At 38.1% G+C, this 101,009-nt stretch overlaps 2 protein-coding genes across 2 annotated transcripts; one reads left to right on the forward strand and one right to left on the reverse strand.

The window, feature by feature from the left end:
* The first annotated feature begins 10,814 nt into the window (after positions 1–10,814).
* Positions 10,815–41,523, forward strand: LOC145725906 (potassium/sodium hyperpolarization-activated cyclic nucleotide-gated channel 2-like). The gene is made up of 8 exons (XM_081974822.1): positions 10,815–11,660; positions 11,718–11,933; positions 17,317–17,488; positions 30,022–30,159; positions 30,217–30,373; positions 30,427–30,632; positions 36,152–36,361; positions 41,227–41,523. The coding sequence occupies exons 1-8, from the start codon at positions 11,272–11,274 to the stop codon at positions 41,521–41,523; spliced, it is 1,785 nt and encodes a 594-aa protein (XP_081830948.1). The 5' UTR covers positions 10,815–11,271.
* A 54,196-nt stretch (positions 41,524–95,719) lies between these two features.
* LOC145725907 (uncharacterized) lies at positions 95,720–98,700 on the reverse strand. The gene is made up of 2 exons (XM_081974824.1): positions 98,677–98,700; positions 95,720–96,661 (listed from the first exon to the last, which is right to left on the reverse strand). The coding sequence occupies exons 1-2, from the start codon at positions 98,698–98,700 to the stop codon at positions 95,954–95,956; spliced, it is 732 nt and encodes a 243-aa protein (XP_081830950.1). The 3' UTR covers positions 95,720–95,953.
* Positions 98,701–101,009: the final 2,309 nt, after the last annotated feature.

Here is a 101,009-nt window from a genome sequence, read left to right on the forward strand (position 1 = left end):
ATAATCCTGTTATTTAAAAAAAAGCCCTTTGCTAAGCTAAAATAAAGCCAATATCTAAAATACAATACAACAAAATCGGAAATAAAATAAACACATCAAAAAATTAAATATTTTTAATAAATCTTATTAAAAATCAAAAAAGTTACAAACAGTTCTACCGTCCCTTTAATAAGAAAAGTGGCCATTTCTATTATCTACTATTTTTAAGGTAGAAGTTGAAAAAACTGTTTATAAACGACATGTAACATGTTAATATGAACATAGCCAAATTTTGTTTCGACTGTGGGTATTATTATACATATTATTTAGCACTTTTTTGTTAAGGAAACGCTTTTTTTCTAATTACCAAGATTAACGTTTACAAACTTATATGTTTTAATACACCGTTGAAAAAGTAAAAATCAACAAAGATAAATGAACTAAAAATATATAGGGTGTTCCATTTAAAAAAATATAACTTACTATCATATGTCAGAAATTAAACGTAATAGAAAAAAAACTGACTACGCCATTGGATTGGATGGAAACCGTTGTTCCTTTTTTGATAACTTTAATAGCGAATGAAATACAGAGGAGTTCCAAAATGACCAATTTTCAAAAGCCCTCCGTATCTTTAAAACAAAAGAAGTTTGCGCAGCCCACTCTTCGCCAGTCATCTCAGATCGGAAAAAGAGACCGGAACAGGTATGCTACTTTTTTTCTATCTATTACCGTTTTCTCTGTACCCCGTAAAACCATCGAAAATGCAGCACCCTGTACAGTAAGGAAACTTATCTTCAAAGATCTGCAGGCTTTCGTTGTCCACTGTTTTCATCACTTTAAATTAGATAGGTGATTCGGTCGTTCTCATTAAATATTTGCAAGCAAAACCAGTATTTTCATATAGAATTTAGCTACAAAGCAAATAAGTTAGGTAAAGACATTGAACGAGGTTATAAATGCAACGTACCAGACTTTTGATCTGTGGCTACTGATTTTAAATTTCCGAAATTTTAGAGCCGTTTTGGGTCTTAATGGTCAAACCTACGGTATTGAAAAAATTACAGTTTGATAACACAAAAAATAAAAACTGATTTCCCATGTTAATCTCCTATATTCAGGGTTCTCCTCGACACCTGGTATACTAAAAAAGCAGAGAAAAGTTCCTAAAGCAGCGATAACTTTAGACACATAACGTTACTGAGCGCGGTCCTTATGCTATTTACTAAAATCATCGCCAAGGCTCATGGATTAGGTGTCAATATTCAAAGAAAAGCAAGAAATTAGGTCCAATAGATGAACTGTGGACGAGATATTCATATTACATCTAATGATGGAAAAATAGATAGAATTTAACAAGCTTTAACTTTGTCTGTTGTGTGGATTTAACCAAGGCATTCGACATGGTTCGACTAGATGACGTAATTAAGATAAACCAGAACAACATCGATTACCGGTACCAAACAATTATACAAGATCTGAACATCAGAAGTAAAACAAGAATAAAACCGAGTAATTCGCAAATCTGAAGAAGTGCAAATCAAAACGGGTTTACGACAAGGGAACAGCCTTAGTTCTACCCTGTTCAACCATCTTTCACCATTAAAGTATTATGCTATGCAGATGATACAATCCTCATAGCAGAGAATGAAGACGACCTAAAACGCCTGTTATACAAGACTAAAGTAACAGTATACAAATTTAACATGAACATCGTAATAGAAAAAACACAGTCAATGGTTATCTCTAAAGAACCCATAAGGTGCAAACTGGCAGTCGACAACAAGATAATCCATCAGGTGAGATTTAACTACCTAGGAGTAGAACTATCAAGACTATCAAGGTATCAAGTCTTATTAAAGAAGAACACAAGCCATAAAAGCAACAAGAGTCAGCGGATACCTGAGAGATTTTATATGGCGAAATACAAAACACAAGCTGAGGATTTACAAAACATGGGTAAGACCTACTTTAACGTACTGCTATACTCTACCTGCTATAAACCAGAGCTGAAACGAAAAGATAACGAAAAGAATAATGAAAACGATAGTGATTGTGTCTCGAAAAGGGGAAGGAGAAGGAAAGGGTATCTGAATTGGAAGAAAAATGTTATTCCAGCTTCAATGAATTTCCAGCTCCTGATGATGGGTGTCATCATCAGGAGCTGTGTTGAATGTAGGATGGTACTATAACGTAATTCGGAAAAGCGGAAACCAAGAGAGTAGTCATGCCCGGTCTGAGAATAATGTGTTCATATTTTATATTTTAAAATTTGCTACAAGTAATAAACTTATATTACTTGACAATTTTACAACAATTTCATATTAAAGAAAACAGTTTTATAAAAATATGATACCGGCAAACGAGACGAAAAAAATTGTTACCATAAAAGAGACCAATAATTTTAAGGGTATCAAGTTACTTATTTGGGTCAGAGTTTAGCAAAATGTTAGTGGCAAAATTCCAATTTAAGTTGCAAATGTGGCAGGGACGAATGTCAGAATTAAAGAAGGATAAAAATGTTGGCCAATTACTAACCTGTAGATAAATTGGATTTTTCGCCGCAAAAAAAATGCGACAGGATGTTGATAAAATCTACTTTTGTGGCTAAAAGGCAATTTTACAAGGTTAAAAGTCGAGGCCAGGTAGTTGACAATCTAGCGGTTCCATCTGGTATAGTTAACGAACACGTTGTTTTTGATAATAACGGTAACAGTGCCAGACATTCTTAAACTATATTATTAATTTCATTTATTATGCCATTATCTTAGGTTCAGATTAATTTACATAATCTATAAATCCATTAAGATTTATCCTATGGAACAGGGATTTTCGATGCTTCGTGGCACGAACCTCATCCCGAAAATCCTTCTTAATGGGAAATCAAAACGTAGACACGCGCTGCTTCCTCGTTAATGTCAGCAATAAAATTCGATTTGAGATTAACAGTTTAAATAATTGCTGTCATTGAATCAATTTATTTAAATTGTTATCACTTTATTGTGTTGGGTACGGGATTTTCTGAATGAAAAAGAGTACAATTAAAACTTAACTAAACGCTAATGTCTCCACTGTAATGAATTTTACTACAGACTCACAGCATTGGTTGACTTAACACGATTGGATGACAGATGAGATACTGGCGCTGTTTGAGGAACAAAGAGGGTACAAGAACAAAGGGAATGGTGATAACTACAAAAAAATAGAAGCATAGCAACGATCAGGGAGAATTAGCGCAGGGTGATCAACAGCGTAAAATCATATGGGAAAACTATATTACAACCACAAAGACAAAGACCTCTCGGGACCTCCCATCACAAAAGAGGACATTATAAAAAGGCGATTGGCCCAGACCGCATACCTGAAGAGTTTTAGGCACGAGAGAAGCATTAGTTACGACTTAAGTACTGATTCAGAACTGCAACGATCAGAGAAAGGACATAATGATGTGTTTCATCGATTATAAAAAGGCGTTCGACTGAGTCCAACATCATAAACGGATACAAATCCTAAATAGATTGGACATAGACCAAAAAGACATCCGCTGCATTCAAAGTCTATTATACTGGAACCAAATGGCTGAAGTCAGAGTTGGTAACGATTTCACAGAAGCAAGACCAATTTGTAGAGGGGTCAGACAAGGTTATGTTCTCTCCCCACTTCTCTTCAATTTATATTCTGAAGCCATCTTTCCGGAAGCCCTAGAAGAACGCAACGTAGGCGTTAAGGTGAATGGTGTATGGGTCAACAATATTTGTTATGCGGACGACACAGTTCTAATTGCAGATAACATGGAGGATTTGCGGTATATGCTTGGGACTGTCGGGGAATGCAGTAAGACCATGGGCCTCAATATCAACACCAAGAAGACTAAATTCATGATAATTACTCAAAAGCCACAAGAACTTCAAAACTCAAGCCTAACATATAGAGCGAGTAAATTAATTTAAATATCTGAATGCTGTGTGAAAACTGGGAATCAGACACAGAAATCATATGCCGGATTGAAAACGCCCGCATTGCGTTCATGAAATTTAAAAAAGGTGCTCACCAATACTGATTTCGATTTTGGCTTAAGAATTAGATTTGTCAAATGCTATGTCTGGACAGTGTTGCTTTATGGCATGGAGGGATGGACACTGAAGGTGAGCACTATGAACAAGCTGGAAGCATTTGAGATGTGGGTCCATAGGCGTGTACTGAGGATTCCATGGACTGCAAGAAGAACCAACGATGAGGTCTTGAAAATAATCAATACAGACCGCGAACTGTTAGACACCATTAAACGTTGAAAAACAGCATACCTGGGCCACGTAATACGCAACGAGAAGTACCAATTCCTGCAATTGATATTTGAGGGAAAGAAAGAAATCGGCAGAAAAAAGATGTCATGGCTCCGCAACGTTAGACTGTGGACAAGATTGAGGACAATGCAAGAACTAATGCATACCATACGTAATAAAGAAGAGTGAACAAATGTGATCGCAAACATTCATTAATGGACACGCAGTAGGAGAAGAAGAAACCGGTTTATTTACTCGAATAATTGTTTTTTTCGTGAATAAAAAATGGTTTGATCCTTGCTGTATAAATAACTATTAGAACACTCTAAAGGCTTCCAAATGATCTTCAACTAGTCTAGAAACTCTCAAAAAATTTCAAGGCAATCTAAAAGCTTCCGTATGCTTTTAAAGCAGTTTAAAAGCTTCCATAAGTTTTCAAATGCTTTAAAAGCAGTCGAAAGCCTTCCAAAAGCTTTTAGAACAGTCTAGAAGCTCTCAAAACATTTCAAAGTCCTAAAGTTTCCGTATGCTTTTAGAACAATTTAAGAGTCTCCAAAATTTTCTAGAACCGTCTACAAGGTTTCAAATGCCTTAAAACAGTCTAGAATTGAAACATTTTGAAGTTAGAACAGTCTAAAATATTCCAAATTCTCTTTAACTAGTCCAGAAGCTCCCAAAAGATATCAAAACAATTTAGAAGCTTCCAAAAAATGATAGAACCGAAGAATTTTCAAATGCCTCTAAAGCATTTTAAAACCTTCAATATGCTTTTTTAACTGTCCAAAAGCTCCTTAAATAATACAAAACAATTTTGAAAATTCTCAAAACAGTCTAAGATCTTCCTTGACTCAAAAAAGTAAAAAATTTGGACCTCTAAAAGAGTTTTGTGGTTTTTTTTAGAGATTAATTACAGATCTTTATGCTTTTTTGAAGAAAATAGTTTTGCTTTTTAAGCGCTTTTTTTCACGATATTAGTGCTTTTTGATCCGGACTCTACTCATTAATATCACGTCACGAAAGCTTTTTAAGTATATTTACAAACTCGTAAGTACTTAGATGTGGAAGATCGTTGTTCCTTCTAGAGAGTTAATTATTTAAAGCTGCGAGTAGCACGTAAAACATTTTAGTGTTGAGACGTTTTCAATCAGCGAGTTAAAAGCAAGGTAAATTCGGAACCATTCAAGCTCGACGTTATTGCTTGAATGAAGGAAGGGCCACTTCAATTCCTTTACATTACGCTTTTGGAATTAAATCGATATCAAAGCTGAATAGTAAATTAAAAGGTCTCGCGCTAATGTTGAATTTTGGTAATTCTAACAATCTGTAAAACTGATTGAGTAAATCGATGTTATCGACGGTCATGCAAATACGATAATATAACTTATCAATGGTGGTCTAATAGAAGATATTGCTAATTTGACGTTGATTATCTATCTAATTAAGTGCTACATTTGCAAAGTAGGGCAACAGAGTCCAGTTTTTTCTTTTTTAATCATTGTAGTTTCTGTTTGTGTCCACTGCTGAACAGAAGCCTCCCGTAGTCCAATCCAACGTCTTCGATCCTGTGCTGCATTCATCTAATTTGGCTCTATTCTTTCAATATCGTCGGTCCATCTTGTTGGTGGCCAACTTCTGTTCCGAAAGGCCTCTTGTCGCGGTCTTCACTCCAGAATTAGCCTTGTCCATCGTCCATCCGTCATTCTCACCACATGTCCGGCCCAATTCCACTGTAACGTTGTTATGCGGTCAATTGCATCGGTAACTCCAGACATTCGGGGAAGTCTGATGTTAGAGACTCTGTCTCTCAATGATATGCCCGCAGCTCTCTCCATGGCTCTCTCTGTTACGCGAATTTCATTTATGGTTTTCTTTGTTGGTGAAGTTTCTGCTCCGTAAGTTAGCACAGGAAGCACACGCTGGTTGAAGACTTTTCTCTTTAGACAGGTTGGAATTAGGGTTCGACACGACAAGAAATCTTGTCTTGACTGATGATTTCTTGTCTTGTCTTGAAAAACAAATTCAAGAAATTGAAACATCTTGTCTTGACGATTTCTTGAGAACCTCTTTCTTGTCTTGATTCAATTAATTTCAAGATCTTGAAATTTCTTGATTAAGCGGGGATTTCCCGTCGCCCATGAAGTCTGGATGTCATAGCAACGATAGGCGAAATGTGATTCCCCGGCGTTAATTTCATTTGCTTGATGATAAGTAGAAGGGAGGAAGGCAGTGAAGTTCGTGTTCCTAGATACAAAAGTATCTTCTATTGTTATTATTTTTGTGAGATGAGTGACTCTAGCAAGTCTGAGCCTTTCGGTTCCGATTCGGGCTCCGAATACCTACCAGGCAAAGGACAGAAAAGCTATTACAATAAAATGGACAGTGAAAGTGAAAATAAATGTGAAGACTCAAGTGATACACATGAGAACGATGACGGATCTAGTGGTACCAAAAAGAAAAAGCAGCCTCATTCTCAAATGTTAGAGAGTGGCAAAAAACAAGTTAAAGATTTTTTTCATGTGGAAGTGGGAAACAGAAGCAAAAAACACTGATAAGATAGCCAAATGTATACCATGTTTTGAAAAATTTGGAAAAAGTGTTTACCTAAAAATGAAAAATGCCGGCACTTCTGGATTAAAAAGACACTTGAAAGCAAAACATAAGATGTTATTCGACAAAGAATTTTCTCAGGAAGGGTCCTCGTCCTCTACGGAAATCAGGTGCCTATCACAAAATAGCCAAGCACCCTGTACCAGTTGGAACTCAGCGAGGTCTGATGGAAGTGGAAGTGGTATTTTGGCTTGGGTAAACGAAAGTCAACGTAGACAAACTGTAAGTTGAATTGTAGATTTTTAAATATCATTAGTTTTTACTTAAACCGAAAAGATTCTCTGAAGTGTGCATAAATTTTACATTCTTACGTGTCCCCGTTGAGTCAAGTTAAAAAAAAATATAGAAATTATTGACCAATATCATATTTAAAAATAATTGAAATCCATAAACAAAGAGAAAAGATGCAGGGTAAAGTTATGTTCCAACTCAGGTTTGAAGTGGGGAGTGGGTCGAATTTTGACATTTGAATAATAAATTATTTCCCAATCATAATATGAACCCATTCTATAAAAAAATACCACGGAATAGAAGTACTTATTCCATTGGCACCGGTATTTATTACTCGATTTTCAATTCCAGGCAAGAGCAAGAACTCAGTCTCTAAACAAGGACACTGTTGATGACCTTCTCATCGAATTTGTTACGAAGAAGTATCTGCCTTTCAGTTTCTTTGAAGATGATGTGACAAAGCAGCTGTTTACATATTTAAATCCAGATGTAGTTTTACCTTGTGGTAATACTTTAAAAAGAAAAATTTTACAAAAATATGACACAATGAAGATCTCTGTTTCAAAGTTTCTCAAAGCATCTGAATCAAAAATTTCATTTACTATTGATGGGTGGTCGTCATTCGGTATGAAGGGATACTACGGGACTACAGCTCACTTCGTGGACAAGAAATGGAGACTTCAATTAATTGTTTTGGACTTTATACCTGCAGACGGAAAACATACAGGTGAATCAGTTGCCAACCTTTTCTTCGAGGTTCTAAATTCGTACGAAATACTGGATTTCATTCAAGGTGTGACAACTGACAATACGGCTTCTAACTTCACCATGATGCGCTACTTGGAGAACTTGATACCAGGTCTTGATCACAAAAACAAACACTTTGTATGTTTTGCGCATATTCTCAACTTAGCGGTACAGGATTTTATGAAAATTATTGAACCAAATAAAAGAAGATTCGAAAAAGAACCTGCAGAAAGTGATTTGGAATCTGAGTCTGACTCAGAGACAAGCCAAAGTAGTGTAGATCTTACTTCGCCTGTAAGTAAAATCAGAAGTCTTGTGAAGAAAATCAAATTTTCTGAACAAACTCAGCTTAAACTTAAAAGTTTTTGTGAAGCGGTAAACTGTAAGATGACTAAGCCAAAATTGGATATGCCCACAAGATGGAATTCAACTTTTGAAATGCTGGTATGGAGTTTGAGTGTGAAAGAAGCATTAAATATACTTTGCGATAATATCAGCAACTTGAAGGATTTAAAGATAACAGAGAAAGAATGGATTCTAATAAGCAATATTTGTCAGTATTTGAGAAGTTTTAAAACGCTTTCTTCCGTCTTTGAAGGAGAAAAATACTGCACACTTCCCATGGTTGTAATTGGAGTCAACATGCTTTTGGACAAACTGGAACTATGGGCGCACGAATTGGACCATAAAATTGAAAGGACTACTACCGACGAGCAGATGCTATACTGTATACAGGCTGCGAGAGATAAAATTGTGAAGCACTATAACAAAACAAACTGGATTTACTGTGTAGTCCTCATTCTAGATCCCCGACATAAAGTTGACACTTTTTCCTCCACTTCATGGGGAAAACTTCTGCAATCACAGGCTGTTCAAGTATTTATTTATTTATTTATTACAAACTCTACAGATATAACTATCCAATTACAGAGTAGGCAAAACGAAATACAAAGACAAAAAAAAAAATACATTTGTTCTAACTACTGCCTATAACTAATTTAATTTAAATTAATTCATTTGTTTCTCTTTTAAATGAGTTAAAGCCTAAACTAAATATATCAATATTATCCTGATATTGGTTATATAGACTACACATTACATTGATAGGAGAATTGCAATAGTAATTAGTTCTAGTATTATCGACATAGAATGTTGATGGTTTTCTAGTTCTGTAAGTTGAAACACAAAAATTTAATTTAGCCAATAGTTCAGGATCACTTATAAGATTGTGTATTAGTTTATACAAGAAGACAATAGATGCGATTTTTCTACGATTTTCTAGAGGTTTGAGATTATGTGCTTTCATGACATCAATTTTGGGTATATGGATTTCAAACCTACCAGTTTCCTTATAATATATATATCTTAAGAATCTATTTTGCACTCTTTCTATGGTGTATTTATGATTGTTATAGTATGGACTCCATACAATTGAACAATATTCCAATATTGGTCTTACATATGAAACATATAACATACGGATACAATTGGTATTCACAAATAATTTACTGTTCCTAACTATAATTCCTAACTATAATATTTGAAGAAGTTTTTAAAAAAAACTATTTTAATAAATGCGACCTCTCATATAAACCTATGGAAGATTCCAAAAATGATGAGGTAGATGACAGTGTTGATATGGAATTTGACTTGGACATTACTTGCCTATTCAAGAAAGAAGAAAACATTGTTCACTCAGAATTTTGGAGAAATGAAATTCAGAGGTATCTTAGTGAACCCAGAGCAAATAACTCTGAAGACATACTAGATTGGTGGAGAAGACACGAAAATATTTACCCCACATTGTCAAAAATGGCCAAAGACTTTCTCGCAACTCCAGCAACATCGGTACCTGCTGAAAGGTTATTTTCAAGAGCAGCTTTAACTGTGACCAAATCAAGAAATCAGCTAGCCCTGGATTCCGTAAGAAGTCTTATGTGCCTTAATTCCTGGCTTCTGAATTCGGATATAAAGAGCTCCACCAATACTTGTTAAGTGTTCAAATATTATTTAAAACATACTTGATATTTTTTGTTACCAGATAATACTTGAATTTTCTGATGTATGATCTTTATTTGTGTTTTATCTGTTAAGTTTTTATAATGAAACTTCAGTATTTATAATAATGTAAGTGAAGTATATTCAGCATTTTATAATAATGAAGAATACTGCCTTTTTGGCAGTACTTTTCACTTTTTTTAAAGACACACTTATTTACTTACATAAAGATCTTCTGCGTTTTTTTTTCAAGATTTCTTGATGTCTTGTCAAAAAATCTTGATATTGACATAACATTTTTTGTCTTGTCTTGAATATACAAATCCATTTCTTGTCTTGATCTTGTCTTGATTTCAAGACAAGATCAAGACAAGATCTTGACATAATCAAGAAATTGGCGAACCCTAGTTGGAATGTGCGACTTTAGAATGTTGCTTAGCTTTCCAAAAGCTGCCCAACTTAAGCCGATTCTTCGCGATATCTCCCGGGTTTGGTGGTCTCTGCCTATAAAAATTTCATGTCCCAGTTATTTATATGAGACTTGTTCAATATGACTTGAACCTAGGGAAATTCGTTCACTCACTACCAAGTTGGTCATAAACTGGGTCTTACTAAAGTTGATTTTTAAACCTACCGTTTCCGAAGCATCATTCAATCGCCTGAGCATCTCCCTCGCTTCGTCAATTCTGTCTGTAACCAAGACAATATCGTCCGCAAATCTCAGGTGGTATAGTCTCTCACCATTGATGTTTACTCCCATATCCTCAAAATCGATCATTTAAAACATGTATTCCAATAGGGTCGTAAAAAAGTTTAGGAGATATAACATCACCCTGTCTCGCACCTCTTTCTATGGGAAAATTTTCCTTATAGTCATGCAGTTGTATGCAAGCCTTGGCATTTTCATAGACGTTTTTAATGATATTAACGTATCTGTAGTCGATACGGCATTCTGCTAATGCGTACAGCATTTGTTGTTGATTTAACATGTGGCGACTTACTTCGCACACGTCCACACAGATGGCACCACGCATCACAAACTCTGCTAACATCAAGCCCGCATTGTCTGTCACGTTTCAACTACATATAGCAGTTACAAGTCATCTTCAATCGTGTGTATAAGGCACGGAGCTCTCAAAGCGTTACTGACGAGTCCAACGACAGGTCCCGGGACGAAACACACTTTATCGGTCAATAGGCAACACGCCCCAGGCAAGTTCACATATCATCAACGTCATACGCCATCCCTGCCATTCTCCCGCTCACATCAATGTGTATAATTCATACTTTGAAAGTAAACCTGTAAAATACAGACCAATTAACCAAAATGTACAAAACAGTCATTGACAATCAATTAGCTGTCACCAATTCCGATATTGCCATGCACAATTAATAGGTCATCAGCAAAAATAAATAAAATAGCAATATGTCGGGTCAATTACCGAAGATGCCTATAGTCTCAGCCACATCGTTTCATGATATGAAAAGTTCCACCGTCGATATCTTAACAGCAACTGACAAACCAGTCCTTCGTTGGCTCTCTTATTTCAGCTTCATCCAAATAAAGTGGGCTGAATTTTCCAAGCCCCATGTTTGCGGGTTGATAGACACAATGAGGGACACTCACATCGTGAACGAACTAGTCGACACTGGAATGTTTATAAGGTTTCGACGATGGTTTGAGAAAATTTTCATGGTCAGCAAGAAGCATCCTTACACCAAAATTGTGTTTAAGTCCCTGAGTGAAATAAGACGCGAAGAAGTCAGACACGTGTTAAATCACAGATCGATGATCCATCCTTTTAGCGAGTTTTGGTAAACATTTGGTATCCTATCCTAAGGTATATAATAATTAAAACTATCATATTTCAGCATGTACTGGGAATTTATTATGGCAGTGTTCCACATATTCTATTTGGTTTATGTAATTTCCGACAATTTAGCTTACGTGTCGCCACATTACATTATTTTATGGGTCAAATTCGCATGCGACATTATAATGTCCATCCATATTATATTAAGTTTCTACATCGGTTATTGGGATAAAGAAAATATGATTGTTGTTATGAACCAAAAACTAGTGGTAAGGTAAGTAAATACTTAAGTACGCAAAGATGATATCCAATAGTTCGTATTTAAATGATTAGTATTTTTGGTGACTTTTTATTTTTATTGCGACTATAAAAGTGGGCTAATATTAATTAATTCAAACTGAACTAGTGTTGAGATTACCACAGACTTTAGATGACAGATTACACTTTTGGAGAGTTTGTCCCCTCGTCTTACTGTCACCCCCATCCACAGGATTATTTGTGACTCCGGGTTATATGACTTGATCTATGCGGAAAATTAAACAAGAATAGGGAGATTTGAAGTCTGTTTATTCACAAATATACAAGGTGTTTCAGAATTAGTCTGTAACAATTTAGCAGTTTATTCTAAGGGCCGGTATTTTCATCTGCTAACAAAGTAGCTAATAACTATTTGTCCACTAAAGTTTTGCTGCGCATTGCTATTTGAAGGATTGAAATTCAAAATAATGTTTTATCATTGTCAGATGAGTTTGATATGTTATTTCTTTGGAATCAGTGGTTGTTAATTAAGCTCTTTAAAGGCAATCTGTTTGAAAAAGCAGAAGGAACATATTTCGTGACCATAAAATGGAAATAAGAAGAAAGAAAGATCAGCAATAGTCGATTAGGTGTTTCTGGGTTCGCTAAAGTAGCTCATAACTATTTGGCCACTAAAGTGTATCCCAAAGATCAATTTTCAAATAAGTTATATCCGTATTTCAAGGCAAGTTTATTTGTCGAATTGTTCTTTGGTGAATTGGTATTAAAAGGGAGGTTTTGTTATTGTCACATTAGTTTGAATTGTCATTTCTTCGGAATCTCTGGTAATTAATTAAGCCCTCCAAAGACAATCTATTTGAAAAATTGAAAGAGTCGTCTTTCGTGATCATGAAATGGAAAAACCAAATCGGAAACCCATCTACAGAACAGGAAAAATTCCTTCCAAATAGCTCCAATTTACGTTTGTGGCGATTCCAAAAAGCTAAACGCCTCTCAGTATGACAACCCCATGATTAGCCTGTTGTTTCACGTTCTCAAAGTATTCCTAAGAATAATCCATTCACAGATTTATAAAAAATGCCAAGAACAAATGAGTTATACTCAATCTGGATTTCAGAATGGACTCGGTACACAAGAAGCTTTATTTTCCTTGAACGTGCCAAAATAGAGATGTAGGGACTTATCGCATTGATCATCGGAAAGCATTTGATTGCATCAGACATCAGAAGATGCTAGACATGTTATAAATACAGCTCTACTATCTCACACAAGGTGTGGATTGTTGTGATGCTAGCAAACCTCCGATTGGAGATGCTCTGTACAAAGAAGAAGAAGATTAGCCTAACCAGAAACAGAAAAAATAGTATAGATAACCAAAAAGCTGTTAGATGGGTATGAAACAACTGATAATGAAACACACCCAATAGATATTCAAAGAGGAGTCAGACAACTGTTACTCCATTTGTTCATGCGCTAATATTATACAGCCTGTCCAGGAGAACCCTTGACATAGGAGATTAACATGGGAAATCAGTTATTATTTTTTTGCGCCTGCATTTAATTGGAAAACCGCTTTAGATATAAGTTGTAGAGCACATTTTCGGCTATCAACTTTAATTAATAATTCCCTTCCCTCGTTTCAAGAATACACACCCTGGTATATCGGAAAGCAGTTTGGGGAAGAACGGAAGGTGGAATTGGAGGAATCATCGTAAACATTATAAGTTTTGCAGGCGATATAGCAATAATAGCAGAGAGATGACCAGCAAATAGTCCTAGAGAAAGCATAAAAAACTGGAACTAACAAGGAACATAAGTAAAACCAAATCTATGGTAATATAAAAAAACTGCTATTAACAACATACAACTTACACTGGAAGGTAAGCATCAGTTGAAGAAGGTTGACAAATACTGAGGAGCAAGCAATTGGACCAAGATGAGAAGATAAAGATCAGAATAGACAAAGCTCGGACAGGATTTGTAAAGTAAAGGTAAATGTTTACAAATGGCAAATTGAGTTTGTCCATTAGATTAAAGTTTAAAATGTTTGGTATCAGCTGTTATATGGAGAATAAACTTGGACGTTAAAAGCGCAGTCCATAACAAGACGGGAAGAATTTGAAATGTCGCTCTACAGACGCATACTTAAAATTCCTTGGACTAATAGAGTAACAAATGAGAAAGTACTAAGAAGAATTTGTCATAACGGCAAACTGATGACAATCGCCAAAAAAATAAAAACAGCATATTTGTGTCACATACTTTGCAATAACAAATACTCTTACAAATAATTATACAAGGAATTGCTGCCCTATATTGCGACCGTCGGGTGGATCTATTGGGGTCCACATATAATAATATCTTCAATCATAGCTCACTCAGAATATCCAGTTCTTCCGGGAACCAGATGACTTTTCTAGGCGAGATGTTGTTCAGAACCTCTGGCCGGAGTATCTTCTGTCCAAACGCGCCAAACCTGGATAAAGAAAGCTATTTAACAAAAAGAGATTAGAGAGAGAATAAGGATTGATATCCTCCAATGACTAAGAAGTGAACTTAAAACACTTTGACTCAAGAGAAGTAAACAATGATTATAAGAAATTAGTTTATATTTCATCATCATCATCATCCTTTAGCGCAACAACCCTGGGTGGGTCTTGGCTAACTGCACCACTCTCTTTTACTCAGTTCGGTTTTCCATTGATCTATGGTTGTTGACGCAGTGGAAAAAATAGCCACCTTAAAATGGCATGGCCTGGGCATATTGCTAAAAGAACGGACGACCGATGGACTAAAAAGATTCTCGAATGGCGACCAAGACGAATTGGATGCAAGCGGCACAGAATAGAGATACGTGGCAACTGTTACGAGAGGCATGTCCAGCAGTGGACGCAGCCAGGCTGACTGATGATGATGATTTAATGTTGTCTCTCCAACGCATTTTGGGACGACCAAGTGGTCTTTTTCCTGTTGGAACTTCCTCCCACACCAGTCTTACAAGTCTTTCGTCATTCAGCCTGTGTACGTGGCCTGCCCATCATAGCCGTTGGCATTTAATCTCTTTGTCCTAATGCAATATCCATTTGTAGTCGGATCATAATGGGGTCCAAAGATTTTTCTGATGATTTTTGGTTTAAAGCGTCTAAGTTTTTCTTCGTTTGCTTTGGTCATTGTCCCCGTTTTGCATCCATATGTTATATATATATATATATAATATTTATTTCACAGTACCGAGGTACAGTAAAAGGGCTATCGGCCGCGTGGCCTTTCTGCTCATGGTACATGCGAGAGAAAAAAATAAAATAAATTCTGGTCAACACACTTAATTAACATAACAATAATGTCTATATACACTAATATTTACACACATACAGATGTTTTTCACACTTAATTGAAATGCTCCAACAGAGTGGAGTAGGAAGAAATGAAGCGGGATTGTCGAGTTGGTCTTTGAAGGGAAATAGGGATTATTATGGTCCAGTTCTGGGGGTTGTTGTCCCATTTTGTCTGTAGTTGTGTTAGTCGTTCAGTAATTCTTGTCATTTTAGTTCGTTCGTACAAAAATTCATTGGATGGGTTGTGAAGCGGGTTTTCGGGGTGTCTAATTTTTGTTATGAGTCTAAGAGCAATTTGTTCTGTGACCTGTATGTGTTTTTTTGTCTTGTCAGTTGCATTTGCTCTTAGTATATGTCCATAATCAAGTAGAGTCCATATTGTCACGTTTATTATAAAAATATACCAAACACTTAAGAGGGGTTATTCTTCGTGTCGTTGAGCGCATGGAAGTTCGGGGAGGGTGAGTTTGGTTTTAGCCCTTCAGCTACACCGTAAAGGGGCACGCAAGGTGTTCTTGTACGATGTGACCAAAGGACCAAGTGAACAACTGACAGGGTTAAGGGTTCTAACGGTCACTTCAAGTTGCGAGAGAACCCTTCTCTTTTCAGCCTGGGATCCTGAGAGGGTAGCGAGCCGACCCACCACTTCAAGTTAGGGAATGTTGCTCGCCGACCAACCCGGAGACCAGTCAGTGACCTCCCTCTGGGGAAGACCCCAGAGTTCGGTGCCTTAGCCGAGCTACGGTGCATCTTTTATACTCGTCAGCTAACCTCATTACGTTAACCTTGCTGACTTTGGTGGTTACTGGGTGTGCACCGTAACTACTAACACGGGTGTGACAATATGTTATTATCGGCCTGACAACGGTTTTATAAATTTTAATTTTTGATGTTCTTGTTATGTTTTTTGATTTCATAAGATTGTTTAGTGCGTATAGGCAGCGGTTTGCAAATTGGATTCTGCCCTTGATTTCTTCAGTGACCTCGTAATCTGCAGTGATTGTGGCTCCAAGGTATTTGAAACATTCTACCCTTTCAAAATTAAAAGTGTTGACTGTGAGGTTTTGTCCTATTATATCTCTCGGCCCCATTCTGTTAATACACATATATTTGGTTTTTTCTTCGTTCACTTTAATTCCACCTCTCTTGCTGTTTTTTTGATCTCATTGAAAATGTATTTAACGGTTATGACGGAGTCTCCAATGAGATCAATATCATCTGCGTATGCTAGTAGTACATTGGGACTTTAGCTGTTAGCAATTTGAAAATCAGTGAGTGGACTAACCTCAGTGTTGATCAGTTTCACGTTGTAAGGGAAGCGTTTTGGGAAGTGATCGCCAATCTTCATTAAGCAAGACGGCATATGGAAAAGAATGTTTATGGGAGTATACTCATATAGATTTGCAGTTTGCAGAAGGTAATGTACGTCGATAATTCGGTACAAATCAAACTGGAATTGCTTTCAACTCATTCACGCAGTTATCAGACATGTTGTAGTGGTTCTTGAGTTTTTTACTGGAGTTGGTTGCTAATGGGACTTTCTTTTCATTTGGCACCCTGATTTGTCCGTAGAGGCTCTAATAGCTGTTTATATCGACTCTTTTCTATCAGTTTTTGAGAATTGTCACAGATAGTACAGATTATCAGTGGAAGAATTAGAGAACTATTCTGCGTCCACGGTTTAACAATGTGAATTTGTCTGAAAACCATTAAAATAACCATTTGATTTAAAAATCTGCGCCAACATTGAAAATATGGGAAAAATGTGTGTTCGAATTATTTTATAATTTTAATAGTATATTACATACTCAGGTGGAAACTGTTTGATTTCAGTCGAGAAATTAGGTAGTTCGCCGACGGTACCTCTTCTTCTCGAGACAAAAATTAAACTTTCCACCGTGTCAATTTATGAAACTTTTAATAAATCATTCAGTTGAAATATTGATCACTAATAGTCTCTAACAATAAGGTATAAGAAATAACGTATTACATACATGATTGAAAATAAAATCTGTTTTACAGCATTGCTCTACTCTTGATTTGTAACATTAATATTTGTTGTAGGCATTACATCAGAACTTTTTTTGTATGGGACATATTATCATGCATTCCATCTTATTGCCTAGTCATTTACTTTTACGTATTCAAGAATATCCTATATTTGACAAAATGGCTGAGTATGTGTAGAATGGCAAGAATAATCAGTATAGACAACGCAATGGACATATTTAGAATAGTAAGTATATTAGATCAAAATATGAAAGTAAGCTTAAATACGTTTTATATTTTTCTACGATCGCTACAGAAAATATTACTTTCAGTTCATAGTGAAAAAAATATCGATTTAATTATTTTTTTATTGTATTGCACACATTAAATTTCAAGTGTAACCAGATTACACTTGAAATTTAGAAAAATGCAATATGTCTCAGACTTGTCTCTGGCCTCATCAAATCAGTAGCACCAGTACACCAATATCAGCAACACATCAACAATGGATAATTACATCAAATGAATGAGCAAATGAAACATCCAGGGAGAGGTCCAGTTGACAGAAGATGACAAAAAACAGCCTTAGGATGATTAAATAAAACACCTATTTGCAGACGAAAAAGAAGAAAGCAGACAGACTGAATAGGGTAGATGATAATTTATGAATATCTTAAATCAGAAGTGGAATATGCCATACATATTTTGAAAAGCAGAAAAGCGGCTGAACCTGACGTCATTTCAATAGAGTTCTTAATGACCTCAGACGATTTTACAAAAATACTCAACAAAATGTATGAAACAGGAGAAATTTCAAAAGATTAGCTTAGATCGGTCTTCATTCACTTACCTAAAAAGGGTAACCTTAAGTCCTGTGATGAATACCAGATGATAAGTACGATGAGTCACATACTAAAGTTACTTTTGAAAATAATTTAACAGAGAACTTTATATCAAAAATGCAAAGAACAATTCGATGAGGCGTAGTTCGACTTCAGAGCATTGGGAACAATGGGAACTTCTTCTTCTTAGGAAGCCGTCTCCCTACGGAGGTTGGCGATCCAACTGGCTATAATGGTTCGTGAAACCGCACCCCTGAAGATCTCTATAGATGTCCGTTCGCACTATCGACGTATATCCTTTAGCCATGAGTTCTGCCCTCTGCCCACAGATCGTTTGCCCTCGATCTTCCCTTCGATAAGGAGCCGGAGGAACTTGTACCGCTCCCCGCTCCAGTACACGTGCCCGATGTATTGGAGCTGATGGTTGTCAGCACTTCTTTACCTTTACCTATTCTGCTTAGCACTTCCTCGTTGGTTATCCTGTCTACCCATATGAGCAGTATACGGCGACACAAGTACATCTCAAAGGCGTCAATGCGCCAATTGCTTGGCATAATGTCCAACTCTCGGAGCCATAGAGTAGCACTGGGAAGATATAACAGCGCAATATACGTATGTGGAGCTGTAGGTTTAGATCTCTACTAGTGACAGAAAATTCATGTTCATGGAAATGAATGACCTTCTGGCCTGTTCTATCCTTCATCTGATTTCCATTTTAGGGTCACAGTTCTCGTTGACGAGGGCTAGATATTTAACGGACGGCACTTGTTCCACAGCCTGGTTGTTAATCTGAAGGATCGCCCGTCTTGGTGCCTTGGAGAACACGACCACCTTGATCTTGGCAACGTTTATGTGTAGACCATACTGTGTGCTATGCTCAGCGATGAGGTCCATCATATTCTGGAGATGTGGAAGGCTGTCGGCGACCACTACCGTATCATCGGCGAATCGTATATTATTAATGAGAGTGCCGTTGATTTTAACGCCTCCTTTCACATTCTCCAGTGCCTCCCTGAACACTGCCTCCGCGTATATATTAAATAGAAACTAAAGAAGCGTTATTTGCTATCACAGTACTGCTATAGAAACGTAGAGAATACAACCAAAATTTTGTTTGTTTCATCGATTTTCACAAGGTTTTTGATAAAGTCCAACCTGAGTCCAACACGATAAACTCATAGAGAACTTAAGGAGTATCAATCTGGATCCAAGCAATGGACGATTAATAAGAAATATCTACTACAATCAAACGGCAGTAGTGCATGTTGAGGACATGGAGACAGATTAAATCGAAATCCAATAAGGAGTTCACCAGGGCTGCTTTCTATCCCCACATTTATTTAATCTATATTCACAGTTTGTGTTTCAGAAAGCTCTGAAAGAAAGAGGAAGTAAACATTGGAGGAACATTAAAAACAACCTTAGATTGTCAAACTCTATTAGAGAGAGTCAACCACTATAAATACCGAAAAAACTAAATTCATTGTTATAGGCAAAAGCCCAAACAGTCCAAACACTAACAGTCTTCTCACACTGAACGGAAACAAATAGAACGGGTACAAAAATACAAATATCACAATCAGCCAATTCTATCCTGATCTTGATACAAAGAAATCCAGATCAGAATAGAAACGGCTAGAGAAGCCTTTGTCAAATACCCCACAATGCTTTCAAACAGAAATGTATACCTCCACGTTAGAATAAGGTTTATGGACTGCTGTCTGGTCAGTATTGTTGTACGGAGTGGAAACTTGGACCTTGAAAGCTCAAAATGATAAAAAACTTGAGGCGGTTTAGATGTGGCTCTATAGACGGATCTTGAAAATACCATGGACTAACAAATCCACTAAAAACGAAGTAAGACGCATTGGTCACAAAAGAAAACTGTTGATTCTCATTAAAATAAGAAAAACATCTTACGCAGCGATAAATACCTACTGCTACAGAACATAAGAAGGATATCGGCAGGAAAAAAACCCTGGCTTTGAAAGCTGTTTCATGTTGCAAGAGACAGAGAAAACATTTGGAAATCTGGTCGCCAACCTACAATGAAAAGAAGAAAAAACGTTGACAATTTCAATTGATTTATTTGTGACAGCATAATGAACGCCATTTTAATGGACAAATACTTAGTAATTGCGAAAAATAGATTCTACAGATTCGGAGAGTGAAATTTTGCCACAGAGCAGCAGCAACAAGCAACATAAGATTTTATTGCCGCAGAAGTCTGGAGTATGGTACAAAAAGAGATACGAAACTTTTCAGAAATCGTATATTGATAAAAATTTGAAATCGATTAGCGAAGACGTATTAATCGCCTATTTTGTGGAAAATTTCAAAGATAAGAAGCATTCCTCTGTGGTGCTATTACTTTCTACTAAAATCGACTTCTATCTTCTCTTCTTCTGCGGCTTCTACAGGTGACCAGCAACAGGGTATTTTTATACTACAAAAATGGCAAGTTCACTTTACAAGTGCGTGGAATCAATTTTATCGGAAAGGTCTCGTTGTCAAATAGCATCTTTCCTAAACCTGCAGATCCCCGAATCATATAGTGCTTTAGAAGATCCACCGCAACTCTTCTGATGGACACACATTATGATCCTAAAACGTCACAGTTTACAATGGCATATTGAGGAATCTATCGAGAATGAAATTTTCATGGTCAAGAAAATCGCTGGAGGAGTTGGAACGAAGATGTTCAGGATTGGGCTGCTTGATGATATGAGCATAAACATAAACGGTGAAAAACTGAACCACCTGAGATTCGCCCACGACATTGTTGTTATCACGAATCGTATCGATGGAAGCTAGGGAGATGTTGCGAAGACTGCAGAATGCGGCAAGAACAATGGGGCCTAACCTCGTGCATATTGCTGAATGGTGGATTTTTAAGACAATTCAGATCGTATAAATACCTAGGTTACGAAATTCGCTTTGGAAGGAACAATCATACCTGCGAGATAAAACGCAGAATAGGGCTGGCTAGAGGCTAGGAAGACTTATATTTAAATTAAATAAATTTATATCCCTAAAGAGAAACATTTTTTAACAATGCGTATTGCCAGTACTTACTTATAGAGCAGAAACTGTCACCCTCACAAAACAGTGTAAGATTTTCTTTTTCTCAGAGACAGATTCTCTAACAACCAAATACGGCAAATGACAAGTGTTACTGAAGCGTTAGTGCGTATAACCAACTTGAAGTGGAACTGGGCGGGCCACGTAGCTAGGTTTGCGGATGGACGGGAGACAAAAAAGATTTTGGAATGGAGGCTTCGTCAAGACTCACATTGCAGTAGGGGATGTTCACCATCGAGATGGTCCGATGATATCAAGAGAATTCAGACAAACTGGATGATTGCTGCACAAGACCGGCAAGAAGGATTGAATTACGGGAAGCAGTGGACTCAAACGGGTTGATTGATGATGATGATGACCTTAAAACTAGTCCCTAAAGTGATAACAAATTACTACTTAATGTGATGAACAACAAGGGTTTAGATCTGAACGATTACGTACAGACCCAATGTTTGTTATAAGACAGATAAGTGGAAAGTTTATAAAGTATTAACTAGCATTTTTCTGATCTATAGTATGGGGTATAGTTCCCATAAAGTTAAAGCGTGCGAGAGAATGACAGGGATGACGCATGACGTTGATGTCATGTGGACTTGCCTCGGGCGTATTGCCTATTGACCGAGAAAGTGTTTCGTTAAGTGTTAAGAGGATATCGAATGGAAAGTCGAGAGATAAAAATCCTATGTTACGCTAATGATACAGTTTTGTTCAAATAAAGATGACCTGCAGAGGTTTCTTTATACATTTAACACAGCTGCTAAAACGCTTGGGATGTCAATATCAATATCCAAGACAAAATGCATGACCACATATAAAACACCTCTGCGATGTAATGACAGCACAGTACATACATCAAGAAATGAAATTCAAATACTTGGGTATAGAAATTTCAAGCTTTGGCAACATAGAACTAGATATTAGCGTGTTTACAAAACTGCTATTTGACCCATACCCACACGCGGCAGTAAGAAGAGCTGAAACATCAAAACAAGCCAAAATTATGGAAACAACAGAGATGAAGATAATTCGAAAAATAGATGGAAAACACTACCGGACAGCGAATAGAAGCGCGGATATCGGACACACCAGGGGCCTAATTCTTGAAAGCAGGGAACAGAATTGTCAAGAGAAATGTTGATAGAATGTGACAGAAGAAGTTGACAATAACGTGTTCCTGTCACATTCTACAGGTTTTTCCCTTGATAACTTCCTTCCCTCGTTTCAAAAATACGTACCCAGATCGAGAATATTGTCACGTTTTGGGGGTAGCGCAGGAAGAGAAACAACAAACGTAGCTCAAGTATGTCTCCTTTATTTGTACACTTACGATGATGCCTAACTAAATCTTACTCCCAGATTAAGAGGGCCGCTAGTACCGCTACAGGCGGGACGCCCATGGGACTCTCTCTACGAGGGGGTGCGTGGGGGTGTGTGTGTGTGTGAGTGTGCGTAAGGCCTCCTGATGTGCCGCCAAGCGGAACCCGCTCGATACGAGCAGGGAACCCCTATGTCCGACAAGCCCGAAGGATTTACTTTATGCACAGCAAGCCCCCCTTGGAGTGTCGCCAAGCGAAACCCGCTCGATACGAGCAGGGAACCCCTATGACCGACACGCCCTAAAGGACTTACTTTAGGTACTGAAAGGGTCAAGAGTCCCGACGGTCACCACTGGGTTGCGTAAGGACTCTAGTCTGTTCAGCCTGGATTTCCAAGAAGGTATCGAGCCGTCCGGGCACTAGGAAGTTCGGACTGATGCTCGATAGACCGACCCAGAGACCAGTAATCTTCGATGGCTTGAGACGCTGATTAAATACTCGTCTCATGACCCCAATTTGCCGGTCTCGCTGATTCGGCAGTGCACTGGGGGAGACCGGGGCCAGACTCGGTAACGGAACATGGTGCAACTTATGTTATTCGTGACATCTCCCCCCTCTGAAGAGTGTTCGCCCCGGACACTTAACCCTAACTTAACTAAATAACCTACATGCCCCATGGCTTTATTTACACCGTGTGACCAATCGTAACTTATGTCCTATTACGCTCCCCTTGTTATCTCCCTTGTGGTTCTCCTGGAATCTGTTGCTCCTTCCTGGAGGGCGGCCTTACGCGGCTTCGTCTTGCCTAACTGTGCGCCAGAGCACCCGTTACTCAGTTCGCGGGTGGTGGCGCCCTCTACTGACTTTCCTCGTCCACTTCGAAGTGCGCGGGATGGTCGCTTGTTCCGTGAGTTCCTAGGTTGTGATATCCTGGCGGAAGAGGCGTAATGATTGGTCAACCTACTTAAATAATTGTTTAGACTATGTTAGCTTTATGAAATATACTGAGTTTGCACCCTACTTATGCAAAATGTTACCCTTACAACTTATTTTATTGTTCCCCTTCCTTGCTTTCTACGTCTGAATCCACATCGGATATATCCCCCAAAGTCCATTCATCGTAAAATGGTAAAATCCTCCCTATGTGCACTATATCCGTTTTTTTCCCTTTTTCCTGTTTTACTTCATAGTTAACTTCGCTGAGTTTCCTTATTATTCTGTAGGGTCCGAACCATCGTAGCAGCAGTTTCTCACTTTTTCCCACTTTCCTAATTGGGATGAATATTTTCACCCTATCTCCTACCTCAAATTCACCATCTCTGTGATATTTGTCGTAAATGTCCTTGTCCTTTTCTTGTTTTTTGTGGATATTATCTACAGCAATTGCCCTTAACAGTAAAGCTTTCTCTCGTAATTCGTTCGTGTTCGACTCGTCCTCAGTTTCTAAAAGGGTGGCGTCCAGTGGGAGTGTGGGGTTCCTTGCGAATATTAGTTGAAATGGGCTAAAACGTGTCGTCTCCTGTTTGGCCGTATTGTATGCGAATGTCACGAAAGGCAGATACGTGCACCAATCTGTCTGCTCTGTGTTGCAGTATAGTGACAGCATGTCCGCCAACGTTTTGTTTAAGCGTTCAGTTAGGCCGTTGCACGAAGGGTGGTATGCCGTTGTAAAAGTGCTTTTCAGACCCATAATCTGTTGTAATTCCTGCACCAGTTCGGATTGGAATACCTTGCCTCTATCGCTGAGGATGCTTCTAGGAACGCCGTGAATTAGTATTACTCGTTCCAATAAGAATTTTGCCACAGGTCCTGCCTTCCCGTTAGGCAGGGCCGCTGTGATGGCGTATCTTGACGCGTAGTCTGTCACTACTACTATCGTTGTCTTGCCTTGGTTACTTTTCCGGAATGGTCCCAGTAGGTCTATCCCTACTTTATCAAATACTTTGCCCACTTTTATTGGCTGGAGTAAGCCCAATGGCTTATCATTTGTTGGCCCTTTTCTCGCCTGGCAGTCCCTACAACCTTTAACGTAATTTCTGACGTCCTTAGTCATCGAATCCCAATAGTATTTGGGAGTAAGTCTGCTCAGAGTTTTTGTTACCCCCATGTGTCCGCTGGTAGGTGCGTTGTGAGCTTCCCACAAAATTTCCTCCCTAAGTGACCGGGGGATCACGAGTGCGTGTTCCAGTCCTTCCTTAGTTTGTGTTGCTCTATACAGAACGCCCTCCCTCAGCCTAAAATTCTTTATTTTTCGCCGTGTCAGTGCGTCAACGTTTGTTGATTCGGGGTTGCTTATTGCTGTTTTTAATTCTAGTATGGCCTTCTCCTTATTCTGCAATTCTCCTATGTCTAACGTTGATATCGTGAAAGTGGGTATATCGTCTAATTCATCTAATTCGACTTCGCTCCATCCTGCCACCGGGTTCCGTGATAGGCAGTCCGCATCTTGGTGCTTACTGCCTTTTTTATAGACTACCGTGTAGTCAAATTCTGCCAACTTGAGAGCCCAACGTGCTAATCTTCTTGAGTGATCTTTTACATTGTGTATCCAGCATAATGCGTGGTGATCTGTTACGATTTTTACAGGGTGTCCATAAATTAGATGCCTAAGGTAGGTCATTCCCCAGACTGCTGCTAATAGCTCCAGCTCGCTGATCGAATAGTTCTTCTCTGCTTTTGACAAGGCCCGGCTTATATAAGCTATCGGGTGGTCTTGACCGTCACTGCCTTCTTGGAGCAGAATTGCCCCTATTCCATCTATACAGGCGTCCGTGTGCATTGTACATCCTATATTCGGATTGTAATGTTTTAATACTGGGGATGACGTCAGTTTTTCTTTCAGCAGTTCAAATGCTTTCGCCTGATCTTCACCCCAGCAGAACTTGTTCTTTTTTGTGGCCTCATGTAAGGGCCGTGCCAATACCGCGTAGTCCTTTATAAATTTCCTATAAAAATTGCATAATCCTAAAAAGCTTTGTAGGTCCTTTGTTTTCTTAGGTGTGGGGAATTGCTTAATCCCTGCAAGTTTTTCTTCCTCTGGGCTTATTCCTTCTTTGCTTACTGTGTAGCCCAAAATCCTTATCTTTTCCTGCAAATATTCGCATTTACTCGGTTTTAAGGTCAGATTGGCTTCTCTCATTTTCTGGAATACTTTTTGTAATTTTGCTAAGTGTTCCTCTAAGTTTTCTGAATAAATAATAATATCATCTAGATATATTAGTATGTCCTTCCACTTTAAGTCTCTAAATATCTTATCTGCAAGTTGTTGGAAGGTTGCTGGTGCATTGCATAGACCAAAGCTTAACACGTTGAATTCGTATGATCCATGTCCCTGTGCCGTGAAAGCCGTGTATTGTTTGGACGACTCTTCTATAGGAATCTGCCAGTAACCCGAGAACATGTCCAAAGTTGTAAAGTACTTGGCATTTCCCATGTATGTGAGAATGTCATCGATTTGTGGTATCGGGTAACATGATTTTTTGGTGACTGGGTTTATAGTTCTTTTGTAATCCACGCAGAACCTCGTCGTGCCATCTTTCTTTTTCACCAGTACAACGGGGCTTGCCCACGGCGAGTGGCATGGTCTTATTACTCCGCAATTGAGCATTTCTTTTATTTGTGTGTCAATGATTTCTCGCTCGGATTGTGAGACTCTATAAGGGCGGCATTTCACTGGTTTATCTTCTGTTACTTCTATTTTGTGCTCTATCAGTTGTGTTTTGCCCATATATTTTGGTGACTTGCAAAATACGTCCCCATATTCAACCAGTAGACTCTCTAGTTCTTTTTTGAACTGCTTATCCGTAATGTGGTCTAGTTTGTGGTCTTCTAATGTCACTACTTCTTCGTCTATTCTCTGTGTTGTAAAGAGTGCTGTGGTGCTCAACCCACTGGGCTCTTCTAGCCGTGCCACCGTTGTGTCTTTGTAAATAACCCTTCTAGTTGGCCCTATGTTCTTGAGGGTCAATGATATAGATTTTTCGGCTCTTTCTAGGTTGCATAGTAGGTTGTTGCGTACTAGCCATCCCTCGTTTTGTACTAATAACATCTCTGTAGATAGGGGTATTTTTGGTTCAGTTTTGATGGATTTTTTCTCTCCTGGCTTCAGAGTGTAATCTTCCTTTGCCTTCAACTTAACTATCAAGCGGTCATCGTTTTCTATGTAGTTCGGCAGGGTGTTCCAGGAGCTGGTTTGTGTCTTGGTCTTTCTTGGTCGGGGTTCTCTATTTTTTGAAACCAGTACCGTCACACTCGTTTCCTTGAAAGTCTCATACAGCAAGTCTTTGAGCTTCTCCCAATCTGACTCGCTGTTTGCGTTTGCGGATGTCAATCTAGGTATAGCCACCTTACTTATTTTATTTCGTATTGCCCAATCTTTCAATTTCCTACAGCAATGTTGGAGCGTATGAGTAGGGATATATTCGCTACCCTCTTCTTTTACTATCATCTGTAGGGTATGTCTGTTTTCCTTAAACAAACTGACCACGCTCCCTATGGGTAGTTCTTCTGTGCTGTAATCCGCCAAATGGTCCCTGATGGCTTTTCCCACACCTCTGTCCCTACTGGGAGCTGAAGAGACTGCAAAGGCCCATGCAGTGCTGCTTGGAAGACTGAAGATGGACCCAGGTATTTCTTGGATCACTTCTCTCCAGCTTCGTGTTTTGCATGGTTTTTTGGGTGCAGAATCTTGCTTTGCCCCGAGCGGTATCACCAAATCTTGATTTAGGGTGAGTATGTTGGATATTAAGCAAATTGCTGCCTGCATTTCCCTTAAGAACTCCATGCCCAAAATAAGGGGTTGTGGTGTATTCTCCAATATCGTTGCTTTAATTTCTAATTTTTTCTCGTAATTGCCTCTGAGCTCCAGTGATGCCAATGTGTCGCCTAGACTTCTTACTTTCTGACCGCCAGCTGTCACAAGCAACGTGGGTGGGTCTCTGATCCTATGTTTTTTGTTGACCAGGAGATGGCTTATCACATTTAGTTCCGCACCTGTGTCAATAATCGCCGGTACGTAATAATCGTTCACAACAGCATTTATGTATAGTATCTTATAGCACGTTGTGCCCCGAGTGGAGAGGGTGACGGGACTTAGTTTTGCCACCCCCTGGAGTTTGGGTGCTGCTGTCTACTTCTACACACAGCAGCAAAGTGGCCTATTTTACCGCAGTTGTAGCACCTGAGCCTGTTGTCATATGTCCTCGTGGATTGGTACTGTCTTTCTGGATTACTGGCATGGTTTGTGCCATAGTCTCTCCTGAGCGGTGGCGGGGTTCTGTAAGGGCGGGGATTGCCAAAAGGTGACTGTCTTTGTTCTACTGGTCCAGCGGCCTGTTCTTCTATTTGATGCTGCGGTCTAAAAGTGAACGGTGTCGAGAACTTTTCAGGAGCGTTATCTATTGTGATGCAAAGTTTTTTGACTTCGTCCAAGTTCCTAGGTGGGTTATTAGGAAAATTTGTGAGCCAGTAGTATTTAGCTCTTGGTATATCTTTTAGCCCACTCTGGAAAATATCTACGAATTCGTCGAGATCTACGTTTTCTTTGTATTCTTCGTATAGGACCCTTAGATCATAGAAATAATTCTTTGTCTGTTCCAGGTCCCTTTGCTTCCTTTGCCTTAACTTTGCAAGCAAATGGCGACTGTTGATACCGTCGCTAAACTCAGTCTTGAATGCTTGACAAATGTGTTGCCAGTTGCTGTCAGGGTTTGCTGCTTTATATTCTCTATACCAAATGTTTGCGGCGCCCTGCAGGTACGAGTGAAAGTATAGTATTTTTAACGCATCGTTCCAGCTATTGGCCACTGCCGTCCGCTCGTATGTGCCGATAAACTGAGGGGCTGAATCACTGCCCGGGTTGAACGTTGGTGGGCTGATGAATTGAGGTAGTGCGGGTGTTTTTTCCCCTGCCTCAACCGCCGAAATGGTAATGTCCGCCATTTCTCTTGACCCCTTCTTGCCTTCTAATGCTTTATCTCCTTTCTCAGGGTGTACTTGTGCTCCTGTCTCTATCACTGTATTTTCCAGATCGTTTTCTGGTTCTTGTGGCTGCTCAGTGTCTTCCCTTCTTGTATTTGCAAGCGTAAGGGTTAGGTAATCTGTTTCTTGCATCCAAGGGTCTCCTACGCTTGAGCTCCTGTGCCTTGGTTGAATGGGGCTGCTAGGATTTGCTGATCTCAAGTTGTACGCTTTTCTCATTCCTGTTAGGGCGTACGGCTTGGTTTGGCCACAGATATGGAGATCAGTAGCCCCGGGATTCAACAAGGCGCCTCCACCATGTCACGTTTTGGGGGTAGCGCAGGAAGAGAAACAACAAACGTAGCTCAAGTATGTCTCCTTTATTTGTACACTTACGATGATGCCTAACTAAATCTTACTCCCAGATTAAGAGGGCCGCTAGTACCGCTACAGGCGGGACGCCCATGGGACTCTCTCTACGAGGGGGTGCGTGGGGGTGTGTGTGTGTGTGAGTGTGCGTAAGGCCTCCTGATGTGCCGCCAAGCGGAACCCGCTCGATACGAGCAGGGAACCCCTATGTCCGACAAGCCCGAAGGATTTACTTTATGCACAGCAAGCCCCCCTTGGAGTGTCGCCAAGCGAAACCCGCTCGATACGAGCAGGGAACCCCTATGACCGACACGCCCTAAAGGACTTACTTTAGGTACTGAAAGGGTCAAGAGTCCCGACGGTCACCACTGGGTTGCGTAAGGACTCTAGTCTGTTCAGCCTGGATTTCCAAGAAGGTATCGAGCCGTCCGGGCACTAGGAAGTTCGGACTGATGCTCGATAGACCGACCCAGAGACCAGTAATCTTCGATGGCTTGAGACGCTGATTAAATACTCGTCTCATGACCCCAATTTGCCGGTCTCGCTGATTCGGCAGTGCACTGGGGGAGACCGGGGCCAGACTCGGTAACGGAACATGGTGCAACTTATGTTATTCGTGACAATATCAACGACTGGGTGACCAAAAGAAAAATTGAGTGGAATGACCTATGATCACACCTATGACCGAAAAGCAAATAGTGAAGATTGCCAGAGATCATCATCGGGCCTTAGGGAGGCGAAGAACAGGAAGACCTCAAAACCGTTAGAACGACAATCTTTTTCCATAAACCGAGTTACGATTAGGAACAGGTATTATGCCTTATTAGAAGAAAGAAGAAGAAATAGAGATAAAGGTATACTGTAATAAAGTAAAAATTATTATTATTAAAATGCACTACAGTACACATATCAGTGCGGTAAAGTACACTTACCGTATGGATAAAAGAACAGCATATTTGCTCTTCTTGATGAGTATTTTATATACTACTTATATACAAAATAAGCGACACAATATTTATTTCATCTATAATGTCGTGCATTCAGTCATTTTTTTTCTTATTGTAATGCTTGCTCCAAGAAACTTGATGAGTAGAAACACTGGAAACCTAAACTGATTACATGCAGCAAAAGATATGATATCTGTCATGTAATATCTATATCTAATATTGGTCGTTGAAAAACTACTATTTCCATATTATTTTATACAATTTCAGTACTATGGTATACCCCAACAATTGCATGTGGCCGTGACAATACTTCTCAAATCTTATTGGGTGGTGCTATGCTGCATGACTTGTATCGCTTTAATTGAACACTTTCCGTACTTTCTTAAGCCTACAGAACTCATTGCAGTAAGTTGTTTTTATAGTAATTGTTATACATTCCATATTTATCATGTCCACTTTCAGAAAACAAGACAGATAGAACTAGCTAAAATGACTATTTTTGAAACAATCAAAACCGTTTTTGGAGTAAATAGCGTTGAAACTTCGGACAACTATTACGAAGCTATCTCTTACATATTTATTAATGCAGTGGCTTATATTTTAAGTATATGGATTATGGGTAAGATTGATTACTGGTCTCCAAATTGAAGCCTTTTGTCACGTCATTTTTAGCCAAGTTGTATATCTTATGGCAGCGTTTCTTAATTTTGTCTGAAGTTGGTGAAGACCATTATCAGCAGTTGTCTGGTTTTTTAAAATACAAAGGACTGCCGCCTAATCTTCGACAAGACATTTATTGTTATTATGAATTTAGATTTCAGAAGAGATATTATGATGAGAGCACTATCCTACGAATGTTGACTGAAAATCTGAAAAAGGTATGATCTGAAAGTGTTAGAATGTATTTTAATTGCACAATGCATTTATAAGAAGGGTCATACTCTTGACAGTAAAGTATAGGCAATTGAAGCAAGACTATTGGCTTTTTTACGTTCCATCGCTGTAAATAAATTAATTAACAGTTTGAAGTTTATACTGATATTGTAAACAATGTGTCCTAAGATCGAGCGGTAGAAGAAATGTCCGGATCCGTATAACAAATTGACGTGAAACGAAGAACTCAATAGAAAATATTTCATCTACCAAGTCATTCCAATTGATGAAATGTTATTTGATTTCTGAAATAGTATATTAAATATCAAGAACAGTAAGTAAGCTTTACTGTTAGATGACAAAATTTGAAGACTGAGCGAAGCGAAGCCTCTAAGTTGTCTAAGATCAGTAAAGCTGTTACTGTTCATGATGCTTACACTATTCTTTGTACGACTTCAACAAAATCATCTTAATTAATAAATAATTGTGTAGCTGGTCGCTCTATGCTAGTTTTGATTTGGTACTTTTCTTAGTTGAAGCAACTCCCTAAATAAAGTTTTCCTGAGAAACCCTTAACCCAAATCATCTGGTACACTGTAAACTCGAACACTTTCTCCAAAGCAATAGTGAGATATCAGAGAGATTTTCTTCTCATCATCGTTTGGTGTTTCTATGAGAATCAGCTTGGAAAGAAGATTAATTAGGTACATCATTATTTTCTAGTCCTTGAGTTTTAAGTTTTTTCTGCTTGGTTTTTGAAAAAAAAATCAATCGAATTTGCAATGAATTTCAATTGAATTTTTTTTCTGTCTGCCTCATCAATTTGACCAAGACATTTGAAATGGTTCGCTTGTCCGACATCATAAATATACTGATAGCGAAAGAAACGCCAGACACCATCGTAAGAGCAATCCGCAGTCTCAATATGAACAACATGACTAAAGTAAAGGCAGGAGACACTGATACGGAAAAGATGCCGACACCAGGAGGCATCAGACAGGTGACAGCCTTAGCCTATTTCTGTTGAATCTCTTAATGGACAGAATTATAGAGGAAGTATCATCACTAAATATGGGATACCGAATGGGACAGAATAAAAGAATCAGCATGGTATGCTATGCCGATGATGCAGCTATTTTCGCGGAAAGGGAGGACGATCTACAGAGACAACTACCGATGAACACGATTATAAAAAAAACGAAAAGCATAATCTTTGCTAAAGATCCCGTAAGATGTAAGCTGGTAGTTCAAGACAGAATCATCCAGCAAGTCTCACAATTCAAATATCTGGATATGACTCTGTCGAGTTATCACGACCCACTGAAGGACCTAAGAGGCCAGATTAACAAAGCGACTGCCATGGCGGGCTGCTTAAGACAGATAATATGGGCGAACGGATAAAAAGGTCAGGATCTATAAAACTTATATCAGGCCAATCATGACATACGGAATAGAAATCAGAGACGAAACCAACAAAACGAAAAGAATGCTTCGAGTAGCCGAAAGGAAAACGCTCAGGACTATAATGAGAAAAACAAGAATAGACCGAATTAGGAACACTAACATTAGGGAACAATGTGGGGTGCAAGACATAGTAAGATGGGGGAGACAAAAAAAAAGATATTGGTACACTCACGTGAGAAGAATGGAAGAGGAAAAAGAGCACCCGGAAGACCACCTAAGAGATGGAAGGACAACTGGCAATCCACCTCCCAGGAACTAATCCTGTGGAACCTGCAAAACTAACAGATTGCGAGATCTTAAATATGAATAAGAAGAAGAAGGTTTTTGAGTACAAACTTTGTCGTTAGTTTGTTGTTCTTCTGTATTCCAAATTTTCCTCAGCGCACCCACAAAATACCAGTTGGTGTAGATTTCAGCTTCAACCCACATTTGAATTTTATTCTTATCGAATTGATGCTTTTTATGGTAGGACTCAAAATAATACAACCACAGTTAATATTATTGAGATTTAATTGGTCTCCTGTCAATAAGATATACGGTCTGCTTCCCTACCAGAGCCTAGTTTTACACTTCGTGATGTTAATGCTACACATCTGATCAATGTGTTTTAACCAAACACTCCTTTTCTCTGTTCTAAATTCCACTTCAGTCTATTTTTATCTGTAAATTCCTGTAATGGAATTCAGGAAGATTGCTCAGGATACTTGGTAGTTTATTGTAGTTTAGGTTGGAAGGTTGAGTAAGAACCGCTGTTGGATTAATACTGATTTTTATTTAACAATTAACAACTATTTATACACATTTACAAACGTTATAAACAAATGAAAATAATAAGTGCTGACCAATATTGTTCTGTGCTCCACATTCGAAGGTTTGGTGATTTTCCTGCTGACGCTGCGTTTGGTACCTGGTTGCCCGGTGACCTGCTGGCGGTGCATTAGCCGCAATAACCTAGTTAATTACCTTTGTGTTGTTTATGAAATATATAAACTGATAAAATTTTTATGACTAAATGTGAATTTAGACATTATCTAATAAAATTTTCTCAACCCATTCTTCTTCTTCAGCAGCCTTGTCGTGCTCACTGCTGAACATAGGCCTCTCCTTCCAATTTCCACCTGTGGCGGTCTTGTGTTGCCATCTTTTCCTTGCTCTACGGTAAATGTTTTCCAGCCACCTCTTCCGGGGTCTTTCTTTACCACGTTTGTACATTCTTGGCCTACACTCCATGATATTTTTGTTCATCTGTTGTTCTGTTGTCTCGCCACATGATGAGCAGTCGATTGCAAACGAGCGAACCATTGCTGGGTTCTGTCGGGGTTTGGTCAGGGCAGTTTTTCCAACAAATAGCAGTTTTCGAAGTCTGGAACATGAGGAAGATACCCAATTTCAGTCGGCAGACAGACTTTTAAACAAAATTTTAGAAGAAGATCGAAAAGCCTGCTAAAACTGACAGGGTAATCCATTTGCATGTTCTTAGATGGATGGCCAAACACCCATAATGAGTATGTGTGGTTTTAGTCGCCGAAAATGGAAGCACTCTTCTCTAGAAGAGTCTCCCCATACAACTCACTAAAAAAAAATAAAAAATGGTGAAAGGCATTGGGATTAGATCATTCTATTATAACCTTCGGTTGCTCGGCTCACATTTTGTGTTTGCTTTCAAAAGGTCTGGAAGTTGGGATGAAAAATAAAGAAACACGTAGTGCAAATTATCAAATACTTTAGAAATACTCATTTGCCAAATGCTTGGTTGAGGGAGAAGACCGACAAGAAATTGATATCACCTCAAGATGTACGTTGGAATACACTTTCAGATTGCAGTCAGTGAGTAGCCAAAGCTATTGCCAGTTTGTGAAGAGCATTAAGAAGAAATTTATGGTGTAATTTTCCAAAAAGTATCGGATATCTACATCAGGTTGTTGTTGTCCAAATGACCTGTATATCACCTGATTTTGTTTCAGTTTGATTAAAGTAGGACAGGGGTTATTATTTACGAGTGTACTTCTTTCGTTTTTAATTGAAACAGTGCGATAGTTTTTTTACATCAGTAAAAAGCCAATAAACCAAGCTCAATGACAGTCTAAACCGCATTAAAATCCCTTGATTCGTTTCGAAATGGTGAGGTATTCAAAATGACCCAAAAAAATTACTGTATGATGATATTGTTAGATGGGCTCCCTTCGGAGAAGACACTTAGGCTGCTAGCCCATAGTAGCCGTAAGCACATCACAAGCTAGTACCCCTCCAGTTCGGTGGCCCTGACAATGCCGCAAAGCCTCCTTGGCCGGGTACCTCGAATATCTAAGGGGTCGATTACATTCTTACCCCAAAGCACTTTTCTGATCGTCGCAAGTGCCACTGTGTCTCACTGTGTGAGAACGTGTATCGGAGTTTCCTCGCCTTCCAGACACAAGCGACATTCCGGATCCTGTGACAGACCCAGAATGTGCATGTATGTGTCTTCTCATCTCACAGTGACCCGTGAAGTCCTGTCACACATCTGAGGTCCTTTCTGGATAATTCCATCAGAGACTTCGACTTGTTTCTTGGAAAGAAGCCCATTGGACATCGCGACTGCCGCCTCCGGCCTCCTCCCAAGGAATATCGGATTTTTGCCAGAAGATACGGTCCACAATGGTGGATCCGACCGCGCCGCCTAGTCCTACAATAGGTTCGGGTCCTACGGGACTCTTTTTACAGCCACGAAGGGTCAACCTGTCCACCTCCGCGTTTCCCCTAACACCGGAGTGTCCTCGAACCCAAGTTAGACGTACCTTGGCCATCCGCGTGAGCGACAGGAGTGCCTTATTACACTCCAGCATCAGCGCAGACGTCGTTGAATCAGCTTTTAAGGCAACCATTGCTGCCTTGCTGTCCGTAGAGATAAATATAGCCTTCCGGCGTAGCGGTGAGTTTAAAATGAACTCCCCGCATCGGATACTCGCCAAGATCTCGCCTTGGAAGATGGTACAGTGGCAACCTAGAGGGAAGCTAAGCCTCGACTCCGAAGTCGCACCATACACACCGATTAGTTTACTTAGGAGGCACTCGAATTAGAGTTATTAAATACTTCGTTTGGTCTGTCCTTTCTATATGGAGTTAAAGCGTGGACACTAAACTTAAATACCATGAGACGCCTAGAAGCCTTTGAAATATGGGTCTTTCGTAAAATTATCAGAATATCATCGACACAAAACAGGTGCACAGAATTAAGCACCATAAACAGAGAACTAGAACTAATAACAACGATTAAGAAATGAAAGACTTCGTACTTTGGCCACATTATGAGAAACGACAAATACAACTTGCTAAGACTAATAATTGAAGCGATCGAAAAGTAGTAGTCCATAATAATTGAAGGAAAGATAGAAGGCCAGAGAGGAGTAAACAGAAGAACAATGTCATGGCTCCGTAACATCAGAGCTTGGACGGACATGAACTTTCAACAATTGCAAGGAGCGACAGAGAATAGGGAAGATCTTGATGTAGTGATCGCAAACTTCCAGTAATCGCGTGCACCAAAAGAAGAATTGAAAGAAATAGGCCTAGAAATTTTCGCAGTCTAATTTTTGTTCTGTCTTATAACGGAAGAATTTCTGGAATTTTGTATTGCTTCGGGATTCTGTAAAGCTTTGTTACAAATTTGTATAATATAGTTATAGTATAATGTTATTCATACCCGGAGTAGAATCTTTACTGTTTCTGTTGTTTTGAAATTAAATTGATTAAACTGAACTACTTGCCAACATTACCCCTCGCTCAATATTAATCGATAATTTGTCATTTAACCCCGCTCCAATCTGTTTGAAGACAGGCAATTTTGAGACAAAATATAATGGCCTTAAAAAACTGTTCAATAGCTATATTTTTAAACTGCTCTGAAACAAACGATAACATTCCAAGCAGCAACACGCTGATGCGTCGTTATATCATCCTTTTTGCCTATCTGCTTTCTACTGTAGACTTGTCTATTAACTTTTTTCTTTATTAAATTACGTCCGCGATACACTCTTCACTTTTTGTTTAATAATATTTTTATTTACTTTATGTGTTGCAGGATATACCGAGTTACAGGCTGGACAGAAATATAGAGAAAATCGAGTTTTTGCTGTTATTGTCCAACGCAATGATAAAGCACCTTGTGGGACACATGGAATCTGCCTATTATTGTCCAGGAGATGTCGTATTCAGAGTTGGCACTGCTAGCAGTATCTTGTACTACATCAAATGCGGAACGGTAGCATTACACGATGAAAATGAAAGAGAGGTAACTTGTAAATTACAATTTGTTTATCATCAAGCATCGCCTTACGGTTTTATTGTATAAGTTAGAAGTTGAGTATAAAAACATAGTAATGCACCAGCTCACTTATTGAGTAGCTTTAGCAGTAGTATGTTAGTTCTACCGCCGCAAAATCACATATGGCATACTTTTTAAAACCTTTAGGAGTTTTGTAAATTCAGGATCCTATTAAGGTACGCGTCCACTAATCGGTATAGGCACGGACGGTACGCATCGCACGAATCGCATTTCCAATCAACTACATAGAATCAAATACGACTGCGTTCACCTATCGTCATCGCACTTCGGCATTTCTGATCGGGATTCCAAAGACGAAATCAAAATCCGATCCCGACGATGCGTACCGTCCGTTCCGATACCGATTAGTGGACGCGTACCTTTAATCGGATCATTAAAATCACGAATCCAGTAGTTCGAAAAATGATCTAAAATAGGATTGGTAACGTTTGGAAAGTGATCCGATTGGGATCAACTACTAAATGTGCCTCCTGTTAATAATTATCTAATTTTGTGTGGTGAGCTTCTCGCGTTTCGTAAAATATTGATTATGTTAAGTCAAACATCACTCCCATGTTTCTCACATATTCCACTTGCGTTATTTAGAAAAAAATTCTGTATATTACTTTTTGAACTGATCAAAAGATACGAACATTTTTCCACATTAAGAGAGAGTTCATGCAGACAAGTGAAGCGGTTTTAAATAGAGCAAGCGCCGTCCACGAGCTACTAATAACAATGAAATGCCAAAGGCTGTCCTATCTGGGTCACATACTCAGGGGCGATCGATACCGTATCCTTCAACTTATAATATGCAAGATAAAAGGCCGTAGAGGAGTCGGTAGAAGACAAGCCTCGTGGTTAAGGAATCTTAGAGAATGAACCGGAATTCGAAGCGCACAACAACTCTTCAGACTCGCCGAAGACAGAGCACAACTCGCCATTATGATTGCCAACATCAGGAAGACCTGATACGACACCAGAAGAAGAAGAAGAGAGTGTCCATTCCTACTTGACCACAGCCATACATCTGCCTGTAACCTGCTTCACAAGGTCTCCTTCTTTCTTCTTCTTCTTCTTCTTGTGCCTTGTGCTTCGCCGCACGTTGGCGATTGTCTGTACTCTTCATACAATGTGCAGATCGCCACTTTCGGCTCTTCGAAATATAGTGGCTGCGTCGCTAATGTTACATCAGTCCCGTATGTTTCTCAGCCAGGACTGTTGCTTTCTTCCCGGGCCTCGACGTCCCTTTTCCTTCTATATATATCAATTTAGGAATGTAATATTTGCCTCTTCTAAGGATATGGCCGAGGTAGGAAACTTTTCTTTCTTTAACGATGTTAAGTAGTTCTCGTTCGCAGCTTGCAGTTCTTAGAATTTCTTCATTCGTGGCATGTGCTGTCCAAGGCACGTGCAAGAGTCTCCGGAGAGCCCACATTTCAAACGCCTCAATGCGGTTAAGGGTTCTAACTTTGAGAGACCACGTTTCTGCGCCATATAGTAAGATGGGCCATATGTGGCGCTTCTCCGTAGTCTAAGTACTAGAGGGAGACTGCGAGCTAATAGGAGGTTTTTAAGTTTGAAAAATGATGTTTTTGCATAATTCGTTCTTAGTTTAACTTCTTCATCACAGTCCCATCGTTCGTTGATCGTGGCACCCAGATATTTAAACCGTGACACCCGCTCTATATTTTTTCCATCGACCGTCAGTGCGGCATTGATCATGAACTGGCAGCCTATTACCATGAGTTTGGTCTTGGTAGCGTTGATTTTAAGACCAAAACGTTTGCCCATGTCCGCTATCCTATCCATCATTTCTTGGAGATCCTCTTCTCTTGGAGAAGTTGGTGCTAAAATTGCCGTATCGTCTGCATATCGTATATTGTTTATTGGATATCCGTTAATCTTAATTCCTCTACTTTCTGCTTCCAGGGCCATTTGAAAGATCTTTGCCACTTTGCATACATTGAAGGTATCTGTTGTCAGGTTTTTGTTAACTCTTATCTCCGCGATTTGGTTCCAATATAGTTCCTGTATGATTCTGATGTCTTTGGCGTCTATTGCTATCTCGAGCAGTCTATTTAGGAGGATATCGTGTTTAACGTTGTCGAAGGCTTTCTGATAATCTATAAACGTAGTGACATTATTAAAATTTATTTAACTGTTAAGCAAGAAGCGAGAAGGATGAAATCCCAAGTGATTGTGTATTTTTCTTGCCCAATCTAGACAAGATGCGTTGAAATTGGATTCTCGACAATATAACAGTTTCTTCAGCCATTTTGTTTCCAGTATTCGAAGCCAATTGAAATGCACTTAAATTTAGAAAAATCTCTCTCTGCAAGTTACCTTTGATTTTGGATATCTTAAGGAGTCCTTGCTAGTTTCAAGGGAAATTATGATCATATTCTTGAATATGTATTTCTTTTAGGAAGTGTTTTGTAAATAATATATTGCTTACTAACAAATTAGGATTTGAAATGTTTATTCTTAATATAAGCAAACATTATAACTAAAACCGACATTTAGGTCGATAGAGGTTAGAAAATTATAGGTTAGGTGAGGTTAGGTTACGTTAAACTAGCACAGAAGAAACTTAAATCTTAGTAAAGAGCTAAAGGACGACATCTGGGGTAAAGCCTATAAAATAGTAATAAAATTAGAGTCACTTAGCCCCTATCAAAGAGCAGGTCCAGAAACTGTTTCCCAGGCGAAGTACGATTCAATGAGAGGCAAATGATATAGAACCAAGACATTCCACTGTTTGAAAAGGAAGAACTGGAGTTTTCAGTATTGCAAGCCAAAACACAAAAAGTTCCCGGACCTGACAGAATACCTCTTGAATTCATATGTTTGCTCAATTTAACAGCAGCCTAAGTAATAACACCTTAAACAACTGCTTGCAGAAATTTGAAAAAGAGCAAAACTAATCTTAATTGAGAAACCCAGAAAAACGGACACAAAAATTTCCTATAGGCCAATATGCCTGATTCTCTGGGAAAACTGAAAGGCTCCTAAAAAATACACTAACAGAAGAAATTGGAAATTTTTCTACGACCCCTATAGTAAATCAAATTTTCCTCCCTCATTTAAGAGATGAAAATATCACTTTCACTCCCTAGCGGGTGAAAGTGCCACCAGAGAGACTGAAAGTATTTGCCTACCTAGGGAGGAAAAGCTCCACCAGTAAAAGTCACACTGTCTTAAGACACAGGAGGACACAGGATCATAAAGAAGAAAAAATGTCTTTCCATCATAGGCAATAATGGAGAGTGGATGGCATACCATCAAATTATCAGATAACAACTGGACAGCATGGAAGTTCCAAACTCAAATCATGCTCAAATCAAAAGGACTTTTTGAGATAGTGTCAGGAGTCACCAAAAAATCTTCTATCAACGATAATGGGGAATGGGAAAGGCGAGACGCTAAGGCGCAAGAGATAATAGCAGTCAGAATGGAAAAAAACCAGTTGACACACATTATATCATGTAATAGTGCACCCCAAATGGGGGACAAACTAGTATCAGTATTTGAGCAACGATCCCAAGTAAGTGTACATCTTCTTCAACAAAAATTCTTTTCACTGGAATTTAAAAGCGGTAGTGTAGTCCAGTTTATTTCTCAATTAGAAGAAACACAATCAAATTTAAAACAGCTTGGTGAAGAAATAAGTGAAAAAATGTTAATGACAAAGATTTTGATTATTTTGCCCGACAGTTTAAAGCATTTTTGTCAGCGCATGGGAGTCTACAGATAATTAAAAACAAACTCTGAAGGAACTGCCTGCTCTTTTATTAATAGAAGAAGAAAGACTGAAACAAAGTGATGTAGCAATGGCTTTTGCCTTGTCAGAAACTAATAGAAAAGCAGAGGGAAAACCACCAGAGAGACTGAAAGCATTTTCGTCCCTAGGGAGGAAAAGTGATACCAGTAAAAGTCACACTGTCTTAAGACAGTCAGAAGTCGTTCTACTGGAGAGCAGAAGAACGGTTCTGGATACTGAAGTCAGGTTTTGTGACAAAATTACACATATTAGTAACATGATTAGGATGATGACCTGATTTACTTAGGCGTTACATTCAGAAAAATTTCAAGATGACCATAAAATCTCTATCGAGAATCATGCCAAAAATAGTAGGCCTACCTACCGGTAGCAAGAGAAAGTTGGTCGCTAATGTTGCTCTATCTGTCATGTCGTATGGATCGCCAGCATAGGAATAGATAATAAAGCATCAAAAGTAAGCGATTCCCCAGACCAAACAATTTTTTTGTATGCACTCAGTTTAAAGATCTCAGATCAGAAGCAAAAAAGACATGAGGAACTACCATTTCCGTGTAAGTAAGTAAAAAGGAAAATTGGAAATGCATTACCAGCATAATTAAACGCATTATGAAAAGAAAGTAAAAAAAACACTGACAGAAGTAAGAGACTAATGAACTATAACATAATGTGGATCAAATTCCACCCTCAATCCTGAAGAACTCCAATGTTTGCAAGCAAGGTGAATAGCGGAATGGGTTTTAGTGGGTAAGTTGTTACGTTAAAAGACGCGACACTAAAGTAAAATTTATAATTTTTATAAAAATTTATGATCATCCTCAACTTTACAAATTGTTTTTCGATCTAAAGGTAGTTAAATTTCTGTTGTAAAACTCTTACATGATATGCTAATTTGCATGTTATGCTAAATATAGTTTATAGATTACGTTTAAACTATAGATATAGTTTAAACTTAGATTAAGTATCTATTTTCAGGAATACCCTGTATAAATATAGTTTGGACAGAATAGAGCGTCTAGCTTCCATTAACATTGTTTTAATGTTGTTCCAGGTGTGTCACCTTGGAGATGGTTCTTTTTACGGAGATATTGCAGTCATCTTAAACCAAATACACTTAGTGACGATGACTGCGATAGCGCCCTGCAGGATTTTCAAGCTGAAGCAATCAGACCTAATGAAAGTTCTGGACAAATCCCCTTTAGTGAAGCTAAAAGTGTTGCAGTTATCCAAAGAGCTGCTGATGAACAGACGGACGGACTGGTATTGCAATACTAACCGCAATAGCGAAAATAATTTCAATAGTCGTCCAATATCCACCAACTACATTTCCGATTTCGCTCTCGTTTAAGTCGGGATGTTAACGTGCTTTCTGTATTTTATCAGTTACAGTAATGTTACATTTACTAAGGTTTGTACTTACGCATTGTATTTATTTATTTTAATAAACTGATGTTTTATTGTTTTAATATTTCTATTATTCATAGTCGTTGACATTATCAAATGAAAACAAAAAATACCATTTTTAGATGTGTTTATGGATTCTACTTACATTTCTGGGTATTTTTCATGTAACATATCCTATGTCGGTATTCAGCTGTTTTCAAAAAAATGAATGTTGAAAAAAAATTATTTTAAAAAACCTCCACCGTACAGGGTGGCCTAATTTGCTTGTTTTTATATGGAAACTGCTAGAACCCTTAAGAAATTTAAAAATCAAAAAGGCGTTGCCGGGGTGTTTTTTCAAGGTGAGTTCAATGCCGCAAGCAGAATTTCGCTATCGTCTTTTGTTTTCTTGTAATTGTCAAAAATTGAATTTTTGGCATTTTGGACAAGTCCCTGTAACTTCGTTATTATAAGAGTTTGGTGAAAATAGCTTTTGCAGATGCACCACCACATTATGCAATACAAGTTATACAGTATCTTAACGAAGTAGCATTCCCCAACAGATGAATTAGAAAGAATCAATTGAATGGCATCCAAGATCTCCTGATCTCAATCCTTTGGATTTTTTTGGTGGGGCCATCTCAAAAATGTTGTTTATAAAACTAAACCTGAATCAATTAACGCCTAAAAACTACAATTAGAAGAGAGTGTGCTAACATTAGTCAAGAAACCATAAATAAGGTCCAGCGTGAATTTATCGATCGTTTGGGATAGTGCCAGGCGCAAGAAGGGTTTCAGTTTGAACATTCAATTATGTGGCTACATACTACATACGGCTATGTGGGCTCGAGTCCCTGCACCTGTTTATACAAAAAGAAGCCGCCAGGGCAGCCCACAGACTGGCAGTTCTCAATATGCTGATTACAGACTCAGCTGAATCGTGGTGTCATCTCGGGGGCTGGGGGGAGGCGTTGAGGGAGTGCCCGTAACTGTTGATGAAGCAGGATCGGGTGCCTCCGACGCTTCTGTCAAGCGGACCTCTAAAGTTTGTAGTACCTGAGAGGGAGGACTGAGAATTCTCTCAAAACTTTATCCTCCGGTCGCATGGAGACGTCTGGTTTACAGATAAATCCAAAACCGTGACGGAGGAGGGGCAGGTGTGTATGGTGCCACCTCGGGGACGAGGCTTAGGTTCCCTCTAGGCTGCCACTGTACCATCTTCTAAGCCAAGATCTTCGCGATCATCCGATGCGGGGAGTTCATTTTAAACTCACCGCTACGCCAGAAAGGTGTATTTATCTGTATGGACAGCTAGGCAGCAATGCCTGGCTTAAAAGCTGATTCAACGACGTCTGCGCTGGTGCTGGAGTGTAAGAAAACACTCTTGTCGCTCACGCGGATGGCCAAAGTAAGTCTGACTTGGCACCTTCCAGGGCACTCCGGTGTTAGGGGAAACTTCGCGGCTCCAAAGAGAGACCCGTAGGGCCCGAACCTATTGTAGGACTAGTCGGTGCGGTCGGATCTGCCATTGTGGACCGTATCTTCTGGCAAAGATCCGATGATGTTTCATCAAGTCGAAGTCCCTAATGGAATTATCCAGAAAGGACCTCAGATGTGTGACAGGACTTCTCACGGGTCACTGACAGATTAGAAGACACATGCACATTCTGGGTCTGTCACAGGATTCATCAGATGCGTATTCTCCTAATAGTCTTTGGATTAAGTTTTCTATACAAAAGGGGTGAAGAACACTCAGCCTTCTCCAGAACAAACTTTAATAAACCTCTAGTTAAAGAGGGCACGCTCGACTAGTTTGGAGTACATAAGTACGCATCTTCAGGTGCTAGAAGTTATACAATCTACAAAATGGATTTTAAAAACAAAGAGAAAACATACCTTATGATGTAAAAGGGAGCGCCGACTGTCTTTGTACACAGGGGAGACAGCGAGATCCAGGTTAAATTAAATTGGAACAGGAACACTGTTCTATACGTCTAAGCCTTGTAGAGTTGAATAAAAGTGTCAATTCGTTAACAATGTCAGACTTGAATGCAATTACATAGCGATAAATTATAATTACCTTATCATAAAGAAAAAATGCGGGAAAAAATATATCTATAAGATATTATACGTAACTCAAACTTAAAAGAACTAAATACTAAAAACTAAAAAAGACGAAGAAGAATGAAGATTCACAATACAATCACAAAAAGGTAGGGGGAAGTAGGTGCAAAAGGATGTGTGCTAGTGGACAATAGGATTTAGGGGGGAAAGCCAGAGAGTGAGCGAAACCTGTGCAACAAAGACGAAAGACTGTCGCAAAAAATATCCAAATTAGCTGCTACACAGTTATAGTTGTAACAGGCTTTGTGTATAGGGTCTTGGGATGGGATGTTGAACCTCGCAAATGCCAATAAAAAAGTTTGTTTATGCCTAACCGCCGTACGAGGAATATTAAACGATACCCGCTCTAACAAGTTAGTATGGGCAGTCAATTTTAGACTTGGTAAGTTTATAGAGAAACGAGAGTGACTGCAATTCCCGACGTACAGACAGAGGCAGTTCTGAAAAAAAAAAGAATACTGTTATGCTCCAAACCTCTTTCTGGGTATATATTATCCTCTCTAAACATCAGGGACTTTAGGAATCTCCTTTGCACTGAAGAGTTTGAATGTAGGAGTCGTATATAGGGGACCACACTATTGAACCGTTATACAATTTTGATCTTACATAGGAGTTATACAGCACTTTGATAGTATCCTGGTTAGCAAAAGGTTTGCAGTTTCTTAAAACAAAGCCCAGAGTTTTAGAGGCGCTGGCAGCCACCTGTTCGATGTGTGAAACAAAAGAGAATTTAGCATCGAAAACCAATCCCAGGACCTTTATAGTGGACAGCCTGTCAAGGGTGGATTCGCACGATGTATAATTAAATTGTACGAGGGTTTTATTTCGTGAGTAAAAGACTACGTTACATTTCGAGATGTTGAGGTTTAGCCGACTAGCCAGGCACCACTGACTGAGAACGGATATGCTGTCCTACAAGAGAGCAAATATTTTTATGTCGTAGGCCAGTGTACTGCAGTTGAGTGTTGTTAGATCGTTTATGAAAAGGCTAAAAAGTAAGGGGCCCAGATTAGAACCCCAGAAGTAGCCAGAAGTAGGAATAAACATGTCCGATCTAAAGCTCTCACACTCAACGAGGTAAGATTTCAACAATGAAACCAAATTATCGGAGAAACCAAACTGCACTTTCTGGAGTAAAAAGGAGTGGTCAATCTGGTCATGTTGGTTTGATTGATAAGGGGGAGGGACCGCGATCATCAAGTGTTTTGTAAACGCTGTCAAAGTAATCTGCAAACGCATATTCTGATTACTGATGTTTCAAAGACATTTGTGAATAATGCGACAATAATAACCCAACAATGACATTGTTGAAATACAAAAGTTATCCGGGCTCATAAGCAGTGGTCCAATGGAATTTCTTACTGACGTTTCGTACACATCTGCGGCGGACATTATCAAAGGCGATGACGTAACGGTCGAAGTGCTCTTCCGTACCTCTCGACGATGACTTTTCCGCTTCGGATCCAACAAGGTGATTTCTTCCTTTCTGTTGATGATGTTCTCGTGCTTAAAGATCTCAATGGCTTCTCTAGTTAATCTAGAATAGTAACGCTGTGATCGATCTAAAACCTACACCTCTTCAAAACGGATATCATGTCCTCTAGAAAGTGCATGTTCTGCCACCCCTGATTTTTCGGTCTGTCCCAGTCTGCAACTTCTCTTGTGCTCTGCTATTCTTGTGTTGACACTACGTTTAGTCGTTCCAATGTATGCGGATCCACAGCTGCAAGGGATCCTGTAAATTCCAGAAGCCGATAAAGGATCCCGTTTGTCCTTGGCCGATCTGAGACTCTTGTTGTATCGTGCGGGTTGGTTTAAAGACCGTCTTGACCTTGTGCTTCTCTAAAATCCTTCCAATCCTATCCGTGACCTTGTGTATGTATGGTAAGCAAGTCCAACCAATTTTCTCTTCAACATCCCCCGTTTGTTGTCTACGTAGTTCGATGTTTCTTGGGCGAGTAGCTCTGTTGAATTTTTTCCCGATGAACCGTTCTATTGAACCCTTTCCAGATGTTTAAGCTCCTTTTCTAATTCCGATGGTTCGCAAATCCTTTTTGCACGCTCCGATAGGGTTTTGATCACTCCTTTTTTTTGGCTAGGGTGATGATTAGATCCACTATTGAGATAACGATCCGTGTGTGTTGGTTTTCGATACACCATGTGAGCCAGTGTTCCATTAGGTTTCCTTGTCACCATTACATCCAGGAAAGGTAGACGTCCTTCTTTTTCGGTCTCCATAGTAAATTGAATTCTTGGATTTACGGAGTTTAGATGTACCAAGAATAGCTGCAGTTTGTCTTCACCGTGGCTCCAAACTACAAAGGTATCGTCAACGTATCGAAACCAGCACTTTGGTTTCTTTGAAGCGGTGTCTAAGGCATTTACTTCAAATGTTTACATAAAATAGTTTGCGATTACCGGACTGAGAGGACTGCCCATTGCTACACCATCATTCTGTTCGTAGAATTCACCCTGCCACTGGAAGTAAGTGGTGGTTAAGCAGTGTCTGAACAATTTGGCAATGTCCAGTGGAAAATCTCGTTCTATTTGCTCCATAGCCGTTTGAATGGGTACCACAGTGAATAAAGAAACAACATCAAAACTCACAAGGACGTCACCTGGAGATAAAGTTAAGGCATGCAATTTGTCCACAAAATGTGCTGTATCTTTGATGAAGCTGTCCGTCTTTCCTATTTTTGGTTGAAGGAGTGCTGTAAGGTACTTTGCTATCTCATATGTAGGGCCTCCTATGGCACTAACGATGGGTCTTAGAGGTACATCCTGTTGTGTATTTTAGACAAACCATAAAGTCGTAGTGGAAGGGCCTCTGTTTTCTTGAGTTTCGAAATATCTTCAGCAGCGACAGTCGTGGAATCTTTAAAAAGTTGGTTTGTGGTTCTAAGTATTCGACCTGTTGGATCACGTGGCAACTTCTTGTAGGTTATGGGATCCAGAAGGGTTTCGATCTTCCGTTCGTAGTCAGTTGTTGATATGATCACTGTTGCGTTTCCTTTATTAGCAGGTAAAACGAGAATCTCTCTGTCTTGATTGAGTGTTTTAAGAGCTGGTCTTTCTCCAAAAGTGAGATTGCTTTTCGGGGGCTTTGCTCGCTGCAGAATCCGTGACGCTTCTGCTCTTATGTGCTCTGCGGTATGTATTGGCAACGACCTTATTCCACTCTCCACCTTTGCGATGATTTCCTCTACCGGCAGCTTTGCAGGTACTATCGCAAAATTTCCTCCTTTGCTCAAAACACTCTGTTCATCAGCAGACAGTTCCTTTTGAGTAAGATTGACAATAGTTTTTCGTTGTCTGTCTTCAGGTGGTGCGTCTACTAAATCCGGTTGCCGGTTATGTTGTGTCAGAGCTTCAAACTCCTTTTTTTGACGCTCTGTTGCTATGGCTTCAGTTATACTCCTGCGTTCGTGTGTTACGAACGGTCCACTTTTTCCCAGTTGCTCCAATATAATTTGTTCGCCAGTTGTAAGTTGATATCCAGAAGTTTATGCTCATTACGTGCCAAGTCCCGGCGTGTGTCTTGTATTCTTTCACGTAAAAGAGCTTGTTCGGTCCGATCGTAGATTTTTTTAGCGTGGTTGGATTGGAAAGTTCTTTTAATCCTGAGAAACTTTGGGGTGGTCTTGGTGTCACGGCATCTAAGTAGAAAAGCCAGTGAGCTCAAAAGTTGAGCCTTCTTTTTACGTAGGCAATGACATTGTTGTTAATAATAATAATAATAATAAATTTGTTTATTTAGCTAATAGCTATATACAAAAAACACAGAACAGTAAGTATAGGTATACAATTCTAAATATTTTCAAAATGCGGACATATTTACAATGTGTTCGCGTAGATGGACTTTAAACATTCTCACAGTATTACATTGTTTTATACATTTTGGTAGCTGATTATAATTAAGAAGTCCTCTATATAAAGGCGAATTTAGGGCTTGATCTGTATTACAATGTCTCAAAATAATAAAATCATCACAATTTCTTGTACTGTAACTATGGACCTCAGAAAAGGTTGTTATTTTTCTACACAGGTATTCCGGCAGTAACCCCCGTTTCATTTTAAAAATAAACAAATACACATCAAACATTATCATCTGACGTACGGACAACATATTCAAAGTTTTCTGCATGGTACTTATTGAGACATATCTATTACACTTAAGGATGGTTCTCATCGCTCTGTTCTGTACGATCTCGAACTCCCGCACCTTAAAACTGGGTAGACCATAAAGAAGAGTGGAACAGAACTGCAAATGCGGCGAAGCGATACTATTATATAGCAATAGTTTGGTGTACAATGACAAATTTTTTCCGACTCTAGAAATAAAATTAACTTTCTTTGCATATTTCCTTAACGTATAGTCAGCATGAGCATGGAATGTTAGACATGGATCAAAAATTACTACCAAATACTTGATGTTTTGCTCATAAGATATGCTATGACCATCCATTTTCAGATCTATGTCGTCAATATTAAAGCTATTCAATTTACATTTTCTTCCAAATATACAAAATTTAGTTTTTGCTGTATTTATGCTCAGGTTATTCTTGCACAACCAATGAAACAAATGTTCCAAATCTTGATTTACTTTCTGCTGCATCTGCATTAAGTTAGTTCCAGATATATAAATCATAGTATCATCCGCGAACAGTTCGACTCCACAATTCTCAACCACGCCCACAATATCATTTATATACAATAAAAACAACAACGGTCCTAAAACCGTCCCCTGTGGCACCCCATACTCAACCGGTAAAGAATCAGACATACTATTATTCAACTTAACTTTTTGTCGCCTATCATTCAAGTACGACTCAAACCACCGCAACACAACATGTTTGAGGCCCACATTACTAAGTTTCTGCAATAAAATACTTCTTGAGACAGTTTCAAATGCCCTCTTTAGGTCTAAAAATACAGCAAGTACAAAATTACCACTATCTATACTATTAATAAAACTATCACAAACGCTGACCAACACAGATTCACAAGAATGTTTTTCTCTAAAACCAGACTGATTTGGTATCAAAATATTATTCTTATCACAGTGAAGCTGTAGTTGCGCTTTTACTACCAATTCTAATACTTTTTCGTACAACTCGACTGTATTTATGGGTCGAAACTCAGTGTGTACCCTAGTGTTCTGCACTTTCGGGACAGGTATAATAATCGATTCCTTCCATGCATGTGGAAAAACTCCAGCTGTCAGTGAAGAATTTATAATATCTAGTAGGCGGTTTCCCGCCACATCACACACATCACACAGCACCTTTTTAGAAATGTTACTTTCACCGCCCCCTACATTTTTTAGGTTTTTTAAAGTTATTTTCAATTCACTCATAGTAACTGGGTTGAAACGTGAAAAAACACCATCAGGATTTAATGAAGAAGAAAAGATATTTCCATGAATATTTTGGAAAGGACAAGCAGGCATGCCAGCAATAATATCCGCTATACTACTTATGAAATACTCATTAAATTTGTTTGCAATTATTAAGTTGTTCGTAACTGCGACATCACCGAATTTGACCTCTCCAATAACCGAATTTTTTCTCTCTGGTAATAATAATTTCAAGTTTTTCCACAACTCCTTCGGATTATGTTTGTTGTCGTCGATAGTTCTCTTAAAAAATTCATCTTTTTCAAATTTAATTTTAGAAACAATCAAATTACGCATTGACTTGTATTCCTTCCACACGTCATCATTTCTCTCACGCACCGCTCTAACATACAATGCATCTCTCTCACTCATTTTTTGTTTAATATCATCAGTGATCCATTTTTTGTCTTCATACTTCTGACTATAAGTTATTTCTAATACTGGGCACATAGAATCAATAATATTTTTTATGTCGTTTACAAAGACATCCGCCAACAGATTTACATCACTAATATTACTATTCCAGGGCACATCAAAAAAATAATCCTGTAATTTGCTTTTGTCATACCCCTTAAATGATCTTCGACAAACATTAACCCTATTCCCTTCTACACGATCTCTCCCTAGGTCAACAGACAATATACAATGATCACCAATTCTAGGCGCAAGATGTACTGCATGCTGCAGGTGTCTGTTGTTTGTTACTATATAATCAATCAGGGTTTGACTTCTGTCAGTGATACGTGTAGGTGAAGCTACAATCTGTGTGAAACCACTAGAGCTTATACTATGAAGTATTTTGTCACCATAAAATGAGTGTTTTAGCAAATCCAAATTAAAATCACCAAAAATTAAAATGATTCCATCAAATGCACTAACCCGATCGAGGTAACCAACAAAAAATTCCAAGAATTGTGCATCCTCTTTTTTAGGTGGGTGATACAGTACCGTGCAGAGGTACTTTATTCCAAAATTAGAAAATTCAACCGACAAAAGCCAAACAAAGTTTTGTACGCATTCTACCGATCTCAAAGTACATCTTACGTCCTTTCTTATCAGTGCCATAACTCCACCCGTTCTTCTATTATCCGTCGTACATTTTTCAATCCTATAGCCCTCAATATCTAACTCCCTCAGAGTCACCTCAGCACACACATGAGTTTCTGACAGAAAAACAATTTTTGGTCGCCACTGGTTTATAAGAGAATTTATACCGTCCTTATTGTTTAAGTAACCCTGACAATTGAGATACACTAAACTGGAATTAAAACTATCCGCATCTAATTGCTATTTATTGTATTTATCATTTTGAATTTTTTCAAATCGTTTCAATGTTTCACATTGGTTATGATCCCATGTTGTATGATCTACCTTGAGTGCCATACCATATTTCTTATTTGACCAAAGACAGTTCGAACATTTAACAAAATTACTCTGACAATCACCTAAACTATGCTCTCCACTACACTTAGGACACACTTTTTTATCAGTACAATCTCTGCTAAAATGACCATACTTACAACAGTTAAAGCATCTAATAATACCATATTCATCATATATTGGACATCGACTCCAACCTATACTAATTTTTCCTTTTTTAATTATCACATTATAGGTATTTTGATCTAGTTCTATGATTATACTAAATTTTTTCCTAACAATTTTAGTTTTACGAATTATATCCATTTTTGAACAATTATCATTGATATTTAATTCGTTTTGTTTAGCTATCTTAACTAATATATCACTATCATTCCTATCGTACTCACATTCATCTATTCCGACAATCCTGACACGGTGCTGCAGAGATTTAGGCCTCTCCACATCGTAACTGCCTCCAAGTTTATCTTGAATCTCAGTCTGAACGCTTGCTATTTCCCTACTACCACTACAATTTATAATAACACCTCCTTGTTTTGTCACCCGTCCCATAGTCACTCCTACTCCCATATCCGTTGGATCAACTCTCTGCCGTATATCTTGTTTCACTTCTTTGATTTCCTTTTGGGTTCCTTTTTGTTTTACAATAAGTACGTTGTTGTTCGATTTTTTTGCGACAGCCGAGTAGGTCAATTGTAAGTCATCATTTCTAGGTACCTGAGTGTTCAAATCTCTAAGACATGCTATTTCCATCTTGAGGCAACGATTTTCTTCGATAAGCAAGTCCATTTTTTCCATTAAAACATTGGTGTTATTTACCAAGGTCTCCAAAGTTGTATTTATGAAACTAACAGTATCTTGATCAATATACCCTTCCTCTACTCGACTTCTCTTTCTAGACCTCTCTGGTATAGTTACTTCACCCAAACTTTCAGCACATGTTTTACACCTCCATGTAGCTTTTCTCATATGAAAGCCACGCAAGTTTACATCCTCACATTTTCCGTGGAAATAGTTTCCGCATACTGTACATCTTATGGTTGATTTAGGATCTTCAAAAACGGTTTTACAATTAAAACAACCTAAGTTTGGATTACTTTCATCCATAGAATCGATGGCCGGCGTTGCCGCCGCCATTATTTACAATTATTTACTTTCGGCACTTTGATTTGTTTATTTGTTTATCTATCCACGGAGTAAAAATCGTTTCACTGACAATGGAATTCCATTGTCTACAGGAATTTTCACTATATCACGCACAACCGACAACTTCTTTAATTAACTAATCATATGGTTGTATTAGTCTCAATGTGACGATTTATTTGAATATACACACAATAAATTTTAATCACAATTACCGCAGCAAAAGCAAAAATTCCACGAGCGAAAACAAACAAGCTGCACGGACACACATCGATATTTTTTTCATTTTATTTTCTGTTATAGAAATAATAAATATAAACCAGCAACACAGGATGGAATACAGTATTTCCGAACTATTTTGCATGCGAGAATGGGTGATAATTACGCACGGTAGTACAAAATAATTATTATTAAACAGAGTGGGGTAATGAAAAGCTAGCAACGTCAACGTAGTCAGATTATAGTAGGTAGGTTCTTGGGATGTGGTCCAAGTAAGAAGAAAACAAGCTTCAAAGCTTGACAGCTTGTAATTCAGACGTTTCGAGGTCGATTGGCTTCTGGATAAGTGAGACAACTACAAAATTAACAGACAAATAAGTCAGAACCGTTTACCATAGTTCAGGTGAGTTTCTTCGGTTTCAAAGATACGTACCTAAGTAAGTTTCAGTATCGATGGTTACCACAGATATTACTCGTTTTCAATTTTGCTATTAATTTCTATCAATACTTTTTCTTTTTACAATAGAGAATTAATATCGTAGCAATCGATGTGGAAAGTTAACAAGCTTGATTAATTGAATGTTTTCTGTAAGGTAATTATTTTTAAAATTGAGCACAGATTGCATTAACGTTTGCCGGATATCGTTTCTGTTTGAAGCCAATGTTAACGAGTTACAAATACAATTTTTATTTGAATAATATTATTGCTGGGACATAGATTGTGTTGCCAAAACTAATAATAAAGTTTGATTTAAAAAATGATCGACTTTATTATTGAACAAGCCCGGATTATTCGAAATGAACGGAAGGTGAACAATATGAAATGACATGTTGTACAGGGTGGGTTAATAAGCGATGCCAGCGGCTGTTTCTCAAAAACTATACATAGTAGAAATTAGTAAATGTGTTTACGAGAAATTCCTGCAAATTACTTTCAGCTTTCTTCTTTTTCTCTTAAATACACCGCTAGAGAGCGATTCACTACCACTAAAATAAAAAAATACTAATAACTATGAGATTAAAAATGATTATTTCCTTCCTATCAATTTTGACCAACCGCTATCAAGAATTAGTATAACAAATGTAAATTTTAAGTTGAAAAATCACTTAACAACTGTCAACTTAGCTGTGTTTTTCCGGAAAAAATTCGAAAAAATTTCATGCAAGTTTGACAAGTTGCCTTGTAAAAACAAACTTGATGGTTTCTATGCTGTATTGCTATGTACCGTTACCAACCACAAAAATCACAAACGACGCTAACGAATTTATTAATTTTTCAACTGAAACTCAAAATGAATCGGTTTGGAAATGTTTCCGAAAGTAAAATTAACGCGGCTGTTGAAAATAGTGTTCCACTAAATACTCAGAAGACTCACACATCGATCTGGAAGCAATTTATGGAATTTTGCCAAGTAAAAAATTACCAATTACTGCAGACAACGAAAAAAAAATATATATTAATCCTCAAGGACTGGGCATGAAACATGCGTAAAGCTAATGGAAAAGACTATAAAGAACTGTGTGTAAAAGTAATGTGGAATATCGTTAGCCAAAAAACTACAGGAAAAATATTTTGAAGAATTTAATATCGTGTTCGAACCATTCCACGACATTACCTTTAAGCCAGCTAGAGACGCTCGAAATGCGAAAAGGAGGTCTCCAGAAACATGAAGAAAAAAGGAAAACAAGTTCAGCTTCTTTAAATATAGACGAGTACTACAAGATGGTGTCCTTATGGGATGAGACAACTCCAACCGGGTTGCAGCGTAAATTTTACTTTATTGCAGCAGTTGAGCTTGCTTGAAGGAGTGGAGAAGCGGCTCGTTGCTTAACAGAACATTTTATAGAAGAAATTGATAATTATGGGATCAAAACAGGTGAGATATTGCTTTTTAACTTTGCAACAAAATCTGTAAATATTTATTGTAATTTGGCACAAAAAACGCTTATATCAAAACAAAACATGTGCGCATACTTTTTATCGTGGCATAAAGTCTGTTTTCGCAATTTTTTAATGTCTTTTTTGCAATACCTTCCAAACTTTGTTTGTTTTCCTACATCCAAAATTTGCTAGCTATACTATTTTTGTAATAAAATCAAAAACGATATATAACCACAAAAATTCCTTTTGCTTTTCCAAAAAAATGAAAAGCTACATACATCTACTTTAAAATCACACTACAAAAGATATTTTGACAATTAAGTTAAATTATGTATCCCTTGTTTCAGGAAGGATTCAGTACAATACAGTCTTCAGCAAAACTGCACAAGGTGGTGCAAAAAATCTGTGCGATAGCAAGTGGCTTGTCCCTAATTCAAAAAACCCTGAGTTTTGTCCGGTACGTTTGTACAAATCCCTGTTGGACAAACGAACGTCTAAAATAACAACAAATAGATTGTTTTTGCCACCAAATTCAGCATGGCAATCCAATCGTAACACTGGATGGTTTAAAAACGTTCCTGTTGGAAGAAATGAACTATCAAAATGGACAAAAGACGCAGCGCAAAAAACAGGTGTGAACACGAAAGAAATTAAAATATCTAACCATTCTATGCGATCAACTGCTGTTACTAGGCCGGTGTAGGAGAGCAGCAACTCACCAAATTGCAGGACATTCTAAAGCTGCGTCTATCCAACCATATCTACAAATGGACAGTCAACATCATTCAAATATCATCACTGCTTTAAGAACCGTCCAAAATAATGTACCATCTACAAGCTTCGAAGCTCCCTTGAAAAAACAGAAAATAGACACTTCTTCGAGCCAACACCATCAATCGTTTGACACTCCTCACAGGAACATAGAGAATAGTGCTACTACAAACATAATTAAAAACAATCTAACCGATTTGGCTAACAATATTCCTGTAACCTACAATAATTGTAATATTTATATTAATTGTAATTTAAAATGAGTTTGAAGTAATTACCCTTTCTAGCTTGAAAGTTATTGTTTTAATTTAAAAAAAAGGTTGTATTAAAATAAAATGTTTATTTAACTCAGGAAATAATCTTACCAAATATCCGTCGTGCATCTAATTTTTCCTGTGGAAAAATTGGAATACTCGTTTCTAAGTAATTTGTTTTTTTACAAATAGCATGAGCGAGAGTGGTTAAAACAAATTACTTAGAAACTCGTTTTTCCGGAAAAATTAAATGCACTAGAAATATTACTCCCGAAAATTTATTGCAAAATTATAATTTTTCTAAGTCTGACACATCACTTAAACATTATTTAAACCAAATCGATTAAGTAATATCCCACCTACCTAATGTGATCATTTCCAACGGTAAACCCGTAGGAAATGATCAATATCCATAGCAACAAAACAGCAACCCAACATTTTGACATACTCAGGTAATTTGTATTGATTGTCAAATATCAATTTTATTTTGTTAATCACGATTTTAGTTTTGATATACCTACAGGGTGATTCACGCTGATGGTACATTATATAGAAATATCTATTTAAATTTAAATTTTATTTTATTTTAAAAATAGTTTTATAGTCGGATTTTTACCTTTTGAGAATGACGTCATCTTTTTACATCTTTGTTTCTCGCATATCAAACATGTGAAATAAACAATTTTAACAAAAAAGGCACGTTATTAATTTTGTCATCCTGTCAAATTAAAAACGTTGACATTTACTGTCACTTTGATATAAACAAATATCAAAGGTATAAAAATGATGCGCTACAATGAGCAAGCCCAAATGCTAGTTCTAAATGTGCTGCTTTTTTGGAAGACGAAAAGAAACAGTTTCCAGATGTCATCCCAATTGATCATCAGTCACTTCTGAACACACTAATTTTTCAGAGCATTTGTAGGTTAAAACTTGTGATCTAATTCCAGACATGCCTGTTTTTTCACCTGCATGACGTCATTCTCAAAGGGTAAAAATTTGACTATAGACCAGGAGCTAAACTAATTAAAAGTGCTGCAGGTGTAAGTGGTGGCGTCATTTAAAAAAAATTGTTGAAAATCAATCAGATTGAAAAAAAAATCAAAAACTTGTCAAGAGAAAATATAGTAAAGGAAAAGAAAAAACTTGGGAGAAGCTCTGAAGAGGCTGGGAAACGTGTTCGACTGGTGGTGTCTGTCTCCAAGTTTGTATTTCCCCCAATAATTCAGACATTTGGACCGAAAGCTTTAAAGAGGCTGGAAGGGCGTTGTTTGGTTAGCAGATTTTTGGAAACAGCTACTGATTGTTTGGAACGATTTTCAGTGATGTTTGGGCACTGAATTGGCAGCAGAGGAGGATCCGACACACAGGCAAAGAAAACTAGATCTACTAAAGGTGATCTTCACTGGTGATCGGAACTGTAAACTGTGGGTACCCATAAAGACTTTCAAGTTTCGCTTCTGGCAATTAAAACATGTCAAACGAACATTTGGATTTGATTACTTTTGTTTTTTATCTGATGATCTAGGGGCAACCTTAGGGATCTCACCTTTGGATAAGAGGTTTGTGTGAATTATGTTATCCCTTAAATTAAATTTAAGGGATAACATAATTCACGATACAGAAAGAGAGAGGCCATGGCTTTTAATGCTCAAAAAAATTTTTAAAATCGAGTGAATCAATTTGAAGAAACAGCCACTCAAAAAAGACCAAAAATGTTGCTGTCCCATCTTTTTGACGAGCAGTGTATTTTAATCGTCCTCAAAATTGTTGTCCTTTGACGCCAATCTTCATTTCGAACAATAAAATGGTATTTCACCGCCTAGGTATACAAATAACTATTCTCTTTATTATTATTTTTTGATTTTAATGGTATAAGCTTTTTTGTTATGAATATAGGTAATTTGTGATCTTCCTCCATTGAACATTGATAAATTCAAAATGTTTGTGAACGAAACTCAAACCTTAAACCAGCCATAAAAGTCGTTATTCTTGAGCTGGATCCGCATAACATGTATGCCTAATATTTGTAGCGTGAACGGCGAATAACTAACCATTTAAGTTATGGGGTTGGCAGATTCGTGTTAGGCAGATTTGAATAATTTGCTTACACATAATATAGCACCTTGGCAATATACATGCTCTGACTTCTGCACCTCTCTGTATGCTAATTCCAGTTTCCCATTCAAATTTACATGTCAGTGACGCGTTTTGAATTACGCTATTTAATATAATTTATCAAATTCAATTTTTTCCTGGTTAAATTTGTGTAAGAAAGTGAGAATATCTACAAACAAATTGTTTAACACCATAATTCCTGAATGGATCGATCTCAAAATAAAATAGAAGTTTTTCTAATCAGTGCGCAAAGTTATGTTTTCCGGCACGTGAAAGCAGTTGACGAACAACGCGAAGCCAAGACCGTTAGGCCAAACAGTCGAGTGTGGAAACGATGCTTTCCACAAGTGTTAGGAACAAAATTTTTTTATGATACGACTATGAAAACTGTCTATTTTTTGGCTGATTCATTGTCGAGAAAATGTACCTTTTCCGTGAGGATGCACGAAAGTGCCCATTTTTGGTGCGCCGTTTGTAACTGGTGGTTTTCCGGTGCGCTGACAAAAACGTATTATTTCTTGCATAATAGCTATTTATGTAACCAGTTACGAAAAGATCGACTTTGTGTAACGAATGAATGTTTGTAGGGCGAGCGCAGCGAGGTCCTACAATTTGAATGAGTTACACAATAAGACATTTTCGAAACGTGTTGCATACATAATTTTTTCTAATTTTGACCAAAAAGCGGTAAAAACCATCTTTTAAAGTGATTTAACACAAATATTCACTTTCATAGCACCTTGTATAAACAGTGACAACGACATGTTATGATGGATGTCGCCCATATGTTTCTACGGAAATGCATAAAAACAGGGAGTGATGAAATGAACTTTTCATAACTAGTTACCTAAAGTGATAGTTTATGTAACTAGTTACATAAAGTAAAACGTTTGGTCACTTTAATCAGTTTTGAAAAGTGTCACTTTATATGCCAAAATTAGAAAAAAAACATTTTTTTAAGAGTCTGGTGTGTTAGAATAATTTTACATGCCGATTTTATGTCACAATATGAGCTCAAGTTTACACATTGACATGCGAGAAAAGGTTTTTTCCGTGCGTGCGTGACAATTTTCCGTGGGGGTTTCCTGTTTCACTGCTTCCTGTTTTACCCATTCGTGGGTTTTCGGAACGTCATTTGTCAAGAGTTCCGATCTTTTTTGGTTTTCACTTGGCTTACTTCTTCTGCCTTTTAATAATATGCCGCATAACACACTTGCAGCTGCTAGGATAGAATAGTCATCGACAAAATCCATTTTCCGTAAAATTCAGCAAACATTCAATGAATAGAATAGAAATAAAAATTTCTAACCAAATTTATATTGTAAACCAAAAACTGTCAAATAATCTGTAGTCGTATTATATCTGTATTTGCGGAAGGCTACTTAACTACTACTGCTTGCTGCATGCCGCTTACTTCTTGCGGAATTAGAACTATGAATCCAGCTTTAATTTGGAGGTTTACCATCAAGAAAATAACACAAAAGTAATATCGACACTGACTTAATTTTTTCGCTCTTGTTTGTATTTTGCTTTTTCCAGCATAACCTCATTCTTGTGAATCTTGTCAAATCGGTAAACAACTCAAGCACTGTCAATGTCAATTATGTTTCTGTCCTTTGCTAACCTTAAAAACACACTGATGCCATGTTGCCGAATGCTCTCGTAAAAAAGGTGATTGACAAAACAACTTTCTTGCACTGGCACGGAGCAATACTGGGGGATTTGCGATTGCTTCATCTAGCAATAGCAAAAAACAAAAATACTTTTTTTAAAAATGTGCTATACCCGAATATTACAATATTGTCACGTTTGTGTAGTGAGGTGCGTGGTGAGGGATTGTAGAGAAACAACTCAGGTCACAGATAAGCCTCGTTTACTGTAAAAGTAATTAAATTAAGGAATACAGTGGGGTTAATTTTACCCCCTGATTAGAGGGGCCAATACTGCTGTAATCACCGGCGTCTGCATGAAAGTACGGGGAGGGCGAGTCTAGTTCAGCCCTTCAGCTACACCGTAAAGGGGGGCACGCAAGATGTTCTTGTACGGTGTGACCAAAGGACCAAGTAGTAAACTGATAGGGTGTCTCACCGACTGACCCGGAGACCAGTAACCTCCCTCTGGGAAGGACCCCAGAGCTGCTGATTTAGTCGAGCTACGGTGCATCTTTTATACTCGTCAGCGACCTCATTCTGCTAACCTTGCGGACTATGCTGGTTACTGGGTGTGCACCGTAACTACTAACATGGGGGTGACATCTCCCCCTTCCAACAAGTGTTTGCCCCGAACACTAAAAGTCTATGTTTAGTAGAGCAACTTACTTATTGTCTATTCTTACTTTATAAAGCAGGTGGGAGTGTACTTTATTCAAACCAAAAATTATTACTTCTACTAACCAACCAACTATTATTACAAATATACTTAAAACTAACACATGTTACTTATTTGCTAGAAAAGGTGTGGGGAAAGCTTTATTGAAAACACATCTTAGCTTAAAAACTACTCCTCAATTTTTTTTAAGACGTTGCCATGTTTACATACTAAAAAAAACAATTATTCTTTTCATATATATAATATACAGGGTGGTCCAGTTTTAAATGTCAATAATTCACCAATCGATAGCCCATCAAAAAATAAGTTGACATGCATTATGCCAATTTCCTGAAGAACGCTTCCTAAGGAAGACACAGACCTCCAGAGTTGCTACAACTGTTAGACCGTTTGACCAATTTTGATCAAATTTGGAACAAGCAATTATGAAATGAGTACTCGTTATGTGATGTGAATGACATTCTTCAAAATTGTTTAGAAGGATAGTCTTTATTTTCTACGCTCACTGGATATTATTCAAAATTGACAAAAATGTCTACTTGGGTTATTGTATTTTTTACTTTAAAATTGTTCAAAAGGATTCAAATCTGGTCATCTGTGAGGTTTTCGAGTAAATTTTTGACACTGAAAATAGTCAAAAAACCGGATTGTTGGACTAATGTTTATTGGCGTTCAATTTTTTAGACTATAGGTAGTGTAAAACTGATCATTCAATTCAAACTTTTTTTTATTCAATTAAACACTGGTAGAGCTCGAATCAGATGAGAAAAGGCCACCGCATCATCAATGACGCAGTTTTTAAAACTATTTCTTTCTCCTTCTACAGTTGCCGTCGCATTAGATATAATCAGAGGCGTCCTATTAAAATATTCCCGAAAATAAATTGTTAAGCGGTCAAAAAGCCACTTGGCAACGTAGTACGGTTTTTACTTGGACACAATTAAAACAGATGCGGCAGCGGCCAGGGACAGATGGACCTTTTTATATGCTTTTACTAGCCGGCACTCTAAACGGTGTTGCCAAGTTTAAAAAAATGTAGTGGCGAACAGGGAGACTTAGGGGGTTAGGTTAGGTTCCGTTTTAGTCTGGTGTTTTGGTTGTATTGTTGATGGTCGCAGTTGAAGTTCACATAGTGTTATGAATAAAAAACGTTATTTTGTCAAAATGTCTTTCAAAAAGGTTGGAAAGAAAGGTGTTATCATATACAGCCAAGGCCGTGAAATCGTCAGTAACGTCTTACAATTTATGAAGAAAGAAGCAGAAGGAGTTTCCATTCCTTTGAAAAACTTGTTGTCTTTTATTTTCTTTATTAAAAACGACGAAAATGTTTCATTTTACTGATAAAATAATAGCACGCCACTGACTGGCTGCAACAACTTGGAAAGTAACGAGAGCAGCAATATTTAAAGCGAGACGTACAGAGATCGTGACATCATCGTTTGATGACGCCTGTGGCCTTTTCTTAGCTGATTCGAGCTCTAACAGTCCGAATTTTTGAACTAATTTAATTCTAATAATTAGTGTTCAAGACTAATATCGGAGCATTTAATGCGAAAATTGTTTAATTTATTGTTTTATTGTAACTTAACTTTTACTATAAAAAATAATTTAAAATTCGATTTTTTAGTCTTAAAGCACAGTGAAGCGCCTAGAAGGCAATTTAACACTAACAAAGCGTAAAATGGCATGTTTAAGCCTATGGAAAATGTAAAAATAGTTTTTTAAGTCTGCTATGTCAAAAACTTGGTGAAGATAACACTAAAACTCGATTTTCCAAGCTGAAAGCTGTTTTAAAGCCCTAAAAATAGTCCAGAGTTTTAAGAAAATAAAAAGCAAAGTAAAAAAACTTAAAAGTTAGTCTTCAAGTCAATTTTCATGAATCTAATGTCAATATCCTGTATTTAAGACTAAAATATTGAAATGTAATTTCAAATTATGTAAACTTACTTCAAACGCAAATTTTAAGCATTTGATGTCACTTTTCATTGGTTCAGAGTCACTTTTTGGTGTACAAGTCAATTTTCAAAGTTGAAATGTGTGAATTTGTAGTAAAAAATTCTAGATAAATTAGTTTTTCATGGCTACAATTCCATTTTCACTACTAAAGTTTTTCAACTTATCTGAAAACTATAACGACTGACTGAAAGACAATTTTTAAGCCTCTCAAGTCAATTTTCACCTTTTCAAAAGTAAATTTACTGGTTAATAATTCAATTTTCAAAACTAAAGTCTTTCAATTTGTCTGGAAACTATGAAAACTGGCTACAAAGACATTTTTTAAGCTCCTTAGGTCAATTTTCACCATTTTCAAGACAATTGTTAAGTTGGGTTGGGTTGGTTTTGGGTCTTTGAACGTAATAACTCAATTATCTCGTAAACAAAGTTTCAAATCAGAATTTTATAAAAGATACTTATTTTGTTAAATTGAACAAGTAAAGTAAAAAAAACTCAAATTTTTGAAAAATATCCAGTGATGTAGAGAATAAGGCAGAAAAGTTAACACACAGAGACAGTTTCGACAAACGTCATTAACATCACCTAATGAGTATTAATTTCATATGTATTTGTTCCAAATTTGATTAAAATTGCTCCAGCTGTCTGACAGTTATGACAAGAAACCGATTTTTTAAACTGAACTTTTATGGACTGTATTTTCCTTGACAAGCATTTTTTATGAACATCACTGTATGTTAACTTATTTTTTGATGGGCTATCTAATGGTGAATTATTGACATTTAAAACTGGACCACCCTGTATAAACAATCTTTATTTCATTACGAAATAGGCTATCGACCGGAATGGTCTTTCTGCCCTTGTGTACATTTGTTGGTTTAGGCTTACTTTAAGTTATGTATAATCAATAATCTAAAATAAAGTGTTACAAAAATTTATCTTAACCTAAAATTACATTTTGTTACATTTATAATTGTCTTAGTTGTGTTATGTTTGTAAGTGTTCGAGTAGAGTCGTCGATGGAGAAAGAAAACGAGATTTCCATTTGGATTGAATTTGTATTAGTCTTTCTGTTATTCTAGTTAAGTTTGTGCGCTGGTACAGTAACTCATTTGGGGGATTGTGAAGTGAGTTTTGGGGATGTCTTATCCGTGTTATCAGTCTTAGAGCGATTTGTTCGGTTGTTTGTATGTGTCGTTTAGTTCTTTCTGAAGCGTTTGCCATGAGTACGTTGCCATAGTCAAGTAGTCGTCTACAGATTGCTTTGTAAATTTTTGTAGCCGTCTTTGTGCTAATTCCTTTGTTCTTGTAGGTCAGTGAGCGAAAATGTTTTGTTCTTTTTGTCATTATTCTTTTCATTGAGTCACCTTTCAACCATGTTGTTGCGTCTATCTTCTTGCCTCCTTAATTAAGAGAAATACGTAAATTGTCCCCTGCATCGGGCACCATCTTCTAGTACCTTCTCTCGGCACTGCATTGTCTAAGCGCAAATCCATCGCTTAGCTTCGACATCTTTGGTCCATTGTGTGCTTTTTTTTTTAGCATACGTTTCTTTGGACTACTTTACTTTTTCATTTCTAAGCCCATCTGGAGAACCTTGTTCAGCCCGTCATTTAAGGGAATCTGGGTGCACGTGGGTGTAGAACCGACGGTGCAGAACCCATCCGAAGATGCTGGTTTCTCCAAGGCTTGCTCCTCTTGTTCTCGCTTCTTTAATCATGTCAATTTGTCGATAGACGCAACGAGGTCATCAGGTGGCTGTCAACAAAGTCAACAATTTCGTTACAATTAACAAACAAGCCCGACTCCAATAACATAAACAGACATAACATGGTACATTCGCATCTGACCTTATTATAATCAAAACACCTGATACTTGCGCGATTGTGCTACCTCAGCAAAGTATCTAGGTCGGGAATGGCGTCACTGGTCTAGAAATCGAGATATTCTTATTACATTAACTATACATACATTTATGTTATGAAACCTAGTTATCAAAAATTTAGGGGGGGGGTGAGTCCTGTTCAGTGTGTGGACAATGGCGAAGGACATACCTTTAAAGCTGCTTAACAAATTAGACGCTATCTTTCTATACAGGGACAGACAGCGAGACCCATAAGTGGAAAATAATTATAGTAACATTAATGGAAGGCAACTAAACTGTAAAATGGTTGAAAAAGAATTTGGAATATAAAAGGTATAATATAGTTTCATTACCTCATCATGGAGAAAAAAACACTTAACTACACTAAGTAACTGGTAACATATTTAAAACTAATAAAAATTAGCCCACAGGGCAGGGGGACCCCATCCCGTAGGCGCGGGAGCCCCAATCGTACAGGGGAGTGCAAAAATTTTCAACTATATGTTGCTGAGGGCAGAACAAGGGCAAAATGGACGAAGCAGACCAATTTATTATAAAAAGTTAATTTGAATGTGCGCATAGAAACCGTTAAATTTAAGAGTGGGGAGGTAGGGAGGGGGCAAGAAAGAAGAATTATTGATTATTAAAAATTGAGTTCCGCAACCCACAAGACAAGGCGCGCCGTGACCCGCAGAGCAAGAAACCCCACCCATGTCACTCCGACCCGGTGTGTCCAACTCAGCGTTTGGCAGCTGACACTTGACAGGTGTAAAATCACCGGAGTGGCTAACATGGTGGACAGAATGACGGCTGACAGAAGACGGATGGTGATTAAAGTAGGAAGGGGAGGGGGAAGTTTAGAGTGGTGTAATGAAGAAGGAAAATTACGACAATTAAAACAAGTTAACAGAATGAAAAATAATAATTTAAAAGGTCAAGGACTTGAAAAATGCTGTAGCAGCGTGGTTAAGCTGGTCATTGAGGCAGGGGTGCTCTCCTCTATTGCTCTGCCAATCTCCAACACCTCCAACAGACTCATAAGATTGCCCTTATCACAAAAATGTAAGGATTTAAAGCCCTCTTCGGTAGTGAAGATGTGGTTGTTGAAGTGAAGGTGGCGGGCAAAATTAGATCTCATGTTGGTGGCGTCCAAAGCAGGTTTTTTATGGAACTTATCAAACTCTCTAAGGTGTTCATGGATTCTAGTGGAGAATTTTCTACCAGTCTGGCCAACGTAACGAGAATTGCAGTTTGGAGTACAGCAAGTTAACTGATACACTCCGGATCTGTTAAGAAGAGGGGTGAGGTCTTTAGAATTGCAAAGGAATCGACTGGAAGTGTGAGAGACTTTGAAACAAATGTTGACATTGTGTAGGCTAAAGAGATTCCTTAATTGTAGGGAAATGCCACCAAAGAAAGGGATAGAGAAGAATTTCGAGGTTATTTTGTCCTCTTGTACTATTAGATTTTTGTTAATAAATTTTCTAAAATGGTTGAAATAAGTTTTATTGATTATGGAGGGGGGAAATTTGTTGTTGATGGCCACAGTTCTAATCCAGGATAGTTCATTATTGAAATTGGATTGAGACATTGGGATGTTGTACAGGCGGGTGAAGAAGCAGTTAAGGGCGGCCATTTTTTGATTAAAGGGATGGTTGGAATCAAAAGGAATAATGGAATCAGTGCTGGTAGGTTTATGGTAAATGGACAAGTCAATGTGATTGTCAAGTTTAGTGCAGAGTATGTCAAGGAAGGGGAGGGAATGGGAATTCCATGGTGAAGGTTATAGACTCGTGTAGGGAGTTGATGAATGTAAAAAAGTCGTCCAAGTCACTAGCGGTGCCGTCGAAGATGCAAAAAATGTCATCCACGTAGCGTTTAAAAAAGAGGGCTTTGTGAATTGAATGGTAAGACTCCAATGAATTTTCAATCTTAGCCATGAAGATTTCAGCCAGGAGTGACGAAAGGCAAGAACCCATTGTCAAACCTTTGATCTGGGAATAGAAATTACCACTAAATTGGAAAAAGTTCTGGTCAAGTACTAAGGAAACCAAAGATAACAAGTCCTCAACTTGAAAAGGATCAATAGTTTCGGAACTGGAGAGCAGCTCTTGGACAAAAGTAATACAATCGGAAGGTGGGATACTAGGAAATAAGTAACAAACGTCGAACGAAACCATAACAGCAGATTGAGGAATAACAATATCCTTGAGTTCTGAGCACAATTCAACTGAGTTTTTAATTGAATATTTACTTTTAAATTTAGTGATTTGTAGTATGGTGTCATTCAACCAAGAGGAGAGATGGTGACAGGGAGGGGTCTAACTGGGATATTAGGTTTATGGATTTTTGGAAGGCCGTAAAGTTTGGGAACAGAGGGATTAAGTGGCGTTAATCTGTACTTGTTAAAACCTAGCGGTGTTAGAGATTTAGCGGTTTTGTTTAAGGTTGATTTGAATTTTGTAACCAACTTGTCCAATGGTGAAGTGTGTAAGGGTGTGAAAGAGTCAGAGTCCAGAAAGGTCCCTTGTACCTTGGTACCTTGTCAACGTACTGGCCTCTGTTTAGAACTACCACGCAGTTACCTTTATCTGCCTTAGTGACAATCAGGTCGTTGTCTTTGACCTTTTTACGTAAAAACTTTTAAAATCACCGGGATTCTGCAACGCTGAAGCTGGCAACCGCAAAATATCAATGAGAAACCTTTAGAACTAATCTAAGACATGAGTAAATTTCAATGTGACGTCACCATTTATTGCGTCACTGCCATTTCCGCTGGGATGGAGAGTTGTTGAAAAGTTTAACATTTTTGCACGCGTTTCTTGCCCATCCTGTATAGTCAGTTTTAGTGCAATCAATTTTCTCCCCTATGACAGTCAAAACCCCGTCACTGCCACTTCGGCTGAGATAGAGAGTACCTATTGCTTCATCCTTCCGTACAAGGCAATCTCTTACCGTTCATTGATCAATAACTTACTACGTCATACTAGCAAGATTTTTAAACAATGTAGTTTTCAAGCACTATTTTTTTCAAACAAATCAGTATTTTCAAAAATATACATTTTTTTTCTTTATATGAAATAAAAATAAATATTGGGAGAAGTATTACAAACGAAACTGTAAACAATTATTGCTTTTAGTTGTAAGCGATCCAAAGCTAAGCTGGTCTTTCAAATAATGTTTCGAGATGCGTCAAAGTGGATACTTGAATTTCCGGTTTGAGAATTGTTTTTCGCAAGTGTGTCCCTAAACCCAATCGACTGACCTTTTTCTTTATATAGCCTCTTTGGATATGAATTGCAAACAAACTTAAAAGTTTCTAGAGGACTTGAACAAACGGATTCTAAACCTTCAATATTTGTAGTAAACTGAAAGTAGAGTTTTTTCCATTATCCAAAGTTACACATCAAAGCAAGGTAACGGTATACCCTTACGTCGCTCTTTTTAAAGTTTGTAACATGACGTAAATATTCAAATCACTTAATGGTTCAAGGGACGCATTAGATTCATCATGGACTGGAACATGGATTTCCAATTTGTGTAGTTGTAGACGTACGTGTAAAATGTAAAATAGGTACTTAATTAAACTATCACGTATTTCCATTTGCTGCAAGGACCTGCACTAATTTCATTTTAATTCCATTAATAATAGTAAGAATAATCGATTATCTACGGCGTTGCAGAATAAAAAATACTTATTCATTATAAACTTGAGATGGTGCAGTGTGTGTGTTGCAAAGTCAAAATATTGAATGGCAGTAGAATAATCGGTAAAAAAACGGTAGATAACCGTAATTCACGGTCACACGTAATTAAATGCTAAAATAGGCAAAGAGCCTAGCCTATACCCCACAATAGGTAAACACAGCCTACACAATATATCCAACGACAATGGCTTAAGACTCACAGAAACTGCAGCAGCTAATAACATGCTAATAAAGTCAACCATGTTTCCGCATAAAGACATCCATAAGCAAACCTGGGTCTCAAACGACCATATTACGCGCAACCAAATTGACCACATCATTGTAGATGCCCGTCATAGTAACAATATTATAGACGTAAGAAGCCTGAGAGGAATAGACGGAGACACAGATCATTACTTAGTCAGAGCAAAGGTCAAATCCAGAATATCTAGCCACAAATACAATAAAACAACAATAAACCCACAGTGGAACATGGACGAAATACACAGTGCAGAGAATCAACGAAACTATAGAGAACAACTTGAACAAACCTTGAACTCTGAAAGAGAAGACAAAGATATAGAACAGCTATGGGAAGCGACTGCCGAGATAATAACCAAGACAGCTGACAAGATATTTGGAAGGAGTAAACAGAAGAGGGCAAAAACATGGTATGACGAGGAGTGTCGGAAACAACTGGAAAAGAGACAAACAGTAAGAAAGACTTGGATACAACTGCAAACAGACCAAAGTAAAAAGGAATATGACGACTGCCGAAAGGAAACAAGAAAAATAATACGCACAAAGAAAAGAAACTACGAACAACAAAAATATGAAAATATGGAGAGAGACCGGCCCAAACCAGGCTCCAGGGAATTCTATAAAGCAATCTCCTCTGAGAAAAGAGGACATAAAACCAATTCCATCCATACACTGAGAGACAACCAAGGCCGCATGATAATCGACGGTAGAGAAATAACTGAAGAATGGAAAAAGTATTTTAGAGACCTCCTAAACATCATACAGGAAGAACAACACAAAGAAGAGATCTATATCACAGCGGACATGCCCGTCAAAAATCCCTCCTTTGAAGAAACCCAAAGGGCCTTAAATAAGCTTAAAAATCATAAAGCGCCGGGCACGGACGGGATACCAGCAGAACTTCTGAAATATGGGGGAGACGCACTACATCGCCGAATCCACCAGCTAATAACGCACATATGGTTAGAAGAAAGGACACCAGCACGATGGAAGGAAAACATAATAGTGCCCATCCACAAAAAAGGGGACAAAACAAAATGCGCGAATTATAGAGGAATCTCACTCCTAAACACGGCATATAAAACCCTCTCAAACATCATTCTTAGTAGACTAATCCCTTATGCTGAAAATGTCCTAGGCGAATATCAAGCCGGGTTTAGGGCAAACAGATCAACAATAGATCAACTATTCACGCTGAGACAACTTCTAGAAAAGGGATGGGAGTATAACAGACCCATACACAATCTTTTCATAGACTTTCGACAGGCATATGATAGCGTAGAAAGAAGCCAAGTATGGAATGCCATGGCGGAGTTCTCAATACCAAAGAAACTCATTCGGATGACCAAAGTTTGTATGGAGGGTGGAATATCTAAAGTGCGTGTAAATAATAAACTCTCTAGCAGCTTTGAAATCAACAGTGGACTTAAACAGGGCGATGCGTTATCTCCACTACTTTTTAACCTTGTATTGGAGAAAGCCATGAGGTCGGCCGAAATAAAAACAGAACTGCTATCGGCTCAAGGTCCCAAGCTGCTACTCGCATATGCGGATGACATAGATCTCGTTGGAGACTCCACCCTATCCACGAAAGACATTTTCAACAAGGTGGAAGGAGCAACAAGTAAAGTAGGGCTGAAGATCAATGAAGAGAAGACGAAATATATGTGTATAAATAGAACAACACGAAGAGACAGAATAGGGCAAAATGTGACGATCAACACCTTTAATTTCGAAAGAGTACAACGTTTTAAGTATCTGGGGGCCGTAATCACAGCGGACAACGATGTTACCGAAGAAATAAAAAACAGAATCCAATCTGCAAACCGCTGTCTGTTTGCACTGAATAAGCTCATAAAATCAAAAAATCTCACAAGAAGTTCAAAGATCAAAATCTATAAATCCATCGTCAGACCTGTAATAACGTACGGATGCGAAACGTGGACCATGACCAAAGCAAACGAAGAAAAGCTAAGGCGCTTTGAACGAAAAATACTTAGAAAAATTTTCGGACCTCACCATGACATCACCACAAACCAGTATAAGATCAGAACCAATATCGAATTAAAAGCACTCTACAACGACGCCGATATTGTCCAAGAAATTAAATCACAGCGACTAAGATGGGCAGGCCACGTGCACAGACTGCATAACGAAAGACTTGTAAAACTGGTATGGGAGGAGATTCCCACAGGCAAAAGACCACTCGGACGTCCCAGAATGCGATGGAAAGATAACATCCAAGCAGATCTCCGGAAAATGAACATTCCATTTGACCCTAGGTTGATGGAAGACCGAACAAATTGGAAAAAAGTCGTACAGTCAGCCAAGACCCACCCAGGGTTGTAGAGCTACAAGAACAACCGTAATTCAAAACAAATTTAATTTTACATTATTATACAGGGTCTTTTTAATAATTGCAAAAAATTTTAATCATTCATTCTACATCGAAAAGTAATGCCAGTTTGCTATAAAAACCTTTACAAAAAAAAAACGACTTTTGATAAAAAAACGAAGTTTTGATAATAGTGACAAATATCACGTGGTTTTAGAGAATAATTTAGCTAGACAGTCACGTGTTACTGTCAAAATAACTGTCATAAATTTCAGAAAAACGTTTTATGCCGAATACTCAAGACGGTTGGAACTTCTACGCTTCCGTGGTGGATTCTCATTTTCTCATTCTCAACCCAGGTAAAACTCAGAATGAGATAGGAACTCTAAAAAAAGGGGACGGCCCTTGGACGGAAACGAAAAAGGATACCATACAACTTTTCTTAGCAAAACACTTTCCAGACGACGGCGGCGCGAGCGATTTGGAGGTCAAGGTCTGCCCTAATGGATGGGATTCATATAAAGCCGCAGGTCCAGGCGGGATAATTCCAATGATGCTGCAGTCGGGCATAGAGATCTTACTCCCATTTTTAAGGAGGATCTTTAGGGCCAGCGTGGCAATGGGATACGTCCCAAATGATTGGCGGTCAGCGGAAGTGGTCTTTATACCAGAACCCGTTAAAAGGGACTAAACCGAGCCCAAATCATTCAGACTTATCAGTTTAACGTCCTTTCTCATGAAAACGCTGGAAAGGATGATAGACAGGTACTTAACAGAGGAAGTCCTCATCAGGACTCCGTTGCATAGTAACCAGCATGCATACAGGAAAGGAAGGTCGGCAGATACGGCTCTCCATACTCTGGTGCAAAAAGCTGAACAGGGATTACAAGACTAAGAGGTCACATTGGTCCTCTTGTTTGATGTGGAGGGGGCATTTGATAAGGCCAGAACAAACAATATCTGCAACGCTCTCAAATCAAAAAAGGCACCTGTTTCAGTTATAAACTGGGTCCGGAGTGTGATAGCGAGCCGCACGGCCAGTGCCTGCCTGGGGAGAGAACGGCTGGCGATCGAGGTACGGGGGGGCTGTCCACAGGGCAGTTGCCTTTTCCCCCGCCTGTGGTGTATGGTTATGGACGAACTCCTGAGGCGGCTAGACCGAGAGGGCTTTTACGCGCAAGCCTACGCGGAGGACGGCCTAGTTCTCGTCAATGGGAAATTCCTGGGCGTTGTCTGCGAGAGAATGCAGATGGCTTGTAAGATTATAGAGAGATGGTGCACCGATGCCAGATTACCAGTTAATCCTAGGAAAACGAGAGATCATGTTCTTTACAAAGAGAAGGCAAATTAAGGATTATAGAATCTGTTATGGTTCCTTGGTCTGGTGGCCGGCGGTGGAGAAGGCCTTCGTATCTCAGAAACTGGCGGGTTTGCAACGACTAGCCTGTCTGGCAATAACCGGCACAATGAGGACGACACCGAGTCCCGCATTAAACGTTCTTCTGGGTCTTCCTTAGTTACCTCTGTGGATACGAAGGCAGGCCTCTGCGTCGCTGCAGAGGATGGAATGCAGTTTTACAAGGCAACACTGCAGTGACAACCACCTGCGTCAAGGACATACAACTATAGCGGCAGCCATGCATCGGAATATTCCAATCCTGGGGGCAAATGTGGTCAAAGACTTAGGTTCAAAAGGAAGTTTCAGGTAGAAATCCCAACCAGGGAAAGTTGGGATATTAGGTCAGTGACTTCTCGAGAAGGGGTGCAAAGCTGGTACGCCGACGGCTCAAAATCTTCCAATGCGGGATGGTCTGGGGCGGGAATGTATATGTACCGACAAGACACCAACCAGGGGGCATATTTTTCGCTGGGGGTGGACGACTATCTTTCAGGCGGAATTGTTTGCAATCCTCGAGGTCGCCACAAGCAAGGAAGTTGGAGGACAAGAGGGAGTGATCGAGCTCTACTCCGACAGTCAGGCTGTCCTAAAGGCATTTTTGTAGTGCCAGGAGGGGCAACAGACTGATTCAGGAATACTGGGATGCCCTGAACCAAGTGGCAGAGCAGAAGCAGGTAAATCTAGTGTAGATTCTGGCCCATATAGGGTTTGCGGGAAACGAGCTGGCCGATGCACTGGCCCGGCTCGGGTCTTCTGAGAGTCCAATAACTGCCGAACCTCACATAGGATTAAGCAACTGACAGGTAGCAAGCGCACTAAGTGACTGGGCGCTTGAAGGTACCACAGAGACGTGGAGAAAGGCAGAAGGGTGCAGACAAGCCAAGGAATTGATTGGAATCCAAACCGATGTCAAGGCAAAATCCAAATGGTTGATGTCAAGGAGTGGCTGGGCCTTAAAAACACTGGTTGCGGTTTTGATAGGCCACTGTGGCCCAAACAGACATTTGCATCTACTAGGAATTGGTGATAGCCCTGTTTGTTCACAATGTGGAACGGCGGAGGAAACATCATATCACCTATAGGCGTCTGCCATCGCTGGTCGTCTATCAGGAGGCGCTTACTTGGGGCATCCACACTCTCCTGCAGTCTTCCTAGGAGTGGGGACGGATCCTTGCCTTCGTCAGGGAGATGGGACGTCTGGGTGGCGTAGGTCAGAGGTGGTAAGGTGGGGGGGGTTTGAGGGGAAGCGGAAGAAAACTTTTCTAAACCTGGATTTTTTGCAACTTTTAGAAAATCGAAATTTTTAAAACGGTATTTGGTTTAACTTTAAATTGAGCAACTTTGTCCCAATTTAAACTTTCTCGTATCTCTTATACTTTCCGAGATCCCAATGGTGAGGGTCGAATTACCCTGTAAACAAAAAAAAACAGTAAAACGGTAAAGAACCATTAAAAAGGTAATTATACCGTTTTGGTAGAACTGCCAACATTGTGGATGTTACTGTAAAATACCGATATTAACTTAACTATAACTACATTTTTGAGTAATATCGTTAGGTGAGCAGAGTTTGACATATTTCAGTTGGAACTAGTTCTGGCAATTTAAATCCTGTCCATATCAAAACACTAACCGGACAATTAGGTTAGCTTAGACTCAGCTCAGAGCTGATATCAAGCAGCTTTTTGTTTTGTGCCTCAATTAATTTTTTTAATACCTTAAAAGAAGCTCCTGGCATATCCACAACAATACAAATTCGAGATCAACGGGGTTCATTTAATTGACTATCCGATCAGTTTCCTGAATCGGATTATAGGTTTCACGAGATAAACGTAGTCGATAAAGGTATTTGCGGGATTTGCAATTTCAGAGGAACGGATTCAAAATCAAACCCAACCTCAATTCCATGTTCTATGCATCAGTAACGAGTTGCACTTTTGAGGAAAGTTCGTTGCCCTGCACGAAGGAAAATCTATTTTATTTGATTCTAACCAGAGAGAGCCCCACTTTTTCTTGGAAAGTTTATATTAAATTTTACATTCAGTACCAAAAAGGTCTTTCTGAATCTTCGTGGTTTATTTTAACAAAATGTGAAGTATAGTAGATTGTAACTTTTATAATTTAGAAAGGCTTACGAAAAAATCCTAACCCGATGGCAGACCACGTGTCTTCACGGTTTTCTTTAGTAACTTGAAATCTTTATCTCCCTGTATTTTAAATGTACCGAACGAAAGCTGATTCAGTGCAAGTGGTTTAGTTTATTCGAGAATAGTAGCAGTCATTGCTCTTTTCTAGCAATTTAAATGTTATTGTATTTTTTAACTTTTAGCATACAGATATATACAGGGTTTTGCATCATAAGTAAGATGCTTACGATTTTTTTTTAATATGTGTAAGGCCAATGTGAGCATTTTTTACAATTGGTTGGAAATTATTCAGCCGCAGTAAAACGGCTCTAAAATTTCGAAAATTTAAATTTGGCACCGAACGCTCGTTAGGGAAATTTGCCAGTTTCAGTGCGACAAACCTATTAAAATCATAAAAAATCGCAATCCGTCATTCCTTAATCAGAACTACTTTATTTACTAACAATTTTGAATTACTACTCACATAATGCAAAGAAAAAGAAACAAAAAAGTTATAAAGATGTTTGTTCATAGCCATAGGCGAAAAAAAACTTCATAAATTTGGTAAGTCGCACTTACAACGTCATTCCGAGTCTCTACTCTTATTTAATTTGCAAGTTCTTCAAGAAAACAGCTGTTTTAACTTGCAAATATTTAATCAGAACGACCGAATCACTCATCTGACATCTCAAACCTCTTCGTAAGAGTTCAAATGATTTAAATTAATGAAAACCATGGAAATTAATATTTATGTGGACTGGTGGAAGTTACTTCTACTCCTATTATTACAGGAGAAATTCTTGGTAAATAGGTAATACCTAACAAATAACTATAATAACTAATCAGATCTGAGCAGCCAGCACTGTTGTAATACTGAATCTCGAAGAATTTTGTCAGAATTTTGAAAATAAGTTTCCTTACTGTAGAGTGACAAACACAAAAGTGGGAACTTCCTTCAAAAGTGATGCGATTTAGGGACCTATGTGACTGCTAGTCACATTCTATGCTTCTGTTTTGTTGTATTGCAAATTCAACACTCAATAGAGGTTCAATTAGTGTGACTTGAGCTCAGAGTTGGTCAATAGGTATGACCAGTGAAATGGTTGGATTGGATTAGAAACCAACTTTTCCAAGCTTTAAATCACCACATTTTGACTACCCCTGCTTAAGGCACGTAAGGAACGATCTACTGGTGTAAACCCACTCATTCGACATCAGTATACTTAACATTCAGGAAAATCGAGAGTGGGATGAGCAATGCAACCTCGTACTGAAAATTAAAAACACACTACCCATTTAAAAAATTGCGCTACGGGTCATTCTTGTCATCGAGCGTTTGACAACACTTCCTTAGACTCAATCAAAAAAGTTGTCGGGAGCTAGCCACTCAATATCAAAGTTGTTGGATGCCGCGACCAGAAACAGGAAAATAACAACCACTCTAGGGACAGTGTGCAGGGAGGTTGAAACTGTCAGAGAGTCAGAGGATATCCGCAAGGAGGCATAATTTTGCCTTTGCTGTGGAGCCTGGTTGTGATGGACTTCTCACAGAGCTGGACCAGAGTGGAGTACATATGCAGACAATATAACCTAGCCCATTAGAGGAAAATTTGAGAGTGTGCTCCATAACATCATGCAGCACGCACTTCAGATCCTACAACGCTGGTGCACAGCACAGAGACTAAGTGAATTTTGCCAAAACCAAAGTACTCAACTTCAGAAGACGAAAGGGGCTGCAGTATTGCAAAACCTGAAACTAAGGGGGCAAGATATACCATCAAGCGATGAGGAAAATACATTAAATACCAAACAAACCTACAAAACTGTGTGTTGGAACACAATTGCAAAAGCAATTCGAGGACTGTGGTCCTACAGGAGTATGCTAAGTAAGGGTTCGGGACTGAAACCTTCAATGTTTACTGGGTTTACACTATACAGGGTTATTCACGTTATTCGACACGGAAGATTATGACTAAAGTATTCACTTTCAAAATAGTTTTGATTCTGGGATGGATATAGATCTATTGGAGGTATCTTTTAAAAATATTTTCAAGATGTACCGGTTGTCCCAAATGCAGAAAAAGTATCAAAGTCATGTTTTTTAATATGCATCACCTAGTATATTAATTAATTTTCAGAATCTACGTTGAAAATAAAAGGGTAATTTCATTGAGGTTTGAAAAGTCTAAACTTTACAGTTTCTCTTCTTCTTAAGGTGCCTATTCGTTTCGAATGTTGGCTACTAGCATGGCTATTCTGATCTTGTTGACTGCTGCTTTGAAAAGTCCTGTGGTGGTAAGAGAGAACCATTTTCTCAGGTTTTGAAGCCATGAGATTCTCCTCCGTCCTGGGCCTCTTTTCCCAAAAATCTTACCCTGCAGAATAAGCTGCAACAGATTGTATCGTTGTTCGTTGCGCATAAGGTGACCTAAATACTCCAGTTTCCGCTTCTTTACGTTGTTTATAATTTCACGTTCCTTGCCCATTCTGCGAAGAACCGCATCATTGGTGATTCTATCGACCCAGGAAATTTTCAGGATACGCCTTTAGCACCACATCTCAAAAGCCTCCAGTTTTTTCGTAGACGCCTCTGTCAATGTCCAGGATTCAACTCCGTAAAGGAGAACCGTGAACACGTAGCATCGAAGCAGACGGATTTTAGTTTTTAGTGGTATAGAGTGACTTTTAAAAATGTTGTTCATTTTAGTGAATGCTGATCTGGCCTTTTCTATTCTCTGTCTGATTTCAACTGAGTGATCCCATCTGTCATTAACATTCGTTCCAAGGTAAACGTAGTTTGAGACGCGAATTACTGGTTGTTGATTAACTAGTAGTTGTCCAGGTGGTATGTTATTCTTGCTGATAACCATATATTTCGTTTTTTTGATGTTAAAGTCAAGGCCATACTCTTTGCTGAAGTTTGCGATACGTGTAATTAGCGACTGCAGACCCTCTAAGCTATCCGCGAAAACGATAGTATCGTCTGCGTACCTGATATTATTCAGCCGCTCGCCGTTTATGAGGATTCCCTCATCCACGTCGTCCAAAGACAGATTCATAACGTATTCGGAGTAGACGTTAAAAAGTAAAGGGGATAGTACACATCCCTGTCGTACTCCCCTCTCTATCTTTATTTCCTCGGTCAATTGGTCTTCGATTTTGACAGCTGCTGATTGATTAAAATATATGTTTTCGATTATTCTGAGGTCTTTGTCATCTAGTCCGACTAACTCTAAGATCGACATCAATTTGTCATGTTTTACTCTGTCAAAGGCTTTCTGATAGTCGATGAAGCAGACGTATATGTCACAGTTGACGTCCCTGCAGCGCTGAAACAGAACCTGAACCGCGAATAGTGCCTCGCGTGTGCCCAATGCGTCTCGAAAGCCAAACTGTGTCCGAGTTATGTGTTCCTCACATTTCTTGTAGACTCTCTTATGGACTCTCATTAAACTAATAATTCTATAATCATCGCACTTTCTAGCGTTTGATTTTTTAGGCAGAGCGATAAAGGTTGACTTTAACCAGTTTCGAGGAATTTTTCCTGAATTGTAGATGTTGTTAAATATTGTTGTTAGCCATTTTATTTGTTCCTCGTCCATTAGTTTCAGGAATTCCGAGTAAAAGTTGTCGGGACCCGCTGCTTTACCATCCTTTGTGCATTTAATAGCCGTCTTTACTTCTTCGTACATGATGGGGGGCCCTGTTCTGCATTCAGTATTGAGTGAAACCCTGTTTCTGTCATCCTTAAAAGTATTCTCTACGTAATGTTTCCAATGGGACTTCAGTTGTTCTCTGTCCATTATTGGATGTCCTTGATTGTCAGTCATGCAGCCGGGTATTTTAGGTGTATACATACCAGCAGCTTCCTTGACTTTTTTGTGTAGATTAAACGAGTCATACTTGTTCTCTAGGGCTTCAATCTCACTGCAGCGTTCCTCTAGCCATCTACTTTTAGCTTTTCTAATAGACCCTTTTATCTCTTTATCGATTTGCTTATATTTGGTGGTATCCCTATCTTTAGCTTTCCTTCTACTTTCCATCATATCTAATATGCTGTCGGTCATCCATGATTTTTTCTTTACCTTTTTTGGTTGCAGAAATTTATCGACTATATCTTGACTGGTTTCTTCTAGCTTCTTGATGTTGCTTTCTATATTGGGCTCCATTTCCGTATAAGTAATTCTACTTTTTATATATCGTTTTACGTTGTTCTTTGTTTCCTCGTTTTTCAGCTGTCGAAGGTCATACTTCTTAACTTTTTTCCGTTTTATCCTCTTTAGTTTAAGCTTTAATGTGGCAACAAGTGGGTTATGGTCTGACTTAATGTCGGCATCGGGATACGTTTTTACTGAGGTCACTGAGTTCCTAAATCTTTTGTTAATCAGGATATAATCGATCTGATTTCTCACCAGGTGATCCGAAGAGTCTTGTGGTGATTTCCAAGTGTACAGTTGACGTAACGGTAATTTAAAGAATGTATTAGTGATTACCATCTGTTCTTCTGTAGCAAAACTACATAGTCGATCTCCGCGTTCGTTTCTCTCTCTCAGTCCGAAGGATTCTATCACTTCTCCACACTCTCCCTGACCAATTTTGGCGTTGAAGTCTCCAATGATTAGGGTTATATCTCCTCTGCAGAGGTTCTTCAGTGTCTTGTTAAGATCATCATAAAACAGTTCAATTATTTCTTCGGATTTTTCTGCTCTTGGGGCGTAAACTTGAATTATGTTTGTTTTGACAGGGAAGGAGTTGATTTGAATGACCATTATTCTCTCCGATATTGGGGTAAAGTTTGTAGCATATTTAGCGATGCTTTTATTTAGTATAATCCCTACTCCGTTAATGTGTTGTCCCGTGGTGCTTCCTGAGTAATATATTTTATGATCTTCTATCATACATTGACCGGAATCGGTCCAGCGCATCTCACTGATTCCCATGACGTCTATCGAGAGTCGATCCATCTCTTTTATGGCATTGTGTATCTTTCCTGCCTCATACATAGTTTTGTCATTCCAGGTACAAATCTTAATAGGCAACCCGGGGATTCTTAGCAGCCTCTGACCATCTAAGGTCTGCCGGGGACTGAGGCCCATACTTTTATTTGTCTTTGCCATGTTAGATTTATACTAGGTATTATGTTTCATGGTGGTTTACCATTGCCTTCCATGCGCAGTATCCCAGCCGGTGAAATCGTGTACCTGATTGTCGCCTCGGAGTTTCTGGTGTTGAACCTTTAGTGAAGTCATTCTTCAATAGCCTCAGTCCAGTAATGACACAGCTGCTGCCCTATGTCATGTCATGCTAGTTTTGGTCCGCCCCGGGTATTTTATTTCCCCGGTACCCAGCATATCTGCTGAGCGTTCCCCTATCCGCCACCTGGGGAGGCGCCCAATGGGGGACTAGCAACCCCACAGTTTCTCAGATATTCGTTATTTTGTAAAAATGTTGAACAAATACTAACATTTAAACATTCAATTTTCCTTTGAGTTTTATTGACCAAAATGCTTGGGCGCTGATAAATTGTCTAGCTCATATAGGAAGTCTCAAATAATTTACTCAAAAACTAAAATTTTTAAGTAGTATAAACTTCACGTCCAAATCAAATGGAACCCCCTATTTTATGGTTACAGTATATGCAAAATTCAATTAAGTAATTAATTTATTTAAGGTTTCATACCGCTAATTGTTAACGTTTTCTTGGAAAATCGACATTTCTTAAACTAGAGCTGACTTTGACTGATTTTTATTATCTATCGAAAATTATTGAGGCCTCCCACTCACCGAGCATTTAAGCTAAGGGCACTAATTTGCCACCCCTCTACAATTCTCTAATATTCATAAAACCTAGCCTCAGTTTCCGTAACATGTGTTTTTTTTCTCTCCTTACTTAAGAGCTTACTCCATAACTGGAGAAAGCTTGTAGCACCATGTTAATCTTCTAGGTCCAGGGTTCTGTCGGACAGGCTATATATTGTCCCTAAAATGTTTCCTTGTTCTCTGATTAAATCAAAAGTTTCACCTACAATATGTGTCATGCTACTACTTAACTACACCTATTCGCACTTAGTTTAGTTTATGTTTGTATATGCCAAACAAACGTATGATGGAAGCTGTTTCCTGAAATGCTGTGACATTAAACGTGCATATGAGGGAAACTTATTTACCGTTGAAACGGAACAAGAGTTTAATATAACGCTTCAGCAGTTGCTGTATTATACCTTATACGTATAACCTAAAATATTACTTTTCAAGTAAACGTGGCGGTATACGTGGATGCAATAAGGTAAATTTGTCAAATAACAGCTCTCTTCCATCTTCATAAATACAGGGTGTTTCAGGTTTCCAATTAAGATAATGGCTTATTTCGAGCAATTTTGAACCATAATGATGTTTGTTGATTTTTATAATTAAAGTTTTTTGGGACCTGGAAGAAATGAAATATTTAGACCTTCTAAAGGTGGTGAAAAAATGCATAGTTTTTTATTTTGCTTAGAATGAGATGTCAATTTGGTCCATTTTTGCTTCAAACTATTCTCAGTTCTTGTGGGAAAATTCACTAAGTAGTAGATTCTTCTTCTTCTTTATAAGCCACATCTTGTCCACTCCTGAACGTAGGCGTCTTTCAAATTTCTCCATGCTGTCCTATCAGTTTCCTGCTTGGTTTTTTTATGTCATCAAGCCTTCTTTTCTGTGGTCCTCTTGCGCTTCGCTTTGATCTTCTTGGTCGCCAGTATATCAGTCTATTCGTCCAATTTGTTTGATCTTTCCGCGCCACATGTCCTACCCATTGCCATTTTTGTTCCACGATCCGTTCTATCACATCTATCACCCTAGTCTTCCGTAGGATATCCGCGTTCCTCTTCTTGTCCCTAAGACTAATCCCGATCATCGCTCGATCCATTGCTCTTGGCATTACTCTTATTTGATTTTCCGTTGGTCATTGCGATCGTATGCCGCTACCGGGAGTATACAGGTGTCAAAAACTCTTCATTTGAGGTTAATGGGTATGCTGTTATTTCTAAATATAGTTCATTTTCCGAATCCTGCCCAGGCTATTGTACGTTTTTTCTCAAATTCTACGGCATTAAGTATATACTCTTATGTATATATATTCTTTTTCGTTTTCTAGTTTTGTACCATCTATGTGTATCGGTTCTTCTAGTAGTAAAGTAGTAGATTATAGGCAAGTTCTGAGCTATATTGATATTTTTGTTTTCATATAATTAAAACTTTTTGGGAGGTATAGGAAACTTAAATATTTAAACCAGCTCTAGTTGTGCCAGAAACAAAAAAGTGAACCATTTAAGTGGCAAAAGATACAAAAAGCAAGTTTAATCAAACAAGTTGGATGAAAATAGAAACCGTTTTATTTATTACCAAAATGTAGTCATAATTCAGGATATATATGAGGATTATGCAGGGTTATTCACGTTATTGCCACATAACGGTGGCATACGTAAAGGTGGCATAAGAATAAATAACCTTCGTTATGCCGACGACACAACATCTGGGTGCTAACATAGAGACGGAATTTTATCTATCGAAATCAAAAGGAGAATTGCTCGCCAAAACTGCCATGACGAAGCTGCAAAAAATCTGAGGCAGAAACCTGCAAAAATCTTAATTATATGGGGCAGAAACCTGGACCTTAAAGGCCACAGACATTGCTAAACTGGACAGCTTTGAAATATGAGTGTGGAGAAGGCTTTTAAGAATTTCTTGGACTGCTCACAGAACCAACGTGTCAATATTAGAACAACTTCTAATTAATCTTAGACTGTCAACCATCGAAGACAACGAATTCTCAAGTTTTTTGGACATGTGAGCAAGAGAAAGGATAACAATTTGGAAAAACTTGTGATGACAGAGAAAAATCGAACTAGAGGGCGATCGCCGAGGCAATGGATGGACCAAGTGAAGCACTTCACAGGAAATTCACTTCAGGACAACATGAGATGCATCACAGACAGAGATAGGAGAGAAATCACAATCACCATAACTTGAATGATATACCACACATAAGATCACGACACTTCAACCAATGAAGTAAACGACTAGAATAAACGAATAGAATTTCTTCTTGCATATCACTTCACATCGTCAAATCTTGCATATTCATCTTCACGCCGTTAAATCCGGTGATCTTGGCGGCCATATGTTTACAGAATACTTTCTTCTTATTTTTGTATTTCCTACTTGCCCTATAAGTTTGTAATACATATTCCGAAACATCCTGTAGAGCGATAATATACTCAGCCATATTGTCAAACTGGAAACGGAACGGTGTTTTAGTTCTAATTAGTGCTTAGAGAAATGTCAATAGATGATTCAGCACGTGTAGTTTGTAGTTTCCGTATCGTCGATTATTAGAAATGACGCGAGGGAACGCGCATCCGCTTTATGTGGATTCGCCACTGGGTCGTAAATTTCATTTAAGGGCCGTTTTAGATTGCGTATGCTTCACGGTGCCGATATAACCGGCATCACAAGGTTTGATAGTTCTAATATATTGCGGCATGTCCGGTGATAGTGCAAAATATTTCGTGCAACATTATTTAGTGTTGCCGCAGGAAAAGCCATAAATTAGACAGATAATTAAGATTTAACGCCGAATAAAAAGTTCTTGTTAGTTAATTATTAAAAAACCAAACAATAATGTGGGATTTTACTGGATTCTTCAACCAGCAGCAGAAAGCCATGCAACTAGGAAATTATAACTAATTATATTGTCACAGATAAAAACATCACCCACTATATTCGTACCTCACACATAATAACATAATCGACAGAATTGAGGTCAAATACATATAAAAAGATGTAAACTCAGCACGTTCACTTCACATTCACTTGTTCCGCTACTCCAGAAAATTATGCCATACCGCAAATGCGATAGGACAACACCGTTGTATACCAATTTTGACACACATCCAAATGAAAATATTTTGTTATGATTCTGAGACTATAACAGACAGTGTTAAGCTTTCTGCAGAGACCCTCAACATGAGCTACCCATTTGAGCGATGAATCAGTGATCAAACCAAGAAATCTACTCTCGTTTGCCACCATTCAGAAGGCACGCTGATCTTATTTGGTTGAGTTGGGAAAAACACGCACTGTGATTTTTCCGAATTTAACATTAAGCCATTAACTTCAAACCACCTCTTTATCAAGTTATATATTGTTCTTCTACTTTCAATACCAACTTTGATAGTTATCTTTTATGATCAAATTAGTATCATCTGCATAGTTTATTAAGCAGTTACTATTATGAAGAGCATGTGGCAGATCATTCAAATAAATGATAAAAAGAAGAGGGCCCAGTATACTGCCCTGGATAGTACAACTAATTTTATTTGAAGGCTCTGAATTTTTGTCTTTTATTTTCACATACTGAGTACGAGCCTGGAGATAAGACTCTATCCATGACAAAGCACATCCCCTAATACCTTAAGTTTACACAGTAGACTTTTGTGGTTGAGGCAGTCGAAAGCCTTGGACAAATCCAGGAAAAGCCCTGCACAAAGATTTCCCTCCACCAGAGCATCCGAAATCTCAGAAATCAACTAAAAAATTGCGGTCTCTACAGATCTACCGCGTAGAAAACCGTGCTGAAAATTGTAATTATTGGATTCGGCAAAAGTTACAATTCTATTATAAAAAGCTCGTTAAAAAAACTTTGAAAAAGAAGACAATATACTAATGGGTCGATAATTTTCAAGATTATCTGCATTGCACTTCTTGAATATAAGTATAAGGGTGGCTGTTTTTAGGGCAGTAGGATATACGCCTTTTATGAAAAAAGTATTTATTATGTGAGCGAGTGATTCTGTTATCACCTTTATGCACCTTTTAAGAAGAAACAGTGGTACTTCATCATCACCTGCACAACGTTTTGATTTTAAGGTTTTTAGAAATACGTGTGAGTTCACTCTTAAAAGCTTCCAGAACCTTCAATGCTTATTAAACTGTTTAAACACTTTCCAAATGCTCCTAAAGTAGTCAAAAAACGTTTTAAAACACTACAGAAACTCCAAAATGCTGCTCAAGCAGTCGGCAAGCCTTCCAAAGCAGTCTTGAAGCTTCCAAACGCTTTTAGAACACTCTAAAGGCTTTCGAGTGGATCTTCAACTAGTCTAGAAGCTTTCAAAAAATTTCAAGACAAGCTTCCGTATGCTTCTAAAGCAGTTTAAAAGCTTCCATAAGTTTCTAGACCGTCCATAAGTTTTCAAATCAATTCAGTCCAAAACCTTTAATTATTTTTAAACTCTATCGAAGTCTTCCAAATGCTCTTAAAGTGGTCTAAAATGATTTCAAAATACCACAGAAACTCCAAAATGCTTCTAAAGCAGTCGAAAGCCTTCCAAAAGCTTTTAAAACAGTCCAGAAGCTCTCAAAACCATTCAAGATAGTCTAAAAGTTTCCGTATGCTTTTAGAGCAGTTTAAAAGCCCCCAAAAGTTTCTAAAACCGTCTACAAAGTTTCAAATGCCTTAAAAGCAGTCGAGAACCTTCAATGCTCCTAAAGTAGTCTAAATAGATTTCAAGACACTGCAGAAACTCCAAAATGCTTCTAAAACAGTCAGAAACCTTTTAAAACAATCTAGAAATCTCCAAAAGCTTTTAGAACCGTCTCAAGGATTCCAAATGAGCTTTAACTATTCTAGAAGCCCCCAAAAGATATCAAAACTGTCTAGAACTCAAGTAGTTTAAAAAGGTTTTAAATCACCACGGGAACTCCAAAATGCTTCAGCAGTCGAAAGCCTTCCAAATCGGTCTAAAACTTTCCAAATGCTCTTCAACTAGACTAGATGCTCCCAAAGGATATCAAAACAGCCGGCTTTCGTCCGTCTGTTTTTACATCCTAAAGTTTTGGGGCGTTAGGGTCTGGTGAGTGGGGGATGGTTTTCCCCTTTTTGCGTAGGCAAAGCGGGGGAAAGTGCCAGGAGTGCAGTCAGAGCTCAGTTAGCACCGGGATAATTGCGGAAAGGTTCTACCCAGATTTTGAGAATAAAATTCTTACCACCCGGGGGGAAATTGTGGTCCTCTTCTTCTTGGCTGGTTGGTCCTGAATTGTCGTCTATCTGAAACATAAAGAAAAACTTATTAATAATTGCCCGTTCCATAACTGGTATCACTGGTATCGGGGGCGTTTGTGGGGTGCGTCTAGCTCCGGGTCGTAGTTCACTGCTTTTCGCAGTAACTGATTTTCGCTGCTTTCCGCTTTTTGGAATATCTTAACTGCGCTCTGCTTGATCTTTTCCGTTGTGGTGGTGAACTTCAAATCTCTCTGAGCGCAATGTTTTCCGCAGCTTGGAGTTTCTTCAGGTGCGATTTGGTAGCGTACCCCCCACGCGGCCTAGGTCAGGTGCGGTTGATGTCCTGCTTGTCATGGGGTACAGTTTTGCTCTGGTCGCTCTGGCTTTCTGTCTGACGTATTCTATGTGGCTTCCCCACGTGAGTTTTTTGTTCATCTTGACCCCTAGGTACGTCGCCTCGTTACTCCACTCGATGTCCATTATATATTTAACCTGACGTTGCCTTCTATCTTCATCTTTGGTCTTCTTTCATCGATTCAGTCGATCTTCCATTTGTTGCACCCTTTCTCCAATGCTGTTGTCTCCTCTTGCAAGTATCGAGTCAAGAGTCGGCCGCTCCTGCTCCGGGCCATGATCGCAGTGTCATCCGCGTAGAGTGCTAAACTGGATCGCTGAGTTGTAGGCGGATCTGAAACATAAATGTTATAGAGAAATGGCGACAGTACTGCACCTTGAGGCACTCCTGCTTCCATTTCCCTATAACTTGAGTAGACGCTGTCGATTTTCTCGGTTCGACGAGCTGAAAGAAAAAATCTAATTAGTTTTACAGCCCGACTGAAAAGCCGGCATCCAGCATCTTGATTAAAAGTGCTCTGTGTCAAACCCTGTCGAAGGCCTTGGAGATGTCTAGCAGCACGGTTCCTGTCGCTTCTTTACTGTTGAACCCTTCCGTGATGTACTTGGTCACCCTAAGGCCTTGCAGTTCCGTTGATAGTGTCCTCCGGAATCCAAATTGCTCGTCGGTGATGACTTGCAGGTTCTCTTCTTGCTCCTTTAGCCTCCTGAGGATGATACGTTATGACAGGTCTGATTGTCGATTTATATACTCTTATCTTACTGTTTACGTTGATGTATTTGTTTTTCCACACAATGTCTCTTAGGTATCCTGATATTCGAAACAATTCATAGTTTGTTCTCTGACTTCATTCTGTAGATTTCCATAACTTGTTACCTCACCTAAGTATATGAACTGATTTACTTGTTCTACAATTTTCTGGTCCATCTCCAGTTTGCATCTTGTTGGCTCTTTTGATGATACGAGACATTTGGTTTTGTCTGTGTTAATGACCACATTTAATTGGTTTGCTGATTGATTAAAGGAGTGAAGTAATATCTGAAGATCGTCTTCAGAATCCGCAACGAGCACCGCATCATCTGCGTAGCAGACAACATTGAAGTAAGTACTCTACATCTATTAACTTTTTCTATTAAAAGGCTTTTTTCTATTAAATAAACCGTTCAGGAGCAAAAAAAATTAAAACCGATCTCCCATTTTAATCTCCTATGTCCAGGGGCTCTCCTGGACAGAACGTATATTAGTTGCGCAGTAATGAATACTTGGAAGGCTTTTCTTTTGATCCAAAATGGAATGTCAAGTGTCAGTGCGGATGACAACCATTTTTTAGGGCGTTTTACAGAAGGCGAACTCCGTAACGATGTAGGAAATAGAAAACGCATAGAAATAGACAAGAAAGAAAATTTCTTTCTATTAACTGTTGGTACTCTCTAAGCTGTTTTCTATCACATTCGGCTGACACCGTTAACAGAAAACGGGAACTTATCGGTCCTAAAAACATTGACTAATTTCTAGTAATAAATCTAGGGCTTTTACTTGTTTCGTCGTATTCAGGGTTAATGACAAGTATCAATGACAATAATTTGAATAATTCTACGTTTTTTACTTTCTTTTTCAGTAATTAATCATATATTTCAAAGTTTACATTCTAAAATAATCTGTTTTGTTGCCATTTTTGTTGTTGGTTTTATTTATTGTAGTTCTGTCTCTTCAGTTTCTTATTTTCTTGTAAGACCATTAATATTTTTCAGTTGCTTGTAAACATGCTACCAATTTTTATGCATTTTGTGAAGAAAGTAGGATGGAACTTTAGGATGTGTTGATGGAACCCATATAGCCATAACACAACCATTCCATCATGAACAGCTTACACCTCAAAAACCATAACTAATAGATGTATTAACACTTTAACTAAAAACTCAAAAACAAAGAAAGGGGGGTGCAAACACAATCAATTGGTCCCCAACACAACCTTATTGACACAATGTTGACACTGACGGGCATAAAGGTTAAAAAACAAAACATTTGAATTTTAGAAGACGACGGAAAAGAAAGATTGACAAATACAAAATTTCATAGCCGCAAGAGAGATAAAATCATAGCAAGACCTCATTTGGTCTTTCTATTTTACACAACCCGAATAGCTACGTTGAGTGCCGATCTTCGCCAATTGAAACGTAGAGAGTACCATATATTACGATAGAGAAGGGTTTTCTATGATAGCAAAGAAATTTCCTTGCTATTCGTTAGAGAGTTCGCCTTCTGGTATAAACATACATCTTCATTTGCAAGATATCCTGTAAAAGTCAGTTTTGATTGTCAATCTGTCTAATTTATGTTTTAACGTTAGAGTTATAAATCAAGTTTAATCTTGAAAAAGCTGGTAAGTTTTAGGGGTATTATGGTAATATATTACTCACAAATGCCATATGTTCCTAATGTTTGCATAGTTTGGCAAGCCTCAAATCCCTTCAACTGTTAGTAATCTTTTTCATTCTGTTAAAAATAGTTTCTACGTCAGCTGCAATTTATTGCTAAATGCAAAATATCATATTACGACGTTTTAATGTTAGAGGCTTAACGTAAAATACCTGCAACTCTGTTGAAATCTAATTGAGTTTCTTCTCTATCTTACATGTTTTTTCAATAATTTTACTTTGTTTTGAGGTTCGATTTATTAACGTCTGGTTAAGTAAAGGAAGCACAGTCATCCAAGCTCGAACACAACAGAACATCAAATTTCCGTCATAAGTAAAAAAGTGGATTAAATAATTGTTCCTCCAAATTTATCTTGGTGTGCTGTATCCCTGGTACAGTGGGAATTTTCGTGGGTCAAAAATAGTTTTTAGGTGTAATTTATCGGTTCAAATATTTTTTGAAATAAATCCAGAATTCTCGGATAACCAGATATTTACAAAACTAAGTTTTCTGTTGGTGGTCTTGAGGTTTAAGAGCTTAAACTCTTTCTTCAAATATAAACGAATTTCAATTTCATTTCACACAGAAACATTACTTACTTCTTTTGAGTCAAAGTGTTTTAAGTTCGCCTCTTGAAGATATCAATCCTTATTAACTAATATTAACTTAAAAAAATGAAAATGTCCCTTGTCCCTGAATGCTGAATTGTCCCTTTAACTTTGGTAGGAAGGGTCCATCTCTTTCTAATTCGGTTTATCTTGCAAAAGTGCAAAACATGAAAGAGTTTAACGCGGATGTAATGAATGACAGAGAAAAGTGTTTTTTGGGTAAATTCCGCAAAAAAAAAGTGAAGCAGAAAGGAACAAGGATGATAACCCGGCAACACGTGTTTCTGCTTTTTGGCTTCATCCGTTTCCAGGTTACACCCGTATATGTTTCATCATGTGTATGCCAGCTGGTTTTTCTACCTTCTTTCATACAGATAGAGTTACATGCCTGATGAAGCCAAAAAGCAGGAAGAGAAAACGATTGTCATGCTCCAGAATCTCAAGCGATGCGAGCAACCGCACCCTCAGCTCTATCAGGCCGGCAACCTCATCGCGAGAGCTCCGGAGATCCTCTTGTAGCTTGCTTATGTCCCGTGCGCTTAATGTAGTTTGGCAGAAACTGTCTCTATTGACCGTTATATGTTCCAAGTGAGTCTGGGACGAACCAGCCCTGGTTACTGCAGCGGGCAGCCTTATGGCAGCGATCAGCTCTGCTATTCGTTCCTTGAGTGATTTATTTTCCTCCATGAGCTGGCTCTCCACTAATTCAGTCTCAAAAAGCATAGTCTGCTTGTCATCTTTTAATTTCTCGATATGTGGCGTTTTGTCGGTTATTTCCCTCTTTAGATCATCTATTAGATCCTTTAAAAATAAAACCGAGACCAACTCCGCATCCTCGGCAGTTTTAGAGCATTGTGTGGAACATAAGATTAAATTATCATCTATTATTTGGATATTTCCATTACCACGAGCGGTAGCAACGTTTATGGAAGATATTGTGACATGAAACGCAAATTCAATTGTTTTGTTTCTTATTTTTACAACATTTAAATGTTAAAGCCATATCAGTAAATAGCGAGTCTGATAATATTTTTATCAAAAGGCCAAATTCGGTATATTTGTTTGTTTATTTTTATTGGAATGCAGTACATATTTCTATTGAAAGTGATGCACCAGATATGGTGTTCTCTGGTTAACATTAATTATAATGATAAATTGGCGCAGCTTATGCACACACAAAGCAATAACCGCAACAGGAAAACTTCAACAGTCTCAAACGCACTGTAATTCAGTATAATACACCGCACTTCGTAAATATTCACTGATCTTCTTTTCAACTGTCCGTTCTTGTTAAATAGCTATTCTTTGCCGAAGCCGCGCGATTTGGTTTACTATCCCTCGTCGACGGCCATTTTCAGTTCCCCGCAGCCCCCCACTTGCCCCTCGCTTACTGTTGCACAATGCTGTCAAGTAAACAATCGCTGGTTTTTGAATGAGATGTGTTATATTACCTTATGTCCAGGATTCTCTTGATTCCGGATGATCAGAGATTCACAAAACCGAATTCTCTTGTGTTAGTATTGAGGCTTAAAAGCTTGTAATCATGAAGTAAATTTGTAATCGGGGAAAATGTGTCTTTATGTAGTATTCTTTGGATCGATGAATGCGATAAACCCAAATCTTGCTCTGCACACCTTATCAAGTCACGTTGATATGGCTGGAAATTGGTCGAATCGATCTTTTACTTTATTTTCTTTATTGGGGTTACCAGTTTTCCTAAATTCTTTTAAACTTCCCTTCCAACCAGCTTAGCACTCTACGCGGATGACACAGGAATCATGGTCCGGAGTCCATAGTCTTCAAAAGAAGACCAAAGATGAGGATAGAAGGTAACGTCAGGTTAAAAGACATCGAGTGGCGCAACGAAGCGACGTACCTTGGGGTCAAGATGGACAAAAAAACTCACGTGGGGAAGCCACATAGAATACGCCAGACAGAAAGCCAGAGCGACCAGAGCAAAACTGTACCCCATGATAAGCAGGACATCGAAGCTTGCACTTCGAAACAAAGTGACGCTCATCAAGTCGGTTCTTCAACCGCACCTGACTTACGCCTTGGCCGCGTGGGGGTACGCGGCCAAATCGCACCTGAAGAAACTCCAAGCTGTGGAAAACATTGCGCTCAGGACAGCGGTAGACGCCCCATGGTACGTCAGAAACGTGGACATCCAGCGAGACAAAGTTTACCAACGCAACGGGAAAGGATCAAGCAGAACGCAGTGAAGATATTCCAAAAAGCGGAAAGCAGCGAAATTCAGTTATTGCGAGAAGCAGTGAACTACGACCCGGAGCTAGAAGCACCCCACAAACGGGTAACTATTAATAAGTTTTTCTTTCTGTTTCAGATAGACGACAATTCAGGACCACCCAGCCAAGAAGAGGACCACAATTCCCCCCAGACCTTCCCCCGGGTGGCGAGAATTTTATTCTCAAAATCTGGGAAAAAATCTTTCCGCAGTTGCCCCGGTGCCAACTGGGCTCTGACTGCACCCCTGGCACTTTCCCCCGCTTTGCCTACGCAAAACTTGTAGCGACTTCCTCTTCAGACCTATCCTTTTGGTATACAGCGATGGGAGGGTAAAACGCAGTAGTCTTGCTTGACCCATCTATCTGAGGCCGCATTCCCGGCCAAAGAAAATTGGCAAGATCTCTCTTTAGCACTGCAGCACGCGAAGCAGTAACATCTGACCGTTTTTAAACGCTGTGGTGCGTGTGCTTTTGTAATTTTTTTAATCATTCATCTGGCCGAATCGCAGGTAAACTGGTTTTATTTTTAGTTATTTTCTTAACAACTCTTTAGACTCGCCGAAGACAGAGCACAACTGGCCATTGTGATTGCCAACAGCAGGAGGACCTGATACGGCACCAGAAGAAGAAGAAGGGCTTCAACACTTGAAAGGTGATTTGGATGAGTGGAAATGACGAACAATTAATTGATTTTGTCACAAATCACGTTATACAATATAGTGACTCAAAATAATATAGAGAAGCCCTAAAATTTCCCTCCAAACAATTTGTTTGTCTTCTGATAGCTCTTCGTCATCCAAATATACTAATAATGCCCAAAACGTCCATTTTCCACCAGTTTACAAAAAAGTGCTCGAGTGACTATACAACGTTGCACCACACTCTAGAAAACCACGGTTTGGTCACCGTAAGGACGGCCGTTATTATCAGCCGTCATATGACGAACGCTAGATAACAGCACCGCTTTTCTAGGAAATCATTACTTATTAAATTCTGAAAATGAACACAAAAATATGTTATGTTATGTTAAAATATGTTACTTTTTAAACCAAGCTTAAGTTAAACTTGTGTTTCATCTATCGTGGTTTTTGTGACATTCCTCACTGTCGACAAAACTTAAGGAAAGCTGAAAACAGAAAAACGTATTGTTACGGTTTGGGCCTACTATGCTCGATACTTCTGAACGAGCACTCGATTCGGGATGAAATCGATGCGCCGCAATATCTGGCCGGGCGCGTGTTAAAGTAGGCCACACCTGGAAGCATCTTCGATATTCGACGCAAATCGCGAAGCGTTTTGTCTAGAACGTGGTTTACCTAAAACTTTCCCCATTTAACCTTTGCAGTAGCTCTTACATCCTTCTATAGAGAATCGAATCTTGGACATACTGTACATTTCCTACCACTTTGAAAAAGAAAACATGATAACTGTAAAATAAAACTATACTAACTAGTAACTTAAGATTCTATATTGTCACGTTAAGGGGTAGTTGAGGGAGAAGAACACACAGGTTTCCACAAGTAACCCACTTTTATTAGAACGTAATGACTTAATGGCTAGGCAATAATCTTACCCCCAGATTGCCAAGATGGCGGGGAGCATGATGTGGTCCGGTTTTGTCAGGAGGAACACGGGGGGCGACGCTTTATCGGGGATGAATGAACCCTAGACTTGTGTCCGAGGGCATTCACCGGGCCGGTAAAGACGTTGAGAACCTAACAAAGGGAGGTAAGTAGGTACGGCAACTTATGCTGCTCGCCCACACTATTTCCTTTGCTAGGGCTGATCTAGGGTGTGGCACTTGTCACCTACTGCTCCACGTTGCGTTGCACAATAGGCGTACCCAGACTAACCCAGAGATCAGTCAGTGCACCGCCCTCTGTACAAGAAAGCCTAGAATGTCACATTTAATGGCGGCGTTAGCGGTTTTCGTTTTGTACACAAACCTATGCAGATGCAGTAGAAAATATGTTTTTTTTTTATTTTTTCGTGTAGTTGATTAGAAGTTGTGAGTGAAAAATCAAAGAACGCTTCATTCCTGATCCAGATATGTATAGATATGGCTTTTTATACCCAATAAAGTCCAGCCAAAGCAAGTTTGGTTAGAACCCTTTGTCCTGGAAAGTACAACAAACTAATGTGAAAACTGCTCAATCAAAGAAAATTTGGAAATCCTTGAAGTTAGGTAAGCAAAACTGGTCAATGAGTTTTATATTATTACCAAGACCTTTCTTTTAAAATGTAAATGTGCCAATGGAACTTCTAAAAGCTGTCCTGTTTCTTCAGAGTAAACCTTTGTTGCTCTCAAAATGCAGGCGGCCTCAAAATGTAACTCTACATATGTATGTAAGAGGCAATAAGTTTACTGAATGAGAAAGCATATTGTACTTACCACTGAGTATTGTGTCGGAGTAAAATCATTCCAGTTCAAAGCTTTCAACCACTGTTGGGTTCGAGCAGGGTCTTTTGGAAAGTAAAACCCTGACACTTTTGGGCCTCTCACCAAATTGCTTTTACAATTTGGCAAACAACAAGTGGACGGCATATTGTAGAGGCAATAGAATTTAAGTTAAAAAACCAACAACAAATTATAGAACAATGAAAGAACAATAACAATAGTGATAACACAATAAAATGGACACACACTACACTTTCACTAGAACAATAAACATATAAACAACAATATATAATAGCAAACAAAAATTACTTTGGCAAGTAATCCCAAGTCTTGACTTTAAACCTTAAAAATTAATTTAATCATCGAAAAACTCAATTTCCACAATACAAACTGTCAACCACTATTTCGGCCATATTGGAATTTTTGGCATGCGCCTTCTTGGCTTTCTTGTACAGAGGGCGGTGGTCAGTGACCTCCCTCTGGTGAAGACCCTAGAGTTCGGTAATTTGTATGTGCTTTTGGTACCGTATTTCTACCCACATCATGTCCTCAATTCGCTGATCTTGCTTACACAGACATTGTACTGGGGGGTACAGTATTTCAAAATTATGAAGTAATAAATGGTATCATATCTCAAGCTCATGTGTTCATGAGCTTCGATAAACCGATAAAATTAAGATAAAAAAAAATATTATTTTAGAAATTATATAGCCACACCACAGGTCCCACATATCAGTATCAACTATTTAATATATTAAAAAAATACCAAAACTACATTAATAACAGTTTAACATATGTAAATGTTACAATAAAAAAAACAAAAATTTCAAACATCTAACCTAACCTCAAACTTCAACTTTAATTGTCAAAAGTCGAGCGAGAGTAGCCTCATCCAGCTTTGTTATTATTCATAAAAAAATAGCATTAATCATACTAAAATCGGATTTATTTTACAGATATCTAAGAAACAATACTTTCTAATGTGCTGTTATAAAGTCAAAAAATTAAATAAAAAAAAAGTCATTTTTACATTAGTCTTATGGGAAATTCCCGCGCCAAATTTTTACCCCAAAGATGGCAGCCAATGCCCAATTGTCGCCACTGTTTCTGTACAGAGACACTATAGTTAATACGGCCGGCGTTACAGTTTTGATGGTGACATGCAAATCAGTATACTTTTGGGTTTACGGTTTTGCCTCTTAGGTTGTTATTACACCAAAGATACGCGACTGCGACGCGATTTAAATGCTAGCGACTTTTCGGCGACTGATATTCATAAAGAGTTCACACCGAGGTTCACACCAACGCAACAGGACTACGACGCGACCTATACGAAATTTAGCAGTTTTAAGAATATACATAGTAAGTCAGTAGACAAAATGAGCTTTTCAAGCGAAGACGAATTAGCCGTTGTGTCGTATTTGCTCAGAAAAAAGCGAAAACGAAAATTTTGGGTTCATCCGTATTTATCTAATAATGCGCAGGTGCGTTCAATTGCGCAAAAGAATTAATGTATTATGAAAAAAAGTCTCATTTTATAGAATGTCAAAAGAATAATTTTGGTTATTAGTTTATACTACGGGTCCCGCTATTCAGAAAAAAGATACACACTATAGACGATGTGTGAGTGTTGAAGAAAGACTACACCACTTTCAGTCGCAAGGAGACTGAGCAGCTCGGTCGTATGCGACCGGTATCTGCGTACTGTAAATCACTTCCTGAAATCCATATATTTTAAAAAACTTTTTATCCGTGTGAGTCTTAATATGGGCGCATAAACTAGATCTGGTGGTAAAACATTTTTCACAATATTTACATCTAGTTTGGCTTTTCACCCGTGTGAATCCTAATATGGGTTTTTAAATTAGCAGCTTGTGTAAAACATTTGTCACAATATTTACATTTAAAAGGTTTTTCACCAGTGTGGGTTTTAATATGGTCGCTTAAAGCACCTTTAGTCGTAAAACGTTTACTTACTTAAATTACGTTACTTAAATTATATTTCTTCATAAAACATTTGTCACAATATTTACATTTAAAACGTTTTTCACCAAAAAAAAAATATATTAAATAAAATGTATCTGTGGAGGTTTCGATTTTGTTGGATCCATTCACAAAATTAAACCCTTAAGTCATAATCACCTTTTTGAAGACTTTGAACTGGTTGAACGTGGAACGGCTCTAAACCGTTTTTTCTAAGCGTCTTCCAAACGGCCACATGTGATGGTATTTGAAGTGCAACACTAATCCGCCTCGTACTAACTCCAGGATTCTCTTCAGCTATATCCAGAATATTTTCTTCAATTTCAGCATCTAAACTCTCCTCTCGTCCAGAATCTATACTTACGCTTGGAAACATTCCAGTTTCCTAGACCCTTGCAAACAATTTTTGAAAAACTTTTCGGAACTCTGCGATTTGGAAAACGACATCGATATTCATCAACAGCTCGCATTGCGCTACCATTGTAGAAACCATACACGAATATCATGTCGGCATACTCCCTATGGGTAAATGTGTGAGGCATCACTTTTGGAACCTTTTTTGTCCAAACTGACAACAACCATGCTTGTCAAAACTAACAGTCAATTAAGTTAGGTAATAACAAACACTGAAATACCTACAAACTAATGTTAAGAATTAAAAACACCTGGATTACAGTAACGGTTAAGAATCCGATTAAACAATATGGGTTCATTTATCTTATTTTAACCTCCGGAACGCATTCCCAAAATATTTCCCTTTCCTCCCGAAACACCCTGTATTTCTTAGGCCCAGTACTTTCAGTTCAGAATAACTTCATTCTAAGTATAATATCTATGGAAACCGTGAAATCAGAAGCTGCTATTGGTCATATCTTACAACACTCTCTCTACAACATATCTTTAGTTAGAACACCTTCTTTTTCAGAAAGGTATTAACAAAGAATTTAACTGCTGGTTTTTTCATAAAACATAACATTGGTCGTAGGAAAAATTAGATGTGCCACTCTGGAGTAAACTGCTTTCGCACCATTAAACTTTGATTTTTTGGCGGGAGCAAAAGTTGCACTTTTCTCCCTAGTTGCGCAAATAACTACTTTCGTACTCGGGTGCGGTAAAGTTAATTTTTCCGCATTACAAGATTAGTTACAATATATGTGTAATAGACTTGCATTATATGTGTAGAGCGAAAATACCCTTTTTGTGTTTATCTTTTTATTCAAGCGAAGAAAAAAATACATTTAACTCAAAAAACAATTTGATTTCTCAATTAAGAATACACTTTTAATCATACAATGTAGTCATACTCGTAGGAAAAGTTTTGTACCTAACACATGCGAAAGCGTCTTTCCCGCCACTGTTTCCTCGGGCTACTGCAGTCTCGTGCGGGAAAGTACCACTTTCCGCACTTGTTTGGTAAATAACTATTTTTTTAAAACAAAACCCCCTATTTTTTAACACATTATTAGATGAGTTAAAAAAATGTAAAAATGGAATTTCAACATGGTAGTTCAAACTTGTTTTAGTCGTAAAACATTGGTTACAATATATTTACATTTAGGCACTCTTGGCAATGACAGAGACAGTTAGTTCTGTCGTTAATGGCGGATGTTAACTTAATAATGTGCGTCTAGTTCACTCTGTTTAATACAAATAAAGAAGGATGGAACTATACTATGAGAGTATTTGGTTCGCAGAAGGAATCTCCAACTAATAATCAAAGGAATATGTCCAGCTATTGGCCATTACCCTTAAAATGTCAATGTCACGTGAGCATTCAACCAATAAAATGCAGCAATTTCCGATTTTCAGTTGGAAATCAGTTTGAAATTGCCTCTACGAACAGACCTTATGATAAAATCATGCATTAAAGTAAAACATTTGAAAAATCATGCATTAATGGGACTCATTAATAAACGATTCTGCGTTAGTTATCGTTCATTAAAAAAACTGTTATTACATGGTCGACGGATAATTACTCTAGTCTTGATATAGGATCTTAATCTGAATCCAGCTGTGAAACATTTGTCACAATATTTACATTTAAAAGGTTTTTCACCGGTGTGACTTCTAATATGAGTTTTTAAACTGACAGCTCGTGTAAAACATTTGTTTAATTATTTACATTTAAAAGACTTTTCACCAGTGTGGGTCTTAATATGGGTGTTTAAATTATATCTAATCGTAAAACATTTGTCACAATATTTACATTTCAATGGTTTTTCACCCGTGTGAATCCTAATATGAGTTTTTAACCGAGCAGCTCGTATAAAACATCTGTCACAATCTTTACATTTAAAAGGCTTTTCAGCAGTGTGGGTTTTAATATGGTTGCTTAAAATACCTTTAGTTGTAAAACATTTGTCACAATATTTACATTTAAAAGGTTTTTCACCGGTGTGACTCCTAATATGAGTTTTTAAATGAGCAGTTTGTGCAAAACATTTGTCACAATATTTACACTTAAAGGGCTTTTCACCAGTGTGGGTTTTAATATGGTGGCTTAAAGTACCTTTAATCGTAAAACATTTGTCACAATATTTACATTTAAAGGGCTTTTCACCGGTGTGAATTCTAAGATGACTACTCAAGTTACATGAAACTGTAAAACATTTGTCACAGTATTTACATTTAAAAGGTTTTTCACCGGTGTGACTCCTAATATGAGTTTTTAAATGAGCAGTTTGTGTAAAACATTTGTCACAATATTTACACTTAAAGGGCTTTTCACCAGTGTGGGTTTTAATATGGTTGCTTAAAGTACCTTTAGTCGTAAAACATTTGTCACAATATTTACATTTAAAAGGTTTTTCACTAGTGTGAATCTTAATATGGGCATTTGAGTTACTACTTTTTGCAACACGTTTTTACTGATGTGAACTTAGCAGCCAATTTCTAGCAGCCAATTTGGCGGAAACACCCGAATGACCAGTGGCGTCGGGTATTTTTTAAATCATCAACTAATTGCGTCAGAGGATTAGTTATGTTTATCATAACTAAATGTTTTGTCATTAACAACTGAAAAAACGTCTTGTCAGACCACTTGTTATATAATATATTTATAATATTCGAATGCTATTAATGATAAATATTCAAATGCTAATATCTCAAAATCCACACATACTAACACCTTCCAAATTTCAGTACTAATAAAGTACTACCAGAGGTAACAGAATCTGTAGAGAACAGCCCTTGGACAGCCGTCAGACATTTGTTATAACACATTGTTTATATCGGTCGATAAATATTCAAATGCTATTATCTCAAAATCCACACATACTAACACCTTCCAAATTTCAGTACTAATAAAGTACTACCCAAGGTAACAGAATCTGTAGAGATCAGCCCTTGGACAGCCGTCAGACATTTGTTATAACACATTGTTTATATCGGTCGATAAATATTCAAATGCTAATATCTCAAAATCCACACATACTAACACCTTCCAAATTTCAGGACTAATAAAGCACTACCCGAGGTAACAGAATCTGTAGAGAACAGCCCTTGGACAGCCGTCAGACATTTGTTATAACACATTGTTTATATCGGTCGATAAATATTAATATGCTAATATCTCAAAATCCACACATACTAACACCTTCCAAATTTCAGTACTAGTAAAGTACTACCAGAAGTGTAGAGAATCTGTAGAGAACAGCCCTTGGACAGCCGTCAGACATTTGTTATAACACATTGTTTATATCGGTCGATAAATATTAATATGCTAATATCTCAAAATCCACACATACTAATACCTTCCAAATTTCAGGACTAATAAAGCACTACCCGAGGTAACAGAATCTGTAGAGAACAGCCCTTGGACAGCCGTCAGACATTTGTTATAACACATTGTTTATATCGGTCGATAAATATTCAAATGCTAATATCTCAAAATCCACACATACTAACACCTTCCAAATTTCAGGACTAATAAAGCACTACCCGAGGTAACAGAATCTGTAGAGAACAGCCCTTGGACAGCCGTCAGACATTTGTTATAACACATTGTTTATATCGGTCGATAAATATTAATATGCTAATATCTCAAAATCCACACATACTAACACCTTCCAAATTTCAGTGCTAGTAAAGTACTACCAGAAGTGTAGAGAATCTGTAGAGAACAGCCCTTGGACAGCCGTCAGACATTTGTTATAACACATTGTTTATATCGGTCGATAAATATTCAAATGCTAATATCTGAAAATCCACACATACTAACACCTTCCAAATTTCAGGACTAATAAAGCACTACCCGAGGTAACAGAATCTGTAGAGAACAGCCCTTGGACAGCCGTCAGACATTTGTTATAACACATTGTTTATATCGGTCGATAAATATTCAAATGCTAATATCTGAAAATCTACACATACTAACACCTTCCAAATTTCAGTACTAATAAAGTACTACCCAAGGTAACAGAATCTGTAGAGAACAGCCCTTGGACAGCCGTCAGACATTTGTTATAACACATTGTTTATATCGGTCGATAAATATTAATATGCTAATATCTGAAAATCTACACATACTAACACCTTCCAAATTTCAGGACTAATAAAGCACTACCCGAGGTAACAGAATCTGTAGAGAACAGCCCTTGGACAGCCGTCAGACATTTGTTATAACACATTGTTTATATCGGTCGATAAATATTCAAATGCTAATATCTGAAAATCTACACATACTAACACCTTCCAAATTTCAGGACTAATAAAGCACTACCCGAGGTAACAGAATCTGTAGAGAACAGCCGTTGGACAGCCGTCAGACATTTGTTATCATAATTTGCACTTTACTTTACATTTTAACATAATGATTTAAACAATAGTCTTAACATACCTCCTCTACTGATAATATATTCATTATACATTTTTAATCGCGACGGTATCCTTGAATTTGGCCTATTACGCTACGAGTCTACAAACGATTCTATACTCTGATCCACTGGTTTACTGGCACATGCTTGGAACTGCATCTTTCCTCAAGTTCTCGTGTTTACCTTATGAGCCCGGCCGGCCGGCCCGAAGTGTCTTGATCACGCAGTTTGTGTTGTATGGATACGGGCGCTGCATAATAAGCACTTATTTGTTGTTTGGTTAGTTGACAATATTTTTACTTTAAACTATATATTAAAGTTGATTTGACTGTTTTGTCGTGTTTTTATCATTCATATTTTAGGTATTTTTTATATTAGAGTTAGCTAGTAGCAGTATGTTTGGATTATTTTTTGTTTTTATTTTAATTTGAAGGAGAGTTTTTTGAGTTTATTTTCTAGCTTTTTAAATCACGTAACCACGATGGTATTCAAAGCTGAAACCTTAAAACTTAAGATAAGTAAAGTGGTTAAGCATGAATATGGACATTTATCTTTTGCCGAATTAGCAACTGCTGAGGCACCGGTGTTAATAAAATTAGTGAAAACGATAAATGACAAGCGTGTTTCAACTCCTGGTGTTTTAAAGTCATTTTTGAAAAAGTACACAAACAAAAGTTCTAATGATGACAAAGCCGAACCTGAACTAGATAATCTCCAATTGCTGGAACTATTTCAAAATAACCCCGTTAGTATTCATGACGTCAGAAAAGTTAGATCCGATGTTTCAAAGTTTTATTTTAAAGCATGTTGTAAATTGGGTTTAAAATATAACTTAAAAAATCGATTACGCATATACTACCATGGAGTAAAATATTTCAAAAACCAGAGGGATATATCTGATGGGTTAATTTCTAATAATTTTGATGACGTTCTACCGATTAAATTAAAGTTAGGTCATTCTACACCTAAAAGTGATATTTCATTGATCGATTATGATATTGTAGTTCCAGATAACACGTCTCCTATTATTTTGGATAACCAGTCGATAAATACTGAGTCCCCTGATATTAATAACAGCGAAGACAGACTTAGCACAACCCAAAATAGTTTTTTAGAATTCGACAATGAATTTGAAAACGACGATACTGATTTTGAATCCATAACACCTATTAAAACTGACATACCATGTGCAATTCTCAATTTTACAACAGAACCTGCAAGAACCAATATGATCCCCGTAGGTGCAGTAAACGACCCTTTACTCGGCCCCTCTAATTTCAAAAACTGTAATTATTTGGAAGGATCGACCAGCATAAGTGATAAAGTCTTTAGTTTAATAATAGTTAATAAAAAACCGACAAAAAATTATGCTTATCATTTGCTGAGAAGTGTAATTAAGAAAGATATCAACAACATATGCATTATTAATTTTAAATACTATAAATACTGTAAAAAGATAAATGCTTTTTCATTTTATGGCTTGTGCAAACATCCAAATTGTAAAAAATTTAAAATTATTTTGGAGAGCTGTAAAAATGTTAAAGTGTTTAGTTCCTCTTTACATTTTTTGCATAATGCACCTATAACTTCGAACGTCAAACGAGTAGAAAGACAAATAGTAAAGCACAGGTTGCTTTCGATAAAACCGTCAACCTACAAACGGGAATGTATTTTAAAAGCTCGAAAAAATTTGGCTGAAGCAGGAAATTTGGGAGATATAAAATCAGATCCGACCATTCGAAAGATAAAATCGGAAGCAATCAGTTCTATAGACCGAGACAAAGATGACCTATTGGATATCATTAAAATGCAGTTAGATCACAGTGAGTATATTAAAGAGGTGACTATTCCATTCACAGTCAAGGTATTTAGTGAAGAACAAATAACGATTTTAGAAAGACTAAGTTTTCAGAAACTCCCGGTATTGTATTTTGATGCAACAGGAACAGTCGTTCGAAAACCGTTGCAACATCAGTCTGTCAAACGCGTTTATTTGTATTCAGCTGTTGTACCTACAGAAACCGAAAGAATTGTTCCCATTTTTGAAATGGTTTCATCCTGTCACTACGCTAAAGACATTTTCAAATTGTTTTACGAATTCCGTGTATTTTGCGAGAAACAATCTAAATGGCCGTTATTTAGTAGTGTTATCACTGATTTTAGTTTTGCAAATATTCATGCAATTGTGAAAGCCTGTAATAACATGAACTTATCGGAGTATCTACAAGAAACATATAATATTATTGCGTCGACTAAAAAAGAATCTTCACGTCAGCTGATAACTATTCATTTGTGCTGTGCTCACTTTCTAAAAATGATATCCGTTCATGTCAATAAACATTTTCCAAACCAAAAC

Source organism: Ips typographus, linkage group LG3 (assembly GCF_016097725.1).
Source record: "Ips typographus isolate SLU linkage group LG3, UJ_Ityp_2.0, whole genome shotgun sequence".
NCBI lineage: Eukaryota > Metazoa > Arthropoda > Insecta > Coleoptera > Curculionidae > Ips > Ips typographus.

What these genes read in the sequence shown, in the direction of transcription:
- LOC145725907 (XM_081974824.1), bottom strand. Translation starts at nt 98,700, where the DNA reads ATGAATATATTATCAGTAGAGGAG. An exon ending in ATATATTATCAGTAGAGGAG is followed by an intron (nt 96,662 to 98,676) that starts GTATGTTAAGAC and finishes GCCCATATTAAG; the next exon opens with ATTCACACTAGTGAAAAACC.
- LOC145725906 (XM_081974822.1), top strand. Translation starts at nt 11,272, where the DNA reads ATGTCGGGTCAATTACCGAAGATGCCTATAGTCTCAGCCACATCGTTT. An exon ending in CATCCTTTTAGCGAGTTTTG is followed by an intron (nt 11,661 to 11,717) that starts GTAAACATTTGG and finishes ATCATATTTCAG; the next exon opens with CATGTACTGGGAATTTATTA. An exon ending in TGACTGAAAATCTGAAAAAG is followed by an intron (nt 30,633 to 36,151) that starts GTATGATCTGAA and finishes TATGTGTTGCAG; the next exon opens with GATATACCGAGTTACAGGCT.